At 40.3% G+C, this 144,179-nt stretch overlaps 3 protein-coding genes and 1 long non-coding RNA gene across 15 annotated transcripts in view; 2 read left to right on the top strand and 2 right to left on the bottom strand.

Moving 5' to 3' along the window:
* LOC101830560 (zinc finger protein 431-like) overlaps positions 1–11,526 on the top strand; it is a 13,009-nt gene extending 1,483 nt beyond the window's left edge. For 2 of the 10 annotated variants that reach the window (XM_040747866.1, XM_040747867.1), the window contains exons 2-6: positions 1–59; positions 5,098–5,286; positions 7,676–7,802; positions 7,986–8,046; positions 9,607–11,526. The exon at positions 1–59 is cut by the window's left edge and continues 35 nt beyond it. In XM_040747866.1, the coding sequence (XP_040603800.1) occupies positions 5,272–5,286; positions 7,676–7,802; positions 7,986–8,046; positions 9,607–10,648 (1,245 nt within the window). In that variant the 5' untranslated portion in view covers positions 1–59; positions 5,098–5,271 and the 3' untranslated portion in view covers positions 10,649–11,526. Of the gene's footprint in view, positions 60–5,097; positions 5,423–7,009; positions 7,803–7,985; positions 8,051–9,606 lie in introns of those variants that run through there. The other 8 variants (XM_040747869.1, XM_040747872.1, XM_040747868.1 and 5 more) reach the window with 6 other exon arrangements.
* A 13,699-nt stretch (positions 11,527–25,225) lies between these two features.
* Positions 25,226–32,077, bottom strand: LOC121140980. The gene is made up of 2 exons (XR_005877959.1): positions 31,965–32,077; positions 25,226–25,382 (listed from the first exon to the last, which is right to left on the bottom strand). It is a non-coding gene; the product is annotated as an uncharacterized LOC121140980 (long non-coding RNA).
* A 16,695-nt stretch (positions 32,078–48,772) lies between these two features.
* On the top strand, positions 48,773–67,641 carry LOC101830292 (PRAME family member 12-like). The gene is made up of 2 exons (XM_021236046.2): positions 48,773–48,971; positions 66,160–67,641. Exon 2 carries the CDS (start codon positions 66,171–66,173, stop codon positions 67,608–67,610), a length of 1,440 nt encoding a protein of 479 aa, XP_021091705.1. The 5' UTR covers positions 48,773–48,971; positions 66,160–66,170; the 3' UTR covers positions 67,611–67,641.
* An 11,206-nt stretch (positions 67,642–78,847) lies between these two features.
* On the bottom strand, positions 78,848–141,260 carry Nlrp2 (NLR family pyrin domain containing 2). Of its 3 annotated transcripts, none has more exons than XM_021236038.2 (11): positions 141,224–141,260; positions 136,756–137,076; positions 132,624–132,683; positions 100,167–101,967; positions 97,860–98,030; positions 95,385–95,549; positions 92,501–92,671; positions 91,349–91,519; positions 87,630–87,800; positions 81,719–81,889; positions 78,848–79,194 (listed from the first exon to the last, which is right to left on the bottom strand). In XM_021236038.2, the coding sequence occupies exons 2-11, from the start codon at positions 137,033–137,035 to the stop codon at positions 79,056–79,058; spliced, it is 3,300 nt and encodes a 1,099-aa protein (XP_021091697.2). In that variant the 5' UTR covers positions 137,036–137,076; positions 141,224–141,260; the 3' UTR covers positions 78,848–79,055. The 3 variants fall into 3 exon arrangements, with proteins under 3 accessions (XP_021091697.2, XP_040603798.1, XP_040603799.1); XM_040747864.1 differs by lacking the exon at positions 141,224–141,260 and adding an exon at positions 138,301–138,412; XM_040747865.1 differs by lacking the exon at positions 141,224–141,260 and adding an exon at positions 138,376–138,400.
* Positions 141,261–144,179: the final 2,919 nt, after the last annotated feature.

Genomic DNA, 144,179 nt, shown 5'->3' with positions numbered 1-144,179 from the left:
TTCTGCTGTTTCAGGTCTCTTGTATACTTAAGAAACAATTCTGGGAATATTTTTGCTGTGTAAGTCTCTCATCTGCCCAAGCAGATAGACATAATGTCTCCTGTCTCTATTTAAATCTTTCAAAGTGCAACCTGGAGCATGAACCTAAAAGACACTTAAGGATGACAGCATATATGAAATGCAAAATGTGTCTAGGCTCCCTCCTCTTTGAGTATTAGCTAGAGATGGATGCATGTTATTGTTAAGTGTATTTATCCTTTATAAATCCACTGGTAAGGCATATTAATGCTAGGACAGCTGCATTTCCATTCTGTTAGAAAAATTTTACTGAGGCAAACTCTCTTATGTTGATTCCAGTCTGTTGCTCTCCAGGGCAATGACCTTGCTGTCTTCTGTACTACACATTCAAAATTCTTAAATGAATATACCACCTCAGACATTTAAAATTGTTGATTAGAGTTATGTAGTTGACTCTCCAATTCAGTCACAAGAGAAGTATTCCTTCTGCCTTCAGACCAAAGTTGGAGGCATAGTTTACACTGCAGGAGGATTTAGGATAGGCAACCAGCTGCTGGAATCACATTTATGAAAAGGGACCTGATTGTGGTTGTTGTAACAATTTTGTAATTTCCCAGCATGTTTTAATTCATGTCTTGTGAATAAACACAGACCAGATGGTGTGAGTGTAGAGTTTGGGAAGGTTATCTTGAGCCAATGAATATTGAATTTGCAATTAGGTAACTATCCTGTGAAGATATGTTCTATCCTACTTGACACAGTTATGTCAGCTCAGATGTTTGAGAATCAAGTCATTTACTGTAACTATGTATCAGATTACAGAGCTCAGTAGCCAACACATGCATATGGGCAGCATCAGTCTATCTTGTATTAATGAATGTAGTAATCCAACAAATAATTCTTGCCTGAAGATCAGAGTGCAAAGCTAAGTCACTAGTTAGCTACACACCTGGTTAAGTGCTAAGCCACTAGTTAGCCACAAACACTAAGTCACTGTTTAGCCACACACTTAAGCCACTAGTTAGCCATGGGGGCAGAAGATCAAGTATTCAAGGTCATCCTTGTCCAGGAAATGGTGATACATGGCTTTATATCCAGCACTTAGAAGACAGAGGCATATGGATTTCTGTGAGTTCAAGGCCACTCCAGGCTATATGTGACACACACACACACACACACATACACACACACACACACACACACACACACAGAGAGAGAGAGAGAAAGAGAGAGAGAGAGAGAGAGAGAGAGATAATAAATCTAAAAGAGAAGCAGTTGACAAAAATGTTGTCCCAGCACTTGGGATCAAACACCTTTAATCCCAGCACTAGGGAGGTGGAGATAGGAGTGATATGGCTAGACAGAGAGAGGAATATAAGGAAGGAGGGGGCAGGAGGTCATGCAGTGTGAGGACTCAGTCTGAACATTCAGTCTGAGGTTTCATTGAGGCAGCAGTTAGTCTGAGGAGGCATTGTGAGGACAGGTTTGCCCCTTTGGTCTCAGCAATGGTGGAGGTAATAGCACTAGTGGACTGGCCACTCTGCTTCTGTGATTCTTCAGCTTTCATCCCCTGACAGCCAACTTGAGTTTTTTATCATTAAGATCTATTAGAGCTTGTGCTGTAAATGATGTTCTCTCTAGAGAAGCACCATTTTATCAAAGTCAATATAGCTAAGTTTTTCAAATACTAAAAATATATTATATTCCTTTTTTAAAAATCACTTACTGATATCATTTTTAATGTTTTGTTTAATTATATTACTGCTTTTATCTATTTGTTTCTGTTCTCCAATGTTTCTAGGTTTTTACTAGTTACATTCCTTTTCTCTCAATTGATGTTGATTATTGATTTCTATGTAGAGCAAATGTAGGCTTGCCTCATGCTGTGTCATTGAGAATTGCTTTGAACCCCTAATCCTGCTTTTCCTGCCCAGAGCTTGGAAAAAAATCTGGCACCTCCTTCCTGTCTGGGCCTTGGCTGGTCAGTTAATGAGTGAACTCCAAACAATCTGATTTTTAGTGGGGATTTATAAATGAAGAGGGACCTGTGTGAGAATTGAGTTCATTGACCAACTTTTAAACTGGTGGAGTCACAGTTCAGAAAGGGAGAGGCAGGATGGAGGTTGAGCTTTCCTCCTTCAACAGTAGTTGAGATTAGCAATGTGGAATTTGCTAATCAATTCAACATATTCCATAATTGTCCAGACTAGCCATTTTTTGGGGTTCCACAAATGAGGGCAATCAAGAATCTGGATAAAGGACACACCTTATCATGAAAACTTTGGTTACAGTAGTCCAACCAAATATATCTACATAAACTGTTGTCGCCTGTCTAACAGGACTGTCATTTTTCTGGATGTAGCTATACAGTCTGAGAGAAAAGGTTTGTGTGCTCTAATATAAACCCCTAGTCTCTGGAGCACATGAACATAAAGCTCTTTTCAATTTTTAAAAATAATTTTTAGATCATATCTACATCATATCCATGTTTTCTTTCCTGTCCCCAAGCCCTACCATGACTCCACAGTGTTTTCTAATTAATAGATAATTTTACTTAAATTACAGTTACAGAGTAATAACAGTTACTGTTTGAATATGACATGCATTTGGCTGCAATATTTCCCAGCTATGAGTTCAAGGGTTGGCGGCACTACACATTGAGTGTAAATGGATTGTACACACAAGGGACCCTTTGCTTTGCACCAGTTACAGGATGTGTCCTAGGAGAGTAGAAGAATGTCTACAAACTTTCTTGACTAGGCCTTTGTCTGCTGGGCTGGAAGGGCAGAGATGGAAAGACTGTGCTACCTGATTCACTTGATCTCAGATCACCTGGTAGGGTGACTGCTAATATTCTAGGCCAAGCTGGGTGGTCCTAGCCAATGAGGGACTCTGGGAAGGCTTAGCAATCAGGAGTACTGGTGGCAGGTAGCTTCCAGTTTCTTTCCAGGATTCTCCCCTCCTTCTGCTCTAGGGAGTTGTATGGAATAACACAAGCTATACCATGGTGAGTTAGGGTATTCAGAGTAGGCGTGCTAAGCTGTCATTTCTGCTGGAATTTGTATGGACCATGAGACAGACTGTGATTCTCTTGGTCAGTGTGTTGACCAGGGCTGTTGTCCTTGTCATTTGAGCCTCCCTGTATATGGATTTCTTGGATGGGGGAGATTTTACAGCCCTGGCATAGGAGAATGTGATACTTGTAGTATCACTGTCCAGTATACATGCACAGGCAGTTCGTTTGGTATGCAGTGGGAGCACAGATTGGAAAACTGACAGTCTGGTTTCTAGTTTTAAGTTTGTCTTATAAATATTACAGATAATTTAGAAATATGGTAGAAAGATGGTGATATGGATTGTCTTTCAGCAATACATGATTATAATAGTTTTACCTCACTGCTGCCACCAGCCACAATACTCTGATTCAGTAAAGTTTAGTTCCAGAAGACAAAAGGAATTTCTGGGCTGCAGAGATTTCACAGGTGTGCATGGTGTTGGGCAGGCAGTTAGGGCAGGATCCACATCTTGGTCTATAATCCAAGTGGCAGGAAGCAGATTTTAAATTATTCTTCCTTGTTGCATTTTGGGATCAGTAATCAGTGGGGCTGGGTTTACCTGAAACCACAGGAGGCATAAAAGGCATAAAAGGCTACAGAACCAAAGCAAGAAATCTGCTAATTTTGCAGAGAGAGAGCTCTAGAGCATGGGGCTTCTATCTTTGGAAGAAATATCAGTAGCTAAAGGGTCAGAAACAACTGGCTTAGGGTCACTTTGAGTTAATTTAATTGGAGTTTTGAAGTCTGTGTTTATTTAATCTCTATACACATAGATTCATAGGTAGTTCCATACCATTGGTCAAGATAACATTTTCCTGGCTAAGTTTCTTTTGTTCTTTGGGATAATACTTGACTATATTTTCTGGCCTCTGTTCTTGGCTTTTTCTCTCCATCCTCTTTATTCTTTGACAAATATTGTACACATTTTGATTGTTGTAGCTTTTTGGTAAGTATATAAGTCATATATATAAGTCAATCTGTGTACTATGTGTTCATAATCCCATTGAACATTTTGAGTATTTCCAGTGTGATTGCAGCTCTTTTTAATTAAATTTTTTTTTGTGAATGTAGCTTTGTAATCAGCATTTTGTTATAAATTGTTGGGCATTGTCATTGGACTGTATTCATTTTATGCTGCAAAATTACCACATACAGTGTCTTAATTATGCTGGGTCATGTTCATAAATATCACTCATTTATTTTTTTATTTAGGTGTGTTATTGTTGTTGTTAATCTGTGAAAGAGTTTTGGCTTATTGGATAAAACATATTGTGAATCTTGGCAGGTGGTTTAGTACATCTTCTTTTTGGGGATGACTAGAGTTCAGATAATACCACTCAAGTAGCTTATAATTTTCTATATTCTATATCCTGTATACTTGTAGAAAACATGCTTCCTCATGTACAAACATATGCAAATATAGCAATAAACTTGGTAAACTGGTAAGTCCTTATACCATCAATTCTATTACCATCAGTTCTTCTCTTCTACATCACAATTTAGCAATGACACACTACTTTGTACTGAAGATCATAGTGCTAATTCAAATTGGCCTTAATAATAAAAACCTGGAGTCAGATACCAGGGTTAATGGTGAAAGATCAGGGAAGCAGAGCAGCCAGTCCCTAGTTCTTACCTCTACTGAATCAGACCAAAGGGGTGATTCTGTCCCTAGGAACCTTCAGACTGAATACAATGAGCTTTTCTCTCCCCTCACCTTATATTTCTCTTTCCATCCGGTCTTATTATTCCTATCTCCAACTCCCAAGTACTGGGTAAATGGTTTGAGCCACCACCACCTGGCCCTGTTTCACTTTTAGACTGAATTAATCTGGTATAGCCCAGGATGGCCTTGAAATCATAGAGATCCGCCTGCCTCTGCCTCCTCAGAGCTGGTGTTAAAGGTGTGCTCCACCATGGCCAGGCCTCTATGGCTAACTACTACCTAGCTCCACACTCTGGTTTTCAGACAATCTTTGTTTTGTTTTATTTTTTGTTTGTTTGTTTTTGTTTTTTGAGACAGGGTTTCTCTGTGGAGCTTTGGAGCCTGATCTGGAACTCCCTCAGAGATCCTCCTGCTTCTGCCTGGCATGTGCTGTGATTAAAGGCATGGGCAACCACAACCTGGCAAGCTTCATTTGTTCAAGGACAAAATACCACCACACTTGGAGAAAGAGTTTAGAGCTTCACAAAACTAATGGATCCTACTGAGGTGATGGGGATCATCATTCATTAATGAATTATCGGAATACTTTTAAATCTCTGCTACCTCCAGTTACAATGCCATGATTCAGGAAAGTTAAGATCAAGGGAACAAAATAAATTTCTGATCTGCAGAAGTTTCTCAGGTGTGCATGGTGTTGGGTGGGTGGATAGGGCAGATTTCACATGACATGTTGTGTCATGATACATGTGGCAGGAAGCAGACATTAAATTATTCTAAGTTATTTTCTGTGTAGGCATCAGTGGGGCTGGGTTTGCCTCAAACCACATGGGGACATAGAGTTTGGAGAACCATAGCAAGAGATTTCCCCCATTTGTAGAGAGAGCTCTAGATCATGGGGAAGAAATATGGATACTGGAGTGTCAAAAGCAGAACTGTTTAAGGGTCCTTTTGAGTTAATTTTTGTGGGAGTTGTGAAGTCTGTTTATTTAATTTCTAAACACATGGAATCATGCATAGCTGGGTAACATTGGTCAAGATCTCAGTTTACCTGGCTGAGTTTCCTTTGGTCTTTTGATGAAAAGTGGATTGTATTTTTCTGCTTTTGTTCTTGGCTTTTTCTCTCCATCCCCTTTATTCTTTCCCAAATACTATACACCTTCTCAATTGCAGTAGATTCATTATAAGTATAGAAGTTACACTGTGTGAATGTGTGTACTATTCTTTGTAATTCTCTTGGGAATTCTATCTGTTTGCAATTTTCATATAGGTTTGGAATCAGATATCCTGTTATAAGGTGTTGGGAATTTTCTTTGGATTGTTTTCAATTCATGTTGCAAATATACCTTACATGGTATCTTAATATTGAGGCATCAATTTCCCAATGATTATTTACTTCTTTGTTTATGTAGGCTTTTTTATTCTCATTGTTTTTACTGTGCGAAAGACCTTTACTGTTTCACCTAAAAAGGAATATGAGGCTTGGCAGTGGCTTAGCATATATTCTTCTTTGGGCTGGCCTTTGTTCAGATCCCAACACCCAAATTTGGAGGCCCATAACTCCAGATCTGGGGTATCTGACTCCCTCTTCTCTGGTATGTCACAAGTATATACATGGAAAACCTGCCTCTACACACAAACTGTATACACAAAAAATTGGGATAAACTTGTTTTGAAAATTGTTGTTACTTATAAAGCAATAAGAACAAAACCACTATAAATCATACACTATATCTTTTTAAATTTATTCTAAAATTTTAGTTTTCATTTTACATACCAACCACAGTTGCCCTACCTCCCTATCTCCTACCCTCTAATCTCCTTCCCATCCCCCATCCACTCTTCACAGAGGGTAAAGCCTTCAACAAAATCTGTCATATCAAGTTGTTGTAGGTCCAAGCCACTCTATCCTGTATCAAGACTGAGCAACGTATCTCACCATAGAAAGTAGGCTCCAAAAAGCCAGTTTATACACCTGAAATGGGTCCTGGTTTCATTGCTAGGGGTCCCCCAACAGATCACATCACATAACTGTCACCTACATTTAGAAGGTCTAGTGTGGTGCCATGAAGGTTCCCCAGCTGTCAGTCCATGGTGTGTGAGCTCCCACTAGTGACAGTAGGAGGAGATGTAGCTTTGTTGGAGTGAGGTTTTCCTTGTTAGAGGAAGTATGTCACTGTGGGGTCAGGCATTGCAGTTTCTTTTTTTTTTTAAGATTTATTTATTTATTATGAATACAACATCCTGCCTCCATGTATGCCTGCACGCCAGAAGAGGGCACCAGATCTCATTACGGATGGCTGTGAGCCACCATTTGGTTGCTGGGAATTGAACTTAGGACCTCTGGAAGAGCAGTCAGTGCTCTTAACTTCTGAGCCATCTCTCCAGCCTGGCATTGTAGTTTCTTATCCTCAGGATGCTGCCCAGTGTGTCAGTCAACTTCCTGTTAGTCAAGACGCTAACCTTTAACACCGCATGCTGTTATGCCCTCTGTCATGATGATGATTAACTGAATCTCTGAAATGTTAAGGAAGAAACCTCAATTAAATGTTTTCTGTGTAAGAGTTGCCATGGTTCATGGTATCTCTTCACAGCAATAAAAACGTAACAAAGAGAGAAGTTGGTACCAGGGTCTGTGGTATTTATATTATAGGTTGGCCCTATCATACAATTTCTCTGTGGTGTTCTCAGTAGTGTTGATCTACTTGCTTGTTTCTCTCTTTATGTCTGTTCATTGGGATTTCTTTCTCAAGGCTATATATAGCCTACATATAGGGGCCAGAAATAGTGCATGTGAACCTCCTAGTCACTCTTCTTCTAAAGTTACTGTCATGAAAAAAGTGTGGGAAGCACCAGAATTCTCTATCTTGTGAAAGAAGCATACATTTACAGTGTCAGTATCACACTTCATGTTTTACATATTTATGAGTTATTTTAGGATGCAGTGACCTATGATGATGTGCACATCAACTTCACTCAGGAAGAGTGGGCTTTACTTAATCCTTCCCAGAAAAGTCTCTATAAAGATGTGATGCTAGACACCTACATGAACCTCAGTGCTGTAGGTAAGACTGAATTTTCCTTCATGATTAAAATAAGAGGACAACTGTTTCATGGTGTTTAATAATTTTCTGTGATTTCGAAAATTAGGTGAATAAAGCATCGTTCTAATGTTCATTGAAGATATTAACTTAAATTTTGTACAATTTACATTAACATACTTTATATTTTCTGGTATTGTATTTTAGGCTACAGTTGGGATGACCATAGTATTGAAGAACATTGTCAAAGTTCTAGAAGACCTATAAGGTAATTTTCTTGGGCATATTTATACAAATTTGCCTCTTAAAAATTTTTAATGTTTCCTGGATTGTTTAAAGAAAGAAAAGCAACAGTATAAATCAGAGCAGCTTGAAGTTTATTAATGATTCTGAATTTCTCACAAAAACATGTACCTCAGTGTCAGGTAGCTATTCCTGTGAAAAAGAAAACAATGCCTTAACAGATACCATTTGCCATATAGCCCCATGAGATCTAAGCTGTAGAAATGACAATCTGTTTAGTTTAATACCACTCATATATTTTAAATGATATGCACATTGATTAGATGATACAAATATGTCCATAGCCTTCAAAGAAAAAACAGTCTGTATTAAAGCTGGAATTACTCATATATTTGTGACTGTGCTAAGCATATTGAAAGGGTCAGTTTATGAGAGTCAAGAAGGTTGTTGTGGAGAAACCTTAATTCCAAAACCACATGTCTGTGAGGAAAAGAAAGTCAAACTGTGTGAATTCAATGTGGAAACCTGTTATTTGTTATTCTTCCTTTAAGAAGAATATCATGTCCAGCAGGGCAGGGGTAGTACATGCCATTAATCCCAGCACTTGGGAGGCAGAGACAGGTAGATTTGTATGAGTTGGAGGCCAGCCTGGTCTACAGAGGAAGTTCTAGGACAGGATTCATAGCTACACACAGAAAGCTATCTCAAAAAAAGAAAAAAAGAATATCATATGTCACTCTAAATATAAGCTATGTGAGCATAGAATATGGAAAGAAGCAATGTATCTTTCTCTCTCTCTCTTTCTCTCTCTTGGATAAATGAGAAGATATGAAAGATTTTCAGTAGTCCCCACTTTGGGAAGAAATGTTGAATGTGATACAAGTTTACAGCTAATTGGTGTTCCAAATTCATTATAAAGATACCAACAAATACATACTGCAGAAAACCACTATGAGCATTGGATTGTATGAATACTTCCATTTATCCTGGTACAATCTGCCAATGTAGTATGACTCACACTATAAGAAAACTTATGAAGGCTATAAATATGGCAGAGATCTGAATTCCTCCAGTTCTTTTCAAATATGTGAAAAATCTCATATAAAAAAGATGTCGGCTGGGTGGTGGTGGTGCACGCCTTTAATCCCAGAACTCAGGAAGTAGAGGCAGGTGGATCTCTGTGAGTTTGAAATCAGCCTGGTCTATGAGAGCTAGTTCCAGGATAGCTCTAAAGCCACAGGGAAGCCCTGGTTTGAAAAACCAAAAATAAAATAAAATAAAATAGAAAAGATGCCATAAATGTGGGCCATGAAATGAAGACTCTTGCTATCTCACAGGTGTCTTCAAAGTCACAAAACAACCCTTCATGAAGGGAAGCATCATGAATGTAAAATATAAGATCTGATTCCTCTTTATAATTAAGCCAAATTATAAAATTAATTTATACAGATACAAAGCTTCATCAGTATAATGCATATGGTAAAGCTTTTATATGTGGCAATTATCATTGCAGGAATGAAAGATGCCATATAGGAGAGAATCCCTGTGAATATATTCAGTGTTTTAAAATCTTTGTGTGTTACAGGTGTCTTCAAAGTCATGAAAAAATTCATACTGGAGAGAAACCGTATAAATGTTTTCTTTATGGTGAAGTCTTTGCATCTCACAGTTGTTTCCAACTCCATAAAAGAATACATACTGGAGAGAAAACCCATGAATGTAGTCAATGTATTAATGCTTTTGCAAGTCATGGTGTGCTTAAAAGATGTGTAAGTGCACATGTTGGAGAGAAACTCTATGAATGTAATCAATGTGGAAAATCATTTTCAGAATGCTCTAAACTCCAAATACATAAAAGAACACATACTGGAGAGAAATCATATGAATGTAATCAATGTGGGAAAGCATTTTCAGAATGCTCTAGACTCCAAAGACATATAAGAACACATACTGGAGAGAAACCCTATGAATGTAATCAATGTAGTAAAACCTTTTCACAAAACTGCGGTCTCATAATTCATAAAAGAACACATACTGGAGAGAGACCCTATGAATGTAATCAATGTGGTAAAGCCTTTTCACAAAACTGCAGTCTCAAAAGTCATAAAAGAACACATACTGGAGAGAAACCCTTTGTATGTAACCATTGTGGTAAAACCTTCTCACATGGCAGTGGTCTCCAATATCATAAAAGAATACATACTGGAGAGAGACCCTATGAATGCAATCAATGTGGTAAAGCTTTTGTAAGTCATGGTGACCTTAAAAGACATGAAAGAACACATACTGGAGAGAGACCCTATGAATGTAATCAATGTGGTAAATCTTTTCCACAACACTGTGGTCTTGTAAGTCATAAAAGAACACATACTGGAGAGAAACCCTTTGTATGTAACCATTGTGGTAAAGCCTTTTCACGTGGCAGTGGTCTCCAATATCATAAAAGAATACATACTGGAGAGAGACCCTATGAATGCAATCAATGTGGTAAAGCTTTTGCAAGTCATGGTCAGCTTAAAAGACATAAAAGAACACATACTGGAGAGAGACCCTATGAATGTAATCAATGTGGTAAAGCCTTTTCACATCACAGTACCCTCTTAACTCATAAAAAAACACATACTTGAGAGAGACCCTGTGAGTATAACTTGGGGGGTAAAGTATTTGTATGTATCATCAGTCATTAAAATCATGAAAAAACATCATACTGCAGAGAAACCCTATAAATATAAGCAGTGTGTCAAAGTTGTACATTTTGAATATCACAATAATCTTTGAGGGCCTGAGAAAATTCATACCAAAGGGAATCTTACTAGAAGGGATTTGGTACAATCTTCAACCAACACATATTTGGCTATACAAGATTCTGGAGAGAAAAAAAATCTGACAAATGTCAACAATCTGTTCAAGTATTATGATGTCTCTCTTTTGTTTGCACCTGCAAATTTGTATGGAAAAATTTTATGAATTCATTTATAACACTTTTTGATTTCATACTTTATTATATAAAAAAACCTCATTCAGATTGGTTGATTTCTCTAAATTCAATCCTACATTCTTGCTTTCAGTTCTATGAATGAGTTCATGATGAAGGGAAACTGTTAGACTTTAAATGCCTCAATACCTGGGTTACAGGAATGACTGCTTACAAGACAAAATATTCACATGTGCAATCTGTTTGGTTAAAGATTTGGTTTAATTATGTGAGGTTAGTGTGTGGGTTTATGAATGTTCATGCTTGTTCCCAAGAACATTAGACCCTTGAGTATTCCTGTAGCAGGAACTAAGGAAGTTCTCAAAAACCTGACCTAGGTCTTGGCAATGAACTTGTCATAATTTTGCTTGTCCATGTATCTAACCCTGTACATATTTTAAATCCTTTTTGTATCATCTTGATATCAGGTAACAAAGAAGAACTCATGAAAGAGAAAACCCAATTCATGTAAACAATTTTGTAAAAACTTCAAACTTGTCTTTAGTTTCAATAAAAAATTGTTTCATGTGATTCCGGGCTGTTAATGAGTTCACCAGATTGGCAATAAATGATAAGTAGGTGTTTAATTGGGGAACAGCTTACAAAGATAATAATAAGGAGTCATTGTGGCATTTCTGCTCTAGAAGGTACGGTCCTTATCTTACTAATGCAATCTGCAACCCAAGAGAGAGTGTGAGTGAGAGAGCTCAATACACTCCTCCACCTTCTGGTCATGTATGCAGAACCAAAGGCACAGCACAGGAGACAACTTCCACTTCCTCAGAAGAGCTGAGGAGAAAGCCTGCCTCCCATCTGACTGGAGGATCCATTAGAGGCTCTGATTGGCTAGTGAGGCCTGAGTGACAGGATGAAGTAAGCAGAAGAGACACAGCACAATGGTTTAATCTGAGCAAAGAATCCCTGTGTGGCCCCAGGGGAAGAGAAAACCAGAAACCATAAGGTGAATTCTGAGGTGGGAGCTTTTACCACAAACTCCAGGGTTGGAGCCATCAATAATGGACATTTTAGAGACTGGAGAAGGTACTCCAGGTAAGGGCCCACCCTTGGCACCTTGGCTATGGGGTTTGGAACAAGTTTACCAACACATTTCAATCACTTTGTGTAGACATAGAAGTCAGTAGGTCTTCCATCTAAACAAGCCAGACTCCCTGGGTATAGGGGAGGTCAGTTTAAGTCTGGCTTCTTGCTGATATGGAATGATGTGGGGAGGGGGGAGTCAGGCCCCAGTGGGCTCATTCAGCATGAGGTATGGGCCTGTGTACCTCAGGCATCTGTTCTTTGAGAGGTGGAGAAGGCAGATTGGGTGAAGCTTCTGCCATAACAGGGAAGTGCAGGTGGAGAGAGGCTGATGAGAGTCTAGATGGTGTTTGGTAGCACTGTTGTTACAATCCCCACCCTCAAGGTGCCAAGGGTAGGCTCTCCCCTGGATTTACCTCAGTTCATACTCCACACTTAAAAAGCCTGCCATTGTTTCCCAGAGAAGGGGAAAGGGACAAGATCAGCAAAGGGAGACAAAAGTAGGGGAAAGAGAAGAGGGTGGACAACATGAGGATCAGGAAGACTGAGACAGGGGAGGAATACAGGAGAGCTATAAAAGAGATGCCATAATAGAGGGAGTCAATATAGGTTTAAAGAGAAATCTGGCACTAGGGAAATGCCCAAAGATATACATGGATGACCACAACTAACAATCTAAGCAATAATGAAGAGGCTACACCTTAAATGCCCTTCTCTCATAATGAGGTGAATGACCACATTAAATGCCATCCTAGAGCCTTCATCCAGTAGCTGAAGCTGAGACCTATAGCTGAACACTGAGCTGAACTCCTGGAACCCAGCTGCAGAGAGAGAGGAGTGATGAGCAAAGGGGTCAAGACCAGGCTGGAGAAACCCACAGAAACAACTGACCTGAACAAGGGGGAGTTCATGGACCCCAGACTGATAGCTGGGAAACCAGCATAGGACTGATAATAGACCCCTTTCAATGTGGGTGCCAGTTCAGAGGACAGGGCAGTCTATAAGGTCTTTGTCAGGAGAAAAAGTATTTATCCCTAGTGCACAAAGGGATTTGGGAGCCTATTCCAAATAGAGGGATACTCTCTCAGTCTAGACACATGGATGAGGGCCTAGGCCATGCCTCAAATGATACAACTTCCCCCATAGAAGTCCTCACCCTCCCTGGGGAGCAGAAAGGTGATGGGATAGGGGGTTGGTACAGGGCATGAGAGGATGGAAGGGAAAGGGAATTGGGATTGATAATGTAAAATAAGATTGTTTCTAATTTAAATAAAATTTATAAAATAAAAAACAGAATAGGAAAGATGGGGTGGTAAATACCTTAACTAGCAATTGCTGTTGCAATAGCCCTGAAGTACTGGTGCTGCAGGGAAGATTATGCATAATGTGCTGGAGCAGTTACAGTCTCCTTGTGTTCTGTGGTCCTCCCACCATACCCCATTGAACATTTTCATCTTGGATGACTTTGAAATCATGAAATTCCTACCTCCATTTTCTAAGTACCATGATTACAGGCCTCTGCCACCAAACCTGGCTTAGAGAGCTTCAACTTCACTTAGTGAGGCATTAGATTGATAGGATGAGTAACATGAGGAGTTGCACTAGACTATATTCAAAATCTGCTTATCTCTGTGAGCCTGGGTTTTTACCATTTGCAGAATAAGGCAGAAATTTTACCATTTCCTTGATGAGTTACAACAGACTCATTGATGAGGAAAAATAATATATCTCATAGTTGGAAGACAGTGGACTTTAAGGCAGAAAGACTGCATTTGATGGGAACATTTTTCTGTTACTGGACTTAGAACCAGAAACAACCAGGCTATCATAACCAACCAGGCTCAGTCACTCTCCTCAGTAAGCCAATTAAATGAACCAACCAACTTCTCTAGTGATATGCCCAACTATAATGCAGGTACTCTAGAGTCAAGATGTACATATCTCTCTAAAGTCCTAGGACAGCCGAGTCTATAGCATGAGTTCTAGGCCAGATAGGGAGTCATAGTAATACTATTCTTAAAAAGAAGAGAAATAGTAATAGAAAAGGGAGAATGAAATAATTTTTAAAATTTTAAGTCATATTTATTGTTTGACTAATTTGGAACAGTAAAGAACATCTATGGTAAGTAATCCATCCCTGGGGTCCTAACAGGCTTAGATAGAAAGCAAATATATGCAAAACTAAATATCTAATGAAGCCAAATATTGAATTTTCCCATCTCTAAAGCACTCCCACATTCTCAGTTCCTGTCTATCCAGTAAGGTTGTCAGATATGAAGTAAATGTTTCTTTAATAGAGACATTCTCATTTGGAAGTCTCAAGTCTTTTCCCACAATGAGATTCCTAGGGAAATTAGAATTTTTTAAGTCTACTGTTTCACTAGTTGTAGGCCAAAAGTAGCCACCATGAAGTTGACTTCTGATCTCCACATAACTATCATGGTCTAAACACCTGTAATCACATTGCAGTCACACACATATAAGAGAAAATATTTGTTTTTAATAAATCAAATTGCCATGACATTATAAAGCCATCTATAGATAATCCCCTTTGAAAGCAGTACTTCAAGATGAAGTGCCCCATGGGAAAATAATGGGGACATGAAGAAGCATGGAATTTCAAATAATAATTACATATGTACATATCCATAGTACATGAAGATATGTTGTGAAATAATGGCATGGATCACATGGTGACCATTGCTGCTTGACAAAGTTCCAGCATGAGTGATCAGAGAGAAGCAACAAGGACACACCAGAATCCAGATACACAGAGTCCTAGTGTAGCCCTAGGGAAGCCTTCTCCCATATCCTCTACTGTCCACCAGGTCTAGGTCACACTGAAGAGAGCTATGTGTCTACAGCTGTCCAGGCATCACTGTTGCACACAGAATTTGCTCTACATGTCAAGGTTATCTGGAGTCCAGAATGGTACTGCACTAATCCAGGTCCTCCAGTGATCTCCTAGTCACTTCTGTTTTCATTGGCCAATCAGCTGGCAGAGGATACAGCTGCAGGATCTACCTCCCTGGCTTTCTGCTCCTTAGCTTTGATTCATAGTAAACTGAGTACATGGCCCTAGAAATCCCTGTAGATGCCCAGGCACTGCACTAGGACAGGTATGAGGGGCATAGGAGAGAGGGACTTGATGATGAGACACCAACAACATAAAGATCTACCCCTGGGGTCCATCCTACTCTGTAGCCCCAACCCCAGCCCAGGACATATTGGGCCCCTTGTGCTGAACCTAGGGAAAAGGTACACAGAATGCTTGTCCTTGCATGTTTGGAGGGAGGAGAGAGGGATCTATGGCAGAGGCCAACATTCAAATTCTAGAAGATTTGCCAGACATTCATTGACCCAACTTCAGGAACACAGTTGTAATCCTTGCCTCCAACCAAGAAGTGTCTAAAGTCCCATCTACTCCCATCTATTCATCATGTGAAGTGCAGGGAAGAGCTTCTTTCCACCCTTCAGCCCTTGGGTAGTCATCTTTCACTGTTCCCATAGGAAGGGACACCCTGAGGCTCTTAATAGGAGTTGGAGACTCTGGAAGACCTGGCCCCTCTAGCTCCTTGCCTACCTGAGGGAGGCCTTGGAACATCACTCCTGCAACATCACTAAAGACTGCTATTATTCCAGGAAATTGCTTGTTCCCTCTTCCCATGCTCTTCTCTGGTCTATAGGGTACAGCCCCAAGGAGGACACAGTCATGCAGATGATATAGCGAGAAACTTCTCTTGTCCTGGCTCACTGTGAGCTTGAAAAGTGTGATTGATCTCCTGCAGGAGGTGATCACACCAGGCCACCACATGCAAATGAATGCTGCCATGATTACTGATTGCCTGGCTATGTGAAAATTCATTGCAGTTACTACTTCCTCTGTCCCTTATTCTCATGTGTCTTTGGTTTCACTGCCTGTCCATGACCCTCTTACCTGCTTTTTCCTTAAGATCCTTATATCAATATGGGATCTTTAGACAGTGAAAATGAAGTGAGATAAATGGACATGAAGAAAGGTATCCAAGCTCTGCAGAAAAAAACACCCCCATATTGCAAAGGCTTGCAGGTCACTCTTGGAGAGGACTGGGAAGCATAGTGAATTCCAAGGACTAGAGACAGGGACATCATCCAGAAAGGTCTAGGAAATATCATTCAGGATGGTCTAGGGTAGAGCCCCAAGGATGTTTAGGTGCACACATGGTGGAACATAGCTGTGACATTACAAGAAAAACTGTCACATTTGTAACCCAGGCTATATGTTCAAGCTTGGTCAAAGTGACCTTCTTTAAGTAGCCAAACAATAGAAGCTGTCCAAGCATTCATAAATGGGACAGGGATAAAAACGGTATTTCCAGCTGGACGGTTTGGTCCATGCCTTTAATTGAAGCACAATGAGTAACACTCAGACAATCTGTAGAGTTTGAGGACAGCCTGATAAACAGAGCAATCCCATAACTGCAAGGGCTACAAAGAGAAATTTAAAATTCAAGCAAATTTTGGAAGTTATCCATTCAGACCACCACTGCTGCTATGAAACAACTTAGCCAAAAAAAGTTACTTGAGGAAGAAAGGGTTTATTTCACTCACAGTTCCATTGTTATTCCCAGATTGTTAGAATCTCTGTAAAAACACCCTGGAGACCTAATCCATATCTAAAACAAAGAGACTTTATTCAATGTTTAAGCTCAAGCATGGATCCTCCTTGTCCCATGCAGTGGTACAATCAGAGATCCAAGTCTGGTCAAAGTAGGCTTTCTATCATAGCACAGGTTGGGGTGAGGAGACATGCAAGGTTCAGGATGTGCGATTGGCTAACATTTGGCTAGGGGTGTTTTTGCAAAAGAAAATAGGTGGGTGTTGGCCTCAAAAACATCTGAGGATCATATCTATAATGGTTGGAATGTTTGCAATGTCAGGTACTTTGCCCTTAGATATTGTCCCTTCCCTGGATGGTGTCAGCTTATGGCTTCTCCTAGGACCTGTTGCTGCCTGACAGTAAATTGAAACTCATGACTACTCTTTGACTCTTTTTTTTTATTAAGCCTGTGGCAGCTGTGTGCTTAAGATGATCTCGGCCCCACAACATCTAACAAGTCATCATCGAAAGAAGTGAGTACAGGCCAGGCATTGGTGGCAGATACCCTTAATCCCAGCACTGGGGAGGCAAAGGCAGGTGAATCTCTGTGATTTCCAGGCCAGCCTGATCTACAGAGTGAGTTCCAGGACAGCTTCCAAAGCTACACAAAGAAACCCTGTCTCAAAAAACAAACAAACAAACAAAAAAACAAAAATAAACAGTGAATACAGGAACTCAAAGACAGCAGTAGGCAGGAGGCAGGCACTTAAACAGAGGCCACATAGGGGTGCTGCTTACTGGCTTGTTCTCTATGACTGGCTCAACGTGCATTCTTATAGAACACAGGAAAACCACCCAGGGTTGACTGCACTGACACTCCGCTAGATCCCTTAGTCCCACTCACTAATTACTATGTAAGTAAATCCCTACATTTTGCAGCCCAATGTTACAGAATCATTTTCTTCATTGATTCCCCCTTTTCTCAGATGACCATAGCTTGTGTTATGTTGATGTAAAACTAGCCAGCCAAACCACAGAAGTAAATAATAGCATAAATCATGTCCTACTTTATGACTTAGTGGGTCCAATAACGACAAGCCATTGATGGACAGTTCAGGTCACATGGTGGGGTAGTGGCCTACTATCAAATATTCAGTTTCTCCCAGAGGCTGGGATTAATAACATGTGCTCACATTCTTGGCCATATCGTTTAAAAAAAAAAAAGATTCTATGGGCATCAGTGGCAGACACTAGGATTGGTTCTAAGAGGTATTATATTGTCCCCAATTCTCCAATGCTACTTTTCTTTAATGTTATTCAGTATTCTCCAATGTCTCCAATGCTCCTTTACTTACTTTCTTTTATTTATTTATTTATTTAATTATTTTTTGAGACATGGTTTCTTTATATGACTTTGGAGCCTGTCTTGGAACTTGCTCTGTAGACCAGGCTGGCTTCAAACTCACAGAGGCTTCAGACTCACAGAGATCTGCCTGCCTCTGCCTCCCAAGTACTGGAATTAAATGTGTGTGTCACCAACTCCCAACTGTTATTCAGTTTTTCTTCTTCCTTCTCTCTCTCTCTCTCTCTCTCTCTCTCTCTCTCTCTCTCTCTCTCTCTCTCTCTCTCTCTCTCTCTCTCTCTCCCTCCCTCCCTCCCTCTCTCTCTCTCTTTCTCTCTCTGTGTTTTAAAACACAGGCTTTAAAACTTTCATTGATTTTATTGCTTCTGTGTACAGATTGCTGGTACTAAAAGAATGCAATAGCACATACAACTTGAAAAATAATTTTTATGCTGTGAGTCTCCTCCTCTCCTCCTCTTATCATGACCAGTAAGGCCTGGAGATGGTGTCAGAAGTCCTGATACTAGCCCTGCAGCTAGTAGTGAGCTTCTCTAAGTACTCACATTTGAAGCTGGATGGTCTGAAAGGTTTTTCAGTGCTCTTAACTGCTACAGTATTCTTCATCCTAAGTTTCCTATTCTTGATAACATTTCCTGTCCAAGGCAGCCTAATCTGGGTCAGAATTTTGATTCTATTTAAAAGTAGAATTCTCCTCCATTTGAGAGAATTAGCCTCAGGCATAGAAGAATAGCCATTTATCCAATATAAAGAAGGCAGTTTCTTATCCCTGAATACATAATCAACAAAAATGTAACCAGCATAATTAATAAGGGCAAATTTGGAAGGGATTTGGGGAAAGGATACAATGAAGAGATAAATGGGGAAAGTAGTGCATTATTTTTTAATAAGAATTTATGAAGATTAATTTTAAATAAAAAAGAGGAGCCAGATTGATGGCTGAGCAATTAAAAGCAAATAAAATCACTGTTTTTGTTTTTACATTCCCAGATCAGATATGCTAGCTAACCATTTGCTATAACTCCAGTCCCAGGTATCTCCTGCCTTCTTATGCCCTCTGTATCCCAAAATCTCTCTTTAGTAGTTAATATTCTGGGCTACCTTGCAGGTTTTTTTTTTACAAGAGAATCACTCTATTCACATAGTAAGTATAGTTGGCTATGCAAGCTACCTAGCCACTTTGTGTCCAGGAGGAAGAAGGGAAAAGCCTATGGAGGGCAGGAAGATAGCAGAGTCTGCTATTGAAGCCAAGGGCAAGTGCTATAGAAATGCAGACTTCTGCTGATCTAGAGTGGAATGCAGGATCAGGAACCATTGTGCTGTGTCTTTAAGTACACTATAACCCTATGGGAGGTGCTCTTATCACTCAGGCCTTACTAGCCAGTCAGGGCCCAACCTGCCAATGACTTCTGGCTTGACTTTGAAGCAAAACTGGCAACAGTTGTTTTGTGTACTGTGCTTTCAGCAAGGGCAAGCTGAAAAGCCACAACATGGTGAGCCAGAGGCTGCTGTCCCCAGATGGGGAGTGACAAAATGTGAGGTTCTGGAGCTGGTGTGGTGGGTATTTCCTGGAACTGGGAGAGAAGCTGCAGCCACACTCCCTGTCCTGTGAAGTGCCATGCAGTCCTTGAAATGTCCTGGACCCAGAGGCAGGCCTTTGAATAACTGTTCTGTGGACTGAGTCTGCTATGAGCATTAGCAGCAGGGAGCTGTGTGTAGAAACATCTTTTATTTTTTTTTGTAGACAGAGTTTCTCTATAGGTTTGGATACTGTCCTGGAACTCTCTTTAAAGACCAGGCTGGCCTCTAATTCACAGAGATCTGCCACCCTAGTGCTGAGATTAAAGTCCTGGGCCACCACTGCCCACCTAGAAACATCTTTGTAGTCAGCTTCAACATGCTTTTGGTGCACCCATGGAAACCAGGTCACTGAGCATGAAGAGGCCTAGTTTCATCAGTACTTTCTAGAGGTTAAGCATCTTGTATTTAACCTTTACCTGTAAGGTCCATTTTTGTGGAGGTTGTAAAAAAGGCATCTCATGTGTTGGGTAGCACTCACTTACTAAGTTGTGATGTAAAATTGGCAATACAAAGGATTTACAAATGCTTAGGGGATAATAAGAATCACAAAGAAGAATATAGCTGAGGGAAGACTTCATCTAAAACACCCAAAGATAAGTATATGTTAACCAGACCTGTTAGAGATTAGGATGCTAGGATACACAGTTATTTGTTCACCAGGATTGTCTAAATATTTGACTCCAAACCATTACAAAGGAGCCACTCCTGATTTACAACCAGCCTGTAGACCATCTCCATATTAAAGAACAGGCCTGTAACAAGCTGCTCAAGGAGGCATTACATGGTCACAAACAAAATTAAGACCTGGTGTGCCATAAAGTTCCAGTTTTTTTTAAAACATGTAGTTTTGCCACATAGGCAATAGGACACCAGGTGACAATTATTAGAAAATTAAAACACTATTGTGTTAAGGACTTTCCTGATCAAGCAAGCTTTCACTTAGTTCCTCAGTCAGGGGGGAGGAACATTCATGTGAGAGCTATTAACAGCCTGGGGCTAGGTCTTTTGAGCTTTCTCAGGGCCTGATGTATTGACAATGAAACAGAGAGCCTTGACTAAAACCAGGAATTTGCTTGGGAGAGCTAGAAATGGTCTGGGACCAGGGCCTTTGTGGAGGGCTTACTTCAGATCCTGAGAACTGAACTCTTCTCACCATATGCAACTGTGGTTATCATTCACAAGGCTACTGTGGGCTTAGTAATGACTTGAAATAAACTGTGTTTTTCTTGTGCTGCAGTTTTGAGTAGCCTCCTCCCTGAGTTTAACCCATTGTATGATAGTTTCTACTGACTTCATAGAAGTCACCTGTGGGGACACCAGACCTTGAGCAGCCTTCAGCCTGGAAGCAGGCATCTGTGTAATGTTTACTGAAAACAATTCAGTGCTTTAAAGCTCTTGATAGGGCTCAGATAAGGGCTTGCTCACTGAAATACCATGCCTTTGACACCCCCTACGGCTAGATGTCTCTTCCTGTTTCCCTGCTGTGTCTCCCCGATTCTGGGGCCTGAGATTAAACCACCAGCCAGGAGGGTGAGAAATCTGGAAAGAATGGTATGTAGATGGATGGCAGAAGTCCTTAAAAAGGGAAGCTCTTTTTTATTGGAGAGACTTCTCCTGAGAGCTCTCTCCTAAGCGACTGGGGTCTCCTCCTAAGCTGACTTGGGAAGCATAAAGTTTTCTTAAAGCAACCGACCGGTCTCTGTGTCATCTATCCCCACCACCTCGCTACATTCTCGGATGCAGGCCGCACAGCAGGTGCGACAGTCACCCATTTTCTTCCATTTTCCCCTTCTTCCTAAGAAGCTTCCTTGGCATGGGATATATCATGTGAAAGACCTCCCCATCCCAGGTTTTATCTTTTCTACCTTCTACATTTCCTATCTTTCTCATGCCCCTAAAACTTCAGCTCAGAATCTTGTCAGTGAAGAATGTACTTAAGAAACATTCCTGGGAATATTGTTGCAGAATAAGTTTCCCATCTGCCCAAGTAGCAAGACATGCTGTCTCCTGTCTCTATTTATATTGTTCAAAGTATAACCTGGAGTATGAAACTAAAAGACACTTAAGGATGACAGCATATGAAGTGCAACATGTGTCTAGGCCGCCTCCTCTTTGAGTATTAGCCAGAGATGGATGCATTTTATTGTTAAATGTGTTTTTAATCAACCTCTTAAGTATGTGAAATGATTTCTCCATAGTAAGGCATACTAACGCTAGAACCATTGCATTTCCATTCTGTTAGAAAAACTTTTCTGAGACAAGCTCTTTTATGTTTTCATAAATGGCCTTTGGTCTTTTGCTCTCCAGGACAAAATTCTTAAATAACTGTACCACCTTGGATTTAAAATTGTCCCTTTGAGTCATGCAGTGACAGGAAAAGGATTCCCATGGGGGAGCATTGCTTCTGCCTTCAGACCAAAATAGGAGGAATAGGTTATGCTGCAGGAGGATTCTGGGTAGGCAATCAGCTGTTTGAGTCACCATTATGAAAAGGGACCTGATTGTGGTAGTGGGAATGATTTTGTAATTTTCTAGCATGTTCTAATACATGTCATGTGAATACACACAGACCAGATCATGTGGGTGTACAGTTTGGGAAGGTTATCTTGAGCCAATGAATACTGAATTTACAGTTAGTTAACCATCCCATGAAGACATGCTCTATCCTGCTTGACACAGTTATGTCAGCTCAGAGGTTTGAGAAGTAGGTCATTGACTGTAACTATATGTCAGATTACAGAGCTCAGTAGCCAGCATATACATATAGGCAACATCAGTCTATCTCATATTAATGACTATAGTAATATTTTATTTGTAATCTAACAAGTAAGACTTGCCTGAAGATCAGAATGGAGAGCTAAGACACTAGTTAGCTACACACCTGGTTAAGTGCTAAGCCACTAGTTAGTCACACATCTAAGCCACTAGTTAGCCATAGAGGCAGGATATCAAGTACTCAAGGTCATCCTTGTCCAGGAAATGGTGGTGCATGGCTTTATATCCAGCACTTAGAAGACAGAGGCAAATAGATCTCTGTGAGTTGAAGGCAACTGTGGGATATGAGAGAGATAAATAGACAGAGAGAATAAGAATCAGTCTAAAAGAAAAACAACTCAATGTTTATCCCAGAACTTGGGATCACACTTCTTAAAGCCCACCACAGGATGTTGAAGATATGAGTGATATGGCTGGACAGAGAGAGGAATATAAGGTGGGATGTGAAAAGAGATCATTTGGTGAGAGGATTAAGTCTGAGCATTCATTCTGAGGATTCATAGAGACAGCAGTCAGTCTGAGGAAGCAGTGGTGAGGGCAGGATTGCCCCTTTGATCTGAGCATTGGTAGAGGTAAGAACTCTAGTGGCTGCTGCTCTGCTTCTGTGATCTTTCAGCTTTTACCCCCTGATAGCTGACTATAATATTGAAGAATATTGTGAAAATTCTAGAAGACATAGAAGGTAATTTTACTATAAACATTTTTACAAATTTGCCTCTGAAGAAATTTTAATGTGCCCTGGAAAGTTTAACAAAAAACAACATTGTAAATGATCACAGCTTAAAGTATATTAATGATTGTTAATTTCTCATGAAAACATGAACCTCAGTGTCATGTAGCTATTCTGTATTTGCAAGGACTTCTCATGAAAAAGAAAACAAGGAAGCAATGCTTTAACAGATACCACCATTTGAATCATAGCCCCATAAGAGCTATGCTGTAGAAATGTCAATCCATTTAGTTTCATACCACTGAGATTTTTAAATGGTATACACACTGAATAGAATATACATATATGTCCAAGACCTTCTAAGAAAAAAGATTGTATAGTACAGCTGGTATTACTCATACATTTGTGACTTTGCTAAGTATATTTAAAGGGTCAGTTTATGAGAATCAAGAAGGTTGTTGTGGAGAAACCTTAATCCCTATACCACATGCCTGTGAGGAAAAGAAAGTCAAACTGTGTAAATGCAATGTGGAAATCTTTAGTAAGAACAGTGGGGCATGGTGGTGCAGACCATTAATCCCAGCACTTGGGAGTCAGAGGCAGTTGGATCTCTGTGAGTTGGAGGCCAGCATGGTCTACCCAGTGAGTTCCAGGACCGTCTCTACACCAACACAGAGAAACTCTGTTTCGAAAACCCAAGAAAAGAATGTCATATGTCACTATAAATACAAGCCATGTGAGTTTGTATTTATATGAAAAGAAGCAATGTACCCCCCTTCTCTTTCTCAGAACAATTAGAAGATGTGAAATATATTTAGTAGCCCCACTTTGAGTAGATTTGTTAAATATGCTGCAAGTTGATGCTGTAACGATAAACAGCACACTTGTTGAAGGTATAGGCAACTGTTCATTGCAGGAACTACTCACAAGAGAAAATGAGCAACCCAGATGAGTCAAGTAGTTTTCTGCACCAGAAGCCAAAAAGAGGGCAAAAGGCTCTGCTGCTTGGTCTTTTATTCCTTCCTATGTACATGCCTCTAGCGATGCCCAAAAGTGGGCCTGGCTAGTGGCATAGTTCACTGCCCTGTCTCTAGTCATGCCCATATCTGTGTGCATCTCTAAAGCACCATGTGGCTAATGGTAGAGTCCTAAGTTTCCCCCTACAATTCCCCTTTTAGTCTAAAAAGAGATATTTAAACTTAAAACAAAACTAACTTGTGTCAATGAACAAAATGTCTCAAACATCTATCCCATCTAAACCTAAGCTTATCTGAAAGAAACACCCAAGTCTGAATACCTCCTTCCAATCCCAACTCTAAAATAACTGAAAACTAACACTAACAGATGTAAACTATCATATCAATAGTAGGGAGAGGGGGCGTGGAATTCTCAAAACTACTTCCTGCTGAGATGGGATAATGACAATCTCATGGGGACATGTGAGAAGAAAAATGTTAGTGTAATAAAATCTTAAGTAGATTAGACAGTCTCTGTTAGACAGGAGATGCTTGATTAAAGTTCTATTGTTGATTGAAGCTCTCATTTGAAGCTCTAGCCAGATTGTAGAAGGTACACTGTATCAGTTCCTTGGTCTGGAGATGTGTGGAGTGATGTAGTTCCAAGCTGGTTTCAGGATGGTGCTTATCAGCTGGAGTTGATGATATGGGGCAGTTCAGATGCATCCAGTCAAATCAGGTGGAGTCGATGAAGTAGAGCCCCATTCTCTTTCAGAAGCAGTTGAAGATTGCTGTCAGGAAATCCCTTGTTCTCTGGAAAACTCAAACATTAATGTTAACAAAGAAATTTTCAGCTTTTACACATATGCATACTGGGAAAAGTGACAATAGGAAAGATGGTAAACATGAAGGAGATTAGACTTTTCAGAAAAGAAATCCACAGATAGTAGTCCCTAATTTTATTTTCTTCTGTCTTATATCAATGGCTCTTTGATATAATATAGAAATTCTGAATTTTATTTAAACAATACGCTTAAATCTAGAGTAGGAGAGCCAATCTAACTCCAAAGCCAGCTTCAGTTAAATAAATGGGGACTAAAGCATATTAAGAAACAAAGAGAAATGGGTATTATGAAAAAAACAATATAGAGAGATTTAGACTTTAATACCACACAGTGAGTTATTGTTTGTTTGATGGTCCTCAGGGTAGCTATTCATTCTTCTTCAGGAATCCATACGTCCAGTATTTTTATTTGAGTTTTCCTGTGAAGACAAAAAACAAAACACTTCTCTTTCCTTTTATGAGGTCACTTTATCCATGGCAGAATATGACTTTGTAGAAGAGCTGTTATCTTTCCTCCTCCTGAGATGTCTTCTGTTCCGATCGAATCTTGATTAATTTTGATGGAACCCAAAGTTTTTCTTCTCCTGTGGAAACAAAGATAAAACCCCTTCCCCAATGGAACACATATCCTGGTTTCCAGACTGAGGTCATAACATCCTTAAAATATACCAGTTGGTTCAGTTCAGAAGTCTTCTCTGTAGTCCAGCGTCTTTCTGCTGCAGTTTGTCCTTTTTCATTAGCATTAAGAAAATTCAATGTTAGTAAAGCATTATGTAACCTTTGTTTGGAGGGGTCTTTGTTCCCCCTGGCTGTTTATGAAGCATTTTTTTAAGGTTTGGTTAGATCTTTCAACCACTGCTTGTCCTGTGGGATTATAAGGTATACCAGTTACAAGTTTTATATTATATTTGAAAAACTGTTCCAATTTACTAGACATATGCTGGAGCATTGTCAGTTTTTATTTGTGCAGGTATACCCATAACAGCCATCACCTCTAAGAGGTGTGTAATAACAGAATCAGCCTTTTTAGAGCTGAGGGCAGTAGCCCATTGGAAGCCTGAGAACGTGTCTATGGTATAGTGTACATATTTCAAACTGCCAAATTCTGGGAAGTGAAAAACATCCACTTGCCAAATTTCATTTCTGCGAATAACTTTGGGATTATTAACTGCTGGTAATGGAGTTTGGTTATAGAATGAGCAAGTGGGGCAATTTTTTACTATTTCCTTGGCTTGTTGCCAGGTGATAGGAAAGTCCTTCTTTATACCTTTGCTGTTAACATGGTGTTTCTTATGAAATTCCGAAGCTTCCAATGCACTTCCTATTAATGAACTATCAATTTCATCATTGCCTTGTGCCAGAGGACCTGACAGACCCATATGGGATCTGATGTGTGATATATATATATATATATATATATATATATATATATGAGTCCTGTTTCTGATGATTTCCTGTAATTGTAAAAAACAATGAGGTTAATTCTGTGCCATCAGGAACAAATTCTGCAGTCTCAATGTACAAGACAACTCTCTCTGCATACTGAGAATCCATGACTATGACTATTGAGAGGCTCTGTAAAGTCTTTAAGTACCATGAGAATGGCATATGACTCTGCCTTTTGTACAGAGTTGTAAGGGCTTTGAACTACTTTACTTATATTTCCTGATTTATACTCTGCCTTACTTGATTTGTTTGCATCTGTGTAGAAGGTAAGAACTCCAGAAATAGGTGTTTGTCTCATGATACACAGAAGAATCCAAATTGTTTTCTTTATGAATTTGATTCTCTCTGTTTTGGGATAGTTGCTACTAATAGTTCCCAAAAAGTCACTGCAAGCTATTTGCCAATACTCATTATCCTTCCATAAGGAAGAAATTTCCTCATTAGTTAAAGGTACAATAATTTCAGCTAGGTCTCTTCCAGGCAGTTGATGAAGCCTTAACTTACCTTTTAATATCAAATCTGAGATCTTTTCTATACATGTTTTCAGTTTTTTATTTTGTTTATGTGGCAGAAATACCCATTCTAGCATGATGTCTTCCATCCCATTTAAATGAAAACAAAGGTTTATAAACAAGATGGGAATTAGGACGTTGCTCATTCCAAACTACTTCGTGCTGGAAGGGGGCGCTGTTCATACCATGGGGATCATGACAAAACTCAGAAACCTGTGTAAGTCCTTATTTTCAGGGTCTGTGAAGCTCCATCATCTTAGCTGTCTCAATTATTGGAACACCTGGCCCACTGCTTCCAGGGGGCTTGGTTTATCAAACCACAGAAGCCTGGAAGGAATCCTCAGCTTTTCATTTTCTGTAGAAACATAAATGAAAACTCCTTTCCCAAGTAACATATCCTTATACTTAAATTTTGAAGTCAATGCATTTTCAAAAGATAGAAGTTGGATTAATTCAGCAGCATTTACAATCAAGTGTACTTTAGCAGTTGTTCCTTCCTGAGCAATTAAAAAACTGAAAAACACAATAGCATACAGTATCCAGACTCTCTGTGTATTTTCCATCTTTATGTGACTTATTTATTTATCTATTATTACTCTATTTCTTTTACTTTTATTTATTTTTCTTTGAGACAGGGTTTCTCTTTGGAAATCCGCCTGCCTCTGCCTCTGCAGCAAATCCTACCGGCATGTGCCACCACAGCCGGGCCGTTTCTTTTTTCTCTCAATCTTATGTATATTTTTAAACACACTGTAAACCTTTAGAGGTTTTTCTTCATCCAAGTCTGACTTTACTGTAAATCTTTATGTTTTTCTGTCCATGTGTCTTATCTGTTAAAACTGCAGCTGTTTAAACTGCCGTTTTTCCAAGATGGTGGGCATAAGCATGATTCCAGCTTACTGTCTCAGTCTGACATCCAGCATAAGCTCAGAGATGTGGTCACTGCCACTTCCAGCTGTACATATAACTTTTCAATTGTTAGCGGAGTCTCTTAAAAGAACCTTGATGGTTTTTTTTTTTTTCTTTTTATGCTGAGTCAGGAAGACTCCCGTAAGCGAGCTGCATGAATCTTGGCTTGTCGCTAGCAAAACAGAGCCCATCTGAGAAAATTCTGCTACCAAAAATCTATGCTTCTCTCCGTTCTTCTGTTTCTAAAATTCCTTTAAAGGTTTTGTCATTCTACATGGAAACTCATGATCCCACTCCTGAGTTGTAAAGAGAAGCTTTTCCTTGCTAGCCGCTTTGCCTCGTTGTAGTCCCCAAATAACACACAAGACGCTGTATTAATTATGAAGCTGTTGGCCTTGCTTGTTTCTTACTGGCTAGCTCTGACTTAAGTAATTACCCCATAATTGTTAATCTAAGTATTTCTCTTACCGGAGAATAGTTCCCTCAACATTGTGCCCTTTGAGGTTCTTCCAGAACAGCTGATTAAGCTCTGTGAACAGCTTTCTATGACTTCTGCCATCTACGTTCTGATGTCTTCAACATTTTTTCAAAAAAGTCAATATTCCCTGGTCCTTTGCAGCAACAAAATCATTTTTGAGGTACCATTTGTGTGTGTGTGTGTGTGTGTGTGTGTGTGTGTGTATGTGTGTGTGTGTGTGTGTGTGTGTGTGTGCCAACTTTCTTCTGATGCTGTGATTAAATTTTCTAACCAAAAGTAAGTCAGGTAGTGAACACGCTTATTTGGTTGTTACCCCTAGGTCACAGTCCCTCCTTATGAGAACTTAGGATAGATACTCAAGCTAATAAATGAAGGCAAAACATGTGGAACCATTGTTTCCTGACTTTCTCTCTTGCTTTGTCATTGTCTTGTTCTCAGTTAGCTTTCCTATCCAGCCCAGATCCACTTGCTCAGAGATATTGCCAACTCAGTGGAAGAACCTTCCCACATCAATCAAAACCAATACAATCTCTCTCTGACACAGCAACCAGATACACTGATCTAGGCACACCTTCAGTTGATACTCCCTCAGAGGACTCTAGGCTATATCACAATGATAGCTGAAACTAATTAGGAAAAAGAGACAATAATATATGAAAAGGTTTTAAATATCCAAAGTCACTGTATTAATCATATCAATCACTCAAGAAGCAAAAACACAAACATAGAGGTAGCAACAACTGGAAAACACAGATATGCCAGGAAATGGGAAGAGGCAAGTGTCTAAGTTCAAGAAGAGAAAATTAAAACTGTCTCTCCACAGAAACTTCCCAAACCAACAAACACTCAAGGAACTCATAAGAAATTTACTGAATACAGAACTTCTAGACACAGACTGTCAGTGTTCCAATCTGTCTTCCCACCACACAACAAAAGCAGCGCCTGTGTGTGCACACTGGACAGTGATGTTACAAACATATCCTCCCATGCCTGGGCTATAGAGTCTTCCCCTCCCCAGGAAAACTATGCACAAGGAGGCTCAGAGAGCAAGAAACACTGTCCAGGACACCACATGGATGAACCAAACCACAGTCTGGCTCATGGTCCATATAAATATCAGCATAAATGACAGCTCAATAGACCTGCTCTGAACACTCCACACTCACCATGGCAAGGTTCATGGTCTTCCTTACAGCTCCCTACAGCAGAAGCAGAGGAGAATCCTGTAAAGAACCTGCAAGCAACTTGTCACCAGTACTCCAGATTGTTAACCCTCCCCAGGATCCCTTATTGGCTAGGGCAACCCAGCTGGGCCTCAGAATAATAGTAACAGCTCCCCTACTGGGTGATCAGAGATCAAATGACTCTGACAGTACAGTCCTTCCAGATCTGCCCTTCCAGCCCAGCTGACAAGGCCCTAGCCTAGATAGTTTGCACTCTCCTAGAGAACTTCCTGTTCCTCATCCAAAGCACAGGGTCCTTTGTGTGCACACTCCATCACACACTCAATGTCCAGTGCAGCCAACCCATTGCTTCACAGCTGGGAAATCCTGAAGACATGTGACACATTCCCACAGTAACTGTTGTTTAAAAACAAACAAAAAGAGGCCATGAATTAGGAAACAATGAGGGGTCACTATAAGGCTTGGAGGCAGGAAAGAGAATGTGGATATGATGTATCTATATTCTCAAAAAGTATTGAAAAGCTGAAACAGTGCGCCAGAGACTAGGGATTTGTATTAAAGCACATCAAAGATTTCTCACGCCTTTTCTCTAAGGATGAACATCTTAAACCAGAAAAAATAACAGTCCTATTAGGAAGGACCACATCATTTTACCCAGATCTTCTATTTTGGTTGAATTACTGTAACTACAGCAATTTGGATTCATGATGAGGTCAGACCTTTACACAGATTCTTGATTGTCCTAGTCTGTGAACCCCAAGAAATGGTCAATAAGGCATTTATGGATCATCTAAAATTAACTATATAATTCCACATTGATAATCTCAACTACTGTAAAGCAGGAAAGCTCTCTCCCTCCTTCTTGACCCTCCCTTTCTGCAGTGTGACTCCACCAGTTTCATAGTTGGTTAAGAAACTCAATTCTTGCCCAGGTCCCTCTACATTTACAGGTTTCCAATGAAAGCCAGAGAATTGGAGGTTAATCCTTAACTGATGTATTTTTTCATTTACTGACCAGTCAAGGCCCAGACTGGAAAGAGTTGGAGGACTGTCTTCACAACAATGGGCAGCAGAGGCAGCATTAGGTGTTCAAGACGATTCTCAATTACATGGCATGAGGCAAGCCTGAACTACAATAGACATTTCTCTACACAGAAATCAATAATCAACCTTATTTGAGAGGAAAGAAATGAAACTACTTATGCCCTAGAAACATTGGAGAATAGAAACAGAGCAGCAATGTACTTAAAGAAAATATTTTAAAATAATACCAATGAGTGATTTTTTAAAAGATGAAATAATGTATTTTAAAATAAAAACAAACTTAGCTATATTGACTTTGGAAAAGTGTAGGTCCTTCCCTAGTTGCAGGAATGTCATTAATAAGAGATAGATTGACACTGACCATATGCATATGTTGGCTTCTGAGCTCTGTAAACTGACACCAGAGTCATGGCCTGTTTCTCTGAGCTGACATAACTGTGTCAAGCAGGATTGAACATATCTGTATAGGAGAGTTGTCTAATTGCAAGTTCATTAGTAACTGGCTCAAGATAATCTCCCAAACTGTACACCAACACAATCTGATCTGTTATCATTCATGTGATATGAATTTAAAAATTCTGGAAAATTACAAAATCACCCCCCCTTCCCCCAATCAGGTCCTTTTTCATAATGGTGACTACAGCAGCTGATTGCCTACCATATTTCCCATGCTGTGTACACAATAAATGATTCCTCCTATTTTGGTCTGAAGGAAAATTTTAAATCTATGAAGTGGTACAGCCATTTAATTTATGGATTTTGAAGGTCTAATATAGAGAACAGCAAGGACATTTCCCTGGAGAACAACAAACTGGAATGAAAGCCACCAGAGTCAACATAAGAGAGCTTGTCTCAGAAACATTTTTCAAAGAAGATGGAAAAGCAGCTATTTTAGAATTAATATGCCTTCCCTGGAATAAATCACTTCACACACTTAAAAGATTAGTAAAGAATAATCTCTTTAAAGATAGTATGCATCCATCTCTGACTAATGCTTAAAAAGGACTCAACTTAGACAGAATTTGCATTCTACAAATGCCATCATCCTTAACTGTCTTTTAGGTTCATGCTCCAGGTTACACTTTGAACAAATTAAATAGAGACTAGTAACTTGCAAGTCTAGCCCCTTAGGCAGATGGGAGAGTTACAGAGTTTGGCAGCCTGCTTTCCATGGATGCACCAAAAGAATGTTGAAGTTGACTAGAAAGATGTTTCTGCACAAAGCTACCTGCTCCCAGTGCTCTGAGCAGATTCAGCCCACAGACCAAAGTTACTCAGAGGCCTGCCCCTATGTCTGGGGAGTTTCAAGGGCCACAAGGGACCTTACAGGCTAGGAAATCTGGCTGCAGGTTTCCAGTCATATCTAGGTAGGACCCACCACATCAGCTCCCAGACCTCCCCATCTGCTCCTCCCCATCCAGGAACAGCAGCTGCTCCTAGTGCTCTGAGCACATTGAGCCCACAAGCAAAATTATTCAGAGTCCTGCCGTGGGACCAGGGAGTTGGACAGACCACGCAGGAACTCACAGGACAGGGAATCCGGCTGCCAGTTCTCACCAAGATTGGGGAGGACCCATGACCCTAGCTCCTTACCATCTGCTCCTCCCCATCTGGGGACATCAGACCCCTGTTCACCATGTCGTGGTTTCCCAGATTGCCCAAGCTCTCTGCTCGGTTCCCTGAAGCATAACACACAAAACCGCTGGTGCCAGCTCCTCTCTCTACAAAGCTGGTCCTGAAGGGCCCTGCACTACTTCTGACTGGCAGGTCATCTGGAGGTCCTGATTGGCTAGTGAAGCCTGAGTGACAAAAGCACCTCTCTTAGGGTTATAGTGTGCTTAAAGACACAGCACAATGTTTCCTGGCCATGCATTTCTCCAGACACAGACCTTTGCCAGATCTGCAGAAATATGCATTTCAGTAGCACTTGCCCCTGAATCCAGTAGCTGACCCTGCTGTCTTCCTGCACTCCTACAGGCACCTCCCCTTCTTCCTCCTGGACATAATGTGAATTGCACACCCCACTACACTATGTAGGGTGGAGTGATTGCTGTCACATGGATGGATGGAAAACCAGGATATTAAAACTTAAAGACAGCTTTTAGGACACAAAAGATATTTTTTCTGTGACTTCATGCTGAGGTCAGGTAAACTGCATGTTATTTTCAAGCTGGTAGCCACAGGGACTTCAGACAACCTTGAGAGAAAAGCAGGAACCAGATCGAGAACAAGATGACAGGTCCCCCCAGAAGGCTGGGTGATAGTTCCATTGCTTTAGAATTTTATTCTTGAAATTATTTTCTTTTCACAGTAAACAAATAGCTTAAGTATTTTATTTGTTTGAAAGTAAACTAGTTAACACTGTTATGCCCACGTGGCTAAGACCCCCAGAGACCACCAAGGAGGAAGACTTACGAAACTGCAGTTGCAAGGCTTTATTGTTGAATCCTACCAGTGTGAACTCTGTCCAGCAGCCTCAGAGGGAGTGACCACCCAGTTCATTAAAGAACTTTTAAAGACAAAAGTCACAGGATTATATCAGTAGGTAGGGAGAGGCATGGGTTGGATCCTGATTGGTCGACATTTGGGGAACTAGGGGAATTTCTCAGAGCCCCTAAGACTTTGCTTCGGCTTGTGAATATTGCTCTGATACAAGTGTGAAGTAAAATGTATACTCAAAACCAACTTGCTGAGTCTGTCATCATTCCTCCCAGGCTAAACCCAGTTAAGTGCTCATGACACCTCCTATGCTTATTTCATGTCCCCTCAGGTGCTCCAATGTCCATCCACAACTACTTTGGTGCCCCCCTGGCTGCTTCGGTGTGAAGGGACCAGACCCTCACCCAGTACCCAGCTTTAGCAGCATGACAGGCTACAGAAAAAAAGGCTCCTGTCTTCTCAACATGTGCTGAACTTCCAACCTTTCCTGGTCTTGCCCTTCACTAGGAAGACAGATACCCTCCAAGTGGCAAGGAACCAATCAGAAGTTAAATGGCAGACTCTGGATGTGCTTTAGAAGCTCTGGATGTGCTTTACAGCAACAGTGACAGGCAAAGCATAGCAACTGCTCTGGGAGGGCCCCAGAAGTAAACCAATCCTGAGGCTTTTGTGACCCCCCCAGACACTTCCCTTGCTCTGTCCCAATAAATTCCCTGCCCCTAGGTCCTTCTTGCTCCATCTGCTGTGTCTGATGAACTGAGGAACTGAGTTAACACAGTTAAATTACTAAACACTCTTTGCTTTTTCATTGGAATGGGTCTCTTGGTGATTTGGGGCTTCAGAATGTGGGTACAACAGCTGTTCCCCCTCCACTGCCACCGTGTACCCCAGCTGCCTAGTGTCCTGTGTTGTGTGAGTTGGTTGAAGAAAGAGGTCACTCCAAGGGTGAAATCATTAGACCTGGGTGGAAGCAGGAAAGTTCATCCTCTGATGGGCTGAAATTCCAGCAGCAGTATAAAAGCATATTTATTGAATGTTACCCAAACTTTTTTTTTGACTAACAAGTTTGTCATACCAAAGCTCCTGACCAAATCTGTGTGTTTTTCTAAAGCACCATGCCCCTGCAACTTTAGCCCTTATGATGTATCATTAGTAGTACCCAATAATCCAACAGCTTGAGATATGCCAGAAGTATCTGTGACCAAATGCAGTGCAAAGGCTGTAAACATGCTCCGGAAAAACAACTCTATAAATCACAGAAAACAATCACTGATTCCCAGTAAGATTTCTGTTAAGGTGAAAGTTCATTTACAAAACAACTGTTCTGTTTCAAAGTTTACCCTTGATACAGTTACTCTGCTACCCCGTCCCAAGGTTACCTTAATGTCCTTCAAGCTGCCCCAATTTCACTCCCCTGGCTGCCTCAGTGCCCCCCACCCCAACCCTTGCCTCTATACTACCCAGCTGCATCAGTTTTCCCCCATGCTTCATTGGTGTCATGTCCCCCCTGCCTAACTGTTCTCCCCCCATACTGCTATAGCGATCCCCTGCTGCATTAATGTATTAACAATGAGTGCCTCAGTGAACCTCATGTCACTTTGGTGTGTCTTCCTTCATGTCCTCAAGGCTGACTAAATGTCCCTTGGCTGCCTTGGGATCCCCAAAGCTGCCTTGCCCACACAACTCCCTCATGTTTCTCCCAGCTGCCTCAGTTTACCTGTGGCTGAGTCAGTGCCAATCAGCAACCCCGATGCTCCATTGGCTACCTCAGTGACTCTTCCAGCTGCCTTGGTGTCCTCCCTAATTTATGCATTTTCCCCCAGGCTGCCTCAACATGCTCCAGTCCCTGCACAGCACCTTAGTGGACCCCAGGCTAGCTTGACATTCCTCTCAAGTCCCTCAGTGTCCTGCAGGTTACCTCAGAGTCCCTGCAGCTTTCTCAGTGTCCCCATCCTGGGTGGCTCCATGTTCCCCCAGCTGCCAGTGTTCCACAAAGGATGCCTCAGAGCCCCTGCCCCTCCTGCTTGTTGCATGAAAAATAAAAGGCCCTGTGACTGATATTGGGGTTCAAACTTCAAGCTGAAAATCAGAAAAACAAAGTAGCAGACCACTAGCTCTTTCCACTACCTCAGGCTGAATTGGGCTGATCATGCTGTCTCTCCTGAACATGGCTGTAGAATCCTGAGACTGAATGTCTTCCTATCCTCAATGTGACTGGAGAATGAAAGCCAAGCTACCTCGGGTATACCACCATGCTGCTTTGATTTTGCCTTTCCAGTTACCTCAATGCCACACTATCTTGCCTGCCACAGCTGGGAAAGAGCTGGGTGCAGGGGACTTGGGGAGGTGGTAGGTACTGTAGGGTGTCAGTATCAAGGTCTCAAGGTCTCAAGGGACCTACCTGACCAGTCCCCAAAACAAGGCTACTCCTGGCTTAGCAGATAGACTCAATCACGAGTCAGGAGATCCTCGAACTCAGGATCACACCAGTTGTTCACAGACCAACACACTAACCCAATCACAGCTCCTGTGCTAGCACTAAGGAGGTGGTCAGATCATTAAGAGGTCAGTGGACCTGCTCATTATTGACAAGGGGTGCACACACAGTGACTGGCAGAAAAGTTTATGAATAGTAGTTGTCCACTCTATGTCATGGCATCATCAGACTAGCCCTTACAGATCACAAGGTCCACAGTGACTGGCTAGTCAGTTTGCAAATAGTAGATGGTCCACTCCTTTTGTAAGTAGTTCAGCCTAGTCTTGAGTCAGCATATGAATGACTGTGCAATGAGTGTCCCAAGAAAAGCCTGTGTATTTGAGAGGCTTGCAAGTTCTTTTTTTTTTTTTTTTTTTTTTTTTTTTTTTTGGCGTTTCCGAGACAGGGTTTCTCTGTGGCTTTGGAGGCTGTCCTAGAACTAGTTCTTGTAGACCAGGATGGTCTGACACTCACAGAGATCCACCTGCTTCTGCCTCCCTAGTGCTGGGATTAAAGGCGTGTGCCACCACTGCCCAGCAGCAAGTTCTTTTTTCTTTTGTTATGCTGTTGATTCTTTTGGTGGTCTTTGGGTTTCATCTGTAATTTTCCCTGGAAATTCTGTTCTTTACTCTAAGATTCAGCAGGGGGCTAATGCTTCTCAAATTTCTTATCTGGAAGTACTAACTGCAACACCAAATCCAGGACACTTTTTTGACTTAATAGAGGTAGTTAAAAATTAATGGATGGGCTTTCATAATTGTTCTAAAGAAAAGGTAGATAGCACCACCTTGTGGAGAAAAGGAATCATGGACCAGTTAGTGGTTAGGAAGCAGGAGGAAACAACACTGGTAACATTAACCATGTCTCAGTGCTCAGAAGATTATGGTGATGCATACATAGAAAAGGGAAAAAGTATCAGGGATTCACATAGTGACAACTGTTGAGAGTAAGTTCCCTGGATACTGAGCATATACAATCAATAGTAGGATCTGGACAGTCACCCAAAGTTCTTTTGTGATGTTGGGGTATCCATCTTCAGCCCATAGGCCAGTGTGTCTGGCAGACTTCTCAGCAAAGCAGGAAATTTTAAACTATCTGCCTGCATTGACAGTTTGTCAGTCATTTTCCTGTGTCATGCAGAATGCCTAGCAGACTCTTCCATGAAGCAGGAACCCTTTAGGACTATCACATCAAGTTCAGCAGTCACTTTCCTGTGGGTCCTGCATGTCCAGTTTATCAAACAGTAAAGGCAAGAGCAGTTTCTTGCCCAAATGACTAATCTTGCCATGTTGAAAGCAAACTCCATAATGAGTTTCTTTGATGTCCATCTTCCTCTCAGAAATAATTGGTGTGCCAGGAGTAGTTGTGTCTCACTATCATGAAAAACCCTAAACCATTTAAATGCCATATATTCTGTAGGTCTTTGAAAGGTTTGAAGAATATCTTTCCATCTTAAATACATCTCGGTATAACTAGAAAACCTAACTAACCTATTATAGGTGACTATGTGACTATATATAATGTGTATTTAATTATGCATTACATTTTAAAAGATCAGTATAAACACAATACTTAAACAAGAGGAGAAATATACATATCACAAAATTGACCTTAAATTTTTATCAACAAATGAAAATCCATACCAATAAAAAGAACTCATTTCTGTACCATAATCTCCCTTTTACCTCTAAAAAGAGATTGGTTGTGACCATTAGTCATTTATAACCAACCCCATTTAAGTGAAAACAAAAATTTATAAACAATATTTGGGAAATTGGGAGTTGTTCATTCCAAACTGCTTCCTGCTGGTTGGGGTTGCTGTCTGTACCATGGGGATCAGGACAAAAAACAGAAACCTGGCCAGGTCCTTGCTATTTGTCATCTGCACAGCTGCATTGTCCCAGCTGTTTCAGATACTAGACTGCCTGGGACACTGCTTCAGGGGGTCTTGCTTCATCAAACCATACTAGTCTGGAAGGAAACCACAGCACCTCATTTTCTGTGGAAACAAAAGCATAAATTCTTTTCCCAAGTAAACTGCCCTTATATTTAAATTTAGAAGTCAAAGCATTTTCAAAATATATGAGTTGGATTAAATCAGCAGGATTGATAATTAAATGCCATTTAGCAGTTGTTGCTCCTTCCACAGCAATTAAACAATTCAAAGACATCACAATAGCATACAGTATCCAGACTTTCTGTGTATTTTCCATCTTTATGTGGCTTTCTTATTACTCTATTTCTTTTACTTTCATTTATTTATTTTTTTTCTCTTAGATGGGATTTCTCGGTGGAAATCAGCTTGCCTCTGCCTCTGGAGTGCTGGAATTAAAGGCGTGTGCCATCACACCCAGTTACTCTCTTATTTTATTACCACTATCTTGTTTCTTTTTCTCTCCAAAACCTAAGCATATTTTTTTTGGTTTTATGAGACAGGGTTTCTCTGTATTGTTTTGGAGGCTGTCGGTCCAGCCTGGCCTCGAATTCACAGAGATCCGCCTGCCTAAGCATATTTTTAAACACACTATAAATCTTTTAGAGGTTTTACTTCATCTGAATCTGACTTTACTGTAAGTTTTTATGGTTTTTTGCTCATGTATTTTTTATCTGCTAAACAACATTGCTAAAATTAATGCTGAGGCTGCTTTAACTGCTGCCTTTAAAAGATGGCAGATGTAAGTTTGCTGCCAGCACTGGCCGTGCAAGTCCCTGCTTGTCTCTAGCAAAACAGAGCCCACCTGAGAAAATGTTGTTACCAAGAAGACATGCTTCTCTCTGTTCTTCTGTTTTTTTTTTATCCTGTTTTAAGCTTTTGTTAAGTGGAAATTTGTGCTTCACTTTGAGAGTGCCAACCAGCTTGTAATTTTATTGCAAATTCTAAACTATTAAACATTTGTTATCCCAATACAAAGAAGACACAAGAACTATTTTTCTATTTTTATGTATTTGAAAAGATCCCATGTTAATATTACCAAACACATTATGTTTTAAATTGATTGTAAAGAATATGTGATATTTCATTAGAAAAATATGCAACATGATATTGGAATTGAGATGACTTCTCAGAGGACAAAGCATCACTTTTCTTGGGGATCTGGCCACGAGTAGGTTGCCCATGATCCAGGGTATGGCTCCACACCCATGCACTAATTGGTCAGCACTAATTGGTCAACACCAATTGTACTCAGGGGGTTGTTACTACTAAGTAGACATAAAGTCAGGAAGGATACAGGTTGGAGATTCTTGGGGAATTTGGAGAGAGGTTGTGGGGGATAAATAAGATTTAAAAAATACATTGAAACTATGTGCAAAAAATTTCAAAGAATAAATGACAAAATAAAAAAATGTTTTAACCAGGAGGAACATAATCTAACTGTTAGATAATTTTGTTTTTTATACTAACAATAATCTAGAACATAAAATCCTTCTTGCCAATTGCCTAATGCCCCCTTTAAAACAGCCAGTACAAAAATGCATGCCACGGAAAATGCCAGCTCATTTGTCTCTTTTTCACTACAAGCAGTCTTTATCAGAACTGGAATTTCGCGTAGTAAGTGAACCAGTGTATTGATGACACATAGTGGCAACTGTAAAGTAAGTGTGGCTTCTAAGATCACATAGGCAATTCCACAGAGTCACAGGATGCACACTAACAGAATACATACATATTGATTCATGATCAGGGAGTAGTACAGAGGTCCGCAAATGGCCACATAGCAATCAAAAGACATAATGGCGAGAAGAAGACACTCTGTGCCCTCTCATTGTACTAAATAAATAAAGTTGAAGTGCACATCCTACATAGTTGTTGGTCTTTCAGGAGCTTCCCAGGTTAAACAGCATCTGAGGCACTATACTGGTGGTGTAGCACACGTCCAGAAAGGAAAGGTTGTTAAGAAAGAAATACATGGGGCTGTGGAGATGGTGATGGGAGATGCCATTCTGTAAATCTGTCTCTTATTGAATAAAGCACTGTTGGCTGATAGGGAAGTAAGATAGGTGGGACTAGGAGTTGAGCAGGATTCTGGGAAGGAGAAACACAGAGAGTCATCATGAAGCTGCCATAGGGGTAAGAAGCCTGGACCCTTTTCTCCGGTAAAAGAAATACTTAGATTAACAATTATGGAGTAAATACTTAAGTCAGAGCTAGCCAGTAAGAAACAAGCAAGGCCAACAGCTTCATAATTAATACAGCATCCTGAGTGTTATTTGGGTACTACAACGCGGAAGAGCCCAGGTGACTGGTGGGGAAAAACTAAAGTGGCTGGCAAGGAAAAGGCTTCACTCTACAGGATTCTAATATGGACACCAGGATGATGGCAATGTTCCCCATCATGTCTAGGGGATATGTTTCCAGAAGAATAATGAAGACAGGGAGTTCCAGCCAAGGATGACTGACAAAGCCTAGAAAAATGAACTCTTCTGGATGGGTCGCATTAATGACTACCATTCTCTTCAGTTTGTTTCACCTGTAATAACAAAGTGGCAGAGAGAGGAGTGGAGGGAAAATAGAGATAGTTTTGAGAAATGACAAGGTACAACACATTATTTTGTATCTTGTACTGTTTTTCCAGTGATAAAAACCAGATAAACAGGTTATCATAATTTCGGAGGGGTAAAGAAGATAAAGAATCTTGACCAGGTGATCCATTTCCTTTTATGACATGAAATTACAAAATAAGTTACAGTTAATATGATCTTCCTCTGAGCTAGGAAGCAAGGAGAGATATATATGGTCCCCTGGAAAAGGGGAAAGGGAGAAGAACTCCTAAGAAAATTGGGAGCATGGCAGAAAGGGTGAGGGAGTTAGGAGAAAGAGAAGGGGAGAAAAGGAGGGGAGAAAAGGACATGAGGGAGCAGGAAGATTGAATGGAGGGGGAGAAACTAGAGGGGAGAAAGAAAAAAGATACCATAATAGATGGAGCCAGTAAAAGTTTAAAGAGAAATCTAGCACTAAGGAGATATCCAGAGATCAATAAGGATGACCCAAACTAAGAATCTAAGCAATAGTCTTAGAGAGGCTACCTTAAATGTCCTTCTCCTACAATGAGATTGATGACTACCTTATATGCTATCCTAGAGCCTTCATCCAGTAGCTGATGGAAGTAGAAGCAGACACCCACAGCTAAACACTGAACTGAACAACCTGGAATCCAGTTGCAGAGAGGGAGGAGTGATGAGCAAAGGGGTCAAGACTAGGCTGGAGAAACCCACAGAAACAGATTACCTGAATAACAGGGAGCTCACAGATCCCAGATTGAGAGCTGGGAAGCCAGCATTGGACTGACCGAGATCCCCTGAATGTGGGTGTCAGTTAGGAGGCCTGGAGAGTCTATGGGGCCTCTGATAGTGAATCAGTATTTATCCCTAGTGTACAGATGGACGTTGGGAGCCCATTCCACATAGAGGGATACTCTGTCAGTCTGGACACATGGGGGAGGGCCTAGGCCCTGACTCAAATGATGTGACAGACTTTGAAGATCTCCCATGGAAGGCCTCACCCACCTGGGGAGCAGAAAGGGGTGGGATGGGGAGGTCAGTGTGGGGCAGGGGAGGAGGGGAAGGAGAGGAAACTGGGATTGAAATATAAACCAAGATTGGTTCTGATTTAAATTAAAAAGAGAGGAGGGGAAAAAAGAAAGATCTTCCTCTAGAAAATGAAATTCTTCCTCTGTATAATAAGGATGGCTGAATCCTCATTACAATTAAACAAACAAGAGAAGTTTGTGTCCATTGAAAATTTACATAAATTGCTTTTCTAACTATGGCTGGCATGAAATTGATCAGGCTTTTAAATAAATATTATCCCCAGCATCTTACTGAATACAGGTTGCCTGGGCCTGAGGACTGAAATGCTTCCTTTATAAACCAGTGCTGCAGATGATATTTGAATAGTCAAGTAGGTTATAAATAATAGGATAAGGAGAAAGAAGCATTAAGATGATTTCATCCATCACAAAGTCATCAGTAGAAAAGTGGTTTTAAACAATATATATGAGCTATTTAAAACTTATAAATGTAAATGGTTTTTAAATGTTTTATGTATTGTCATGTATGTGTGAATGAATTGGGTGAGTGTGGATATCTGTAAGTCACAGGATGAATATGGATTGTGTGGTCAGAGGGACAACCCACTTGCTACCCTGCATTATAGGGATCAAACCTAAGCAGTCAGTCTTAGGCAACAAGGGCTTTTATCATCTGAGTCATCTTACTACCCCAAAATGTAACTTCTATAACATTGTTATTCAACAATATAATTCATTGACATTAAGTAAAAATTATATTGTTTTCTTTACATTCAAGTATTTATTATATTTTTCTTGTGTAACTACTTAGACTTTGAAATAATTGAAAACCATATTTAATTTGAGCTAATTCATTTCTCCTTGGCATTGTATTTTATGTGTGTACCACCCTGTCTTAAAATGCATTTATACACTTACCAAAGTCTTACTATCTATAACTATAGATACATTTATGAACAAGAAGTAATTTTACAACTGCCAGGAGAAAAGTCAGGTTCAGAGAATCAGACTTGCAAGCTGCTTTATATTGTTGATATATATATATATAAATATTTCCATCTACCCATAGAATTTTTTAATTATAAGTCAATTATTGTCCATTTATTTAACAATGGTATAATCACCTTTTTATTCTTATGCACTAACTATTCTTCAATATTTAAAAGAATAATTTATATTTTTCATAGTTATCTGTATCTGTCTTCAGTGACAGTAATTGCTTTAGCATTCTCTGTATTATACAAGGTTTCTTATTGTTAACACATTAATTGAAGGCTGGTTTGTGGATGGTCATCATCTATGTTGAAAGACAATACTAACATTTTTAGTTATAGATCCAATAACTTTACTTTCAATACTAGAATCAAATCAGGCTTCCTTCCACAAGACAATGTTTCCACTGAGAAGAAGCAGGACTGTGAGTTCTCCAACGTAGACAACTGAGAAAACAGGTGATTTAGTCAGCATTAGCTCACTTTAGTGTATTTCTCTTCTTATAATTGTTAAATGTGAGAGGATTATCAAAATATTTTCACCTCAAATTGACATAATTCTTGTTGTTTTTAAAACAGTCTTACCTGTTTTACATCTCTCTGCCTTATAAAGTTACAGTTTGATATGTGGCATTTACAGTGAATTTCTGTGTCTGATTTGATCTGATCTGTCAGAGCCCAAGAAGAGTCTATGTGGCATGGTCTGAGTCACTCTCCCTGAAATATACATAAGTTCTATAATCTTATGCCCACTTCCTTAACTTTACTACATAATCTCACGTTATCTTTGTGCTTTTGATTTCTGATAAGTTTGACCATTATTTTACTAGACAGAAATTTCTTTACCTAGAAATCTCTAAATCACTTTCAAGTAACTCAAACTCTATTCATTTGATACCACCTTAGCATCTTTCTCCTCATACATGTAAATAATATATATACACATATATATTATTCACGTGCCACTTCCATTACATAAAATATATTTGCTGCATCTCTTACTTAGCTTCATGTAGGGAAAGATTTTTTTAAGTAATATTGGTTATTTTATCTATGTCTAAAACATCTAGATATAAATATGTGAAAAAGTCAATATGGAAAAATTTGACCACAGATTTTAAAATCATTTATATTCAAGAAAACATCTCAAAATAATCCATATTTTGTGTACTAAAATTAATAAAATTATTGCATAAAATTGTACATATGTGACATCATTCTGCCATTTAAAGTAAAAGATAGATAAAAGAGATATTACTTATGAAGAGATTTGGTTGTTCTCACAGTCAATGAAACAGGATTTCCAAGTCTCAGAGAAGACTTCCTGATGTGAAATGCTGTATGACTTTCAAATTGACTATTACCGACATATATTGCATTATTCTCAGTAAATGCATGACCCACAAAAATATGTCTTTTGACTTACCTTGCTTTTATAATCTTCAATGAGAAGGAAATTTGAAGAAACTTAGGAACCCCCATGGAGGACCTCACCCTCCCTAGGGAGTAGAGTGGGGATTGGGGTAGTTTATGGGGGGGCAGGGGTGGAGGGGAGGGAGAGGGAGCTGGGATTGACATGTGAAGCAAGCTTGTTTCTAATTTAAATTTTAAAAGATAGGAAAAAAAGAAATTTAGCGCTTTTTTTCTAGAGATGTGTCGCACCTGCTGTGCGGCCTGCATCCAAGAATGTAGCGAGGTGGTCAGGATAGATGACACAGAGACCGGTCAGTTGCTTTAAGAAAACTTTATGCTTCCCAAGTCAGCTTAGGAGAAGATTCAAGTCTGCTTAGGAGAGAGAAGTCTCTCCAAGAAAAAACGCTTCCCCTTTTTAAGGACTTCTGCCATCCATCTACATACAATCCTTTCCAGACTTCTCACCCTCCTGGCTGGTGGTTTAATCTCCAGCCCCAGAATCGGGGAGACACAGCAGGGGGGACAGGAAGAAGCATCTAGCCTTAGGGGGTGTCAAAGTCATAGTATTTCAGTGAGCAAGCCCTTATCTGAGCCCTATCAAGAGCTTTATAGCACTGAATTTTTTTCAGTAAACATTATCTCACAGCTGCCTGCTCCCAGGCCGAAGGGGAAGTGGGTTTCTGCTCAAGGTCTGGTGTCTCCACAGAGATGAGCTAAGAACCTTTTGTTGTTAGAAAAATACAACTTCAGACAATTGAATGATGAATTAAGTGAGTGATTGATAAACTATGACAAAAAAGAAATGATGGGTTAGGGAGACAATAGTAGAAAATACATGGAATGATCCGTCTCTCCTTAGTTGGGTTGTAAGCAATTCTCTTCTTAGAAATGCTTTAAGATAAATTTTCACATCTCCAATTATTAGATGTGTTTTAAAAGTAACTTATTAAACTTCCTAATTAACCATATAATTTGATATTAAATTTATTCTTTAAAATTTTTTCCTCTAGTGATTTAGATTAACGTGCCTTCATCCCAGATAGGCACTGATGACAGACCAAAGAAAAGATTCCACCAAACTTAGAGTACCAGTGTGATTATTGGAGTTACAGGTTAAAGAAGCTTGGGTGGCCCAACAGTATTTGCATTATTAGAATGCCTACCCAAGAATAGATGCTAGGTGCATAACTTTTGGGAAGCCCCATAGGTCTGAAGGTACTCAGGTTGTCTAGCCAGAGCGCTTCTTCTCAATAGCAGTTGTTGCTTCTATAACTTTTGAGGGACATTGTGAATTGTGTTACTTTCAGTGACTTCCTGAGATTTTCAATTTTTTTACTTCCTGAAACTTAGGTAGCCTCCCTCTAAGAAGGGGATCTTTCATTTTTCAAGGAGATTGCTATACATCATTCGTTTATTGATTAGAGAATGTATGCGAGTATTTATTTTGTTATTGGAAAATAATAATTTCTAATAATTGGGGTTGCGGTGGTTAGAATAAAAATATTACCATAGATTTAATTGTTTGCACACTTGGTTCCCCAGTTGGTGCCTTTGCTTGGGGAGGTCATGGAAAATAACTAATCAGGAATACAGTGTGATATTTTGGTTTATTTATATATTACGGGTAGGCAAGTTAAGACTAAGTAAGTTATCCTCTTCCCAAATATTTATCACTCCCTCATAATGAGTACATTCAAAGTCTCTTTTGTATATTTAAACAATATGATACAATTACTTCCAACTATATTCAACTAATATATAAAGTAATATTAGCAACATTCTTCCTAGGTAATCATAAATTTATTCTTCCTAGGTAAATCATAAATTTATGACCATCTACTTATATAGAATGACTAAAATAAAAAACACCAATGACAGTTTATGCGGGAGAGGATGTGGAGAGAGGGGAAACACTCCTCTACTGCTGGTGAGATTGCCAACTTGTACAGCCACTTTGGAAATCAGTATGGAGATTCCTCAGGAAAATTGGAATCAGTCTACCACAAGATCCAGAAATCCCACTCTTTAGTGATATATCCAAAAGAGGCACATTCATACAACAACGACATCTGTTCTGCTATGTTCATAGCAGCATTATTTGTAATAGCCAGAACCTGGAAGTAATGGAATATTACTCAGCTATTTAAAATCACAAAATTCTCAAGTAAATGAACAGAGCTAACAAAAGTTATCTAAAGTGAGATAACATAGATGTCAAAAGATAAATATTGTATATTTTCTCTCATATGTAGATATTAGCTTTTAATCTCTCAACATGTATGTTATACTCCAAATAACCACAGAAGTTAGAAACCAAGTAAGGTAGTGGGGGAAGGAGATGCTCTTCCAAGGAAGGGTAGAGAGAATATATTGTTATGGAAAGACAAAGAAAATAGGAGGATTAAATTGGGAGGGGATGAGAGAGAAGGGTAAAGGAAGTACTATGGGGAGGGACAACTAATAATAAAGGAATTTTAAAAATTTGATGTGGAAACCTACTTCTGTAGAAGCTCCATAAAATACATACATGTCTAAAAGGAATCTAAATGGATTACAAAATAATAGGGGAGACAATTAGATATCTTATGCTACCAAGTAAAACCTCCAGTGCCAGGAATAGGTGATATCTTGCTGAGCTGTTGGCCAAAGAGGTCCCATGGAATTCCCCAAATATCACAAGCTATTGCAATCCTACTGATTCCTCTCCATAATCTGATGGTAGGGCTCTATTCCTGAAGAGATAATACAACGTTTACTTCTATCATCAGACATGGAAGAGCTGAGCTAGTCCCCTAATTAGAAGTTTCACCTTTACTGATTAGCTGTCATGTTACTAGAATGTACTCCATGTGATATCATAAGTAAAAGGTAATCATTAATATTACCCAGTTACAAAACCTGTGACTTACAACATCGACCTGCCTGTATGACATACAAGTTTAATAGTGACACAAATGTTATGGGAGCAAACAAACACTTTGTGGTTTCATGAGACGAACCTCAAACTACAGTCAAAGGGGGTAATTTGATATGTTATGGGCCTAAGGGAAACCTACTATTATTGTTCTGATAAAGTAAAATTGCAATAAAATGACTTCTAAATGACATCTGGCTATACCCATAGATCAGTGTCTGATGTGGGAAGTCCTGTGATTATGTCAATAAAGCCCTGCTGGCCAATAGGAATCTAGATAGGTGGGACTAGGAGTCCAGGAAGACTCTGGGAAGGAAAAACACAGAGAGTCAAGATGTAACGCCATGGGGTAGGAAGCCCAGAAACTTCTCCGGTAAGAGACATACTTAGATTAACAATTATGGGGTAATTATTTAAGTCAGAGCTAGCCAGTAAGAAACAAGCAAGGCCAACAGCTTCATAATTAATATAGCCTCCTGTGTGTTTATTTGGAACTAATGCAGCTCTAGAACCAGGCTGGCGGGAAGGCTTCTCTCAAGTGTCTTGCCCAGTCCATATCAGAAAAGCTGCTCCTTGCAGCAGATAGGAGCTAACAGGGACCCACAAGTGCACAATGTGTAGAAAGTGACACACATTGGAGCATTCAGTAATAAATGGAATGTTTTGATCAAACCCCTCCCCACAAGGCTCATGGAGGTACAAGAATTGTTAGAGCCAGAGGTGATGGATGATTACAAGGAAACAGTGACTTTCAGGCACAATAGAACTGGTGTACATACTAACTCATGCATACTATGGCAGCACACACAAGATTTGCACAGGTTCAAGCTAGAAGTAGTCCCAGCCCCGAGTGTGGGAAGTGGTCATGAGCTCCCACTTCTTAGTAAGAAGCTATATGCAATTAATATCCATTGACAAAAGGAAAAAAATCAGTTTTCTCCAATGCAGTGTCACTGGGTATATCAATCACACTTCAGGACAGGCCCCATGCTGAAGAGTAATTGGCAAATAAAAACTTAACTAATTGGTGTCTTTGTGGACTTTTTGTTCCAGTTTGCATTGTCTTGACTTTTGGGGGGTCTTATTTGTGTTTTTATTATTTCTATTTTTGTTTCTTACTTTTTATTTTTTGAAAGATATAAAAGAACATAAAGTTGTGTGGGTAGGGAGGTGGGGATGATATAGGAGGAATTGGGGTGAAGAACACTTGATTAGTATATATTGTATGAATTTTTTTTCAATTAGAAAGGAGTTTAAAAAGGAAAGCCCCATTAACAAGAGAAATTCCTGGTAAAATCATTGAGTACTCATAATACCTTCTGTTAGGTATATGGAGAATGGTAGTGAACTTGCCTGAATTAAAACTTCCCAAATGATAATTATTTTCATTTTTGCAGTTTTTTTGTAGGTCCATGTCTTGTACTAGTATTTTTTTAAAAACTGATTTTAGTGATGAGATTAATCTTTTCATATATTTTTTTGAAAATTTCATGTTGTCACATCATATATTTTGGTCATATTCACCCACTCCATCACTCTCAATTTATTATTCCTTTTCTTTAAAAATTGTAATCTGCTGTGCTAAATTTATGCTGCCCATTTACGCACAGGTGTGGGGCCATCCACTGAGGCACTGTGGACAAGTGGGGCTCCAATCCTTAAAGGAAATTGACTCTCTTCCCTAACAGCAATCAATTGTCAATAGCTCCTCATAAGTGCCGCCCTCCAAAGGGGCATTCATCTAGGGGACAGCTACATGACATTCTCATATTCATAATACGGAGCCAGAGACTCTGTCCTGTTCCTTCCCAGTCAAAACCCTTCTCCCCCTAGGAAACCACCGTTCTTACTTCAATCAATATAAACTAATTCTGAGGTGCACAGAAAACCTCACTTTTCTTGCTTAATATTTATGCACACACCCGGGGGTTTTTTCGACTTTCTATTGATTGAAGAAATAACATCTGTCAAAATGGTTTGGCATGACAGGTATGTTTTCCCTTAATAACACATCACAATATGCAAAGAAGTTTTTGTACCAATTAATGTAATTTCTTGGGCCACCATTGGGCACATGTCCATACTTGGTTTCTTCGAAGTTACTAGATGATTTCTGAAGTCCATGGCAACTCAAAGGCAATGGTTTTGTCCTGATCGAGTAGCTCAAAGTCACAAGATATACTGAAACACTCTTTATCCTGTCAATGGGCTGTCCACCCATCCAACGCCCTTGTTGAGTATCTAATATTGCTCCACCTTGGACACTTAGACCCCATTTCTTGGTTGGACATGAAACACAAGGGTAAATTTTGTCAATACGTGGTTGAGTGCTTTAAGCACCAGGAACATTAAGGAAGGGAGGCTCCAGGAGATGGGGCAGTTAGGAGAACGTGAGTGGGAATTTCCCCAGCAGCTGTTGCCACCCACCTGTCTTTGATTACTTCTCACCCTGGCCACAGTTGCAGCCAACCTAGCAACCAGAGCCCACAGCCTGGAAGCCTTTCTATTGGGTTCACACAGTGTGATGGGCAGCTGAGACGTCCAATTGTCATTCTTAGGCTTGGCCGGTTGCCCCGCCTACTCCAGTCCGCAGACAGCGCATGCGCAGATGGGCAGGGCTGTGGGCAGGGCAGTGGGCAGGGCAGTGGGCAGGGCAGTGGGCAGGGCTGTGGGGAGTCTGAGGAAAGGCTGTGAAGTGTTTGGTCTCCGTGGACATCGTGGACATCGTGGTGCTTGCTCCTCGCCCCAGCCACCTCCGAGGGAGCGCCACCTATGTCCTCCTCTTCCCTCAAGGAGCTGAGCTGCTCTGGATAACACAGGATCCCTGGGAGCCGCACGGTGAGAGCGCAACTTAGTTGAAGGAGCTAAGGGCAGTTTGGGCTTCTGATGAGGGGGCGCAGGCGCGACCTGGATGGGTTACCCTCCTCCGTAGCATCAGCCGCCTGGGTGGGTGGCGGGCCGCTGACCCCAGCCTCCTCGGATCTGCGTTCTCCGACTGCCCGCTTCAGTGTCTCCTGCTGAGGTTTTCCTCTAAGGGAAGGCTGCTCAGTGAGGCTCGCCACCTGGACAGTCTGTGGTCATGGGACGAGCTCCCTGGGTCAGTAGAGCAGGGTAAACACCGCGGCCTTCAGGGGCTTTTCCACGCTTTCTCCCGGGAACGCGGCAACGATCCAGGAACTGTGCATCTGACTCCTCAGTCACCAAGCCCTAGGGCAGCGGCTAGCGCTTTCAGACCTAGAGAGTAAGTAGGACTCGCGAGACACATACAACCATTGATTGGGAAAAACCTCAATTTTCTTCTGGTTGAGAAAGTGTATACCCCATTCCCATCCATCTTGCAGCAGAAAGATTAAGTCACATAAAGTTGTTAGACGCTACTGAAAATTCAGGAATGAAAATTGAACTGAGCAACATTTAGTGTTCGGTCTTTGTTTCTCCACTCCACAATGAAGTAATTTTGAGATCCATTGCCTAAGAGATGTGTCTTTTTTGGTTAGTACCCTCACTCCTTATCCCCTTTTATTTCCAGAAGTCGCCTATTAATTTTTTAAAAAATCTTTGCATTGCCCAGGTCAGGAGAAGCGCTCCAGTTCTTGAAAGGTCATTGTCTGTAAAGATTTCAGATGAGTTGAGAAACTGTGAGATACATCTGTGTCACTTTTATACACCTTCATTTCTTGGGTATTTACAAACTTCATAATGCACTTGCCTTCTTAAGTTTTGGGCGGATTCATTCCACTGCATTTCAGTTGTTTCTCTTTGAAATACACTGCAAATAATATTTTGCTTTGTTTTCTATGTGTATAACCTGCAGAAGCGTTGCTTGGATTTTCTGGTTTGTTTGGCTTCTTTAAACTTGAAATCCAGCTCTATTCACCTGATGAAACCAAGGGAAACTATTATTATGTCACAGGAATCCAGGACTCACAATCCTTTTGGTTAATTTTCCTTTCCTGGGTGCAGAAGTTGGAAGTTAATAGAGAGTTACATAATGTAAATATAATTGCCTACCACATCAAGTGACCAGTTGCTTTCCTTCCCTGGATGGTGATAACATGTGACAATATATGCATTTGTTTTAGGGTTTCTTGGAATTTAACTTGCTTCACTAAATGGAGACTGTATGTAGTATAAATGGTCTTTCCTAGTCTTTTTTCTCCTTAAGGGCTATGATGGGCAGTACTTTGCTATGTACTGTCTTTACTAGAAAAGTCTCTAAACACAGTTGGCATTCATCTTTCATTTGATTTGAGTGTAGTGATTTTTCTACACAGGAGAGACTTATTAATTCTTGGGCCTTGAACAAAATGACAATTAGCCTGCACATCTGTAGTGAATTTAGTTTAGGAGAATTTCTATGGCTTCTCTCCTATGAGATAGGGCCTCACTATGTAACCCAGGATGGTCTTGAGCTCACAGAGATCAACTTGCCTCCTCAGTGCTGAAATTAAAGACCTAGAACCTCCCCCTTTGTTCTTTGAGTTAGGGTTTGCCTTGTGTAGGCTGGCTATGAACTCAAGGCTTCCATGCCTCAGTTTCTTTAGGGGTCGATGACATGTTTGTATCACTTTTCCCAGGTTTAAAACTCTTTAATTTCTTTTGTTCTTAAAAATAAGTGGGGTTCAGAGGGCACACTGAACTTTTATTAAACTCCTGAATGAATAACTCATTCAGAGCTGTTCCCATTCCTTTATTGTGAAATTGGGAGAGAGCACAATTAGAAGAAATACATTTTTGTAGTTCTGTAAATTAGAGTACAAATCCTTACGTTTTGGGTTTTTTTTTTTTTTTGGTTTGGTTGGTTTTTTGTTTTTGTTTTTGTTTTGGTCTGGTTTTGAAGCCTTGAGCATCTCATTTAACCTCTGAGCTTGTTTTGTTCTTTGTAAGGGTTAGTAGCATTACATGTTCTTAGGAGTGCAAGAAATAGTAAGGGACTTAATATACTGTCTGATATTGTGTAGGTGGCTACCTCCATGTGGCTAAAATGATAATTTTGATACATATTACATGACTTTAAAAAGTGTTTTTAAAATGATGTTTCTATACATATGATGACTTAGTCAGTATAGACACTTGCCACCAACCCTGATAACCGGAGTTCAGCCTCCAGAACCCCACATAATAGAAGGAGAGAACCAACTCCTGAAAGTTGTCCTCTCCTCCATATTCATGCTGTGACACTTAATCCCCATGCTAAACTCAGAAATGAATATAAAATTTCAAAAGATGCCATTTAAACAGAAGGATGATAGAAACTATACTGTTTCATCACTTGTCAGCTGCCTTCTCAGTGGGACTCTAGGTGGCTTGGTAGGAAAGAATTCTGTATAATGTGTTGTATAGTTTGGGAAGTGGCAAGAGATGAATTGTTTTCAGTACTAGCAGTACTGTGTCTGTCTTAGTCATTGTTCTATTGCTGTGAAGAGACACCATGTCCATGGCAACTCTTATAAAGGAAAACTTTTGATTCGGTCTTGCTTATAGTTAGTTTCAAAGGTTTAGACCATTGTTGTCATGGTGGGAAGCATGGCAGCAAGCTGGAGAAGTAGCTTAAAGTTCTACATATGGATCCTCAGGCAACAGGAGAAGAGAGACTCTGGGTCTGGCTTTGGTTTCTGAAACCTCACAGCCCACCCCCAGTGACGGACTTCTTCCAGCTAGGTCACACCCATCCCAACAAGACCACACCTCCTAACCTTTCAAGTAGTGTCACTGCCTGGTGACCAAACATTCAAATCCATGAGCCTATGGGGGTCATTCTTATTCATACCACCACAGTGTCTAAATTACAGTCAGTTTAACCTTTCTTTTTTACCTTGGCCTTGAAAACAATTTGTATGGCTTTGTGACATTTCTCAGGTTTGCTCAAGATAGAACTGGACTGGGTGTTAGCAGAATATACAGTTCAGAGACTTAAGCACACCACTCACTTGCCTTTCCAAATAACACGATGTACAGAAGGAAGTAGTGATTAAAGTCAATTGTATCAATTTAGTTTATAGTGTTTAAAATATCAGATGGAGTAGGTATGTTTTACAACTGTTTACCTGATCTAACCTAAAGGTTGTGGGTATAATTGTCCCTGACCAATCTGGGCAAGCTGGGACTTCAATGCTTGCTTCTCTTAAAGTTGACTTTTAAGTACACTCAAACAGCCTTGAACTATAGTTATAGTGATTGTCATTGTGGTGTGTGTTCTACCTGGCTTACTTTTTTTGGTTTGGAGACTTTTGATGACTGCTTCAGGAGTAAGATGGTATCTCAGAGTTGCATTTCCCTGGTGGCTAAAGATGTTAGCACTTTCTTAAGTTCTTTCAGCCATTTTGAATTCCTCTATTGATAATTCTCTACTTAGTTCTGTATCCCACTTTTTAATTCGATTGTTTGGTGTTTTGGTGACTAGCTTCTTGAGTTCTTTGTATATTTTGGAAATCAGCCCTCTGTTAGGTATGGAGTTGGTAAAGATCTTTTCCCATTCTGTGGGCTGCCATTTTGTCTTGTTGATTGTGTCCTTTGCCTTACAAAAGCTTTCCAGTTTCAGGAGGTTCCATTTATTGATTTATTGATTGTTGGTTTCACTGCCTGTGCTATAGGTGTTATGTTTAGGAAGTTGTCTCCTATGTCAATGCATTCCAGTATACTTCCCACTTTCTCTTCTAAGAGGTTCAGTGTGGCTGGATTTGTGTTGAAGTCTTGATTCATTTGGATGTAAGTTTTGTGCATGGGGATAGATATTGACCAATCTGCAATCTTCTACATGTCAACATTCAGTTACACCAGCACCATTTGTTGAAGATGCTTTCTTTTTTCCATTGTATAGTTTTAGCATCTTTGTCAAAAATCAGTGTGTGGATTAATATGAGTGTCTTCAACTCAATTCCATTGGTGTACCTGTCTGTTTTTGTGCCAATACCAAGCTGTTTTCAGGACTATGGCTTTATAATAGAGCTTGAAGTCAGGGATGGTGATGACTCCAGAAGTTCCTTTATTGTACAGGATTCTTTTGGCTATCCTGGTATTTTTTTCCATACAAAGTTGAGTACTATTCTTTCCTACCTAACCAAGAGCATATACAATCTTGCTATTTTCTGATATCTTTTTTCTTGGTTTACTTAAATTAGAAACAATCTTATTTTATATATCAATCCCAGGGTGAGGCCTTCCATGGGGGATCTTCAAAGTCTGTCATATCATTTGGAGCAGGGCCTAGGCCCTCCCCCATGTGTCTAGGCTGAGAGAGTATCTCTCTATATGGAATGGGTTCCCAAAGTCTATACTAGGGATACACTGCCAGAGGCCCCATAGATTGCTCAGCCCTCCTAACTGACACTCATGTTGAGGAAGTCTGGAACAGTCCTATGCTGGTTTCCCAGCTATCAGTCTGGGGTCCATGAGCTCCCCCTTGTTCAGGTCAGCTGTTTCTGTGGGTTTTGAAGAACCAACACTTTGTGTCATTAATTCTTAGTATTGTTCTCTTTGTTTCTGTTTTATTAATTTCTGCCTTCAATGTGATTATTTCGTGTCATCTACTCCTGGCTGAGTTTGCTTCTTTTTGTTCTAGAGTTTTCAGGTGTCTTGTTAATTCTCTAATGTGGGATTTCTCTAGCTTCTTTATGTAGGCATTTAATGGTATGAACTTTCCTATTAGCACTGTTTTCAAACTCTACCATAAGTTTGGATATGTTGTGCTGTCGTTTTCGTTGAATTCTAGGAAGTCTTTAATTTCTTTTTTCTTCCTTGACCCAATGATGACTCAGTTGAGCATTGTTCAATTTCCATGAGTTTGTAGGTTTTCTGAAATTAGTGTTGTTGTTGAATTCTCACTGTAAGCTATGGTGGTCCTATAAGATAGAGGGCGTTATTTCAGGGTTTTTTTGTGTCTGTTGAGGTCTGCTATTTTACTGAGTATGTGATCAGTTTTAGAGAAGGTTCCATGATATGCTGTAAAGAAGGCATATTCTTTTGTGTTTGGGTGGAATGTTCTATAGAGGTTTGTTAAGTTCATTTGAGTCTTAACATCTGTTAGATCCCTTATATCTCTGTTAAGTTTCTCTCTGGCAGACCTGTCCAGTGATGAGAGTGGGGTGTTGAATCCTCCCACTATAAGTGTATGTAGTTTAATGTGTGATTTAAGCTTTAGTAATGTTTCTTTTACTAATGTGTGTACTATATATATATATATATATATATATATATATATATTCAGGATTGAGACTTCTTTTTGATGGATTTTTTTCCTGTGGTGACTATGAAATTCCCTTCATCTCTTTGATTAACTTTGTTTTGAAGTCTGTTTTGTTGGATATTAGAATAGCTACACCTGGTTGTTTCTTTGATCCTTTTAATTGGAAAATTGTTTTGCAACCCTTTACTCTGAGGGGATGTCTGTCTTTTGAGGTTGAGGTGTGTTTCTTGTATCTGTTCTGGTAGCCTGTGTCTTTTTATAGGTGAATTCAGACAATTGCTCTTAAGAGATATTAATATCCAGTGATTGTAAATTCATGTTATTTTTGGTTTTCTTGTTGTTGTTGGTACTGTTTGTGTGTTTACCTTCTTCGGGGTTTGTTGGTATGAGATTATGTATTGCTTGTGTTTTCATGGATGTAGGTAGCTTTCTTGGGTTGGAGTTTTACTTCTAGTACTTTCTGTAGGGCTGGATTTGTGGATAGGTATTGTTTAAATCTAGTTTTGTCATGGAATATCTTGTTTTCTCTGTATATTGTGATTGAAAGCTTTGCTGGGTGTAATAGTCTTAGCTGGCCTCCATGGTCTCTTAGTGTTTGTAGAATGTCTGTCTAGGACCTTGTGACTTTCAGATTGTGACTTTCAATTGAGAAGTTGGATGTAATTCTGACAGGCCTGCTTTTATATGTTACTCGGCCTTTTTCTTTTGCAGATCTTGGTATTCTTTCTTTTTTTCTCTATGTTTAGTGTCTTAATTGTTATATGACAAGAGGACTTTTTCCTTTGGTCCAATCTATTTTGGTGTTCTGTAAGCTTCTTGTACCTTCATGGGCATATCCTTCTTTAGGTTGGGAAAGCTTTCTTCCATGATTTTGTTGAATATATTTTCTGTACCTTTGAGCTGGTATTCTCCTTCTATTCCTATTATTCTTAGGTTTGGCATTTGAACCATGTCCCAGATATCCTGGATGTTTTGTGTTAAGAATTTGTTGGATTTAATACTGTCTTTGACTGATGATTGTGTGTTCAATGGTTGAGATTCGCTTGTCCAGCTCTTGCATTCTGTTGGTTATGCTTGCATCTCTAGTTCTTGTTTGTTTACCCAGATTTTCCATTTCCAGAATTTCCTCAGTTTGTATTTTCTTTATTGCCTCTATTTCAATTTTCAAGTCTTGAATTTGTTTGTGTTTTCTTGGATTTAAGTGACTTATTGATTTCTTTCAATTTTTTTGTCTTTTCCTCTATTTCTTTAAAGGAATTTTTGATTTGTTCTTTAAAGGTCTCTATCATTTTCATAAAGTTATTTTTAAGGTCATTTCCTTCTGCTTCATCTGTGTTGGGCTCTTCAGGTCTTGCTGATGTAGGACCACTAGTTTCTGGTGGTACCGTATTGCTTTTTGTGTTGTTGAATGTATTCTTAGACTGCCATCTACCCATCTCATCCTCCAATCGGCACAGGTAGGACCTGTAATTTTGGTGGTTGCTCTTCCTCCAGTTTCATTTGGGGTCTCTTCCTCAGGATACAGGAGTATCTGCATATAGATGTACACACCACACACAGACATGAGCTAGGGAAAAATCAAGCTTCAGTCAATACATTGTTACTATATCTCTGTAGTTTTCCTTTTTTTCATTCTTTAAAAAATATATCCTTTTATCCCCTATGTGGAAGGAAGTGGGGATAGGGTGGGAGGCTGGGGGATCTGGTGGGGAGTACGGGAGGAGGGGAGAGAGAGGGCACTGGAATTGACATGAGAAACAAGCTATTTAAAATTAAAGTAACAAAATATATACATATCCTTTATATTTATTCAAATTCACTGACTTTAGTGTATAATGACAAATGTGTATATTCCTCTAACCACTGATTTAATTGGAATAATTCCTTTATGATTCCAGATTGGTCACAATCCTTTTGTAGTCATCCAATTTTCCTCCTAAATCTCAGAAATGATTAATCTGTTTTCTGTCTTTATGTGTTTGTTTGTTTATTTTGGTTGTTGATTCTCCTTATGAGTGTTTAGGGCTAGAGATGTAGGTCAATTTGTGTATATCTAATATGGACAAAAACCTAGGTTCAATCCCTAGTAACAAATAACACTGAATATGGCAGTGAATATCTATAATCCCTGCAGTTGGGGTGGGGTAGGTGAGTGGAGGAAAGATCACACTTTTGAGGTCAGCTTTTCTTATACAAAGAGAGAGGGTTCAAGACTAGCCTGGACTGTGAGTCCTGTCTCGTGGCAAAGTATGTGGGGGGAGGGAGGTGTTATAAAAATGGAATTATATAGAATGTAACTTTTTGTATGCTTAATAATGCTATCTGTTCATGTGATTATTTTCCATCCCTTGGTGATATATCTGTTCAAAACTCTCCACTCTAAAAACTGAATTGATTATATATTTGTGTAGGTGATCATTATTTGAAAATACTATCCTCTAATATGTTGCTTATGTTTTTATACCTTCCTTCCACCCACCTCCTTGGGTCTTGTACATAGCAGGTTGGTCTGAAACTCTATAGTTGAGGATGTGTTTGAAATTCTGATCCCCTTGCCTCTACTTTCTGAGTGCTAGGATGTGTGCCATTACATTGGGTCCATTTGGTGTTGGGGATTGAACCCATGGTCTGTTGTATTCTACCAACTTAGCTGTATTGCTTCAGTTTGTTTTATTATTGTTAAAGTATGCTAAAGACGATACCTTTGACGAGAATACATAGGTGAGCACCCTACTTACCATTGAGCTATATGCTTCCAGATCTATAGTCTTGGTTTTTGAAGCACTGTGATCTGTCCTAGGGCCTTTTATATGGTAGACAAGAGCACTGCAATTGAGCTAACTATATAGCTCTAGTCAGCAACTAAAACACTTTTTTTCAATTGACATTGAATTGAATATGTAAATACTTAGGAGATAACTGCCATGGCTGTGAGATTGAGCCACAAACATGGCACATCTGCTTATGTAGCTCTTTGGTTTATTATTAGTGTACTTTTCAGCAGTTGAATCCTGAATGTTTTATAAAGCTTTATTATTACAGCACATGGTTTCCATATATGTGGTTTCAGGATCCATGATTTCAGTTGCTAGTGTCAATAAGCAGGATGAGTATGGTACAGTAAGATACTTTGAGGGAGAACAGGTATACTGGTTGTGTTTGTTTGTTTGTTTTTAACTTGACACAAGCATGCAGGAACTGTGAGCCCAGTGGCCACACTGGCTCTCAAGCTTGGTAATATGCAAGAGTCTCCCAAGTAGGGCTGGTTTTAGTAGCATGTATGCTTCAGTATTGAGAGGCCCACAGTGAGAAGCTAAGGCTTGGCACTGTGTAGCAGAATCAAAGTCCCTGAAGAAAGCATGAGAGGCTATTGGTGAAGATGAAGCCTGATTTTGAGTGGATACCCCCATGGACAGTGACAGATGTGGAGCTGGCCTGAGTTTCTGAAACAAAGTGTGTGTCTCAGAGCCACAGAAGAAAGCAGCCTGAGCCTCTAGAGTCCAGATCAGGGTCCCGGGTGTTAGGCCCTGGGCCATTTTACACTGTTGGAATTTGGTTCTGCTTCAGGGTGGTTGTAAGCATGCCCTGGTTCTTCCCTCTTGGAATAAGACAGTTTATAACTTATTTTTTTTATTTTACAAGATCCTGCAGTTAAGAGAATTTTTACTTTTAAGAAGAAAAGAATGTGGACTTAAAATGTACTGTTTTATATCGTGAAATTAATGGAAATGAGATGAGCTTTTGGGTTGTTACAATCTGAACTATATCAACTTTAGCTTTGGTTTTCAGACATCTTTTTTACAGCTGATGGCTGTGGTAAAGTTGATGAACATTTGAGAGACTTTTTGTAAATGTGACATTTTCTATATCTGTGGATCACTTAGAAAACCCAGAATGATTTGAGTGCTGCCTATGTAGAAGCACATCTCCTTGTCTGGCCATAGATTTTTGTCTAAATTAGGTGCTTTTCTGGAGTGGACTGTGGCGTTGAATGGAAGTAATTTGTTACTTTTGACAAACTGAAGGAAATTTTTTAAATTTCCCCCTTATACTCCTTCAATAGAAAGGCTAGATTCTGAACATAAAGGAACCTCTTCTGCAAGAGACTTTGTCATTGTCAAGTTACATCAAGAGTAGAGAAATAGATTGTAACTCTTTATTTGAAAACAGGAGTGTAAATATTCATTTGGTCAAATGAAGCTTTAGAAAGGCCTGGCTCAGCTACTTTCACTTTTTGAGGACTACAGTTCAGTGGGTAGAAATGACCAAAATTTTGATCTGTGTTAGTATTTAGGCATCTGTACTGGCCTGCCTTTGGAGTTCTGACAGGACATGCCCTCAGCTGCTGCCACTAAGAGCACCACCTGTGCACATTCACTGTGTTCCCTTTTAAAGCCCTGCCCACTCCCATCCCTCTTTTTCTTTCTTTCCTTCTCCCTCTCCCTGTGCCTCTTCCTCTCCCTATGCCTCCCCCTCTCCCTCTCCCTGTGCCTCTCTTTCTTCTCTCCCTCTCCTTCTCCCCTTTCCTGCTGTTCGTGATTCCCCTTCCTCTTGAACTCTGTTGCATGGTGTCTTTGTAGACATGCTTTAAAAATTGCAACAGTCTGGATCTGCCTTCATTTCAAAATGGTTCTGCATATCTGCTTAGAGCATAGATCTATCTAGAGAGGTCTTGCAAGGATATTTCCCAATGTTTTCTAAGCAGGCCGGTAAAGGGAAGAAGGAATGTGTATGTCTCTTATGTGTTCATTTACTTAATTCTTATTCTTTATATATTTATAGATTTAGTTTTCTTCTCCCAAGTAAATAAACTATGACTTTCATCTAGAACTTATGATATACTCTAGTTTTATTGTTTATGCTGTAAGCCACATATTTTTCATCCTGATATAAGTATATCCAAAGTAGTGAGTTTAAAATTCCAATTTGTTCTTGGTATAGGAAATCATTGTGGTCTGCTCTTAAAAACATGCTAGGCTTCACATTTGTGCATGGAAAGTAGCCTGAGATTGTCAGTAAATTAATTTTTCTCACATGCAGTGACCATTGTAGATGGGAGCCAATAATTAATGTTCACAGACTTGTTCACATCTTCAAAGTGTCTTACAAATGTTTAATTAGTTCATGCTTAGCTTGTGTGCTAGAAATTGGAAAAGCAACTTTAAGGTTCAAATAAAAGTGGAGAATGTTTTCCTTGCTCTCCTAGCTTTTGGTCCAGCATGCTTTTTGATGCGTATAACTTCTGATTGATGCAAGTATGAAATTCCATAGACGTGGGTGGCATTGGGCAGAATGGTTGGAAAGACATGGATTATTTGCTTTCAACTCAGCTTCTTTACTGTAGGTCTGTAAGTGAAAATTGTCCCAATTCATTCCTGTAAGCATTTTGAAGGGTAGGTTATGACTGGAGCAGACTCTGGAGAATTAGAGTACATGCTAATACTTGATAATTTGGGGAGGGAACCCCTCTGCTATTTTCTTCACTACAATTTGTCTCTTGATTCTGTTTTCTGTAAAATGGCTTTTACTTAGCCAGGTTGTATAGTGGAAGGAGACACTGATCTGACTTGTGCTGTGTTCCTGTCAAATTAATGGTGTGATTTTGTATGGCCAGTGCTTTTCTTCTATTCTTATCTTACTTTGTTTTGTGAAACTGATTATTTAATTATTTTGAGAAAAGCTTTCACTTTGTAGCTTGCCTGCAGATCACTTATATATCTTAGGCTGCCCTGGAACTCCTTGTAGTCCTCTTCAGCTCTGAGAGTACAGTACTGGTATTTAGGAGGGAGCTGCCATGCCCAGTTGTGAAATTGCATTTGTCTATTACTCAGATTTTAATAGTGAAAAAAGTTTTTCTATATGACACTGACTATATCAGATTCTATTTCCTTGGTTGGCAAGTGAGACACAGGATAACACTTCCCCTTTATTCTCTGGAGATTAGTGTCATTCATCTGTCTTTTGAAGGACACATTGGATATCAAAAATCTGCTTTATAGTTGTGGTAATCTGGAAGAGGGAAATATGGTAGGCTTATGACAAACACAAGACAAAGCTTTATTTTTATTAGAAATAAATAAAAAAATAAAAGTTCTACTTCATACCATCCTTTTTACTAATGCAGCTGTCATGACGTATCAGTATCTTATTTTGTAATAGGAAAACAAATATTAGAGAAACTGCTTCCAAAGTCTACTTCTAGGCAAATGATTTCCTTTTGGCAAGCATACCATCTTGCCTTTGTGACTCACCTTTTGTTTAGTCCTAAAGAGGTGGCCAGAGGAAGATGTAGAACTTAAGTTCTTAGACAAGAAATGTGACAGAGAATGATTCATATTGTTGAGGATTACTTTAAGTTATGGTGACTTTCTACCTTGTTTGGAATAGATAACTTTAACTGTTATTATTACACTTAAAACATATTGCCTTTGTAATAATTATTATATCTAATTGGTTTTTCCTAAGGCCAGGGCATCCTTTTCGTCATTGTTTACGGTCTCAGCATTCAGAGAGTCCCAAATCTTAGTTTGGATAATCTTGCCAGGGAAACATTAGCACCTGATGGCAGAAAAGAGAAAAATTCTGAGAGCTTGGCATGCATTTTAATTAAATTTTTATCAGGAATATGGATCTGTTTTTCATGGTGCTAGATAAGCATGACCCTAGTGTCAGGAAAATAACTCACCTCATAACAATGTATGATGTGCAGGCTTCTTTTGAAGTCAGATCCTGGAGCCCATGATAGCTCAGTGTTGCTATAGGTACCTGTAATCTTAGGGACTGATTGTACAACCAGATGGGAGAGCTTCTTGCCCACTGCCTGCATGTCAGTTGATCTGGAATAGATGAAACAGTTTGAGATCCTGCCTATTAGTTATTATTTTTAAAGTTTGTTTCTTTGTGTGTGTACGTGTGTGTATGTGTGAGTACATATACATACATGTTTGCACAGTGTGTGTGTGTGTGTGTGTGTGTAGGTCAGAAGACAATTCATGGGAGTCTGTTTTCTTTATCATATGGGTTCCAGGGATTAAGGTTTGCTGGCACACACCTCAACCTGCTGAGTTATGTGATTCACCCTACTTTCTAATCCTTACTTTTATTTTTTATTTAAGCTTCTTTATTTATTGTATCAGTACATGCTTGCCATGGTGCACATGTGGAGATCAGTGGACAACTAGACGGAAGGACTCAGTTCTTTCTCATCTAGGTACTATGGAGCAGACTCAGATTGTCAGATTTGGTGGCAATCACTTTTACCTGTTGGGCCTTTTTATTTTATTTTAAAAATTTTTAATGATTTATTTCATTTTATTTGCATGAGTGTTTTGCATACATTTATGGATACACTCCAGCTGAGTGCCTGATGCCCACAAAAGTCAAAAGATGGAATTAGATTTCCCTGGAACTGAGTTATGGATGACTGTAAACCACCATATGAGTATTAGATAGTGAATCTAGGTTCTCTGCAAGAGGTAGGAATTTCAAGCTCTTAACTCTTGAAACAATCTCTCTAATTCTCCCCCAAAATAAAGTAGAGCTTTGCGGACAGGCACGTTTGGTTCTTTGTATAAAAAATACATACACACACAAGTGTGTGTGTGTGTGTGTGTGTGTGTGTGTGTGTGTGTGTGTGTGTTTTGTATTGAGTCAGTGTCTTACACAGTAGTCTTAGCTGACCTGGAATTCACTGTGTAGATCCGGTTGACCTTAAACTCAAGAGATTTGAGCATGTCTGTTTCCAAGGTGCTGGGGTTAAAAGCATAGTTTTTTTTAATTTCTTTGTTTACTAATTTATTTTGAGACAAGATATCACTATATATCCTTTCATTGCCTGAACTCACTATGTAGACCAGGATGGATTCAGACTTGTAGAGATTTCCCTGCTTCTGCCTCTTGAGTGCTTGATTCAAAGTGTGTACCACCACAAATGTTTTCACAATTTATTTTAATTTTTAATTTATTATTTGTGTTTTTTTGATGTTTTGCCTGTATGTATGTCTGTGCGCCACTTGTGTGTAGTGCTCCCAGAGGTCAGAAGATGCCATCAGGTCACCTGGGACTGGAGTTACAGTCAGTTGTGAGCCACCATGAGAATCCAGGTCCTCTGGAAGCAGTGCTATTAACTGCTGAGCCATTGCTCCAGGCCAAATTTTATTAAGTTTAAATAGTGAGTTTTAAATAGTATCTCATACTAATAAATAACACTGTACAATCAGAAACATCTTTTAGAAAACATGATATGGCCACATGCCCTGCTCTGAACGGCTTGAGGCCTGGGGGCTGTACATTGGGGAACCCATCCAGGCAGTGTCCAGCCAACCAAGAGACTGCCAGCTTCCTAGTCCCTTTCTCCACCCACAGGAAGAGGTAGGCAGGGGTATGTTTCCAGCCCACCTTCTGGTGATCTGCTCAGAACAACTTGAGGTCTGGGGACTGCACAACAGGGATCTGATCCCAGTGGTCCAGCCCACCCTGGGACTGCCAAGGTCCCAGTACCAGTCACACCTTCACCCACGGGAAAAGGAAAGCCATCAAAATATTGGACCCATTTGCACTCACCAGAAGGGAACCTTGGACTTGTACCAACCAGGAGAGGAAGCGACTCCTCCTGCACCCACTGGAAAAAGGGATGGGAAGAAGACAATATAAAAACATATTCAACAACAGAGAAACCAATATGTCACCACAAGAGTCTAGGGACTTTATACCAGCAAGACCTGAACATCCCAATGCAGATGAAGCAGAAGAGAATGACCTTAAAAACAACTTCATGAAAATGATAGAGGCTCTCAAAAAGGATATGAGAAAATCCCTTAAAGAAATGGAAGAACAAATCAAAAAATACAAGAAATCAACAAATCTCTAAAAGAAAGCCAAGAAAAAACAATCAGATGAAGAAAATAATTCAAACAGTTCAAGACCTGAAAACTGAAATAAAAACAATAAAAAACACAAACCAAGGGAATTCTGGACATAGAAAAGCTGGGTAAATGATCAGGAATTATAGATGCAAGCATAGCCAACAGAATACAAGAGATGGAAGTGGGAATCTCAGGTGTTGAAGATACACTAGGAGAAATAGATTCATTGACCAAAGAAAATCTTAAGTCCACCAAATCCCTAACACAAAATATCCAGGAAATATGGAACACCGTGAAAAGACTGCACCTAAGAATAATCGGTATAGAAGGTAAAGAAAACCACCTCAAAGGTGCAGAAAACATATTCAGCAAAATCATAGAAGAAAACCTTCCCAACCTAAAGAAAGACATACTAATGAAGGTACAAGAAGCTTACAGAACACCGTATAGACTGGACCACAAAAAAGAAGTCCTCTTGCCACATAATAATCAAACTCCCAAACATACAGAATAAAGAGAGAATACTAATGGCAGCTAAGGAAAAAGGCCAAGTAACATAAACACAAACCTATCGGCATTATACCTGACTTCTCCATGGTAACTCTGAAAGCCAGAAGGTCCTGGATAGATATTCTACCAACACTAAGAGACCATGGATGCCAGCCAAGACTTGATGTGGGAAGTCCTGTGATTATGTCAGTAAAGCACTGCTGGCCAATAGGAATCTAGATAGGTGGGACTAGGAGTCCAGGAGGACTCTGGGAAGGAGAAACACGGAGAGTCAAGATGTAACGCCATGGGATAGGAAGCCCGGAACTATTCTCCGGTAAGAGAAATACTTAGACTAACAATTATGGGGTAATTACTTAAGTCAGAGTTGGCCAGTAAGAAACAAGCAAGGCCAACAGCTTCATAATTAATATAGCCTCCTGTGTGTTTCTTTGGGACTGATGTGGCTCTAGAACCAGGCTGGTGGGAAGGCTTCTCTCAAGGAAAAGGCTTCCCATTACAAAGACTACTATACTTAGCAAAGCTTTCAATCACTATAGATGGAGAAAACAAGATATTTCATGACAAAGCCCTATTTAAACAATATGTATCCACTAATCCAGCCCTACAGAAAGTTCTGGAAGGAAAACTGCAACCAAGGAAGTTAACTACAACCAGAAAAACATAGGCAATAGATAATCCCACTTTACCAAAAGCCAAAAGAAAGAAGGGGTGGAAATCCACATGTAATTCCAACAACAACAACAAATCCAAAACAAGGAAGAATGAACCATCAATGGTCATGAATTTCCCTCAATATTAATGGTCTTAACTCACCTATAAAAAGACACAGGCTAACAGAATGGATATGAAGACAGAATCCATCCTTCTGCTCCATACAAGAAACACACCTCAACTTCAAAGACAGACAGTACCTCAGAGTTAAATTTAGAATTTTAAAAATTTTTCTTTTTTAATCTTTTTTTTAAAAATTTATAAAAATCTAATGTTTGCAGTTCTTGCTTATATCTTTAAATTTTTATAAACACTTGGTTCAAGAAATATAAAATATTCTAAGTTTTCTAGCACCAGTACATTTTAATACTGCAAAACTAGTTGTCTTGTCCATATGAAAATTAATAATAGTTCTACAGTTCATGACAACAGTTTTTAAAGTCACTAATTATTGCAGTATTTTACTGTTATATTCCATGTATATTTTAAGATGTAGCCAGTAGAACTTCTGTATTAAAAAGCATATAAGAAGGTTTTTACTTAACATTATCTAGAAAGTGCTTGGAGAATGCTTATTTCCTGTATCAGAAGACCAGCTTCACTGGCAGGATGATGTAATCTCTTCATTCTTTTGGTCATTGACCACATACATGTTCAGTAGACAGACAGACATTTGGTGTTCCAAGTGGCAAAACTGGACTTGGATTTAGTTTCATAGGTCTGTGTTTCCTCTTGTATAAAATGGAGATGGGAATCTGTAAGTCATAAGCATTTTAGGGTTAAAAAGAATATGTTTGTAAAGTTCTTCAAAACTTAACACGACTTTTATCTGAGGAGGCAGAAAGTAATGTTCCTTGAGAATATTTTAATTTTGAATATGATATTGCTTTTCTTGATCATCCTCATTCTTACTGTTTCTTGGTTATAGTTAACCTGAAACTGCAGCACTGTCTCTTGGAACAGTAAAAGTCTCCCACCCCTTTGTATTTGGAAGGAGAGTCATGAGTAGTGGTGATAGGTGTTATGAGGGTCATTGCCTGGCAGCCCCCTTAAGAAGATCTCTGTGCTCACTAGTATTTTATCATCATCTGATGGCACTCAGAAGCCTCCTTCTGATTTTATCCTTTGGATTTATACCAGTCCCTATGATATGCCACATTTTGCACTGTAGTCTGGGGCATATAAACAATGGGCTAACACTTGGCATTCTTGTTCATTTGAGCCTCAAAATGAACTTAGTGTTCTGACCTTATAGATGAGAAAGTTGAAGTGCAGAGAAAATATAGTCCCAAGATCACACAAGTGGTTTTATCAGAGTAAGGAAGCCAAACTAATGTTGTCTTTTTCTCATTGTGTTCTAATTACTCTTCTGTAAACTGTTTCTTTTGCTAATTATTTAAGAAGAAAATGTTTATAATATGGTACTGATGATAGATGGCACTTGATAAATTGTGTGTCTTCTTGACTTTTCTTTTCCTTTGTACTTCTCCTGTGCTGGTTATTTAAGGGAGAGTAACGGTTCTGTCTCTTACTGTGGTTTGGATAGGGTTTGGGGCTCGTGTGTTGATTGTCACTGCGGTGTTCACTGAAGGTGAGACACACTGGACAGACCTAAAGTTTGAGAGAACCACACTGGGAAGAAGAGATGAAGGCAGTTCTTATAACCAGAACTAGTTATAAAAGCCTAAACCTGGAGTGCCTGGCCTGTTGGAAGAAGGAACACAATCGACAGTATATGCCTCTGTTTCCCCAGGATCCAACAGGATGAGCATCCGGACCCCACCCACACTGGAGGAGCTGGCAAGAAATGTGCTGCTGAGAAATGAGACCTTAGCCATATCTGCTTTGGAGGACCTGCCCATGATGCTCTTCCCAGCACTGTTCAAAGAGGCCTTCAGTGGCAGACACACTAAGATTGTGAAGGCAATGGTGGCAGCCTGGCCTTTCCCCTGCCTCCCTCTGGGGACCCTGATGAACACCTTCAACCTGGAGATCTTTCAGGCTGTGCTGGATGGACTGGATGTTCTGCTGACACAGCAGGTTTGCCCCAAGAGGGGGAAACTTCAAGTACTCGATTTTCGGCAGGTGCACCATGAGTTCTGGTCCATACAAGTTGGAACAAAAGATGGGGACTGCTCAGCAGAGACTGTGAGTGAGAAACAAGTAGTGCAGGTCCTTCCCAGAGATGAACTGAGGCGGCAACTGAAGGTGATTGCGGACCTCTACTTCAGGTTCCACCTAGATGAAGAGGAAACATACTTGTTGCACTGGGCCCAGCAAAGAAAAGACTCCTTACAGCTCTGCTGTGTGAACATGAAGATTGTCTTATTGTCCCTAGATAATGTCAGGATGGTTCTGACAGTTTTCAAGCCAGAGCACATGGAGGTGTTGGAACTTACCATAGATTGGAGTTGGTGCACTCTGGCACGATTTTCTTCCTGCCTCACTCAGATGAGACATCTTCACACGCTCTCTCTAGTGTGGATCCACAAGAACGGATTTGGGATCCTGTATATACCAGGTTTAGAGAAGTTTATCCAGAAGTTCATTGCTCAGTTCTCCAGACTCAGTAGTCTCCAGCATCTCTACCTGAATGGCTTCTGTTTTCTCAGTGACCACATGAAACTCTTGCTCAGGAACCTGAAGGCCACCTTGGAAACCTTCTCAGTCACTCACTCCCACTTTTTACAGCCACACTTGCAACACTTCTCCCAGTGTCAGCGACTCCACCAACTAAAACATCTGGACATGAGCGGTGTCCCAATGTCCCACTTATTTATGATGCCACTCAGGGTTCTCCTAGAGAATGTTTCAGACACTCTTGAGACTCTGCAATTGCAGGGGTGTGAGATAAAGGACTCTCAGCTCAATATCCTCCTACCCGCCCTCAGCCAATGCTCCCAGCTCACCAAGGTCAATTTCTATACCAATGACTTCTCCATGAACATCTTGAGTGACCTTCTCCTTCACACAGCAAACATGAGCAAGATGACTATGGAGCAGTACCCTGCCCCACTGGAGTGCTATGATGAGTTGGGTTATGTCTCCATAGAGAGATTTGTACAATTATGCCCTCTGCTCATCGATACACTCAGGGCCATAAGGCAGCCCAAGATGATTTCCTTTGCTACAGATGTCTGCAGTAGATGTTTTAAGCGCTGTGTTTATGACCAGGAGCCCAGACTTTGTCCTTGCTTGCAGTAAGGAGGGGAATATTAAAAAGCATAAACCTGAACCCAAGTCATTCTTTGTCTTTTGTCTGGTATTATGACCCCTGCTTCCAAACATGCTTTGGAATTCTGTGCCATCCACTGTGAGGTGACACAGCCAAGGAGAGTCTACCCAGAGCCAATGCTTTTACCTTAACTTTCCCCCCTAAAGTAAGCTAACAAACCTCTTTTATTCATACCTTTCCAGTATTTTACTAGAGTAATGAAAATGTACCAGTCCATCCCATACCTCCACCCCTCAAAAAAGGGAAAAGAGGAAATTGCTAATGAATCTGCACATATGTGGATATTTATCTGACAATACCTGGCTAAGATGATAGCTCCATTTTTAGCAGAAGTCTTTTTCCCCTTGGTCTACTTGCTCCTCTTCTGGAATTTAGATTTTTCCTCCTCCATTTCAGTAGAGTTGTGGTTGATTTTGTAAACCCCATTGAGAATTGGAAATGTTACAATGATGTGGTTTCATGAAAGATACTATAGTAGCTCTCAAATAAGGAACCAGATATTACAGTTCCTTGTCCAAAGTAGGCTCATGCACTTTTGAAGGCTAACCTGAGTGTTTTTTTACTTTTCTTAAAGTGATAGTATGAGTTCAGAACCCAAATAGGATGAGCTTGAGATATTCATGGTGCTTGAGCAGACAAGTGTAAGTATCAGCTTTCAAACTGATGTATTATTAGTCTTTACTAATGTTTTTTTACTAGGTTTTGTTGTAATTGAACAAGAAATAGTTTTGGACTTCCAGTGACTGACTAGTGTTATACTAAGTCTGGAAAAGTATTTTCCTTTGTAGTTAATTAGTTGGGAGTTTTCATGTATGTTATAGCATTAAACCTGAATTTTTTAAGATGCAAGGTGAGAGGGTAGAGAGCTAAATTATTGACTGTTGTGTAGCAGCTAGGTTTCTCAGAATTAGCTGATTTCTACTGCAGGCATATTGAATTTGTTGGCCTGCATATGTAAATTCTTGGGTTTGGTACCAATTTTAGACTCTCAATTTGGATGCTATAACTCTACCTTTAGAGGATGACTTCTAATTTATATTATTCTATAATTAAACAAATGTGTTGCGGATCCTGTAAAATTTATGAAAACAAATACCTAAAATGCCTGACTGACTTCTGTTACGTATTACGTCAACTTTTGTGCAATTTGGATATTGCTATAATGTGAAGGTACTATAGTGGTAGGTAATGTTGGGAAGTTAAAAAAAGAGGCACATGGTTTAGAATGTGTTACAATTTCTGACCTTTTGATTTTTTAGCTGGGTGTTCTGGAGGCCAGTTAACCTCTCAAATCTAAATTTCCTTACATGCAAAATGTACATACACTGATACTAGCCCCAGTTTATAAGGATTAAAGGTAGCTAATGATATCTCCTTTCTTACTAAGCAGCTAAATTTTTGTTAACATTTCTTTGGTTTTTCTTTTGTCTACCTTCTCAGTGTTTTGTCAACACCAGTAAGAATAAAGTCCTAGTTCCCATCAGGACTCACATTTCTCTCTCACACACAACTCTTAGGCCTCTTTCACAAACATTTTCCCTATTTCCATCACTTACTCTGTACAATTACACTGGCACTGGTCTTAACCAGGCAACTCATTTCCACCTGTTTTTTTTAATGCATTCTTTGGTGGTTCCCTGAAATCATCTGTTCCATGAACTCTACTTGCTGACTCTTTGTAACTAACGTCAGTTTTCATCATTGCATCTGGGAGTTGTTCCTATCAACTTATATGAGGAATTGTATGTCTCAGGAAAAGAAGCTGTTTCAGGAGGACCCTTGTATGTCTTAATTCTTCATTAATGTATAGCCAGTATCTAGATTTATAAATACTGAATAACTATTTGTTTTATATTCGAGTAAATATGTAATTTGACCTTTATTTTTGTTTTTTTCTTGGATAAATTTAATTTTTAAATATAAATTAGAAGCAAGGTTGCTTCACATGTCAATCCCAGGTCCCTTTCCCTTACTCTCCCCTCCTCCCAAGCCCTCCTACCAGCCCCCCCCCAATATCGCTCATTTCCCCAGGGAGGGTGAGGCCCTCCATGGGGGTGTCCATAGTCTGTCATTTCATCCAGGGCCTGGCCTAGACCCTCCCCCAAGAGTCCAGGGTGAGAGTGCATCTCTCATTGTTGGATGGGCACCCAAAAAGTCCATTTGTATGCCCGGGATAAATAATGATCTACTATCCATGGCCCAATAGATTGCCTAGGCCTCCTCACTGACGCCACATTCAGCTGTTTCTTGGGGTTAAATCAGCCCAGTCTTAACATTTTTGCTTATCAGTCCTCCCTCTCTGTCACTGGATCTCTTGAGTTCAGCTCAGTGTTTAGTTGTGGGAGTCTGCCTCTGCTTCCATCAGCCATTGAATGAAGGTTATGTTTCCCAGACTCTCCAGCCGTGGGATTGTAGGCTGGCATTCCTCAGATCTATGTCTAAAATCCATATATGAGAGAGTACATACCATGTTTCTCTTTTTGTGACTGGGTTAACTCACTCAGGATGGTATCTTCTAGTGCCATCCATATGCATGAAAATTTTAGGATTCCATTGTTATTTTCTGCTAAATACTACTCCATTGTGTAAATGTACCACATTTTCTCTATCCACTCTTCAGTTGAGGGGCATCTAGGTTGCTTCCAATTTCTGGATATTACAATTAATGCGGCTATGAACATAGTGGAACAGACGTCCTTCTTGTATGAATGTGAATCTTTTGGATATATCCCTAAGAATGGATTTGCTGGGTCTTGTGGTAGGCTTATTCCCATTTTTCTGAGGAATCTCCATATTCATTTCCAAAGTGGGTATACGAGTTGGCACTCCCACCAGCAGTGGAGGAGTGTTCCCCTTTCTCCACAACCTCTCCAGCATAAATTGTCGTTGGTGTTTTTGATTTTAGCCATTCTGACAGGAGTAAGATGGCATCTCAGAGTTGTTTTAAATTTCCTGGATAACTAAGGATGTTGAGCACTTTCTCAAGTGCCTTTCAGACTCCTCTATTGATCATTTCTTTTTTTTTTTCTTTTTATGCCGAGTCAGGAAGACTCCAGTAAGCGAGTCGCGTGAATCTCGGCTTGTGGCTAGCAAAACAGAGACCACCTGAGAAAACTGCTGCTATCAAAAATCTGTGCTTCTCTCCATTCTTCTGAAAATTTCACGAGTTCATCATTTTTATCACTGATTAGTACTCCATTGTGTAAATGTGCCACATTTTCCTTATCCATTCTTCAGTTGAGGGACATCTAGGTTGTTTCCAGGTTCTATCTATTACAAATAATGCTGCAATGAGCATTGTTGAGCAAATGTCCTTGTGGTATGATTGAGCATCCTTAGGGTAAATGCCCAAGAGTGGTATTGCTGCATCTTGAGCTACATTGATTCCCAGTTTTCTTAGAAACTGCCATACTGATTTCCAAAATGCCTATACAAGTTTGCACTCTCACCGGCAGTGGAGGAGTGTTCCTCTTACTCCACATCCTCTCCAAATACTGACTTCAGTATTTGTGATGTTAGCCGTCTGACAGGTATATAATGGTATCTCAGAATCATTTTGATTTGCATGTCCCTGATGATTAAGGATGTTGAGCACATCCTTAAATGTATTTTGGCCATTTGAGATTCTTCTGGTGAGAATTCTGTTTAGCGCTACACCCCCATTTTTCAATTGGGTTATTTTGTATTTTGATGTCTAGTTTCTTGAGTTCTTTATATATTTTGGAGATTAGCCCTCTGCTAGATGTGGGGTTAGTGAAGATCTTTTCCCATTCTGTAGGGAAAGTTCACTGCACTGCCATTAACAGGGTCAGCACTACTCTGCTGCTCATTCCAGCTGCAGGACCTACTCTCCAGAGCGCTGCAGTGGGGAAGGGCAGATGCAGTTCTCCCTAGTGCTGCAGCCTGTGCAGGTAGGGTTAAAGCTGTGTTAAACTATCCTGTTTTCAGTGGTAACAGGAGCCAATGACATCAACATAGACCGAGGCTGTGACAGGGCAACAGGTCCAGAGATGGACTTTGACAGCAGCCTAGGCCAGAAGGATACCGGGCCCCTGGTGGCAGCATTGGCCACTTAGATCTGTATGGCCACAGTAGAAGCACAAGCCGTGGACACTAACATGGTCCTAGGTGGAGAACCAGACCCCTACTTACTTCTGTGTTGCCTTTGGTGGCAACATGGGCCATGGACATGAACACAGATCCTGGTTGTGTTTGCAACATGGATCCAGGCATGGTCCTACGGTACACCCAGGCCTGAGTGTCACTATGACCCTGGTTGGCAATACAGGTCACTGAGATCCGTGTGAACCCAGCAGCACTATGTCCCCAGGTAGTGACACAGATTCCAGATGTCTGCACTGACTTTGATGGCAACAGAAGCTGGAGGCATTAACACATACAATGGCTGTAGCAGAGTCATGGTTCCAGACATGAACCTTAGCAACAGTCCTAGCCCAAATGTCATTGTGGCCCTAGGTGGCAACATAGGCTTCTAAGACACACGTGCCCCTATGGAAGACTGTCCCTTTGACATGAGCATGGTCACAGGTGGAAGCCCAGACTACAGGTGGCTGCATGGCCCTCACTGGTAAGAGGAGTCATGGATACCAACACAGATCCCCCACACACCCTGTGTCAGGGCTATGGATGGGACATGGCCCTTGGCAGAAGCCCAGGTAGGTACATCATCATGGCCCCAGGTTGCAAGCCAGGCATGGATTTCTTTAAAACTCACATAACAAATGTTTTCATTTCCTGAGGAGCTTTAGAGCAATATTGTTGTGTTTCTCATTAACTTGGTACACATGATTGTTTCATGAAATGTGTATACAATGCTATATTTCAGGTAGAGCTAAAAAATTATCACAAGGATACAGTATGAGTACTTTTTCCACCATGCAATGGGTATCCATGGAGTTGGTAACACCATCCACCTTCAAAGCCTGACCGACTGGGAATTCACTGTGTAGCTCAAGCTATGCACACAAAAGTTCTAGGGTTACAGGAGGGTCTGGAGCTACTGCAGTGACACACCACACCCGACCAAAGAAATTGGTTCTATGAAAGAAGAGTTGGAAATCAATTTTTATTAATAAAAATAGTCATTTTACTCAAGAAGGCCTTAAAGGGAGCAGTCAATGTAAACAGTGAAGAACAGCCTTGGCAAAATATCAAAACAATAACAAAGGAAAGAACAAATAGCAAAGAGTTAAATCATAAGAAAAACTAAAACTAAAACAAACAAAAATTAAGCTAAGCCATATTTTCATGCTGCAGACATAGCAGCACAGACCTACAGTCTTTGGCTGACCTTGGAAACATGGTAGGAAGGCAGTCACCAGATGTAAAAGGCCTTTCAAAGCCAGAATAGCATGTCTCCTTGGGACTTTGTAGCTCAAGCCCTCATCAAGGGTAAGTGTGAGACAATTTCCCAGAACACTTTTTGTGGCCCTATTGGAAGATCTGATAAATTATCACATACTGCTGATCCTTATTTTGACCACTATTTAATTCATTCAGCCAACATACACTTGTGTGCTGACTAGAGACTCAACAAATCTGTGGGAAGCATCTGAGTACCCAAGAACATCAAAGATGACTCAGATGTCTTCTATAAATCCTTTCTCAGGACCAGTCACTTTAGTCCTGGATTGGAAACTGAAGAATACCCATTCATTTTACATATGGACTAAGACAAGGAATGAGGTACTGCAGTTGTCTCTGTAGTGAATTCTCTTCAGCAACCCTTGTGCAAGACATAGAGTCAGCATCAACACTGAACTGCAGAATGAACTATGCAGTTGGGTGTTGTCTGCTTGGAACAGTTTGGCATCAACACAGGCTTCCATCACACATTTCCCACTACATAGGGAGGGCTGAGAACTCAGTTTGCTAAAGTCATTGACATTAAACTGTCAGCAAAGGTCTTGCTTACCAACATCCCTACCCTCCATGTTGTTATATCCCTCACGGGGGCCAGGTTCTGTTGAATGTCAGGGTTCTCAGTATCTTGGCTCAGGTTTTCTGTATCTCAAACTGATTTTTGATGTTTTCTTTCTTTCTCTTTTTTTTTCCAGGAGAACTGAGTCAACAGTTTGGAGCTGGATCACCTGGAGGTCAACTGGTATTTGCCTTAATGGTGAATTCATGGCTGTAAGAGGGTGCTTTATGAGGAGACCTTGATCCCAAGGTGTAGAATGTCATTGGTTCAAGGTGTCTGTGGCTTCTTTGACCTCAGTTTTCTCAATATCTAATGTGTGAGCAGGAAAGGCAGTCAGACCAAAGAAGCAGCCTGGCTGGACCATAGGCTAGAAAAGCCAGGGCCTATTCAACCTGGATGCCAGTACCCCAGTACCCCAACCTATGCCAGATTTGCTGAGGATGGAAGACAATGGTGGCTCACTTGCATTTGAGACTTAGTGCTCCTGCTGCAGCAGCACTTTCTCCAGGAGGCTGTCTTCCTGGGCTGTGACCTGTTCCAGCTCAGATTTTCTGACCTAGAGGAGGAAGGCAGTTAGGGAACAGGCCTGGTGCAGACCTGCTATGTCAGCTATTGAACCTGAACCAGCTCTATTTAGCTGGACAGTCCAGCATGACCTTTCAGATTAAGTCATCCTGCACTCCACCAGGGAAAAGAGTGAAGAGTGCACCTTGACCTGGATTTTTCTCAGCTTTTAAAATCTGATAAAAGATGAGCTGGGAGCTAACCAGTGCTGCCCAAGAAAGAACACATTTCTCCAGCTGTCTAGATACATTATTTTGGAAAATAAATAACAGTGTAGCAATGTCTGAGTAATAGCTCAGGATATGCATGGCCTTGATTATATAGAGACCAGGTGAATGTGAGCAGCCTAGGAAACTTAATGTAGACCCTCTAGAGGAGCCCACAAAATAAAAGCAGTGAAGGCTCTGATTATTCATACAGCAAAGAAATCTGCCTGGGTTCAACTCCTCAACCCCTGCATCTTACAACCAGAAAAATGTTTTCACAGAAAACATGCACACTGCAGAGAGCATGTAATTAGCAGGAGTGAGCTGCATGCAAGGTCTGCCCAAATATAGGAACTCCTTTTTAAGGTGATGTTCAGGAAGGAAAATAAAGTGTCAAGAGCAGACACTGTCCTCCACTCCTAAACCCTCCTCCTGCTAGGTTTAGGACTACCATAGGGAGTTTGTGGGGAGATAAATGGGACAGAGTACTGAGAAGATACCAGAGAGGTCAGAAGAGAATAAGTGGTATACAATCCCCAGAAACACTAAGAACCAAATGTATTCTTGGAGTAGCTTTTGTTGACTGGGGCAGCACAATACTCTGAGGTGTTCTTTCTCAGGCTGTGGCTGAGAACCATCCAGATATCAAGAATCCAAAAAGGACAGAGATCCAGATACTGATGACTAACATTCTAACCGCTCCTTCTGGCTTGGGCTCATACTTCATCTTGAAGACACTGAAGTGAGGCTGCAGCTTCTCTGCCAGGTCACTTTGCTGGGTGACCAGCTGCTTCTGCTTCAGCAGGTTCTTCAATCTTTCATTTTTCAGGCTTTCTTGTTTCTTGTTTATTAGAAGATTGTGTTCTAGTGAAGGATTGTTTGCTCACATGCACACACACAGAGGCACTCAGGAACACAAACATATACATTTATGTATACATATAAGCACACTGTAATGCAATAACATGTTTAGTTTCTCGGTTAATGCTAATATAAGAAGCAATCATGTTGAAAACAAGGGTAACTTTAGTTGTATGAGAGAAGAACACAGTGGGCATGAGAGATTGGCAGCTCAATCATTGAAGTGCCTATCCTGTAACCCTAATGTACAGACAGGTGGACCTCTGGGGTCCTGTCCTGTTAGCCAGCCCTTCGTAGGAAGTTCCCCAGGCTCTGTAGTGTAGGAATGTTCCCCAGCACAGGACCACTGGATTGTAGTTCACCAGCCCACTGGTATTGTTCACTGCTTCCCCATTGGCCCCAAAGTGAGAAACTTCCTCCAAAAGGAGCTCCCTCTCCACAGGATGCCTCAATTCAGAACCAAAGCAATGAGCACAGGAAACTAGAAAAATCTCCACAACCAGGATCCAAAAGAAACAATTCTTCCCTGTAAGGTGATTGTGTCAGGGAGTTGTTTGAGTAACAAATAGATGACTAAGTCAGGCCAAGTGATTAAATGTATTATTTAATGTTGAACAATATCCCATGGAAGGGTCAACCACGTACTTTTTCACTCATCGATGAACATCTGGATAGTTTCTACTTCAAGACTACTCTGAGGAATGCTGCTACAACCCTGGGTCCCCTAGCTTCTCTGTGGACACCTACTCCATGTTCTGGAATAACTGGGTCACCTGGGGATTTCAGTCCAACTTTCTGAAGACTTGTGTGTGCCTTTTCACTGCATTACACCATTTTAAACCACCAGCAATGGCTGAGTCATCATTTCTCCCAACCCTCTATGAGGCAGATTTTAAGTCAGAATGAACAACTTTGAAGAAAAGCAGCTACTGAGTGCTGCAGACACAGCACATGATGAATGCTTTAGATCATCGTGAGCCTGACAGGGATGCACTGAGATAGCCCCATTCTCACACCACGGCACGGCTATGGGACTTCAGGACTGAGGTGTAACTAGAAGCACACTGCAAGTCAGAATCTCTTAATAAAATCTAGTTCAAGCTTCAAGGCCAAGGATAACTGAGCCAAGGTTAGGCAAAGGTAGAAAATGTGGATGAGGACAAAACAAGGTACAGAGAAGACACAGCAAAGTACCTGACCATTGAGTGTGCAGTCACCATTCACCCAGAGCAGAACAGGGGCACCAAACCTCAGCCAGCCCATCCAGGCTCTCAGACACCTTGATTTTTCACAGTGGCCTCCTCCTAAATGTACCACATCCCTTTGGTTTGCTTCAAGAGTTTCCTTGCAGATAAATATTTTACCTCTACAAATACCTGAAAACCATTGAGTTGCAGGAGATTTTCTGTCCTTTTGTTCAAGGGAGCTACTTTGACATGCCAAAAGATGGGCAGCAGCAAACAATATTTCATTGATTAATGTTGAGTGGGCATAGTACTTTCTCAATAAAATTGGTCTCCATCATCATTAAAGATGTTTCTTGAGCCGGGCGGTGGTGGCGCACGCCTTTAATCCCAGCACTCGGGAGGCAGAGGCAGGCGGATCTCTGTGAGTTCGAGGCCAGGCTGGACCGACATCCTCGAAAACAATACAGAGAAACCCTGTCTCGAAAAACAAAAAAAAAATGTTTCTTGAGTAGGTCAACATACAAATATACATAAATACACAGACACAGAGTTTACAAATACACACACTTGCACATATAAGCACCTCAACACACACACACACACAGCACTTACCCCTATATATCCAGGAATTGTAGGCAACATACATCCCACCCACGCTTACCCCACATCGTCACATATACACACACGAAGGAACACCTCTGCAAGAAATACCCAGCATACAGCAATACCCAGCACACACACACACAGACACAGAGAGGGGGGGATTCCTACACATACATACATACACAGGTGCACAGAAATGCACATCACACCATACACACTTTTGAACCTAGAATGGCCAGGGAGAGGATTGTACCTTGCAACTTTTGTCCTGCATGGGATAAGTAGTGGGTCCTCCATGATCTCTACAAGGCTCTTAGGCTCAGCTAGGCTCTGCTACCCTGGCTACACTTTTCCTTCCATGAACTTTATCCATTCTGACACTCAATGATCCCATAGATTCCAGATTAACCCATCACTGCCTCTTCACTAAACCTACACTGGAGTCTGATAGCTCAAGAGAAAGAAAGTGACATATAGTCAACACCCAGGAAGGTTTCAATAGGCTATAGTGCATATAATATAAATTGAGCCCCAATGTCAGTCAGAAGGAGCCTAGTGATGTCACCTGCAGTGCTTTTCCGGAATGTTGTACTCTGTATAACTATGAGAGGGAATCTTTCCTAAAACACAGCCATACACAGGACATAGTCAGCAACAATGTCATCAAGGAGATACACTGTAGGATTCTGTGCTGAGACCAAAGAGACAAACCAGACATTTCCTGTGATGTGAGCTCTGTGAAGTGAAAGGAAAAACGTCTACTTTTCATTTTTGAAATAGCTGTATTATTTGATTGTTATGTATTACAAAACACATTGATATCAAAACAATAAAAGTAAAAAAATGGCAGAGAAAGCTACTACATCCTTCCTCTTTCTGAGAAATTAAAAGTTGTAACAATTAGATGAGACAAAACAAGACAGAAGGTCCACCTTGGAACATATGAGAGCCAAAGAGTGCTGGCCATCCAGAATAGGCAGGACAGAAAATTTCAGGTTCAGTGAAAGACATGAGCTCAGGGGAATACTGGGTAAGTAATTCTAAGAATAGATTGATCTCAGAGCTGATGTTATGTTGCAACCACTGTCTGACTACTCCTAGTTCTTAAATATTTGATTTTCTATTTTGAATTTCTAGTCTCATGATGTGCCTTATGTGCTGATTTTGCTGACTTCAATGTACTTTGATATACAGAATTCACTTTTCAATTTTGAATTTTTGGTCTCATGGTGTGCTTTATGTGCCAATTTTGATGACTTCAATGTATCTTGATATATATACAAAATTAACTTTTCTAGTTTGAACTTCTAGTCTTATATGCCTTATGTGTCAATCTTGCTGACTTCTATGTACCTTGACATATGTACAAAATTAACTTCCTTACTTCCTCATGTAATGATAAAAGTCTGATGCATGCTTTGAGAAATTACACTCAGATTCAGCACTGTCTTGTGTTCATGTCTGTTTGTCACTCGCCGACTCTTTGCCCACCTGAGTACTGGATCCCTGATTCTCCCTGGCTTGAGGGCCCCTGACTGGGTCTGCCCATGGCACAAGTTGTGCAGCATACTCCAGGTTGTCAGCTTTCTTGAGCCACCACCCATGCTGGGATGGACTCTGGTGATGCAACTGTCTTTGAGTCATTGCTGCTTTTGTAAGCAACCCCAATAAAAAACTCATTATTCAACAAGTTGGATTTTCCTGGTATCCATATACTTTGGTCTGTCACTGGTTCCCTATATGGGGTGAGGAGGTGTAATTTACATCTACCCGGAAACAGTATCACACATTACTCAAGGATTTCTTTTTCATTTTGTGGGAACCCATTAATAAACAGCACTTCATGAATGCTTTCACCTTTATTTCTCAATATGCCCGTGATATAAACATTTCACACATATCATTCAGGAACTTGAGTGGTTTATACACAGACCTGAGTGGATAAAGACATTTAGCCCAGCTAACAACAGAACAGAACATGGCCAGAGGACCTTCACCCACACCTTCAAGGTCCATTATTACTCATTTGGAGAGTTATGCTGTTAGGTGGCCTCAAAAAATGAAATGGGGGAAAGAAGGTTCCTTTTTCCTAGGATCTGGTTGGTCACTGTTAATAGTCAATTGTGGGTGGCTCTCTTTCATTTTTTGGATCAGCTTCTGGATACTGGGGTTAGCATCATCAAATTTCAACCTAGGTCACAAATGGGGGAGAAAATGGTTTCTTGTTGCTTCAAGAAAATTCATTTAAAATTCCCACATACCTATGTTTATACAATGGAGTACTACTCATCGGTAAGAAACAATGACATCTTGAAATTTGCAGGCAAATGGACAGAATTAGAAAAAATACTAATTGAGGTAACCCAAAACCAGAAAGACATTAAAATATAGTATGTAAGTGGATACCAGACATAAAACAAAAGATACCCAGCCTACAATCCATAACCCCAGAGAAGCTTGAACCCTCTTCCAGAAACAGATGAAAGCAGATGCAGAAATCCACAACTAACCTATGGGCCAAGCTCCTGGAGTACAATCAAAGTGAGGGAGGAGCGAAAATATTAACAATGGAGTCAAGACCATAATGGGAAAACCCACAGAAATCAGCTGGCCCAAGCTAGTGAAAAATCAGTGACTCAGGTCTGACAAATGGGGAACCTGCATAAAACCAAACTATACTCCTTTAATATAAGTGACAATGGTGTGACTGGGCAATATATGAGAGCACTGGCAATGGGTCCAAGATGCACAAACTGACTTAGTGGAGCCCATTCTATATGGAGAGATACCTTGCCTAGCCTAGACACAGGGGTGTAGGGGTGGAGTGGTGCCTTGGTCCTGCCTCAACTAGATGAGACAGACTTAGTAGACTTCCTAGAGGAGGCCGTACCCTATCCATGGAGCAGATGGGAGGAGGGGGTAGTGGAGGGCTTGAGAGGAAGAGAGGGAGGGGGAAATGGGATTGGAATGCAAAACATTAATTTAAAAAATGAAAAAAGAAACTATATTACCAAAATACACATAGCACTTTTTAAAAAATCCCATATGCTTTAAATGTCTCATGGGTCACTTTAACACTATACTACAAGGTAGAATTGCATATTGACATTTTAAATTTTATTTTGGTATATGGTACATGCACACATGCCCATGCATGTGTTGATGGACTACATTCCTGTGGCTGCATATAGATGCCAGAGGATGTTATAGGGATAGCTTTTTCAATCAATTCTTTACTATACTGCCACCACCCCCAATTTATTTTGTTTTGTGTGTGTTTTGCCTACATGTATGTATGTGCACCACATGTGTGCCTGGTGCCTGTGGAATCGAAGAGGAGATAGGATCCCTGGAACTGGAGTCACAGATGGTTGTGAGCCACTGTATGGGTGCTGAAAACAAAACCTGGGTCCCCTGCAAGAGCAGCAAGTGCTTTTAACTGCTGGGCCCTCCATCCCCCCCCACTATCTTGCTTTTTGAATCAAAAATTCTCACTGACATCTTGGAGATCACCATTTTGATTAAACTGGGTGGCCAATAATCTGTCTGGATCTTCCTGACTCCATACCCAAGTACTAGAGTTGTAGACCTATATGGCCTAGAGCTTTTATGTGGGTATTGGTGGTTCAAACTAAGGTCCTAATGCTGGCACAGCAAGGGTTTTACACACTAAGTTAACTTACCTACCCCAACATACTGGGTCTCGTTAGCCTATGCTAGAATCAAACTTACTATGTGACTGAGGATGAAATTGAATTTCCATATTTACTACCACACCCAGTTATGCAGTTCTGAGGATCAAATTCAAACAAGCACACTACACTAACTGAATTCCACATTCAACCCTGCATATTAATTTAATAGGGAAAAGTTATCTATAGTGATAGACACTGAATAGTCATGGACCCTTCAGTCATACTCACACTGTAGTTTGAATCAGAGTCTCTGACTGAAACTGAAACTCATAGATTGGCTAGATTTAGTTGTATATCAAGTGTTTGGGACCTGCCTGTCTCTGTAATCCAGTTTTGGAGAGGCAAACAACATATCTCCATGCCTGGCATTCATATCAGTTCTGGGGTTCTCAAACTTGAGTAGCAGTCACTTTACAAAGTAAGCAATCTCCAGAGCCACTTTTTAAATCTGTGCTATTTTGAAAGACCACCTCACACTGTAGTCTAGGAATTCTGGAAAGCCAATTGTAGCAATCTGATCTCAACCTCTCAAGATCCAGAAATCAGGACTGAGCTATCACACCAGGCTCCCACTTTTCTAGAGACCATGTGAAACTTGCAGATTGTTTTCACTGATAAAACAAATGTCTAACAGTTATAGCTTCTTGATCTCTCATGCAGTGTTGGCTTCTATGACCCAGTTTATCCATCAGTGCAACAGAAAGGTTAAGGAGAAGAGTGTTAAGATTATCTGGGGACCACTGGATGTGGTGACCCATGCCTTTAGGCAGAGGCAGGGGCAGGCAGATTTGACACTAGTCTGGTCTGCAAAGTGAGTACTAGGATATCTGTGGTTATATAGAGAACTCTTATATTGAAAAAATTAAATGAAATTATTTGGTGACCAAATGCCGGGGATGAAGCTGATTGCCAGTGACTGATGTCACCAGTACACCCCGTTCAGTAACATTGGGCGTCTCACCTCCACCACCAATATCACCATGTAGGAAACACCATATAAAATAAGAAATAGGATCACACCTGAGTGTTTGAAGGGGGCAAATGCCAAGTTTCAAGTCTTCACAGAATGTCTTAATTGCATCAGTTCCCAAGGAGTTCTGAGCCAGGTCTAGAGTGTTCAGACTCTTGTTGTTTCTGAGAATCTTAGAGAAGTCCTGGCAGTTGGCTGGAGTCATGGAGCATCCACACAGCCTTGCAGATGAAACACAAAACTTAACTCATTGCGTCTTACTCAGCACTGGACCCTGTATACTTCAATAGTCACCTTTCAGGCAAGTTGTGCTTGCTGGTACAATAAGTGGCATGACAGTTACAGGGGCTACCAAAACTTACCAATAAGATTTGAGGCTGATACAAAGGAGGCATTTATAATACTGTAAACATGGTTGGAAGTTCCCTAGTGGGGAATCTGTTGTTACTTCACTAAGCAGTCTTGTTGTCAAACTTTTTAAGGAATATTTGTTTATAACTACAGATCTGTGCTGTTCTTAGATTTAGTCAGAGAAGCTTCTTTTTATAGCAAATATGGTTAGTAAAGAAACTTGTAACTGATCACAATGCTAAGAATAAGTGATGAAGTGCTCAGCTGTAGAGGGCCATCTATATCAACCTCTCTCCATTCAAGGCTTAGGAACCATTTTGCAAGAGGTGAATAGATTAAGAACTGGAGCATGGAGAGGATCAATGTGAAATGATGTCACTTGGGCATGGCATGACCTTTGTACACATGAACTCATTGCAACTATAGTTACCTGCACAAGACCTGTAAATATTAAGCCAGTCAAAATTTCAGCATGGATAAGGGAGGGGCTCCAGGGGTTCCACTCAGTTGATGGAGAGAATATCACATGGTAGATTGCTGATGTCTCCACACCCATGTGGATATGATCAATATTCACTGGACTAAGGGGGATAATTTAATAATAAATAGTAATGATAATGCTAATAATTATAGCAATAACAATAATAAAAGAACGTGAGTTTGAGAAGATTGGTTAAGTGGTCTCAGGAAAGACTTTGGGGTAGTGGAAGGATGGATATGATCAAAATACATGGCATACACATATGAGAATTTCATAGAATAAAAATATGCATTTAAGAAGTAACTCATTAATTCAACCAATGCTATGGTCATTATCCTATATGATAGGCACATGGTTGTAAGGATTCAGCGGTGAGTAACAGCAACTTCTGCCCTCAGGGCAACAAAATAATGTACTATGTAGTATGACATTTACAAGGAAAGATTATGAAAGGAAAGAAGGGGGTATTTGGGGGTGCCAGATCAAGGGTGATATGAGAGAATGAAGAGAAAGAACTGTAGCAATCAGGAGTAGGAGATCTCCAGACAGGAAAAGAGCCTGATATTGACTTACTGGTGTTCTGTTAAACAATGTCAAGTTGAACATGCTGTGTATGTGTATATGATTACACCATTTGGGAAGGCAAGACAGTAGGTTGGAGAGATTGATACCAGCTAGGGATACACAGTGAAAATCCATGAAGCAAGCAGAGAAGTAAGGTCAGGTCAAGGTAACAAAGCATAGAACAGAGTGAAATAAAGCAAAATATATACAGGATACTCACAAAGCAAAGCAACAGCATCAAAGGCAGCTGATGTAAGTGACCCAGAGAAGCCTGTAAAAGATGTGACTATAGGCAGAGGCCAGCCCACAGAAGATGCTCAGCTCATAGCCACATTTTGCTGGACCTGGATAGAAGCCACTGAAGGTTTTGAGCAGAGGTATGATGTGAGTGATGTAAAAGTGATCATAAAAGTTTTTCTATGGAACTGGAGTTGTAGCTCAGTTGATAGAATGAACAAAGCTCCAAGTTTGATCACCAGTACCACATTAGACTGGGCATGGTGGTATATGCCAGTGGTCCCAGCCCTTGAGAGTATCAGAAGTTAAAGGTCATCTTCTGCTACATGATGAATTTAAAGCCAGCTTGGGATATGGGGGTAGGGAGTTGATAATCTATGGGGGAAAATAGATTGGTAGATAAAGGCCAAGCCAGATGATCTGCATTACATCCCTGGGAACCAAATGGTAGAAGGAGAGAACCAGTTCCCAATAGTTGTCCTCTGATCCTCACACTTGAGTAATAGCATATTCTAGCTCCCTTCCCCACAAAATAAATAAGTGTAGTAAAAACTTAAAGTTTAAGAAGAAACCCCACAGAAGAAACAAAGAAGTTCAAATACACCCTTGTGAAATAAACACAAACAACTAGATATTGCTATGTTTGAATTCTAGATAACTGGAACTGGGTACCAAGGTTTCAAAATAGATTGGACTTTAAAAGAATGAAGAGAGGATAACACACAGTAAGGAAATACTCTGTTCAGAGGTATAATTTATACTAAAGATTTTAGGCAGGGGAAAAAAGATCAATTCCATTTTGGACAAAGACTCAATTAACTCAGGAAAGAAGAAAAATGGTATGTTCAGCACAGGATAAAGCATTCTTCCATCTGGAGTTGTCAATTGTGCAGGACACAGAGATGAGAGGCAGCAGAAATGATTGACTGATGTGTACGCAGTACATACATAGGCATGTACACAGTGTTACATATGTAAGATAATAGCTCTGATCATGGGCTAAGTTGAGTCTGTTGCAGATGTTTGAGTAACAATGATAGCTACTTTTCCCTTTATCATGATAGCCATGTTTATAGCAGGCACGCATCATCCTATTTCCTAGAATGTATGGCTGAGATGATACACAAAGGAGGTAGGAGTGACTGGTGGTGTGTAGCAATTTTCTCCGAGATAAAACACCCTGTCTTGGAGGGAAATTCATTAACCCAGGATGCTAGCAAAGAGGTGAAGCAGGGTGCTCTAACGGGGGGTGGCAGTGAAGGGTTTTATCTTCAAGTTCCTTAAACTCAGAAATAAAGCTCAATAACTTTATGGAGCCCCTGGAATGGACAGGTATTATCCCTCACTATGCATATATAAGCAGTAAGGGCCACTAGAGACACCCTTAGACCAGTTGAGATGCCTAGAAGACACATTCTCCAACTTGTGCCACCTACAGGTTTGCAGTGTGCTTCAGATGTCCAGCTTTCTTGGACCACTTCCCATGCTGGGATGGGCTTAGATGATGTGACTGTTTTTTAGTCATTCCTGCTTCTGTAAATAACCACTCACCTATATTCCTGTAAGTGACCCCAAATAAACTCATTGGTTCACCAAGTTGGCCTTACTTTGGTCTGCCATCAGTTCCTTATCTTGCATGACTAGAAGTTTGTCCCCATTTCCCCAAGAGTATTCTCACACAACAAATGGATAAAGTGTTCTTCCCTACTAGTATGCCAACAGGGTATTGTGTGGAATCCAGGGCCACACGTATGCTAGGCAAGCACTAACCACTAAGCTACATTCCCATACCCAGATAGCTGTCACCACTGATACCACCACTCTTCAGCCAGCAGGTTTGCACCACAAATAACAGTGGCTGTCGGTTCCCTCCCTATAACTCTGAGGATGATCATTCAGGGTTCTCATCAGCACAAATTACAATCACAGTAGAGCCTTAGATGTATGTACTGATGCCTCCCCTATCTCCAGGGAATTTATAGGCATTTCTTTGTTTCTGGGAAAGGGAGATACATTTTCAGTGATACAACCACTGTTAAGTTGCCCATGCTACTATAGGTAACTCCTTATCTATGGCCAACCCTTGTTAAACTTACTGGGACACATGCATTCACATACACAAGCACATACACAAACTTACACTACACACATACACACACTACATAAAAATGGAAGGAGTCTGGTTGGGAAGAAGGGGATCTGATGGAAAGTGACAAAATACATAATACACATGCATGGAAATTTCACAATGACTCCATTATAATGCATAACTAATACATACAGCAAAACACTAAAATTAGAAGATAAATTAAAAATACTGATGCCTGACTGCAATAATACTGATGAAAGCTGAGATTTGGAATCAGCTAGGCATGGTGTAATCCTGACCCTTAGGAGGCTGAAAGTAGGAGATAGTGAGTTCAAGCCATTATGTAAACATCTATTGAAATACTCTTATACTGTAAGTATATTTTTTTTATTTGAGACAGAGTCTTGCTATGTAGCCAGGTCTGGCAGTGAGTCACTAATCCTCTTGCCTAACCTGCCTGAGTGATGGGATTTGAGTCTTTCTTGTTTGTTAAAAAAATACTGGTACCTAGACTGTACTCCAAGAATTCTTTGATTCTTCTGTGGTATTTACTGGATACTGAGATTTCAAAAGCCACAAGCATTTATTTTACAAAGTAGAAATTGAACATGGTATACACACTATATTAATTTGTGTTGCAAACACCAGATAACAAATTTTCTTTTCAAATATTTAATTGACAAGCTAGGCAAGGTACATACCTGTAAACCTAACTCTTGGGAAACTAGGACTTGAAAATTGCAAGTTGGAGGACAGCCTGGACTATATAGTAAAACCTGTTTCAAACTGTATGATGATTTTATACGCAAGGTATACAACATGATGATTTGACAGCTCTTATGCATCTAGAACAATAAATAATTTGGTTACCACCACACTATATTAGAGTCCCCAAACTTTGACAGCTGCAAATTTTACCAATATTTCCTTTTCCACCCCAAAGCCTTGGAGACCACCTTCTTACTCTCTGCCTTCTGTTGAGTTTGGCTTTTTAAGTTTTCCTGGCATTCATTGAAGATCTACTGATACTAGCCCAAGTATAACAACCCAAGTACCACCAACTGGCTTTTCATGTTAAGGAAAGTGTGGTAGATACCTATAATGGAATATCACTCAACCATAAAAAAAGACAAGTAATCCTGACATCTGTGACAATCTGAGTGAACTAGGAGGACAACGTGCTGACTGACAACCACATGACCTCACTTCTATGCAGAGCATTATTCTTCACAAGTAGGGTTTGTCATCAAGAGCATTTGATTGATGCTCCAAGCTTGCTTGGGATTTGTAAGACATGATCAAGTACATTCCACTGACCTCATGGCAGCCACAGGAATAATGCCCAACTCCTGTCACTGAGACCTGGGAACTGGGCAGCAGTGGGTGCTTCTACTTGTCTTGATGCACTGAATCTTTAAAATTCTTCAAAGGAGACATTTGTATGTGCTATGTATATATGTAAGTGCATGTGTATAGACACGTGAGTGCCTTTGTATGTGGAGGCTAGAAGTCGACACTGTATCTTCCTCTATCACCACCTTATATATTAAGATAGGGTCTTCTCTATAAATCTGGGGTTTGTGATTTGGCTATAATGACTGCTAATTGAGCCCCAGAAATCCTCCAGTCTACCTTCCCAGACCTGACATTACAGGAGTGCACCACAACCCCTGGCTTTTTAAATGTTCATGCTGGTAATTTGAACCCTGGTCTCATGATTGCATGGCAAGCAATCATTTCCACTAGCTAACTTCTATTTTTTTTTAATTTTACATACATGGTTGTGTGCCCAGGGAGGTCATAAGAAGGCAGCAGATTTCCTGAGCTGGAGTTACAGGTTGTTTGGAGCCACCAGATGTGGGCTTGGGAACAAAACTTGAGTTGTCTGTAAGAACAGCAAGTTATCTTAACTGCTGAACTATCATTTTTCCATCCCCTTGCCAGATGACTTTTAATACTCAGCTAGGGCTGGAGAGATAGATCTGTGGGTAAAGGCACTTCCTGCAAAGTCAGATGTTCTAGGTTGAGACTTCAGATCCCAATGATGAGAGGATAGAACCAACCCCTTACATGTTGTCTTATTGACCTCTATTCATCAACCATAGATATATATACTGAAAGATGTGATACAATATTCAACTGACTTGAGTCAAGTCCTCTGTATTGCTCCTGAAGGCATCTGCTACACTTGACAACTCATTTGAGGTACAGATTACAGTTCAGCAAGGCATTAACTCACCACAGACTTTTCAAGTTACTATGTGGTTCCTTCAAAGCCTCACACAGAAACTTCGCGCCCGCATTTCTGATGCAATTCTGTCCCAGATCCAAGTGCTTCAGACTCGGTGTTTGTCTGAGCATCTTTGAGAGATGGCAGCAGCCATCGCTGGTGATGTTACAGGACCACAGTCTGGAAAACCACATGCACAGGAACAAAAATCAGGAACAAGTGAACCCATTAGTCTATTCTCGGATGATGCGCTTAAACCACAGCCTTCTACCTCAAGCCATGGGTTTTAGCCATGCTTAGAGATGTTGGAATAAATTAGGACATTAGAATGAAATCGTAGAGTGGCTTTCCATTATAGATTTGCAAGAAAAAATACTCCTTGATCATCTTTTCTGTCCCACTTAAATGTCTCCCCCTTCTATAGAGAAGTTGGTAGAAAGTGAATATGATTAAAATACAAAAAATACATTGTATACATAAAATTCAAAAAAAATAAGAAAATAAGGTTAATTGGAATGAGAAGGAAGCTCATGCCTGCTTCTGTCAAACAAGACAACTACCTGTGGCTAAAAGAAAGCAAAGTCTTTAGAAGAGAATCTATAACACCTCTTCATTCAATGGATTCACATTTTCCAATTGCTTTTTGAATACTTATGCTCATAGGTAAAAGCAGCTCTCATCCCTCAGCAAATAAACCATGAAATTTGTAGTATTTTATGGATGGGCTGAGATCAATGTAAGTTCCTAGCAGTGTGCTTCTACCCAGCAGGTGCTTAATCAATGCGGATAATTGTTATTTCATGGCTGTGTTTGGTTATCTTGGGAGTGGTGACTTTTCTGTGATGGTTATTTTTTTCAGACAGGCTATATGATCCTACCTCATGTGCCATCATGGCTGGACTAATGATAGTGCCTTCTAACATAATTAGACTGTAAATTCAAGATAGGGCTACTTAGTGGGTAGGTTCTTCAAGGCTTTGGATCATAGTGTATTGCTGGGGAGTTCTTTCCTTCCATCTGTCTCTAACCATGAACTCAGTATTTCATCACATGTAAACAACCAAGTAACTATCAGGCCCTATATGCTTTAAAGGTATAACAAAGTTTAAAACTATAGTAAACTTTGCAAATGCTTCCCTTCTTCACTCCTTTCTTCCTTTTGTAATGTTGAGGATGGAACCCAGGACCTTGTACATAAACTGCACTATTTTATTCTTTGGTCAACTTGACAGAAGCTAGAGTCATTTGAGAAGAAGAAAGGACCATAAGATTGGCTTGTAGACAAATTATCTGGGAAGCTAGTCATCTGGGAAGAAAGGGCCTTCATAAGATTGGCTTGTAGGCAAGATTGTAGGGCATTTTCTTGATTAATGGTTGATGTGGGAAGGCCTGGCCCACTCTAAGTCATGCCACTCTTGGGCATGTAGTCCTGGGTTGTGTAAGAAATCAAGTGAGCATGCCAATAAGCAGCACTCCTCCATGGTCTCTGCATCAGCTCCAACATCCAGGTCCTGTCTTGACTTCCCTTCATGATGCACTACAAGGTGTAACATGAGAAGAACCTTTTCCTCCCCAAGTTGCTTTCTGTCATGGTATTTTATCACTGTCATAGGAAGCAAATGAGAGCAAACTGTACTGGTGACTTCCAAAAGAGCCAGTGTTTTAATGTTGCCAGTGATCTCTGTTACCCAGAATAGCAGTGTTACCAATGCTAACACAATCTCTGGAGAGTGGCCAGTACATTCTCACTAGACTTTGGAAATTCTATGAATCTTCTAATTTGAATTGTTAGAGACCACTGAAGAACACAACCAATCAAAATGCAGAGTTCTGGAGCCCAGTTCTAATGGGTATATCTTTAAAACACTCTTACACCTGAGGCTCAGGGAAGACTGCAGAAGAGTGGGTAAACATTGAAAGAGCCAGGGGATCAGAGAGTGTACTATGAGATTGTGTTGCCCATTAATGTCAGAAGCTACACTCAAGAGTTTTGCCAACATGACTGCCCAAACATGAACTGAATAAGGATGATCCTAATGGACAGGCAAAACTAGACAGAAAAAAACATGAGGACTCAACCCTACACAAAGAAGAATAGGCAACTGAGGAAAGCTGGGAGCAGGAGAGGTGGTCTATCCCTTGGAACCACCAACTGGTGGTCCAGTGCCCTGAAAACATGCCTATAATAACACTATATGGTTTCAACAGGTTATATATGTATATATATATATGTACAATCGGTAAAAATTAGTGACAAGAGGTCATGAATTTGAAGGAGAGTGGGGAGGGATATATGGGAAGATTTGGAGGGAAGAAAAGGAAGGGGAAAATGTTGAAATTATATTATAATATCAAAAATTAAAAATTATATTAAAAAGAAAATGGGCCCTATAGATTCCAGGATGAGCACCATGGTCATACTGAATTTGTGGACAAGTTGATTCCACTGTTATCCATCCCTGAATACTTTATATTACATATTAATAAGAACAGATTTGAAGGGGAAGTCAAGCTGGGTTTGATGGCACATCACTTAGGAGTCTAAGGCAGGAGGATTGTTTTTAGTGAATTCCTCTCATAAAAATATTGAAATAATGTGACTGATGGAGGATGGGCAGGAGTGCTGTGAAATAGTGTCTTCTGGACATGACGTGGCTGTGGCTCACGTGAAGTCACAACACCTGTGGTAACCTACAGAAGACCAAGTCAGGCAAAAATTCTGCATGTATGAAGAAGGTTTCCTGAGGTCCTACCCCTAGCTAGAAGACATTGGTAGTTGGTGGCTGCTGGGGGAGGGAGAGTCACTATTCTTTGGGAGGTGATTACTTATAGGTTGCCCATGCCTCACATGGATGATCCTATACTCAATTCATGTCAGCAGTACTAATTGGGCTTAGTGGGTCATACTTTACAGAAAACAAACAGAAGAACAAAGAAAAATCCAGGCATGGTGGCACATCCTTACAATCCAAGTACTTGGTAGGTGGAGGATCAGAAGTCCAAAGTCATCATCTGATATAAATTCAAGGCCAGCCTGAGATACATAAGATACTGTCTCAAACAAAGACAAAATGGAAGTCAGTTCTAGAAACCAGAGTTCCATCTCAATTCACTATAGAATATTAGCTGATGGAAAAGTCCTGTGTATATGTCAATAAAGCACTGTTGGCCAATAGGGAAGCAAGATAGGTGGGACTAGGAGTCAAGGAGTACTCTGGGAAGGAGAACCACAGGGAGTCACCATGTAGCCCAGACCCTTTTCTCAGTTATGGGGTAAATAGTTAAGTCAGAGATAGCCAGTAAGAAACAAGCAAAGCCAACAGCTTCATAATACAGCATCTTGTGTGTTATTTGGGGACTACAACTTGGCAGAGCCCAGGTGACTGGTGGGGAAAAACCAAAGCGGCAGGCAAGGAAAAGGCTTCACTCTACAATTAGCACTACATATTCATATTCTATAATGGTGGGAATACAAAAATCCATGCTTTACTCATGCTGCATATATCTGTTAGCATTAGGATACTACCCAGTCAATGCCATTTCTTATATCATTCTTACCTGGAAGATCATTACCATATTTTTGATATTTTGAATAATCATGAATTACTTTTACATGTATCCTACTTGAGCATGCATGCACACACACACACACACACACACACACACACACACACACACACACACACACACACACACACCTCCAAAACTTACAGGCAGAGAAGACTTACACCAAGGTCTGTAGTTTACACTCGGGGTAGCTTAAGCTTTCACACAGGATCTTCACTCCATTATCTCCAAGAGTGTTCTTGGCCAGGTTGAGGTGTGTCAGGGTCTGGCTGACCACCAAAATGGAAGAGATGTCCTTGCAACAGCCTTCTGTGAGGTGACAGTTCTCCAACCTATGGATGAATCACACAGCTAGACGACACAGGACTAGCTCTACCAACAATCAGTCTAAGAAGGGTAGATGCTCACAGGACCCTACCCTTTACCTCTTAATTGTGAATATGCATAGATTTTGGAAGAAGCAGAATTACTATCCTTATTTGTGTCTCTTTTGCTGAGCCCACCAAGCTCCAACATGTAGCTCCAAACCCACAGTCTCACAGATGGCTCTGGTTAATCTTGGTGGGTCACAAAACAAAATGAATAGAGATAAATGAGAGACTGTTAAGAGGAAAGACTGGGAGGTAGGGGTAAGAGTGTCAATTATGCATGGTATACATGTATGAAACTGTAAAAAAATCCCACCTAAAAAGAAAACCCAACCAAAATCAAATGAACAAACAAAAAACCCTACAGCTAGTAAAACAGGAGAGGGCATTTCCAGCTGTCTCCAGAAGGTAAAATCCTCAAGTTTTTCCTGATTCCATCACACAGTCATGATCACTTGAGGGATTTAGAATGAGGGAAGCTATCATAAGACCAAGTCAGCCAAAATCTCAGTATGGATGAGGGAAGGGCTCACATTCCTATCCCATAGCTGAGGATATATTGACAGCTGATGGATGCTGGGGGGAGAAGAGTCAAATTTTCTTCAGGGATTGATTTCTGAGAAGTGGCCCATGCTCCAGTAGATTGCCACACTCCAAATTACAGTAAATAAACTCTATGGATTGGGAGGGAATGGTGAAAGAGGATGAGGGAATTCAGAGAAAGGAAAATAGGGAATGAATTTTATCAAATTGCATGTATGAAATTCTCAATACAAAGAACGAGAAGAGCAAAATGTGTAATGCAGAGCCAAAAACTCAGAAGCAGTTATCTGCATCCACAGAGACTCAAATGGATTGCCTGGTAAGTATAGTATCATACATGTCTCTCCTCCCTACAGCTCTAACTCCAAAGAGATGCTCCACAGCAAGAGAGGTGATACTCACGACACCCTCTGCAGTGTGTTGTTTGGTTGCTTCCAAGTGTTACACAGCAGCCTGATACCCTGGTCCAAGAGTTTGTTGTCTGTGAGGTCCAGACATGTCAGGGATTGACTGACTTTCAGGACTTGGAAGAAGTCATTCCATTTCTGAATAGCAGTAGGACAAGAACTCAGACTGTGGGAGAAATGAAAACAAGTATGTTCTTAATGGTTCAGAGAATTATGTAAGAGAGCTTTTCTTCCAGTTGTGAGTGAGTACAGTGAGTGCATAGTGAGCCAGATTAAAAGAATAAATTGCAAGAAACAACAGAACATCAAATCAGGCTTGTAAAAAGCTAACAGAAAGGGCTACTTGAAGTGGTCAGATTGTTTCTGATCAAGCTTGTTCTCCTTGGTTGAGCTTCCCATGGATATTTTCCTACTATAGGAAAATTTACTTCCTAGTTGTCCAAGGGCAGAATGTTTATATTCTTGGGCTTTTTTGTGGTCTTCCTCTCTTGGTTGAGTATGAAAATATTGTCTAGTTGCCTAGGTTCAACCAAGTTTAATTTTCTCACATAAATTTTGACAATGCATGCCTTTAATACAGCGCTCATGAGGCAGAGGCAGATCTGTGGGTTCCAGGCCAGTCTAGTCTACATAGTGAGTTCTCAGCCATTCATAACTACACAGTAAAAATGTCTCATATTTTACTCTTTTAATATTTCATACACACATATATCTTATTCACATCATCTTCTACTAATCTCCACCCCTGCCAACTCAACAAATTTCCTTCCCAAATTTATGTTCTTTTAGCCCCATCCTTAGCTGAAGAGATATTGACATTTGGCAGCAGTTATGGGAGGGAAAGTCACTTTTTGTTTGGTGTTGTAGTCACTGATATGTTGCCTATGCCTCAGTGGATGGCCACACATCCATGTGCAGTGGTGAAGTGCTAATTGTATTGTAATGAATTTATGAATGTACAGGTAAAGTTTTGAGACAGGGTCTGTATAGCCCTGACTGGCCCCAAACTCATTATGTATACCAGGCTACCCTCAAATTCAAAAGATCCACCTGCCTCTGCCTCCCAAGTCCTTGGATCAAAGGTATGCACCACCAAACCAACCTCTATTTTTGAGACTGGGTCTCACTATGCGACTTCAAACTTGCAGAACTCCTCCCTCAGCTTCCCCAGTCCCATGACCATAGGCATGCGGCAGTTTTAATACCTCCATTTTTATGTTGGAAATAAAAGGTGTATCTTCACTTTGAATGTATAAATGTGATATCTGTCACATAGTTAAAATGTACTAAAAATGAAGAGCCTCCCTGAGCCTACACCATAACTATGTAACTAAATTAAATCAAGGTTATGTTATATACACTGCAGATTACTTCCAAAAAACACATGCATTGAACTTAAAATAGAATTTACTTTCATTCTAGGCATTAACTTATCCACTTAAAATGAAAATTGAGTCCCAAGTCAAGTCATACACTGGGGTGATATATTATTTGAGATTTATTAAAGCATGCCTAAGGATTCAGAAAGCAAAGTCAGCCTCAAGCTAGAGAGATCAGGCAGTGGTGGTACACATCTTTAGTTCCAGAACTCAGGATCTCTGTTAGTTCAAGGCCACCATGGCCTACACAAGAGTAAAAAGTAATAGAGCCCATGCCTTTGATGCCAGCACCTCACGTGCCTTTAGTCCCAGCATTAGGAAGACATTTAAGACAGGAGAAAGGTCTCAAAGCTGGCATTCATTCTCCAGCCACATTGAGGATAGGAAAGCATATAGTCTCTAGCCACCTTGAGGAAAGCATAGCATTCTGAGTGATTCTAAGGAGCAGTGAAGTCTGAGGATTGCCCCTTTGGTCTGAGCTAAGGTAGAAGTAAGAGCTAGTGGTTGACTGCTTTTCTGATATCCAACTTGAAGCTTGAAACCCAGTATCTGTCTCTGGGTCACTTATTTATCATGGTACAATACACTTTCACTCCCTGATAATCTTATGAGGAAAAGAAAAAAAGAATTTGCCATGGATGAATGGATGGTATTGACAGAAGTTACAACTTGTCCCATGACTTTTTACCTCATCTCCAAGTCATTTTGGGATGTATGGTAACTCCTCTAGTGACACAAGATGACCTGGTCAAATGGGTTAAAATCACATATCAGAGAAGACAGAAACACAGTTTGTGGTCTTATCCTGTGTTCCTAATGCTGGTTCAAATGTCATGTTAAGATTCGTGGATAATAGGATGGGGTGGTGGATTCACTAATCAAGACCATCTCAATCAAGGGTGATGCCAGGAAATGGCTTAACTGATGCTCTGGAGAAGTCTTTTATGCTGGGAAGGAAGATGGGGCCTTCAAGCTTAAGTTCTGAATCATGACCCAAGAAGAATATAACCACAACCACAAGCACATGACCTGATAGGGTTGTTACTCAGATTCTAGGAGTTTCTTGGTCACAGGGTTATCACACACACACACACACACACACACACACACACACACACACACACACAGCATTGTTTAGGTTGTTCAGAGGCCAGGGAAGATGAAGACTGAATTTTTTTTTTTTTTGGTTTTTCGAGACAGGGTTTCTCTGTGCTTTGGAGGTTGTCCTGGAACTAATTCTTTAGACCAGCCTGGTCTCAAACTCACAGATATCTGCCTACCTCTGCCTCCCAAGTGCTGGTATTAAAAGTGTGTGCCACTACCATCCAGCAAAGACTGAATTCTTTGTTCATCTTCTGGTCCATGTGACCTAAGTGGTAGTATTTTTGTTTTGTTTTGTTTTTGAATAATAAGCAATCTTTCCTTCTAACTTAGACTTTCTATTTAGCAAGACCTGAGATACTTTTCCATGACCAGACTTTCAGGGATGAAGAGATGTACCTGAGATACTTCAGCTTGCATGATGGATGTTTCACAACCCCACACAGTGAGGGAAGTATGGTGCACAGGTTGTCACCTTTCAGGGTCAGATGCGAGAGGGTTTCATAACCATTAAAAATGAGGCACAATTTCTTGTATGCATCAGCTGGGGAGATATTTTTGAGACTGAGGAAAAGAATACAGAGAGGAGATCTTGAGTGCTGATGAAATGGCTCAGTAAATAAAGGTACTTGCCACCAGAGCTATCAATGTCAGTTTGATACACTTGGGACCAACATGGTCAAAGGAAAGAATCAATTCTGGAAAATTGTCCTTTGACCTCCATTCACACAAATATATACATCACATACCTCTCCACAAAATAACAAAGTAATAAACATTTCTAAAGATATGGAATTTTTGATTTTCTATACCTCTACTATAAATAGAAACAAAGGAATGCAGTATGTTTACATTTTACCTTACCCATACATTAAACCACCCCCATTCTTCAAGGAATTTTTGGCCAAAAAGAAAAGGCTTTTTAATCATATAGAATTGTTTTGTTATATGTACACTTTGTGGGATAATTGACCCAATCAAGCCAATTATCATACCCATCATCTCACACATCTACCATGTTTTTTACTTTACAGCTAAAATCCTACACCTCAGAAATGATCTAAAAACATGCTGATTTGGGGAAAGATGCTCCTTTTATTGCAATCATATGATATTCTCTCTACAAGATATATTTTAATAGATTTATTTTTAATTATGTGACTCTGCATGTATGTCTGTTTATGTATGTATGTGTATATACTCATGGGAGTGCATCTGCCCTCAGAGTCCAGAAGGGGGCATCAGATCCCCTGGAGATAATGTTACAAAAATGGATGGAACTCAAGGTCATATTTTGTAAAATATCATTTTCTTTTTTTGTGTGAGAAAACATGGAAGACCCATGCTCTCCTGTCATGTGTGGTGGCATAGGTCTATAATCCCAATACACAGGAGGCAAGTCGATTGTCAGAAGTCTGAAACCAACTTGGTCTACAGAAGTTGTGGGAAAGTCATGGCTACATAGTAAGACCCTGTCTCTAAACCATCCCCTCCAATTTACCATCATGCCTCTCAGCAAAGATGGACTATGCATCATGATATTGCTACTACAGTGACATTACAGCATATGCTAGTTCCAGATCTTACTCATCTCAACTAAAGCTTTGTTTCATTGATCAACATTTCTCCTTAGAAACTATCTGAAGTCCTGGTTTCTTTACTGATTTCCAACACCTACAAAAGAAGACTAAGTAACAAGCCATCTTCCACACATACAAAAAAAAATCTTTTTTTTAATGGGGGGAAAGAAAGAGGCAACATCCATTTTCTTTGAAGTGTTGCTAATGGGCCCCTTTACACAAAGGCCGTGTCCTGTGGAAGACTGTGAGGTGCTCTACTGTAATTAGAATCAGATTGTAGGTCCAGCACAATCCTTATTGTATGAGGGGTTTTATTCTTATACATCAAGAAAGAACAATATGTGTCAGAGAGATGGCTCAGTGGTTAAGAGCACTTGTTACTTTTGCAGAGGGTCCAGGTTTAGTTCCATGTACTCTCATAATGGCTCACTACTGTCTGCCACTCTAGTTTCAGGGCATTGACACCAGACAATCACATGGCGAATATACATACATGCATAAAAAATCTCATAAATGTAAAATTAAAGAAATTTCCCTGAAACCTTTGTGACTCACATCTTTCTAGATTTAAGCCTTCTAGACACACAATCCACAGATGAACATCAAGGAAGACTGAAAAGTTTTCCACACTCTGCACTCATTAAGTTACGGATGTACCTTTCCCCTGTCAATATTTTAACTGACACCTTTCAGTCCAATTTCATTCATTTGCATACATGTCATTAAAAATGGACACACACACCTTACCCAGTTGACTTTCCAAGCTCATGCCATAGGCATATTGCTCTCTATCTCTCTACACCAGCCTGACATGATGCTGCCACTCCTGGGACACTAGATGATACCTGCAAACACTGAGGTAACTCATGACTGTAGGAAGGAAATGCTGTTAATATATGGCATGTGGAGGTCTGGGACACTGCTCCCCATTCTACAATGCACAAATCAACCTTTCTCCTCCAACAGACACATAGCTCAAGTGCCCACAGAGGTCGGGGACTCTGTTCTACTTACAGACTAATGTTGGCCACAGTAAGACTCAAACTGCCTAGGGATCTTGATTATTTTTCTTATGGTTGTTTGTGAACATCAAAAACTGTATCCTGCATTATACTGAAGATACTGCAGGATTCTTCTCTTGGCAAAATTAAGGGCACAACCCCTAAATTCCCTGTATCTTAAGTACCTGGTTAGAGTCTGGGATATGAGTTTGAGAATTTCTTCTAGTACTAAAATGTGAGCACTTTGGTCCTATGCTAGGGGGAATCTTCTCTGGAGATCAGATCCTACTTACACTACTTTCTGGAGATGGCAGGCAGAAGAGGACAGTTTGTCACAAAGAATCTGCAGTGAGGAGCTGCTGAGGAAGCTCTCGCTGATGTCCAGAAAGACCAGTTTCTTATTTGAATGAAACATGTCACAAAAGTCTGTCCAGAAATTTAGCAGGCGTTGGTCATCCTGAGACCTACAAAAAGAAAAAGACTAATTTTCATTTCTACATGTACTCACATGCCCCCTAAATCTTCAGGCATCTTTAGCTTGAGGGAGAATCTTTCATGGGTTTGACATTTCAACAAGTAGATCAGGCAATCAAGACACAAGTTTCCAGGGATCTACCTGTGTCTACTTTGCTATGGCCGACATTCCAGGTATGCACTCCCTTGTGTTTTTATGTGGGTTCTGTCATCTAAATTCAGGTCTCCCCATTTGCCTCAATCTAAGTGATTTAAGGATTGAGCTTAAGGACTGAGCCATCCCCATAGTTTTCTACAAAAGTTCTTGACATTCATCTTTCCTATCAGTATCCAAAGGATGGTTGTTACAGCAGTTTTCCTACACGTCATCCTTACTGGTTCTACTCCACTCCCCTGCCTGTTTCTTTCTGGTCCCCTTTGCTTCTACAGAGTTCCCTTAGGTCTTCACGCAACACATTTTATGACCTCTATTTCTTTTGGTAAGATATCTTTCCATCCCATGACACCTGGTCTATTTTGCTTCTCTGCTTCTGTGATTAAACACCATGACCAAAAGCAACATGAAGAGTAAAGGGTTGATTTTGCTTTTTTCTCTTCCTGATCACAGTCTATGACCAAGGGTGGAAACTAAAGGCAGGAACAGGCCCTGGAGGAACACTGCTAACTGTCTTGAACAACCTGCTTTCTAATACCACCTAGGATGACCAGCTCAGGAATGAAACAACCCACAGTGGGTTGGGCCCTCCCCCACATCAATATGAACCAAAATAAAATGTCCCACAGACTTGCTTACAAGCCAATCTGATGGAGACAATGCCTCAATTTATGTTTTCTTCTCCCAGCTGCCTACAGTTTGTGTTCACTTCACAAAAAATCACTACAGTTGTTTGTACTTTTACAATTTAACTTTCCACATGTGTTTATATACACACATACAAAATACAAAAATTAAAATGTAGAATTAGTTTTTTTTAGAGAGAACAGAGTATTTGTCTGAATCTGGCTTCTTGGCTTAGTAATTTCCAATTCCATCCATTTACTGCAATTGCTATGGCTCAATTGTTTTTTTACAGAACAATGCTATATAGTCATTTTCAGTAGCACAGGGAACTAGAAGACATTATGTAAAGTGAAGTAACTGAACCAGAAGGGCAAATACTGAATGTTTTATCATACATAGAAATTTAAAAAAACATAAGTATTGAAATAGTACTTGAGACTGACAAACATAAGGTAATGGCAGGTTAAGGCAGAATGTATGGATTTGAAGATTTATGATTCATGTGTGTGAGTGTTTTTCCTACATGTATGTCTATGTACCATGTACATGCCTAGCACCCATAAAGGCCAAAGAGGACACCAGATGCTCCTGGAACTGGAGTTATAGACCATTATAAGCACCACAAAGGTGCTGGGGATTGAACTCAGCTCCTCTAGAAGACCAGTTGAGTGCTCTTAACTCAGGAACCATCTCTCCAAACCCTCAATATATCTTTCATTTCTATTTCCATGATGGTTAATAGTGTTGCATACTTAGGAAAAAATAGAAAATGACCTAGGAATGGGGAAAACAAAGTTTTAAAAGATAGGATGAGAGAGAACATGTAACATGAGGACAGGTAGGATTAGTCACTGGAAAAAGCAGCTTGCTGCCAAGCCTGATTATCAGGATACACATGGTTCAAGTGGAGTCCTGTTTTTCTCTGAGAACGAGTTACCCTCTGACTTCTGCACACACATACATAAGTTTAATAAAACTGCATGTGATATAAAAGTGGAAGTGGGGATACCCACAAGTGAAAGTGTTTAAACATAAGATTGTGGGCAGGGAGATGAGGGTATATAGTCAAGGAGAATCAAGTAATATTATGTATAAATATGGTATAAGGAAAGTAATAAAAGAATTGCTTACCAAAAGAGAAGGTTTCAAGATGTTTAACTTTTAGGCTGGCATCCTTAACCCTGCCATCGATTTCACTTTTATTATTAAGTAGGAAGGAAGTCCAGAAGGTATAAATGCCCTACCCTGAGCTACAGAGGATAAGAGACTTCAACCCCTTCCTGCAAAACATGGGATGAGATGGAGAAAGTTGTTAAGACGCCAGGAAGGAAAACAGAGTTCTTACCCTTGATCCCGAGCTGTGGACTCCAACACATCATCATTCTCGGGAAAGATCCCCTTTTCCACTTGCAGGGACACTGTCTGCAGATTTTGAGAATTCTTGAGGCAAAATGAAGCATGCATGAGGTCCATGTTGGTTTTCAAATGCAAGGAGATTTCTTCAAAGAGGGCCATGGCTTCTTTCACAAACCCCTCCTCCTGAGATTCATAGAGACAGGATAAAATCTCTTGTAGATCCATCAGTAATAGAAAGGGTTTATTTTCCCCTGGCTCACACTCCAGGAATTTCCTCTTGACCCCAATTGATATTTGCCAGTCAAAAATGGTTGCCAACTCTTGAAGTCGAGTCTCATTCAAGAGGCCAAATATAAAGAGTAGCACTCCCGACAGGTTGGGGTTTTTCAATCTTGCTTCCTTAGAAAGCATATTCTGCATAATATATTTAGAGGTATCGTTCTCGAGCCCATCAGCAAATGCTATGGCAGCCAGAAGCTGCTGGACTTTGAGGTAGACGAAGGAGTAGCAATAACTGTAATCGTCACTTTTCACGATGTACCTGCACAAAAAAGGGTGCAGTATTTCCCGGTCCAGCAGTAATTCCAAGAGGTCTTTTTTAGAGAGTATGGGCAGCTGTTCCAACAGATTATTAACAGCCAGTAGACATAGATTCTTGAATGATATTTGGAATATATTTTTTAGATAGCTTTCATAGGTTTCTGGTGAGAACATCTTGCAGAGGAAATTCAGGAACATAGAGGTCTGTGACTGGCATATCAGAGCAAGGTCTTCTCCCTTTTTCATCGCTATCTCCAGACAGAGGCAGAATATCAGACTTGCAGCAGGACTCGAGGCCATGTCGTAGAGAGCAGCATTGCACCTCACTGCATTGAGAGCTCTCATTGCCTTTTCTTCCTCTTCCTCCTCCTCCTCCTCCTCGCTGTCCTCCTCCTCACCCTCCTCCTCTTCCTCCTCACCCTCTTCTTCCTCCTCCTCCTCCTCCTCTCCCTCCTCCTCCTCCTCCTCCTCACCCTCCTCATCGTCATCATCACCCCCCTTCTCCTCGACAACCTTGCCAAACTCGCCAAACTCGCCAAACTCGCCAAACTCGCCAAACAGACTAACCTCGCCCTTCTTCTCCTTGCCAACCTCATCATTAAAGAATCTTTGAAAGTATTCCTGTATATCCTGTTCTGAGAAGCCCTGATTTTCTATAAGGAAGGGCTGATCTATCATGAGGTAGATTTGCCGTAAAGTCTGTGTCTGTGTGGTCACCAGCAGTGTGGCATGTGGTGCCATCTTCCTCTTCAGCAAACTACTCAGCAGGACAGCTGCAGGCTTCTTTGTGTTCCAGTCACTGCAGATATCCTGGAACAGAGCTCCTGCTGGGACTCTCAGCTCATCAAAACCATCCACCACAAACAACAATTTTTCTTCCAGAGCTAGGGACTTCTCCACATAATCTCTCCTGCTGGCACTTTTCAGGGAAAGGAGCTGTGCAAAAGTGCAAGACTTAGTATTATTAACTGCCCTGCAGCTGATGAAGAAGGCACATGGGAACATCTGGGCCTGCTTGCTCTCTGACCATTGCAGCATTAGCCTCATTGCCATTGTGGTTTTGCCAGAGTTTGGAGGGCCATGCAACACTATTGCATGAGCAGATGGCATTTTCGCCTTCGGATTACACAATGTAAGGAGTGTTCTGTAGCTCTCAGTCTCCACGTAGAAGTTTTCAATGCATTTAGGCCAGAAGTTAAACTTCCATCTCACTCTGTATTCTTTCTTCCATTTCTTCTTATGCTTGTGCTCTTTACCATCAGTGATAGGGAGGAAGGGATAGACAGAACATGGTTGGTTATTGTGAAAAATCATCTTGTATAAAGTAGGAAAGGAGAATGAGGAACACAGGTCTTAAAGACCAACTTCAATCCAGGTTTATTCCAGCAAGATAAGATTCAGAAATCTTATTTTCTTATTCAAATATGCTTTTAAAATGAGTCCAATTTCAAATAATGAAAAAAGCCTTAATTATGTATATGTAAGTGTATGGGGGCATGTATACATGCATGCAGTGCACAGGCATGCCAAAAGAGGGCATTGTTTCCCCTGGACTAAAGTTACAGGTGGTTGAGAATAGCCCGATATGTGTGCTGGGACCCAAACTCAGGTCTTTTGCAAAACAGTATGCATTTCTTACCGCTGATCCATCTCTCCAGCCCCTGTTTATTTTAGCCTGATGAAATAAAAACCTGAGGAAATTGCTTTGATGGGAAAGTGATCTCTTTATTTAGAACGGTTCAGCTCCCTTTTTACCTTTTAAAATAGTCAGGGGCTGGGGAGATGGTTCACTTGGTAAAGTATCTGTCACACAAACAGGAGAACCTGAGTTCAGTCTCTAACACTCATAAAAAAACCAAGCCTAGTGTGTACCTGTCACCTTAGTGCTATGAAGGTGGGATGGGTGGAGATACCACATCCCCTTGGGCTTCATTGTCAGACAGTCTAACCAGTCGGAGCTCCAGAGCCAGTGGGAGACCCTATCTCAAAAGATAAGGTAGAGAATGCTAGAGGAATACGCCTAATGTCAATTTCTGGCTTCTATGTGTGTACACATGAGTGAACTCATGTTTGCATGTTCATGCACATACCACATCTCAAATTTTCACACATGTATGTATTCACATAAGTACGCATAAGTACTCTTATCTTCCTCTTGTTAATCTTTGTTTTCCAAGACAATTTCTTTTCTATTTTCATGACACCTAACTTTTCTACTTCCAAAACCTTAGTTTTTCCCAGGTTTGTGATGTCTTCCCCCAGTATTTCTTTAACTGCAAATAACAAGAGTATGCAGCTCTCTTTCCAGGTCAGATGCTCTGGGGAGTTGTTTTAAGAAATATTTGCTATATTCAAATTCAATGCAACCTGAACATGGTGTTTCATGGTCATAATTTCCTCACTGGGGAAGCTGAGGCAGAAGGACAAGACTAACCTCATCTGTTAGCAAATTCTCAGTCAACTTGGGCTACACAGATATTATTTTAAAAGTACTATAGAAAACCTCCATGCATATCATTGAATGGAAATTTCAGTGTTAGAAGTGTTTCTTACTTATAAGGTATTGACCAGCGAAGCTTCAGATTCTTCTGAATTAGTACAAGTTTATTGCCACTACTCTTGGATGCTAACCAGAGCTAGACACAAGACAAAAACATGTTTGTGGTAAGACAGAAATCAAACTGACACTGACCTGGAAACTCACTGCCCTCTTGGGGCTTTCATATTGCTGGAGAGTTCTGTGATGTGAGTGCTAGGGGTGAATCACCATCAGTGTGGTCTTACCCAGCTGTGTCCTGACTGCCTCAGTAATGCTCTGCCAGGTCAGTGTCCCTGAAGCAATGATGGCATGCTTGTTAGAGGGCCAAACCAAATGCTTTCTGGTTGGAATCTTAAAGTACTTTATAATTATTTTAAATTATGCATGTGTGTATCCGAATGCGGTTATATCCAGATGCCCACTTAGGTCAGAGGCATCAGCTCCCAAGGAGCTAGGGTTACAGATGGTGTGAGTCAGTAAGATGTAGGTGCTGAGAACTGAACTGGAAGGGCAGCAAATGGCCTTAAAAACCAAGCCACATCTCCATTCCTGCTTTCTGGTTTTGATACTGCCTGCACAGGAAAAAAGTTAAATCTTATATTGTGTTATAAACCTGGTCACAGGACTGTGACTTGGGGGGACAGAGGCCCTCGTGAGGAAACCATTGCTATTACTTGGCTAAATGGACACAATGTGCTTGTCAATAGTTTTCTAAACATCTAATATTGATGTCCGGTTTAGCAATGTTAGTTTTGGTCAGGGAAAACTTTTTTTTTTACATCGAGTAGTTGTTACTAAAGCATTTTGTAAGTAGCCAAGTGCCAAGAGTAAGCGTATATTGAATGATCTTCACTAAATGGGATCGCACGTGCACGCACACGCACACACACACACACAAGGGAGTAACTGGGAAAAGAAAAGGTATCAGGAGTGGAAGGGTGACAAGAGAGGGTAACAAGGAGTGAATAAAAATGCATTATATATGTATGGAAAATGTCATTAAAACCATAATTATATATAGTATACTAGTCAATACCTAAACACCCAATCCAATTTAATTACAAAACCTTGTCTGGTCTTCTTCCAGCAGCATCAGGTAAACAGGCCGGCTTCCCGGCCTGTGCTCCAGTGCCTGCAGATCGCCTGGGACCTGCACAGAGCTCCCAATCCCGGCGGGAGCCAAGCACCCAGACCCCAGGTCTTCTCTCCCACCAACGAGACCAGGAAACCAGAGGACCCAGGGAGACCAGGGGAGTAGCTGTTCTGGATCAAGTACAACAGGACCCAGCATAGGGTCCAGGGGACCAGGTAAGAGGATAAGCGCCCCAGATTCCTGTTCTTCTCCACCCACGGGACCAGCATTCGGACAAGGAATAGAAGAATCACCAGATTATTGGACTTGCTAGCACCCACCAAAAGGGAACTCTGGTACCCAAACCAGTAAGGGGCTCTTTCTGCACCCACTAGAAGAAGAGATGGGAAAGAGACAATACAAAAACACAGTCAGCAACAGAAAAACAAATATGACACCGTCAGATTCTAGAGACTCCACACCAGCAAGACCCCAACATTCCAATGCGGACAAAGCAGAAGAGAACGACCTTAAAAGCACTTTCATGAAAATGATAGAGGCCCTAAAAGAGGATATTGGAAAATCCCTCAAAGAAATGGAAGAAAAAACAAACCAAAAAATGCAAGAAATGGAAGAAAAAACAAACCAAAAAATGCAAGAATTGGAAGAAAAAACAAACCAAAAAAGGCAGGAAATGGAAGAAGAAATGAAGCAAAAAATGCAAGAAATGGAAGAAAAAACAAAGCAAAAAATGAAAAAAATGGAAGAAGAAACAAACCAAAAAAGGCAGGAAATGGAAGAAGAAACAAAGCACAAAATGCGAGAAATGGAACAAAAAACAAACCAAAAAATGCAAGAAATGGAAGAAAGAACAAACCAAAAAATTCATAAAAGGCAACAAACGGACAAACAGATAAACAGAAAATTGCAAGAAGCAATGCAAACACTGCAAGGGTTGAAAACTGAAATAGAGTCATTAAAAAAAACACAATCTGAAGAAAGGCAGAAAATAGAAAAGCTGGACAAACAGACAGGCACTACCAATACAAGCATTACCAACAGAATAGAAGAGATGGAAGAGAGAATCTCAAGTGTTGAAGATACGCTAGGAGAAATGGATTTATCAACCAAAGAAAACCTTAAATCCAACAAATCCTTAACACAAAACATCCAGGAAATATGGGACACCATGAAAAGACCAAACCTAAGAATAATAGGTATAGAAGAAGGAGAAGAAATCCAGCTCAAAGGGGCAGAAGGCATAATCAACAAAATCATAGAAGAAAACTTTCCCAACCTTAAGAAAGACATGCCAATGAAGGTACAAGAAGCCTACAGAACACCAAATAGAGTGGACCACAAAAAAATTCCCCTCGCCACATAATAATCAAGACCCCAAACATACAGAATAAAGAAAGAATATTAAGAGCAGCTAAGGAAAAAGGTCAAGTAACATATAAAGGCAGACCTATCAGAATTACACCTGATTTCTCCATGGAAACGCTGAAAGCCAGAAGGTCCTGGATAGATATTCTACCTACACTAAGAGACCACGGAAGCCAGCCCAGACTACTGTACCCGGCAAAGCTCTCAATCACTATAGACGGAGAAAACAAGATATTCCATGACAAAACTAGATTCAAGCAATATGTGTCCACTAACCCAGCCCTACAGAAAATTTTGGAAGGAAAACTCCAACCCAAGGAAGCTAACTACAACCAGAAAAACATAAGCATTAGAGAATCTCTCTCTACCAACAGCCAAAAGAACAAAGGGGTGAAATTCCACACATAATTCCACCAACAACAACCATCGCAAATCGAAGAAGGATGAGCAATCATTGGTCATTAATATCCCTCAATATTAATGGCCTTAACTCACCCATAAAAAGACACAGACTAGCAGATTGGATTCGAAGACAGAACCCTTCCTTCTGCTGCATACAGGAAACACACCTTACCCTTAAAGACAGACATTACCTGAGAATTAAAGGTTGGGAAAAAATTTTTCAATCGAATGGACCCAAGAAACAAGCCGGAGTAGCAATCCTAATATCTAACAAACTAGACTTTAAAATAAAAATCAAAAGAGATGAAGGAGGTCATTACATACTCATCACAAGTGAAACCCACCAAGAGGAAGTGTCTATTCTGAACATCTATGCCCCAAATACAAAGGCTTCCACATTCGTTAAAGAAACATTATTAGAACTTAAATCTCATCTAAAGCCCCACACAGTTATAGTGGGAGATTTCAACACACCACTCTCACCACTAGACAGGAATACCAAACAGAAACTCAACAAAGAAGCAAAAGGGCTAATAGAAGTAATGACCCAACTGGGATTAACAGATATCTATAGAACATTTCATCCACATAAAAAAGAATATACCTTCTTCTCACCACCACATGGAACCTTCTCAAAAATCGACCACATACTTGGCAACATATCAAACCTCAGCAGCTACAAAAAAATTGGAATAACTCCATGCATCTTATCAGACCACCATGCTTTAAAATTAGAATTCAACAACAACACAAATTGCAGAAAACCTACAAACTCATGGAAATTGAATAATGCTCAACTGCACCATCCCTGGGTCAAAGAGGAAATAAAAAAAGAAATTAAAGACTTCCTTGAATTCAATGAGAATGAAGACACAACATACCCAAACCTATGGGACACTTTGAAAACAGTGCTACGGGGGAAATTCATAGCGCTAAATGCTCACATGAAGAAACAGGAGAACAGTTATACCAGAGAATTAACATCACAGCTGAAAGCTCTAGAACACAAAGAAGCACACTCCCCCAGGAGGAGTAGACGCCAGGAAATAATCAAATTGAGGGCTGAAATTAATAAAGTAGAAACCAGGAAAACAATACAAAGAATCAACGCAACGAAGAGTTGGTTCTTTGAGAAAATCAACAAGATAGACAAACCTTTGTCCAAACTTACCAAACAGCAGAGAGTGAACACGCAAATTAACAAAATTAGAAATGAAAAGGGGGACATAACAACAGACTCTGAGGAAATCCAGAGAATCATTAGGTCATACTTTGAAAACCTGTACTCCACAAAATTCGAAAATTTAAAGGAAATGGATGACTTCCTGGACAGCTATCAATTGCCAAAACTAAATCAAGAACAGATAAGCAATTTAAATAGACCTATAACCCCTATGGAAATAGAAGCTGTCATCAAAAGTCTCCCAACCAAAAAAAGCCCAGGTCCAGATGGCCTCAGTGCAGAATTCTACCAGAAATTCAAAGAACAGCTTATACCAATTCTTCTCAAAGTGTTCCACACAATAGAAGCAGAAGGGTCTTTGCCAAACTCTTTCTATGAGGCTTCAATAACCTTGATCCCCAAGCCACACAAAGATACAACTAAGAAAGAGAACTTCAGACCAATATCCCTCATGAACATTGATGCAAAAATACTCAATAAAATACTGGCAAATCGGATCCAAGAACACATCAAAACAATCATTCACCACGATCAAGTAGGTTTCATCCCAGGAATGCAGGGATGGTTCAACATACGAAAATCCATCAACGTAATCCACCATATAAACAAGCTGAAAAACAAAAATCACATGATCATCTCACTAGATGCTGAAAAAGCCTTTGACAAAATCCAACACCCCTTCATGATAAAGGTCTTGGAGAGATCTGGGATAACAGGGACATACTTAAACATAATAAAAGCTATATACAGTAAACCAACAGCCAACATCAAACTAAATGGACAGAAACTCAACGCAATTCCTCTAAAATCAGGAACAAAACAAGGCTGTCCACTCTCTCCATACCTTTTCAACATGGTACTTGAAGTTCTAGCTATTGCCATACGACAACAAAGGGGGATCAAGGGGATACAAATTGGGAAGGAAGAGGTCAAACTTTCACTGTTTGCAGACGATATGATAGTTTACATCAATGACCCAAAGAACTCTACCAGGGAACTCTTACAGCTGATTAACACCTTCAGCAAAGTGGCAGGCTACAAGATCAACTCAAGAAAATCAGTAGCCCTACTATATACAGATGATAAAAGGGCTGAAAGAGAAATCAGAGAAACATCACCCTTTACAATTGCCACAAACAACATAAAATACCTTGGGGTAACGCTAACCAAACAAGTGAAAGACCTGTATCGTAAGAACTTTGAATCTTTAAAGAAAGAAATTAAAGAAGCCCTCAGAAAATGGAAAGATCTCCCATGCTCTTGGATAGGTAGGATCAATGTAGTAAAAATGGCAATCCTGCCAAAAGCAATCTACAGATTCAATGCAATCCCCATTAAAATCCCAGCACAGTTCTTCACAGACCTTGATAGAACAATAATCAATTTTGTATGGAAAAACAAAAGACCCAGGATAGCCAAAACAACCCTGTTCAACAAGGCAACGTCCGGAGGCATCACCATCCCTGACCTCAAGCTCTATTATAGAGCTATAGTCCTGAAAACAGCTTGGTATTGGCACAAAAATAGACAGGTAGACCAATGGAATCGAATTGAAAACCCGGGTATTAACCCACACACGTACGAACATCTGATCTTTGACAAAGAAGCTAAAAATATACAATGGAATAAAGAAAGCATCTTCAACAAATGGTGCTGGCATAATTGGAGACTGGCATGTAGAAGAATGCAGATCGATCCATGTCTATCGCCATGCACAAAACTTAAGTCCAAATGGATCAAAGACCTCAACATAAATCCAGCCACACTGAACCTCTTAGAAGAGAAAGTGGGTGGTACCCTTGAACGAATTGGTACAGGAGACAGCTTCCTGAACATAACACCAGTAGCACAGGCAGTAAGATCAACAATCAATAAATGGGACCTACTGAAACTGAGAAGTTTCTGTAAGGCAAAGGACACAGTCAGCAAGACAAAAAGGCAGCCCACAGAATGGGAAAAAATATTCACTAATCCCACATCTGACAGAGGGTTGATCTCCAAAATTTACAAAGAACTCAAGAAGCAAGTCTCCAAAACACCAAAGGACCCTATTAAAAAGTGGGCTGCAGAACTAAATAGAGAGTTTTCAATAGAGGAGTCTAAAATGGCTGAGAGGCACTTGAGAAAGTGCTCAACATCCTTAGCCATCCAGGAAATGCAAATCAAAACAACTCTCAGATACCATCTCACCCCTGTCAGAATGGCTAAAATCAAAAACACCAATGACAATTTATGCTGGAGAGGATGTGGTGAAAGGGGGACACTCCTCCATTGCTGGTGGGAGTGCCAACTGGTCCAGCCACTTTGGAAATCAGTGTGGAGATTCCTCAGAAAAATGGGAATAAACCTACCACAAGACCCAGCAACTCCACTCTTAGGCATATATCCAAAAGATGCCCATTCATACAACAAAGATGTCTGTTCCACTATGTTCATAGCAGCTTTATTTGTAATTGCCAGAACGTGGAAGCAACCTAGATGTCCCTCACCTGAAGAGTGGATAGAGAAAATGTGGTACATCTACACAATGGAGTACTATTCAGCAGAAAAAAATAATGGAATCATGAGATTCACAGGCAAATGGATGACACTAGAAGAAACCATCCTGAGTGAGGTAACCCAGTCACAAAAAGAGAAACATGGCATGTACTCTCTCATATATGGATTTTAGACATAGATCTGGGGAGTGCCAGCCTACAATCCTATGGCCAGAGAGTCTGGGAAACAGAAACTTTATTTAGTGGCTGATCGAAGAAGAAGCAGACTCCCTTGGTTAAGTACTGAGCTGAATTCAAGAAAGCCAGTAACAGAGAGGGAGGACTGATGATCAAAGGTATTAAGACTGGGCTGGTCTAACCCCCAGAAACAGCTGACCAGACAAAGGTTAACTCTTGAATCCCAGGCATTAGCCTGGGAAGCCAGCATGGGACTGATCAAGACCCCCTGAATCTGGGTGTCAGTGAAGAGGCCTAGGGATTCTATTGAGCCTTGGGCAGCAGATCAGTACCCATCCCAAGTATACACACAGACTTTGGACTCCAATAGAACAATGTGAGGTGCACTCTCACCCTGAACTCTTGGGAAAGGGTCTAGGCCCTGCCCTATATGAAATGACACACTATGGACACCCCCATGGAGGGCCTCACCCTCCCTGGAGAAATGAGGGGATAACGGGGGGGAGGGCACGGGAGGAAGGGAGGGAATGGGAGAGGGACCTGGAACTGACTTGTGAAGCAACCTTGATTCTTATCTAAATTTAAACTGGAAAATAAAATAAAATTAAAAAAAAAAAAAACCTTGTCTGTTTTCTGTACTGGACCAGAACAAGTAGTGAGCACTCAGGAAATAGATCTTTATACTATGCATTGTTAGCTCGTCATTACTGCACACAAATTTTAATGAGGAAGCAATATCATGCTACCAGTCTGTAACACGTCCCATCTCTCAGGCACCTATTGAGTGAAAACACATCTACATGAAAACTTGTGCAGGTATGGTACCCTAAGAGAACAGGATTTGATGCTGCAAATCATCTCTTCAGTAGTAGAATTAATTTGTGCTAACAATGGAGAACAGGAGAATGTAAGAGTGGCGAGGAAAACAAAGCCCCCAGCCCTTTGTTTGCCCCAAATTAGGGGTTTAAATCACAAAGTTGCCTTTCCTCTACAAAGAGGAAGAAGTGTTCACCTGGAGAAAGCAGAGAGAATCTATGTGGTTAATCACCCCTGGTGGCACATCTGCTTTTAGAGAACCTATGTGGTTCATTCTATCCTTTTGCTATCCCCTTGTGGTACATCTGCTTCTCGCTCCGCCCTTTCTAAAATTTACATGTTTTTTTAATTCTCTGCAAGCCAGAGTTTTAAGATACCTTAGTGAAAATTATTCATCTGCTGGGTATCACCCTGTGAAAAATATGTATGTAAAAAAACTTTTTTTTGTTCTATTCTTTTTCATTATCAGAGACCTAGGCAATAAAGACCAAGATGGCTAGAAAGAAACCTTTTCTACTTTACAAGTCATAATAGTTTATGCAAAAGTGTGAAAATCTGAAACATTAGACCATAATGTGAGACCTGACATTCCAAGGAGTGCTCAGCCTAAACAGGACATTTATATTACACTCTATCCAAGCATCAAGACCCATTGTAGAAGAGGGAGTAGAGGGCCTGGTGGATGACCGACAAGAAGCTGCATGTGTGAACTCATTTCAGTTGTGACAGCATGTACAAGTCTTGTGCAATCTCAAGCCAGACAAGATTCCAGCATAGAGGTATGGTGGGTGAGTGGGTTGGTGTGGGCACAAAGTCCCACCCCTAGTTGAGGAACTATTGACAATTTATAGGTATTAGAGGAAGGACAGGAGAGTCAGTTTTGTTTAAGGAAGGTAGATCATGCTTCAGGGAAGGCTGCATGCCCATGAGTAATTGAACATTACATATTTGACTCCCCGGGCTAAAAACAGAATGTGAAGTTGGGAAGGTGGGGGTGGATCTTGGAGCAGTTTGGTAAAGGAAAGTGAATACAATCAAAATATATTATATGAAATCCCCAAAGGATTAATGAAAATATTATTAAAATAGTAAAAAAAGGCAAAACTTAGCAGCTGTTAGAGGAGAAGAGAGCAACACCTCAAGATATGGATTTATATAAGCACTTTCTGGGAAGGACTTCAGTGGTCAGGAAGTAAAGCCAGGACTGACAAATGGGGCTGCATGAAGTTCAAAAGTTTCTGCAATCAAGGAAACAATTGAATGTGTCTACAGAATAGGAGAAGAATCTTTGTTAGTTACACATCTAACAGAGCACTGATGTTAACAATATATAAATAGAAGTCTCTTCAGTGCCACATCTAACCTCTCTCCCAGCCAGATCGCCCATCTCTTTCTCCATAGTCTAGCCAGGTTGAGTCTCCTTGACCTCCCATCTATATGCCTTCTCCTTAACCCACCAAATCTAGCCAGGGTCTCACATTCAATGACCCATCCCAGTCTTTTGCTCCTGGCCTGCGCTGCAATCAACATCTAAGACTCCTCTTCCAATAAGACTTTTTCTACCTGCCACCACCCACAGGCTTCTTCTGTGCCTCATCCAGGCTTTACATCCAGCCATATGTCCTGCCTCCTCCAGGATCCAGTCCAGTGGGTTTCCCTGACCTCCCCATCTATACCTTATCCACAACCCACCATATCTTGCCTGTTTCCTATATCCAGTGCCTTGACTTCTGCCAGAATCCCCCCTACCTATATCTCAACCCACAGGCTGTTCCTCATGCCATATTCAACTACTCACCTAGCCAGATCTACCTCACACTCCATGCTTGGACCAGGAGACACATTTTGTACACCATCCCAGCCCCCTCTACACCTGGCTTCATTTTACTCAAGCCATTTCCAAACTCTAGGTCCAGGCTACACAGTCATCCTCTCCTTCCCTAACCAGCCCACACAATATCAGAGTTAAAACTGACAAAACAAGATCACATGCCCAGATCTCTTCACAAAAATACCAATTTTCTGAAAGATCAAGTCAAATATCTCCTCTTTAATACTTCTCTTGTAGAGATGTTTGCCAATGAGAGTTACCTAAATGAATAAAGAATTTAAAAGAACAATCATAAAGAACTTTAGAGGTGACAAAGAAATTGCTCAAAGTTAAAGAGAGATAACTTAAGGAGAAAAAAGTATCTGAGTGATGTGTACCCCCCATCCCCTGTACAAAAAGAAAGAAAGAAAGAAAAACATGAGACTGATGGAGATTATTCAGACAATCCAACTCAGGACTTGAAAATGGAATTAAATAAGGAGATAGAAACATTTAAGAGGACTCAAGTTGAGATGAAGATGGGATTGAAAAGCCCAAAAATTTCCAACGACAAAACTCAAAAGACAAGTAGAATAAAAAATCAAAAGACAGAATATTAGGACTCAAAGATAAAATAGAGGGTCCTACAACAGCCCCCAAGAAGGGGAAAGGGACAAGATCTTCTGAGTAAATTGATAGTGTGGGGGAGAGGGAGGGAGGAAGGAGAAAGAGGAACAGAGAAGGGGAGAGATGAGGAGAACATGAGGGGTTAGGAAGGTCAAGTTGGGGGAAGGATAAAGAAAGGGAGCAATGAAAGAGATACTTTGATAGAGGGCATCATTAAGGGTTCAAAGAGAAATATGACACTAAAGAAATGCCCAGAAATCCACAAGAATGATCCCAACTAAGAATCTAAGCAATAGTGGAGAGACTACCTTAAATACCCTCCCCCTATAGTGAGATTGATGACTACTTTAAATATCATAAAGCCTTTACCCAGTAGCTGATAGAAGCAGAAGCAGAGATTTACAGCTAAACACTGACCCAAACTCCTGCAGTCCAGTTGTAGAGAAGGAGGAGTGATGAACAAAAGGGTCAAGACCATGTTGGAGAAACCCACAGAAACATCTGACCTGAGCAATGGGAGCTCATGAACTCCAGACTGACAGCAGGAAACCTGCATAAGACCAAAGGAGGCCCCCCTGAGTGTGGGTGAGTTCTGGGATTTGGACAATCTATGGGGTTGCTGGCAGTGGAACCAGTTATTTATCCCTAGTGCATGAACTGGCTTTTTGGAGCCCATAACCTATGGAGGGATACTTTCTCAGCCTAGATGCAAAAAGGGGAGGGCCTAAGTCCTTCCCAAAATGTTATGACAGACTTTGATGATCCCCATGGGAGGCCTCATCTTCTCTGAGGAGTAGATAAGGAGTGGGATGGGGAGATGGTGGGGATACTGGGAGGATGGGAAAGAGAGAGGACTTAATATATAAAATAAGATTTTTTTAATTTAAAAAATAGAGGGTCCTAAACCAAATAATCAAGGGCTGTGACAAATAAAAAACACAGAAAAGGAACACACAGGAATTGTGGGACACAATGAAAAACCAAATATTCAAATTACAGGCACAGATGAGGAAGAAGAATCTCAGGTCAATACCATAGACCAGATCTATAAAAAAAAATCATAGGAGAAAACTTCCTCAAACTAAGGAAAGACATAATCTTAGAGACAGAAGCAGCACAGAAAATACCAAAGAGACAAAATGAAAAAGAAAATACTCATGGAATATCATAATTAAAACACTAAGTATACACAACAAAGAAAATGTATCAAAAACTTCAAAAGAAAAAACAAAAGTCACATATAAAGGAAAACCCATCAGAGCAACAGCTGATTTTCACTGGAAACTTTGAAAGCCAGAAAAACCTGGAATGATGTATTCCAAGTCCTAAAAGACTATGGTGGCCTACCTAGACTAAAACACCCAGCAAAACTATCTGCCATAATTGAAGGATAAAGAAAGTCTTCCCATGATAACAAGCTAAAAAAATATATCCAAGAAACAAAACCTACAGAAAATACAGGAAGTAATTATTTCAGGCTAAAGGGGGGAATGAACATAGCAGAGAAACTGTGGAAAGTATGGATCCATAATTATTAAAAGGTACCACTAAGAATCAAATAACACCATAAAATTAACAACATGATGACTGCAATTAACACACACATTTCAATAGTAAGTTTAAATATCAGTAATCTCAGTTACCCAATCAAAAGAGTCTGACTGAAGAGATCAAAACAAAACTAATATTAGTCTTAGAGGTAACACACTGCCTTAGAGCAAAAGGATGAACTAAAGTTACTCTAATAAAACAGGACCAGGAAGCAAGCAGTCATTGTATTCTATTATCTGACCAATAGACTTTAAATTAAAATGAACCAGAAGAGATAAAGAGGGACACTTCATTTTAATCAAGAGAACAGCTAGCTAAGAAGACATTACTGTCTTTTAAATATATATGCATCAAACTCTGAGGGAATTCAACTCCATTAAAAATGTACTACTGGTTTTAAAAGGCACAGACTACCATCAACCCATTAATAGTAGGCAATTTCAATATCCCACTTTCTCCAATAGACAAGGCCATCTAGATAAAGAAACAAACGTTAGAATTAACTGACATCATACATCAAATGGATTAAACAGTTAACCACAGAATATTTCACCCAAATACCAAAGAATATGCATTCTACTCAACAGCACATAAGTTTTTACAATATAGGTTATATCCTGAAGCACAAAAAAGAATCTTCACAAGTTCAAAGAGATTGAAATCACTCCTTATATCTGATCTGACCACAATGTAATAAAACTTAAAATCAACAGCAAACAAATCTCTAGTAATACAAACTCATAAAGATTAAACAACTCATTACTGAATGATTAATTGACCATTGAAAAAAATTAAGAAAGGAAACATTTCCTGGAACTAAATGAAAATGAAAACAATACAACAAAACCAGGGGGACACATTCAAAGCATTCCAATGAGGGACATTTATAGCTCTATGTGCTTACACTAAAAAGTCAGAAAGAATACAGTAAATGACTTAAAGAGGTAACTCAAAAAGTTGGAGAAATAAGAGCAGACCACATCCAAATTCAGTCAGTGGCAAGAAATAATAAAAATCAGGACAAAGCTAAGTGATGGTCCTTTGAAAAAAAAATAAGATTGACGGACCTGTACCCCCAACTAACTGATGGAAAGGGAGGAAGGACACAAATGAACAGAATCAGAAATGAACAGGAAAACATTACACACAAAGAAATCCAGACTATCATAATGAATCTTAAAAATGTACTCCATTGAGCTGGAAAACCTGAAAATAATAGATAAGTGTCAGATTCGGGCAAACCACCAAAATTAAACCAACAAGTCAACACCTTAATGAGACCCTTAACAAAGGAGGAGGTTGAAATAGTAATCAAAAGCCTTGTAGGTAAAAAAAAAATTTCAGTTCAGAGCCAGACTGATTCACAGCAGAGTTCTACCAAACTTCCAAAGAAGAGCTACAGCCAATCTTTCCTAACTATTAAATGTACAAACAGGAGGCGATGGCTGGAGAGGTGGCTTGCTGGTGACCATGTCAGAGGAGCAGCAGGTGGCAACTGAACTTCAGGAGTTTGGACCACCAGCATGAAAGGGGCTCCTGGGTAAATATGGATTGGCAAGGCCCTGTGCACTTTGGCTCCAAAATGTCTCTTGCTGCGGCTATGCCTTTACATGGTTGCTGCTGCCATTTATCTCTGGTATCTGGCATGTGTGAATTGGGTATGGGAAGATCCCTACTGCCTTTAAAGTAGTGGGATTATCTCATGGAAGTATCTCATTCTACTTGGCACTTTTACCTGTGGATCATTATGAAGACGATTTCCGCCTAAGCTATGCTGTTTAACTGAAGCAATGTTTTATGCAATAACAGTGTTATAGTTTAAATAGAATTTTGATATTTAGGGTATTAAACAAATATAGTAAGGGATTATGATAGAGGTTAGTTTAGTGGGAAAATTAATATAGGTAAAGGCAGGATATACTGTTGCCCCCAGCCCCCATAAAGCAGAGACTGCAGAGGATAGAAAATTAGAACAAAGAAGTGTTATGCAGCTGGGACTTGTGAGTTTCTCTTGAGTCGTATAGACTGTGACTTAGGTTAATGATTATGAAAAACAATTGAGTTCCAGAAGATAGGCTAGCACAAGTAATCTTAATATTGGGAGATGTGTTCACGAGTTTTGGTGTGAATCATAGCTATAACAAAGCTTTAAATAATGACTTAAGGTTAGGTTAAGATGCTTTTGTTAATGACTTGAGATAGAAAATCTTGAGGTACAATTTAAAGGTTAGAAGGTACACTTTTAATAATTGAGTGAAGGACACATTGAGGTCTTGAAACAAAAATGATGGTAGCTTGGATATTGCTGGCTGATGAACCTTTCTTGCTAGGATAGGTTGGTAATGAAAGTGATGATTAATACTTTGTACCCATTTCTGACCTCAGCTTCCTGATATTAAAAAACTGTTAATAAACGGTATGAACCATTAAGAATTAAAATATAACTGACTGATTATTTTACATACATAAAAGTTTAGATTTGAGAGTCTTAACATTTTTATAAGATTACCTTTTGAGATAAATAATAAAGTAATTGATCCTTTAGTTGTAATCACAAAATTCAGGCTACCAGTAAAAGAACTGGCTGAGAAAAAATATCTTGCTTGCTTATATCCTGTTAATATAACAAGTTGATTAGACGTGAATGCATGTGGGTTGTTGAGAATAATTTTTCACCTGTAATACAATCAAGTAAGGGATATGAAAAACATACTGTTTTTACTTGTATTCATCATAATCAATCACTTAAAAATAGAATGTAACCACACATCACTGTAATTTTTATATTGCTTGAAAGATTTTGATGGGGTATGAAAGCTATAAGAGAAAAGAAAAAGAAGTAGAAGGAAGAATTCAGGAAGTAGTTAGAAGGAAGACATCAGAAATGGAAGAAGGGAAACATTGGGGTGGAAGAACAGAACAGAAAAAGACTATAGTAGAACAAGCAACAAAAAGAATAATAAAAATGAACTAAGCTTTGGCTTTTGGCCCTTAGAAAAGTCCTCATGTGTCTGTATATCAAGTAGTTTGCCTTCTCTATCTCTCTTCAGTTTCTCTGACTTATGGAAGTCTTGCCATTCATCAGCACCCTAGGTGAGATCCTGACATGTTGGAGGTGTGTGTGTGTGTGTGTGTGTGTGTGTATGTGTGTGTGTATGTGTGCACCCTTTTCACTGGTCCCAGAGAATTAAGTTTGGCTCCCTCAGATAGAAAAGACAATTGTGTGATTAGTCCACCAACCCTATGGCTTCCCTTCAATTCCTGAGCTGTTGAAGGCTTTCCTTACAGCAGCAATGGCTCAACCATTAAAGGCTAGGTTGACAAACAAAAATGCAATAGAAGGAGCACTCCAAACTGCTTATCATCCCAAGCCAGAAAAGGGCACAACAAAAAAGAAAACTAAAGGCCAATATCCCTAGTGAACATAGACTCAAAACACTCAATAAGATATTTACGAACAGAATATAGACATTCGTAAAAAGATATATACCATGACCGTGTCGACCTTATCCCTGAAATGCAGGGATGGTTCAAAATACAAGTCAAAAATGTAATTATCCACTTAAAGACAAAAATCACAATCATCTCAATATATTTGGAAAAAGCCTTTGACAAAGTCCAACAAGCCTTTCAGGATAAAAGTGGTAGAGAATGTAGGACTAGAGAGAACATACTTCAACATAATAAAATTGATATATGAGAAACCCATATCCAACATCACTCCAAATGGAAAAAAGCTCACTGTACTTCTACTGAAGTCAGGAATAAGACACAGATGTTCAACTACCCCACTCCTTTTCAACATTGTGTTCCAAGTACTAACTGGATCAGTAAGGCAAGAAAGAGAAATTAAAGGGATAGAACTAGGAGAAGTCAAACTATTCTTACTTGTAGATAACAGAATACTATACATTAGAGACCCAAAAATTCTATCAGAAAATTTCTAGTAATGCTAAAGAAACTCAGCAATGTAATAGGATACAGAATCAACTTGCACAAATCAATAACTTTTATATATACCAACAATGAACAATATTCCGTTCACAATATTCTCACAGAAAAAAATATATCTAGGAATAAACCTAACCAAAGAAGTGATGAACCTCCACAATGAAAACTTTAAACATGGGATGAAAGGGATAATGACAGTAGAAAATGAAAAGATGCCCAATGCTCATGGATTAGTAGATTATGAAAAAGACCATTTTATAAAAGCTATTTTTAGATTGAATGCGGTCCCAATCAAAATCTCCAACTTATTCTTCACAGAAACAGAAAAAAATATATCCTAAAATTCACATTGAGCTAGAAAATACTCTAGATAGCCAAGCAATCTGAAGTAAATAGAGCTGAAAGAATTACCATTCCAAATCAGGAATTAAGATCTATTACAGAGCCATACTGAGAAAAGTATGGATTGTCATAAAAATAGACATGTAGACCAATGGAACAATACTAAAGACTCAAACCTGAGTGCATATAACTTGAGCCACTTAAGATGCCCAAAAAAATCAGAACCCCCAAACCAAACCACCATATGAGGGAGAAAAGAAAGCACTTTTAGTAAATAGTGTTGGAAAAACTGTATGTCCACATGCAGAAGAATGAAATTAGACCCCTATCTATCATCCTGCACAAAACCTAAGTCCAACTGGATCAAAGACTTAAATATGAAACCTGAAACACTGAAAGTGTTGGAAGAAAACATAGGCAATAGCTTACATTATGTAGGTGTAGGGAAGGACTTTCTGAATAAGATTCCATTTGCACAAGAATCAAGGCCAATGATCAACAAGTAGGACTTCATCAAACTAAAAGGCTTCTGGTAGGGCCTCACCCTGGTATAGCAGGCTTTGATGATTTCCTCAAAGAAGTCCTTACCCTGTCTGAGGAGTGAATGGAGGGGTGGGAGGGGGGAAGTTAGAGGAAAGTAGCAAAGGGAGGGACAACTGAGGTTGATTGTAAAATGAAAAAAATAAAAAAGCTTCTATACAACTAAAGAAACCGTTTAAAGAGGAAGTCCACAGAATGTGAGAGAATCATTGCCACTCTGCATCTGACAGGAGATTGATATCTAGAGTCTATAAAGAACTCAAAACACCAAGAATCAAAGCACACAAAACAAAAAGGCCCATTTTTCAAATGGGATCTGAACAGAGAATTCTCAAAAGAAAAATAATGGCTAAGAAACTATCTCAATATGCCAGGCTTAGTTGACTACCCATAGGAGGCCCTTACCCTATTTAAGGAGTGGATAGGGATTAGGGGAGAGAAGGTGGGGTGAGTGGGAGGAGGGCAAGGAGGGGGAACTCTGGTTGGTATGTAAAATGAACTTTAAAATTTTAAAAAGAAATATTTCAAAACATGTTTCATTGTCTCTAGCAATTAACGAAATACAAGTTGAAACAGTGATTTCATCTTATCCACTTAGAATTGCAAACAACAAAACAACTGACAACAAATGCTGGAGTGGGCCTGGGGATAAGGAAATCCTCATTCACTGTTGATGGAATTGCAAACTGGTACAGCAACTATAGAAATCGGTAAGGAGAATTAAGAAAAGCTAAAAATAAATCTATCATACAACACAGTTATACCACTCCTGGGTGTATGCCCAAAGGAATCCACATCCTATTTGATGAGCCATATTCATTGCTGCTCTATACACAGTATCTATGAAATGTAAACAAACTTAATGCCAACAATGATTAATAGTTAATGAACATGTGGTACATGAACCCTAGAGATTACTATTCAACTGTAGAGAAAAATTAAATCATGAATTCTGCAGATAAATAAGTGGAACTAGAAAAGGTCATACTTAGTGAGATAATCAAGACTCAGACAAATGTCACATGGTTTCACTCATGGAGGCTCACAACTCTAAATATTCAGATTCAAGTGTCCATATTCTGAAGTAAGTAAAGAAGCTATAAAAGTGAAAATGGGACATTACTGGGGTAGAGGGTGGTAGAGAAATATATAGGGGAAATGGGAAAGGGGGGTACTTTAAAGTAGGGGAATGATGTAAATACCAAAGGAGGAAAGAGGTAAAACAACATTAAAGATGCCTGAAAAAGTCATAAGAAAGCATACCATTAACTATCTAAAACCCGATAATATACATAAGTATGTGTAGAAATACAAATACATAATTAAAATAAAAATTTCTCATCTGGGTTGATAATGCTCCCTCCAAAAGCCAAATATCACCTAACAAAATCCCCAATACTAGATATGGGAATCCCTCTTTTGAGTTGTTGGTTAGGGTTGTCAAAGAGACTCTAGAACCCATACAGGTTGTTGTTTTTGGTTGTCTTCTGTGAGGTGGAAGGTAAGTCCCTATTGCTAAAGACTCTGTTCACTTTGGACACAGAGCCTTTAAGTCCCTAAGCTGAAACTAACCTGAACATTTCCTCTATGAAGACTAACTTTTGGTGTACCAGAAAACACCATACAAGCTTCCAAAAGAAATGATGCAACCAACAGTCCTAGTCCAGCTGTAACTCCTATAACCACAACACTGACTAGCATGGCTTGATAGCACAACAGGTACAGTGCATGCATACCGTGGTGTTAACCAATAGCTCTCTCCTTATCTATTGCCATGCACAAAATTTGAGTCCAAATAAATCAATGACCTCAACATAAATCCAGCCACACTGAACCTCTTAGAAGAGAAAGTGGAAAGTACCCTTGAACAAATCGGTACAGGAGAACACTAGTAGCACAGACACTAAGATCAACAATTAATAAATGGGACCTCCTGAAACTAAGAAGCTTCTGTAAGGCAAAGAACACAGTCAACAAGACAAAACATCAGCCCACAAAATGGGAAAAGATCTTCAACCCCACATCTGACAGAGGGCTTATTTCCAAAATATACAAAGGACTCAAGAAGCTAGTCACCAAAACACCAAATAATCCCATTAAAATGTGGGGTACAGAACTAAACAGAGAATTCCCAGTATAGGAATCTAAAATGGCTGAAAGACTTCAGAAATTGCCCAATATCCTTAGCCATCAAGAAAATACAAATCAAAACAACTCTGAGATACCATCTTACACCAATCAGAATGACTAAAATCAAAAGCACCAATGACAGATTATGCTGGAGAAGATTGGAGAAAAGGAAACACTCCATTGCGGTGGGAGTGCAAACTTGTATAGCCACTTTGGAAATCAATATGGAGATTCCTCAGGAAAGTAGGAATCAGTCTACCCCAAGATCCAGCAATTCCACTCTTAGGCATATACCCAAAAGACAGACATTCATACAACAAGAACATCTGTTCAACTATATTCATAGCAACATTATTTATAATAGCCAAAACCTGGAAGCAACCTAGATGCCCCTCAACCGAAGAATCAATGAAGAAAATGTGGTACATTTACACAATGAAGTACTACTTAGCAGAAAAAAATTAAATCTTGAAATTTTCAGGCAAATGGATGGAACTGAGTGGGGTAACCCAGTCACAGAAAGACAAACATGGTATGTACTCACTCATATGGATACTAGACATAGACCAAAGGATTATCAGCCGACAATCCATACAACCAGAGAAGCTAGGAAACAAGGAGGACCCTAGGAGAGATATAAATGGTCTCCTGAACAAATTGGGAGCATGAAGAGGAAGGAGATAGGAGAAAAAGGAGGGGAAAGGAGGAGGGGGAAGAGAACATGAGGGATCAGGAAGATTGAGTCAGGGAATGAATAGAGGAGAGCAAGAAAAGAGATACCTTTACAGAAGGAGCCATTATATGTTTAAAGAGAAATATAGCACCAGGGAAATGTCCAGAGATCCACAAGGATGACCCCAACTAAGAATCTAAGCAATAACAGAGAGGCTACCTTAAATGCCCTTCCCCTATAATGAGAATATGACTACTTTAAGTGCCATCCTAGAACCTTCATCCAGAAGCTGATGGAAGCAGAAGCAGAGATCCACAGCTAAGCCCTGAGCTGAACTCCTGGAATCCAGTTGTAGAGAGAGTAGTGATGAGCAAAGGGGTCAAGACCATGTTGGGGAAACCCACAGAAACAGCTGACCTGAGTAAGTGGAAGTTCACAGACCCCAGTCTGACAGTTGGGGAACCATGCACGTGGGTGTCAGCTAGGAGGCCTGGGCAGTCTATAGGGCCTATGGCAGTGGAACCAGGATTTATCCCTAGTGCATGAATGAACTTTAGGAGCCCATTCCCCATGGAGGGATAGTTTCTTAGCTTAGGTACATGGGGGAGGACCTAGGCCCTGCCCCAAATGACTCGGACAGACTTTGACGATCCTTCATGGAAGGCCTCACCCTCCTTGGGGCATAGATGGGGGATGGAATGGGGGTTAGTGCGGGGCATGGGAGGAGGAGAGGGAGAGGGAACTTGGATATGTAAAATAAGATTGTTTCTAATTTAAATAAAATTTATTTTAAAAAGACAAAATGACAGCCCACAGATTGGGAAAGATCTTAACCAACCCCACATTTAACAGAGGGCTAATCCCCAAATTATAAAAACTCAAGAAACTAGACATCAAAATACAAAATAACCCAACTGAAAAAATGGGGTATACAGACACAAAAAGACAAGCATGGTATGTACTCACTCATATATGGATTTTAGACATGGATCAGGGGAGTGTCAACCTACAATCCCAGTGCTAATGAGTCTGGGAAACAGAGAGGTTCCCAAGAGAGATGCATGATACCCCAGAGAAGTGGAATGAAGCAAGATCTCCTAAGCAGATTGAGAACATCAGGGGAGGGGAGAGGGAGCCAGGAAAAAGAGGGGGAGAGGAGGACATGGGGGAGCAGGAAGGTTGAGCTGGGGGAAGAATAGAGGAGAGCAGGATGAGAGATTGAGTCATTATAGGTTTGAGGAGACAGTGGACACTAGTGAGATCCACAGAGGTCTACAAGGATAATACCAACTGCCAAACTAAGCAATAGTGAAGAGACTACATTAATTGCCCCTCCTTGATGGTAAGGTTGATGACTACCTTATATGCCACCCTAGAACCTTCATCCAGTGACTGATGGAAGTAGAGACAGATACCCACAGCTAAACACTGAACTGAACTCCTGGAACCTAGTGACAGAGATGGAGGAGTTTTCAGCAAAGGGGTCAAGATCATGATGGTGAAACCCACAAAGACAGCTGACTGGATAAGGGGGAGCTCTTGAATCCCAGACTGATGCCTGAGAGGCCAACAGGGGACTGATTCAGTCTCCATCAATGTAGTATCAGTGAATAGGCCACAGAAATCACTGGGGCCTTGGGTAGTAGATCAGTGTTTATCATGGTTTATGAATGATCTTTGGGAGCCTATACCAAATAAAGGGATGCTCTCTCAGCCTGGACACATGGGGAAGGGCCTAGGTCCTGCCCTGGGTGAAACAACAGACTTTGGATATTCCCCCCAAGGAGGGCCTCACCCTCCCTGGGGAATGATGTGGGGATTGGGTGGGGGGCTGGAGGGGGGGTGGTGGAGGGACTAGGGAGGAGGGGTGGGTGAGGGAGCTGGGATTGACATGTGAAGCATTCATGTTTCTAATTTAAATTTTAAAAATTAAAGAAAAAATGAGGTATAGAGCTAAACAGAATTCTCAGCAGTAAAATCCCAAATGACCAAAAGACATTTAAGAATGTGCTCAATATCCTTAATCAGAGACATGCAAATCAAAATGACTCTGAGATACCATCATGCACCTGTCAGTGGGCTAAGATAAAAAATACTGAGGATAGCTTATGTCAGAGAATGTGGAGCCGGGGAGAACACTCCTCCACTGCTGGTGGAGTGCAAAGTTGTACAGCCATTATGGAAAGCATTTTCTAAGAAAATTGGGAATCAATCTACATCAAGACCCAGTTATCACCCAGATACCACTCTTGTGCATATACCCAAAGGATGCTCAATCATACCACAAGGACACTTGCTCAGTAATGTTCATGGCAGCATTATTAGCAATAGCCAAAACCTGGAAACAATCTATATGTCCCTCAACTGAAGAATGAATAAGGAAAATGTGGTACATTTACACAATGGAGTATTACTCAACTGTAAAAAAAAAAAAAAGAAAGAAAAGGATAACCTCATGAAACTTGCAGGCAAATGGATGGAACTAGAAAAAAAAATCCTGAGTGAGGTAACCCAGACTCAGAAAGACAACCACAGTATATATTCACTCATAAATAGATATTAGATGTTAAGCAAAGGATAACCAGACTGCAATCCATAGCTCCAGAGAAGCTAGGTAACAAGGAGGACCCTAAGATGGACACATGGATTGCCCTGAGAAGGAAAATTAGATGATATCTACAGGGTAACTGGGGGTGGGAATGGTTAGGGGGAGTGGAGGGGAGATGAGAACAGGAGGCAATGAGATAGCCAAGACAGGGATGCGGTGGAAGAGCAAAGAAAGATATCTTAATAGAGAGCCACTATGGGCTTAGGGAGAAATTCCGTGCTAGGGTAACTCCTAAGAATCCATAAGAATACCCCCGCTAATACTCATAGCAATAGCTGGGAGGATTGCCTCAACTGGCCTACCTCTGTAATCAGATTGATGAATACTACAACTATCATCATAGGTGGTGGCGCATGCCTTTAATCCCAGCACTCGGGAGGCAGAGGCAGGCAGATATCTGTGAGTTCAAGGCCAGGCTGGACAGCCTCCAAAACAATACAGAAAAACCCTGTCTCGTAAAACCAAAAAAAAAAAAAGTAATTGAAGGAACTAGATGCAGAGATAGACAGCCAAGCACCAGGCTGAGCTCCAGGAACCCAGTTGATGAGAGGCAGGAGGGAATATATGAACAGGGTGGGGGGTCAAGATCATGGAGAAATCTACAGAGACAGGTGAACCAACCTCATGGAAACTCATGAACTCTAATACATAGAACTGTGGAGATTGCAGGAAGCTGAACTAGGTCCTCTGTAGGTGGGAGACAGTTGTGAAACTTGGACTAGCTGAGGGACCTCTGGCAGTAGGACCATGATAGAAACCTGGCACATGAGCTAGCTTGTTGGAGCTAATTCCCTGTGGTGGGATGCCATGCTCAGCCTTAATTCACAGGAGAGGGGCCTGGCCCTGCCCCAACCTATTGTGCCAGACTTTGTTAACTCCTCATGGGAGCCCTTACCTGAGAGGAAGAGTAGACTGTGGGTGGGCTGTGGGGGAGGCAAAAGTGGGCTGGGTGAGGCGAGGGGGCAGGAGGTAGTGTGAGAGGAAGAACTGTGGTTAGAATGTAAAAGGAAATTAAAAACTAAAGAATGGCAAAAAAAAATTAAAATTCCATGTCACCCCTATCAGATTGATTTAAAAAAAAAACAAAAAGAATTCTGAGAAAGCTGGGGAGAAGGGGAACCCTTACTTACTCCTGGCGGGAGTATAATATAAACCAGTATGGTCACCTCTCTATAGAGTCTCTCACTGATCCAGCTAGGCTGTCTAGTTAGGGATCCTCTTGTCTCAATCCCTCAGGACTGGGATTACAGGCTCGCTTTGGCATACCTGGTTCTCTTTCTGTGGGTGCTGCAAGCCAAATAGTATATTCTTTATGCTTGCATGGCAAGCACTTTACCAACTGAGCCATCTGTATCAGCCCATATTTTCCTTTTTTAAATTAGAAACAAGCTTGTTTTACATGTCAATCCCAGTTCCCACTCCCTCCGCTGCCCCCTACCAACCGCCTATCCCATCCCCTTTCTGATCTCCAGGGAGGGTGAGGCCTTCCATGAGAGATCTTCAAAGTCTGTCATATCATTTGGAGCAGGGTCTAGGCCCTCCCCAACATGTCTAGGCTGAGAGAGTATCCCTCTATGTGGAGTGAGCTCCCACAGTCCATTTGTATACTAGTCAACCCATATTTTTGTATTTATTTACTTATTCTTGAGACAGGGACTCAGGTATCTCAGGCATCTCAGGTTGGCTGCAAACCCACTCTGTAGCTCAGTATGAAACTTGAACTCCCAATTTTCTATTTCTATCTACTAAATGGTAGGATGACTGGTGTGTGTACTACACTTAGTAAGTGGAGGTTATTAACATTGTCTGAGCATTGTAAATAGCCCCAAGAAATTCTACACACAATAGTCCTGGTCCTTCTAGGAACTGATTTCTGATTTTCTTCAGTATCTACTTCTGCTTTCTTCTTCTGTTAGGAAGGAAACTATTGTCAATAGAACAACTGGTTCACTAGAAATGGTGGGATATTCTTTTTTATTTTTCCCCATACTTGGATGATTTCAGATTAGGTTTGAAGAGTTGGTCTCATGATGTCACAAAGTGCTACATAAGCTACCCAAGGGAGAAGAGCAATCAGTAGTCCTACCCATCTGAAAAGCCTATGAAATACAGTGTTGATATGACTGACAATATAACTACAAAATGTATAGTTTGGGGATAATCAACAGATATTTAATTGGACTTAAGTCCCACTCAACAGGAAGAAATTCATGCCAGGCAATGTAAATCTGTCAATGGAGAGATGATAGACTCTGGAGGAGAACCTACTACTAAACCAATATACTTTCTAACTGTATTCCAAACACTAATCCTTATATACTCAGATTAAATGTAGTTCTCACTCCTCAAAGAAGTTTCTTTTAGCAACAGATAAAAACCATTCCCAAGATCCACAACTAGGCAAAAACACAGAGTAAGTGATTATGGGTTACCCAGTTAGCAATACAACCCCTATAACTTAGGCTCAGGAAACATCAAAGCAGAGGAGTGGAAACTGTGACTCCCATTGCTAGTGTCCCTTAAAAAACAATGTGGAAATTTCACTGGTGAAATCTCAATGACAGCCTAAACAAGACCAACATTATGGATGCACAGATCAAGATTCACGGAACTACATTCAATAAAAGTTAATTTTATTTGGGGAGAAGGCACTTACACAAGAAACAGATGGCCGCCACAAGTTCCCACTCCAAGGATCCACTCAGGCTGCTCTCTGTGACCTAACCAGCAGGAAAAGGTCGAGCTGGGGTCAGTTCCCCAAACCTAGACTTACCCTCTGTCACATTCCACGCCCAAACGGGGTGTGGTCAGTGCTACAGGGACGGGGTGGGGGCTGCAGGGATATCTCACTATATAACATAATGACAACACCAGTTGACATGCCAATGTAGAGATGAAATTCCATATGGCCCCATATATAGATGAAAAGTTACAGGTGGTTAATGGCTACCAAGTGAAGAAATCAGTTCTTTTAAGTTATCCAATCCCAAGTGGGCATCTTGTTGCACATGTACATATAACCAATGCTAAATGAATTTAGTATGTTGTAAATACATGTGTGCATATACACATGTACATATACATGCAACAATAATACAGATCTCAGTGGTGGTAAGAGGAAAGTTCATAGCAATAATACCTACATAAAAAATTGAAGGGATCTCATACTAGTGACTTAATAGAACATTCAAAAGCTCTAGAACAAAAGAAGCAAGCACATCCAAGAGAAGTAGATGGCAGAAAATAATCAAACTGAAGCCTGAAATCAACAAAATAGAAACAAAAGAATACAAACAATCATTGAAACAAAAAAAATGGTTCTTTGAGAAAAAACAAGTTAGACAAACTCTTGCCCAAACTAACTAAAAGGTAGAAAGAATATCCAAACTAACAAAATCAGAAATGAAAAGGGGGACATAACAGACACAGAAAAAAGAATCACCAGGCCATACTTTAAAAAAATCCATACTCCAAACTTCAAAAATCTAAAAGAAATAGATGATTTTCTTGATAGATAACCCTTACCAAAGTTAAATAAAGATTAACCTAAAAGACCCATAACCCCCACGTAAATAGAAGCTGCCATTAAAAGTCTCAAAAAAAAAAAGCTGACTTCCAGGTGGTTTTAGCGCAGAATTCTACCAGACTTTCAAATAAGAGCTAATACCAGTACCCCTCAAGTTATTCTATAAAATATAAACATCAAGAACACTGCAAAATTCATTTTAAGAGACTACAGTGACCCTGATACCCAAACCACAGATCCAAAGAATTACAGACCAGTTTCCTTATGAACATTGATTCAAAAATACTCAATAAAATACTTTCAAATTTAATCCACGAACACTTCCAAAAGACATCTACCATGACAAAGTAGGCTTCACCCCAGAGATGCAGAAATGCTGCAACATATGAAAATTTGTAGATGTAACCCACCATATAAACTGAAAGAAAAACCACATGTTGATCTCACCAGATGCCAAAAATTCTATTGCTAAAAATTCAACACCTTTTCATGATAAAGGATACAAGAGACATATTGAAACATGTTAAAGGACATTTGAATGGAGAGGAACTCTAATCAATTCCACTAAAATCAGGAAAAAAGACAAGGACTCTCTCCGTATCTGTTCAATATAGTATTTGGAGTTTTAGCTAGAGCCATAAGAGAGCTGAAAGAGATCAAGTGAATAAAAATTGGCAAGGAAGAAGTCAATGCATTTCATTTTTCACTTGCAGATAATATGATAGTGTATATATAAGTGACCCCAAAATTCTACCAGGGAACTTCTACAGCTCATTAACAACTTCAGTGAAGTGGCTGGATACAAGATTAATTACCAAAAAAATCAATAGCCCTCCTATACAAGTGACAGACTGAGAAAGAAATCAGGGAAACAACACCCTTCACAATAGCCACGAACAATATAAAATTATCTTGGAGTAACTCTAATCATTCAAGTGAAAGACATGACAAAAAACTTCAAGTATTTGAAGAAATTGAGGAAAATATAAAGATGGAAAGGTCTCACATGCCCATGGATCCACTGAATTAACATAGTAAAAATGGCCATCTTACCAAAAGCAATCTACAGATTCAACATGATCCCCATCAAAATTCCAACACAAGTGTACAGCTCCTGAAAGGGCAATTCTCAACTTCATGTGGAAAACCAACAAACTCAGGATAACTAAAACAATCCTGAATGATAAAAGAATTTCTAAAAAGACAGCTCCCCTCCACAGAATGATCCTACTGAATTAGCTAAACTGCATCCCTGGTCAACTGGATGTTATAACCCTTTCTCCTTGTTCAGCTGTATGCAACAAACCCACCTCCCTACTGGACTGATATGTAATAAACAGGCTAAGCTTGGGATGGGGGTTGCAACTTTTCCATCAGAGAGCCCAGTGTACCTGATCACAACAGTCCTACAGGACACAGCAGGTACTCCTCAACCTAGAGTCACGGGTGATTTAGGGGATGCCTAACTACAAATAAATGTTTATACATGTGGCAGAATACAGTCTGAGATTGGCTTGCATTGTGTCATATGACAAAAACAAACCCTGTTCCAGCTCTGCTGCTTCCTATCAGGTCAGTATAAGCTTGCTCTTAGAAAACAAAGTCTTTTTGTTGAAAAAAAAAAGGAACTTCTGAAGTTATCCCCCTCCCTGGTTTTGAGTTGTATTACAGAACTAAAATAGTAAAAATCACATGAAATTGGCATAAAATAGACACATTTATCAATGGAATAGAATTGAAGATCCAGACATGATTCCACACATCTAGCAACACCTGATTTTTTATAAAGAAGCCAGAAATAAACAATGGAAAAAAGAAAGCATCTTCAACAAATGGTGCTGGTCTAACTAGACATCAGCATGCAGAAGAATGCGAATAGATCCATATCTATCACTCTGGACAAAACTCATGTCTAAGTTGACCAAAACTTCAAAATTAAACATGACACATTGGGCCTGTTAGAAAAGAAAATAGGACATATTTTTAATGCATCACCACAGGAGACAGCTTCCTAAACAGAACATGAATAGTGCAGGCACTAAGACTGATAATAAATGGGACATCATGAAACTGAAAAGCTTCTGTAAGGTAAAGGACACCGTCAATGGGACAAGATAGAAGCCTTCAGGATGGGTAAAGATTTTCACAAACTCCACATTCAATAGAGAACTATTACCCAAGATATATAAAGAACTCAAAAAATAGATGTCAACAAACCAAATAACCCAATTAAAAATGGGGCACAGATCTAGATAGAGAACTCTCAAGAGGGGAACTGCAAATGTCTGAGAAACACCTAATGATATGTTCAATATCCTTTGCCATCAGGGAAATGTAAATCATTTTGAGATTTCATCTTGCACCTGTCAGAATGGCTAAGATCAGTAACACAGTGGCAGTGGAGAAGATGTGGAACAATGGAATACTCCATTGCTGGCGGGAGTCAATATGGTAGCTCCTAAGAAAATTGGGAATGAATCTGCCTTAAGACCCAGGTATACTACTCTTGGGAATTTACCCAAAGGATACTCCATTTTGCATTAGGACATGTACTCAACTATGTTCATAATGGCTTTACTCATAATAGCCAGAAACTGAAAATGCCCTAGATGTTCCTCAACCAAAGAATGGATAAAGAAAATGTGGCATTTACGCAATCAAGTTATTACTCAGCTCTTTAAAAAAATGACATCATGAAATTTGCAGGCAAATGGAAGGAACTAGAAAGAATTATCCAAAGAGACCCAGACCCGGAAAGACAAACTTAATATGTACCCACTCATAAGTGGATATTAACAGTCAAAGAAAACACATTTCAATACATAGACCCAGAGAGGCTAAGTAACAAGGAGGACTCTAGTGGGCAGACACATGGATCTTCCTGGTAAGGGGAAATGGAATAGATTTTGTGGGTGTCTTGAGGGGCAAGTGGGGATGGGAACAGGAGGGAATCAGGGAGGGAAGAATGGAGGAATGGAAGGAAGGAGTACTGAAGAGATTAGTGAAATGGGGAGGAATTTTGGAGGGCTATATAGAAACCTAGTGTAGTGGAAACTACCTGAAACCTATGAAGATGACTCTAGATAGGGCTCTTAGTTATATAGAACCTGAACTAGCCATCTCTGGTAACCTCACAAAGCTCCCAGTAGACCCACAATCTGTCCTGCCTTCAAGATGTGCTGGGGCATTGGTGGCTCAGAGCTTAGTAGAATGAACAACCAATGAGTAGTCTAACTTGAGACCCATGCCACAAGAGGGACTCCATGCCCAACAGTGCCTGGGTGGCAGTCCCAAAGCTGCATGGCTCAAAGACCTAGGGAAGAACCGAACACAACTGACTGAAAAAATGTAAGTGAGATGTTTCCTAACTCATACATTAGTGCTTAGCCCAATCAATACCAGAGAGAGTTACTCTGGAAGTTGATGGGAGCAGATTCAGAGATGCCCCCACTAAGCAGAGCTCAAAAGGAACCTGGTGGGAGAGGGCAAGGAAGGATTGTAGGAGCCAGAGAGGTTGAGGACACCAGGAAACACAGCCCACAAAAATCAACTAAGTAGGAATCATAGGGGCTTACAGAAAGTGAAGTAGCACTCATGGAACCTCCTACCAGGTTGCCTAGTCCAGCCTTGATAAAGAGGGTTTGTGCCTAGTCTTATTGTACCTTGTTATGTCTTGTTTGGTTGAAATCACTGGGATGCATGCACCTTTCTGAAGGGAAGTTGAGGAGTGAATCTTCAGGAGAGGTGAGGTAGAAAAAAAACTGGGGGAAGTGGAGGGCAGGGGTGTTGGGGTCAGTATATATTATATGACATAATACTAAAAATATTAAAATAATTATTTGATTTCGAGCTGGGAGAATACAAAAATTATTAAAGAGATCATAAATTAGAGAGGGAAAGGAAGGAACAGGGAGGAGCTGGAGGTGGGGAGGGACAGGCTGGAGTGAAATAGAAACAGTGCTCATGTATGAAGCTATCAAAACAAAATGATAGAGGGAACATGATAGGGGAGATATTGGAGTTTCAGAAGGAACTTTTCTTACCTTACATTAACAGTGAATGTTGTAACACTAACCTGGACTTTCAGCTCCAAATGCAGTTGGCTTCATGGAACCTGGTGAGCTAATTGTGTTTCCTGAAAGAAGAGAGACCTCTTTCATTTATCATTATATGAAAGCCATGACCTGGAAACAGCAGGGCTTGGAGACAGCATAACTTTAACCAACAAGCATCAGCATTCTATACCCAGAGAATATTAAGGAGACACTGGATGCATAAATGTAAGTACATCAGCTTCTGACTTGGAATGATAATTCCTTTTCAGGTAAGAGAATTCCAGCACAGCTTAGGAGGCATTCATGGGTTGCTTAAGGAGGGGATTCATTTGGAGAAATGCATCATTAGGTTGTTTTGTGGGATCTGGTACACCAGGGACTATTCTCACATGAGTCTTGCAGTTGCAAGCCAATCATATAACACAGCCTCTTGATGTAATCAAGAGATTTGGTAGTTCCACATGAGACAGTCAAAGCTGCTTCTATTGTAACATGGAGGCAGGCAAATCTAGTGCCCTGGAGCCCCCATTTACTTTTGGATTATGCATACCACCCTCTGTAACGATGCTCTTGGGTGGCTAGATCCTTTACCTGAATGTACTGTTTAAATACATCTGCCTCCAAACACTTCACTTTGCATCCTCATAAACCTCTGCCCCCTACCTATATCAGGCTATGCAATACCACATCTGAACAAGATGATTCATCACCCAAGATAATAGTGAAATTTATACAGTCTCTATTCAAGTGTATTCCCGATGTATCTAGGTATGAAGGCTGATTTGGCCTGAACTGGTTTTTGGTCATAAGCAGGGAGGCAAAACTTTGTCCTCTAATAGTTATCTTTTAGGAAGAATTCCCTATGTATCATCAAATGCCAATATGTAATTGGGTATGCATATGATTAGAATCAGATGCATTATGTTAAGGGAAATATACAGTAGGAAAAACAAACATGATCTAATTTATCAAAGCAGAACCATTCAAACTGCACCCCTTAGTAACCCAGCACTTCTTTCTCTTGAGCCCCATAAAAGGAAGCCATGAGAAAAAAATTAGGGCTCTTGAACACTCATGCTGCCTGCTGTCAATCTTGAGGATTCATTCTTCTGTATGATAATTTTGCAAATCTGTAATAATTCACTATTTTTAATTCTTTGGGTGTGAGGTCAAGAACCTGGAAACATCTTCCCCAGTTCCTTATTACAATAATATTGCAGATCACTTTACAGAAGTTTTGTAAAGGACTGAGGAAGTGATTCAGTTGTTAAAGTGCATGCTGGGGGAGGATGGAGAACCAAGTTCTCATCCCCAGCACCTATTTATGGTGCAGAAGCATACATCTGTATGTAATCCTAGTGCTGGGGAGATGGAGACAGGGGCTCACTGGACAGACAGTTTAGTCAAACTGGCAACTCCAGACTTCATTTCAGAAAATGACATTAATGCGTGGAAAATGACATAGATTAACACAATAGTCAACCCTTATCAGAGAAACTAGTTCTTGTAGTAGATGGTAACTGACACAGAACAAGTGACCAAGGCACAGAGAATAAGACTGTGTTCATTCCTACATAGGTCACCTATTAACATATCCTTTCCCTCCCAAGGCTTAGGGATCATTGCAATGAGAGTAGGTGGGAAGTTTGAAAGAGTCACAGTTGGTGCATGGAAATTTTTTCTGGACAGAACAGGGCAGTTGCATATGAATTCACTGTGGTGGAGGCAGAATCAAAAGGGTTAGATAAAATTCATCAGGGAGAGGAGAGATGAACACAGAATCCCACCTCTAGCTAAGAAGCAGTTAGCAGTTGATAGCTGAGGAGAAACAGAGAACTAATTTTCTTTAAGGGCATGGTTCCTGGTAGGTTCATTGTGTTCCAGTTGGAGACCATATATTTCAGAGTATATGGCTAGCACCAGCTTTACTTGATGGGTTAAAAGAAGGGCATGATTTGAGTGTGTAAGGAAGGGCAGATGGATCTGGGAGAAGTTTGGGTGAGAGGGTGGGTGACCAAAATATAGGAAATTCTCTAGGAATAAAAAATGAGAATGATAAATAAAAACAAAGGAATAAGGTAGAGAACAACAGAAGACAGTAGGCATCGACCTCTGGCTTCTGAAACCACAACTCTGTACACATAGACATGTAGGTTTGCTTATGCCAGAGCACACCCTTTTCTAGGTAGAAGATAAAATAATAATAATAATAAAATAAAGGGATAAATGGATAAAATGGACAGCATGATAAATTCATTACCAAGTGTCATGGCACTGTGCATAAGTGTACATTCTATACTTTAATTCTATTAGTAATATTATAGGTTTACATGCACCAGAACCACCTCTAACACATGAGGTACTCTTTGCACTGTCATGTTAAACTGTCTCTGATGTCATCCAAGTCATCTGAGAGGAACTTTCCAGTCCCATTATAATCTTATGGGACCACCATCTTATGTGTCCCACCACTGACCAAAGTGTTACACAGAATGTGATGTTTCATGGTATAAGCAACAGACACATAATGTCATTCCTAAAGGCATTAATAAGCCTTGTGGAGGAAATTCCTGGAGTCTGGAATGAATAAACACAGGACAGGATAGTGTGTGTCTCAATGAAAGAAGAATTTGAAGCTAAACATTGAGTCATGCATAGGTGAGTTATGGAGCCAGAGAGAAGGCTTGGTGGGACAACCTTACAATTTCAGGGTCTCAGTTTGCACACCAAGAAGTCCACAGAAAGCTGGTCATCAACAAGATTTCACTGGAATCATTCTCATTCAAACCACACACACACACACACACACACACACACACACACACACACACACACCTCTAGAGTCTATAAGCTCAGAACCAGAGCTGAACTCCCTCCTGTAGGGCAAGCCTCAAATGCATTCAGAAAACAACTTGCTACCTCCCTAAAAGTCAGCCCATAAAGAGAGTTGTAACCCCTCTCTGGTCTGGGTTCTGAACGATGCAAATGTCTTCTTTTTCAGAAGCACCATTAAAAATACATACTAATTTTTTAAAAAATCACAAAATGAAGACTCAAATACAAAAGAATGGGATCATAAATGCTACATAAGTAACATCAATTTAAGACGACTGTGAGGAGGGGTCCTGTAAATATGTAACACCCTAATATTCCTTGGAAGGGTAATAAAACCCAGAAAGGTGTTCCCTACAATTAAACTGTAGCATTTGCTGCCCAAATAGGCATCCTTAATAAATTCAATGCTATTTCTGCAATTTTCTTTAAAAATGTTTTCTGAAGCTGGTCATTGTGGCACACACCTTTAATCCCACCATTCAGGAGGCAGAGGTAGGTGAATCTCTTTGATTTCAAGGCCAGCCTGGTTTACATAGTGAATTCCAAGACAGTAAGGGCTACATAGTGAAACTTTGTCTCAAGCAAACGAAAACAAACAAAATTGTTTTGTTTGTGTGTGGAGGAGAGGTGAGGGAGGGTATACATACATATATGAGAGATAGTCTGTGTGAGTGTTTGTGTGTGTCTGTGTGAGAGTGTGAGAAAGTGAGAGTGTAAGAATGTCAGAATGAGAATGGAAATGTGAGAATGAGTGTACAAAACGGGGATGTGGAAGTGAGGCAGAGTGAGAGAGAGTGAGGATTTGAGTATGAGAGCTTGTTTAAGAGAGTACCCGGGTGCCAGAATGCAGGTGTGTGACTTTGTGTGTGTATGGGTAAATGGACAACCTTCAGGCACCATGCACCTTGATTTCTGAGGCAAGAATCTCCAATTGGTCAAGAGTTCAACAGCAAGTAGGCTAGGCAGGCTGGCCCCAGGGATCTTCCTATCTTCACCTTTCCAGTGTTGGGATTACATGCATGCTATAATGCTTCGCCTTTTTGAAAAAAAATAATGAATTCTGAGGATCAGAGTCAGGTATTTATGTCTTCATGGCAAGCTCTTAACTGAGATATCTCCTCAGCATTCCTATTTTTGAGACAGCAACTTACCATACAGCATAGCCTGGCCTAAAACTCAAAACAATCCTTTTGGCCCTACCACTCCAGCCCTGGGCTTTCTGGTGCCATCCATCATGTCTGACCTATTTCTACATGTTCAGAACCTTTAAGACAATTTCTCTTTTCTAGGACACAGTAAAGAATGGTCTCTGCTTACCTTCAAGTTGTTTCCTTACTAACTCAGCTTTATCCAACTGGTTTATCGTCTGTAAGACCTCCTTGATGATTATCTCTATCCAATCACTAGGACAGTACTCATGGAGAATTTCTACCACATGATCTGCATCAGCCATGTTCAGTGCCATCTGGGGGATCTGTTTCAGTGTATGTGGCAGAAACCAGTTTTTCAGGACACTCTTGAAATTGCTCAACTCAGCCTGGGTCAGAGTTTTCAAGATGTCCTTCATAGTGAACTGCTGCTTCCTGGGATTTCTCATCCTGAGCCACAGGTAAGGTCTGAAGTTCCAGCTCAACAGAACTATGGGAAGAAATGGAAAGGGTCAGCTTTCTCACTGGTGACCTTGCTGCCATGGCAGAGCTATCAACACAGTCAATTCTGCTCCTTCAAGAGCAAATTCCCATGGGGGAGTTGGGGGGAGGGCACGGGAGGAAGGGAGGGAAAGGGACCTGGAACTGACTTGTGAACCAACCATGTTTCTAATCTAAATTCAAACTTAAAAATAAAAAAAAATGCCAGAACTTGGAAGCAACCTAGATGTCCCTCACCTGAAGAGTGGATAGAGAAAATGTGGTACATCTACACAATGGAGTACTATTCAGCAGAAAAAAATAATGGAATCATGAGATTCACAGGCAAATGGATGACACTAGAAGAAACCATCCTGAGTGAGGTAACCCAGTCACAAAAAGAGAAACATGGCATGTACTCTCTCATATATGGATTTTAGACATAGATCTGGGGAGTGCCAGCCTTCAATCCTATGGCCAGAGAGTCTGGGAAATAGAAACTTTATTTAGTGGCTGATCAAAGAAGAGGCAGACTCCCTTGGTTAAGTACTGAGCTGAACTCAAGAAAGCCAGTAACAGAGAGGGAGGACTGATGATCAAAGGTATTAAGACTGGGCTGGTTTAACCCCAGAAACAGCTGACCAGACAAAGGTTAACTCTTGAATCCCAGGCATCAGCCTGGGAAGCCAGCATGGGACTGATCAAGACCCTCTGAATCTGGGTGTCAGTGAGGAGGCCTAGGGAATCTATTGAGCCTTGGGCAGCAGATCAGTACCCATCCCAAGTATACACACGGACTTTGGACTCCCATAGAACAATGTGAGGTGCACTTTCACCCCGAACTCTTGGGGAAGGGTCTAGGCCCTGCCCTATATGAAATGACAGACTATGCACACCCCCATGGAGGGCCTCACCCTCCCTGGGGAAATGAGGGGATAACGGGGGGGGGGGCTCGGGAGGAAGGGAGGGAATGGGAGAGGGACCTGGAACTGACTTGTGAAGCAACCTTGTTTCTTATCCAAATTTAAACTGGAAAATAAAATTTAAAAAAAAAAGAGCAAATTCCCAGGAATAGTTAATTTCACATAGAGTTCCATTCCTTGACTTAAATTTAAGGTGAGAGTCTGTGTCCCTTTGAAAACGTGCCATACTTTTTTTCAGTTTTTATTTTTTGAATTCATCTTACATTTCAACCACAGTTCTCCCTCCCTCACCTCCTCTCGCCTTCCCTCACCTCTCCCCTAGTCCACCACCTGTCCACTCCTCCTCATAGGTAATGGCTCCCATGAGGAGTCAACATGCATCTCACCATAGGGAATGGGCTCTAACAGGCTAGCTCATATACCAGGATTATATCGTGGTCCTACTGCCAGGTGACACTCTGAAAAACATGCAAGACTCTTAAGTCACATTAGAAGTCTACAATACCACATCTTCTGCTCCTAGGAGATCATTGATTTCATTTAAGCTTAGTGTACTAATAAGCTGATAAAATCTATATCATAAGTCTCCATAACAACCTGATATGTAGTTACCTTATGGCGTTTATGGAGTAAGGTAGAGTTTTTAATCTGTGAGAAGTGAAAGCATGTGTAAATATTTACAGACAAACCACCGGAGAACAAACTCTAAGTGAGAATAGAAACAAAACAGAGGCTGTGGTTGCAAGTTTTCAAAAAGCCCAAGACCCTCAAGATTAATTTCCTGTAGCAGGCATTAAGTATTAACAATATTAAAGAGGAACTTGGATTGAAAATCTCTTGACACTCAGTTGAACAGCAAGTTATTGTCATTTGCCCCTGATCTGGGAGAAGAGTAGCTTTACAGACAACATACATGGATTTTCAAACCTCTTCATTTAGAAGGGATGGCTGTACTCATGATATAGCCTCTGCTGACTGATGGCTTGAGGGTGTATATGCTTATCTCTAAGTTCATTCACTTGTTCACATTAAATATGAACATATGTACCTTGTATTATTTCATTCATTCCCCCTCAGCTCTACTGAGGAGTAATCATCAAAAATGTAATATTCATATTGGATAATGTAGTTGAATATACATATAAACTGGAATATTATAACCAAATTGCTAAACATGCCCATGACCTCAAAGTACTTTTATAGTAAGAACATTTCAAGTGTATTTGCATTATCTTTTGAAAATGGAAACTACATTTCCCATAAAATACATTCTGATCATGGTTTTCCCTCTCCCAACTCCTCCCAGATTCTTCCCACCTCCCAACCCACCAATATCCATACCCTTCCTTTCTCTCATTAGGAAAGAAGCACTTATAAAAGTAAGATTAATATAAAATAAAATAAAAATAAAACCAGAATAGGACAAAGCAAACAAACCCAAAGAAAATACATAAGAAACAATTGATGCAGAGACAGGCACATTAGGAACACAGAACTCCTATTTAAAAAACACAAAACCAGAAACAATAGCCTATAAGCAAAAGATTAGCAAATAAAAACAAAATAAAAGCATTATTACATAAAAAAGCCACCCAAATTACAATGAGTTTGTTTTGTGTTGGCCTGCCCTTATATGGGGTTCTATAACCAGTGAGATTCTGTTGAAGACAACTAATTTTTAGTTCTGTGTTAAGAACATTTAAAATTCAATATAAATATCAATTTAAATTTTCCATATAGTAAGTGTAATCACATATACATTGAGTCCCAGGACTTTCTTACTCTAAATAACTGGACTTTTGTACCCAATTGACCATCTCAATGATATTCTCTATGACATAAGTGAGGAGGTCCTTCTTTGCCTTTTGACTAGGTCCCTACCAAATGCCTTCCCTGCAGAAATACTACAGAAAAATAAAGGTAGCTTGCAGTGGTGTATGAGCATGTACTGGGTACAGGAGTGGGTAGCTGTCTGCATTTGCAGAGGTACATGGTACAGACTTCAGTTGATATGAAAGCTCACTGAGACCTCCAGGCAGTGATGCCCAAACTCCTGCTTCCCTCTCTCCTGTGTCAACTGGCTGTTGACAAGGTGTGGGGAAGTAGGGCAGCTCCCTGTGCTGGACTCCTGAGGAATCCTTCTGGGGTGGTTGGGTAAATTACACCTGCTACTTAGGCTGTGCTCAGTGTTGGCTGCTGTGCCCAGGTGAGTCAAATACACGCAATTTAAGTGGAAAGTTACACTAGCTTAAATGAGCCTCAGTGTGTTTAAGGAGGCACTGACAATGCCTGATCTGGAAATATATTGAATGACAGGCAGGATTGCACATGCATCCAGGAGACAAATGTAAATCTTGTGCAACAGTAACTGGGCAGATCATCATAGATTTAATCCTGAAGCTAAACTAAAATGACTTCAAAATGTTATATAACCTCTATAAACAAAGTGTGATATCTTCTGTTAAGGGGAGATGCTTAGCAAGGCATGGTGGATCTTGTCTATTAGTCCAGTACTCAAGAGGCTAAGACAGGAAGATTGCCTTGAGTTTGAGCTAGCCTGGACTACAGCAAGACCCTGTAACAAAAAAGTATGGGATAAGGAAAGGGGAAAGGGGGGAGAGGGATCTCTCTGAACAAAACCACAGCATTTTGCAGGCTCAATCCCCTGTGTGGCATGACACCTGGTAGACTTAGGTGTTGCAGTTTTGTTACGTCTGTGCTCTAAATCCCCTCAGAACAGAAAGGCACCCTGGAACCACACTCTTGCAGTGCTCAACACCACACCTGTCTCTAAGTTTCTGAACCATCATCTTTATCCTGGACCTGGGTTCCAGCAGAGGAAAAGCTGTTGGAAGTCTTAGAAGGAGTCATTGGAGAGGGTTCCTTCAAGTCCACCACAACCTTTGCACAGAGAAGTTCTGAGCACTTGGCATGAGGTTTAGTTGGCTAAGTGCTTGCCTAGCATGCACAAAATGCTGCATTAATTGAGTGCAGGTACAAGCCTGTAATGTCAGCATGCTAGACAGGGGGATCAGTTCAAAGACATCCTTAGTTGCGGGGCAAATTGAAGGCCGGTCTGGGCTACACGAGACCCGGTTCAAAGAATCAAATTTGAGTGCAAACCCCACACCTCATAATTCTTCCTGGCAAGACATCCAAATATTCACAGAAAGGGGGAGGAAATCACAGAGACATCCCCGCAAAAGAGTAAATAGCTAATGGACTGTGGCTCACCTCTCCAAGGCCAGCATCTACTCAGGCTGCCAGTGCTACAGGTGTGGGAATGCACTCTTAAAAGTGGTTGTGTTCCCACCCAAGCTCCGTGATTGGCCTCTGGGAATCAATCCCACCAATGAGAAATCTCTATCTAAGAAAGGGATGGGTGGAGAATGACCTCCACTCCCAGCCCCATGCTGTTCCTAGCTACACCAGTTGTTTGCAATTTTGATTGCAGTTAGACTTATCCATTTGAGGGTGGGTGGAGGGTGGGTATTGTTTCACAGTGCTAATGTCCCAAGAGTCTGTTTTTAGGTCAGGTGGCTGTCAAACATTAAAGAGCAATGAAAGTCAAAGAGGACTTGAAAGGGGGAAAGACAAGAGATAGTAGTGGGGAGGGGAATGACAATCATGTTTGTTCTCTTATAGGAATCTAGATTTATTAAATTTATCACATTTATTTGTGTGTGTGTGTGTGTGTGTGTGTGTGTGTGCTCGTGCATGCACCGCATTGCACACAGCTAGTCAGACATCAACCTGTGGGAGTAGTTATCTTCTTTCATTATATGGGTTCTAGGAATAGGGGATTGAACTCAAGTTGTCTGTCAGGTTTGGTGACAAGCACCCTTACTCCCTAACCCTTCCCACTGGTCCAGGAATCCTGATTTAAATGAACATACAAGCACACACAAATGAACTTCTGATTGAGTGTAGCAATACACACCTGTAATCCCACCATTATAAAGTTGATCTAAAGTTTAACATCAGCTGGGCTACAAAATGAGACCCTGTCTGAAAAATATCAGTCTTGGCTTTCTGGGGTGTGTGTGTGTGTGTGTGTGTGTGTGTGTGTGTGGTGTGTCAGAGAGAGACAGACACAGAGAGAGAGAGACAAAGACAGAGAAACAGAGAGAGACAGAGACAACACACACAGAGACAGAGACAGAGACAGACAGACACATACAGAGAGAGAGAGACAGAGACAGAGTCAGAGGGACAGAGAAACTAGGGGAAGGAACCCAGGGCTTCACACATGCTAAGCAAGCATTCTATTACTGAGTCATAATATTAGCCTTTAATCCTAGCACTCAGGAGGCAGAAGCAGACCAGCCTGGTCTCCAGAGTTGGTTCTAGGATAGCTATGGCTGTTACACAGAGAAACCCTGTCTCGAACCCACATACACAAAAAAAAGTCAAATGAGCAATTTGGCTTCATCTACAATCCATCTACAAACTTAGTATGCATGACTCCATTTTGGTTTTAGCTTGGCTTGTTGGAATCCATGATGAGTCTTAGTATTTTTATTTATTATTACTGTATAGTGCTACATAAGGTCACTTTTATGCAAGTATACAATGTTCTTGGTGCACACCCCCCATGACCAACTACCTTCTCATTTGTCTCCAGACAATTTTACTTCTCATTTCATGACACTAGCACATACACAGTTTATAGAGCTATAAAGGATCCACAAGTAAGAGAAGACTCGTTATTATTCTTTCTGAGAATGACACAATTATGTTAATCTGATTATTTCTAACTGCATCCATTTTTCTGCAAACAACTGTGTGCAAGTGTGTGTTATTCTTTGCCAACATTTTATTTTTAAAGTAAATGTTGGAAATGCTGGCAACATGGAGGAGCTGTGTTATCACCCCCACTTCTAGCAACAATCACATGGCTCAAGCTGCAGTCTATATTTCTGACTAGCTAGCCGTCTGTAATTTGGAAGTTTCCACAATGCATGCCTTCCTGTGCTGTTAAGTTTGCTATATGGCTCACAGAATCCAGGCAAATACATTAGAGTGCATTTACCAACCAATTATGGTATTCTGAAGGCACATATAACAGCCAGAAGAATGCCAGGGTATAAAAGGCAAAGTGAGATCCCCAACCAGAGTCTCTTGTTTTCCAGGAGTTGGAGTACTCTATTTTCTTGGCATGTGAGAGTATTCTTGTTCACAGACAAGAAAATCCCTCTGAGCCCCATACTTTGGGGTGGCAGTTCTATGAAGTCTTCTTTAGGTGGGCATGGATGATTATACCAGTAATCCACTTGAGTGACAGTCCTTCCCTCCATGGAGGTCAAGTGAAAGTGGGACTGAAAGTTAAGCACATGATTGGTTCCTGTGGCAATGACCCTTCAGTATTTTTGTTGTCTGGGTCTATCCCAAAAATCCCCTTAAGTCAAGTTGAAGTGTAGTTGGACTTGATTTCTTATCTTTGTTTTATACTCCCAAAAGATTGCAGGAACCAGGGCCAAGTATTTTAATCAAAGATATTCCTGTTGTCTCACTGTGGATGTTACAAAAAGTCAGAGACCATTCTCAAAACCCTCAATTTCACATGGGTTTGCAAAGTGCTTGCCTGGCATGTGCAAGGCTTTGGGTTCAACACCCCAGAACCTCATAAATCAGGCATGGTGGTATATGCCTGTAGTCCCAGAACTTCAGAGGTTCAAAGTCATCTTTGAACATAGTTAACTTCAAGGCCAGTCTACACAACATGAGATCTTGTCTTAGAAAATTAAATGTATATATTTTAACTTCCCTATCATAGCATCCTACTCCACCCAACTCAGGTGATCTGGGAAGGGACTTGCATCAGAGTCACCTGGGGGTGCTGGCTAAAGACCCTGACTCACACAAACCCACCCTCAGCCAATTAAGTCAAAGTCTTGAAGGATGAAGCACAGGTGCTTAAGCATTCGTGTGTGTGTGTGTGTGTGTGTGTGTGTGTGTGTGTGTGTGTGTGTGTGTGTGTGTGTGTTTGCATGGCTTGGTTCTCTGAGAAGCTGTTGGTCGGCCAAACAGGCAGGATGGGAATTAGAAAATTAATGACTTTACTCTAAGTCTCAGGGAAGTGAGTTGGGTTTCAGTCAGGTTTTCCCCTACTCTGGGGAGCTTCAAAAGTGTGTCTTGTGTCTTGTATTTCTCTTGTATGTGGAGATAAACCAGGACTTGTACACTCGCT

This window comes from Mesocricetus auratus, unplaced genomic scaffold, assembly GCF_017639785.1.
Source record: "Mesocricetus auratus isolate SY011 unplaced genomic scaffold, BCM_Maur_2.0 Super-Scaffold_100006, whole genome shotgun sequence".
Taxonomy (NCBI): Eukaryota; Metazoa; Chordata; class Mammalia; order Rodentia; family Cricetidae; genus Mesocricetus; species Mesocricetus auratus.
This window is presented reverse-complemented; position numbering and strand designations above follow the sequence as displayed.

Bases quoted from the DNA above. Each gene is read 5' to 3' on its own strand.
- LOC101830292 (XM_021236046.2), top strand. From the start codon at position 66,171: ATGAGCATCCGGACCCCACCCACACTGGAGGAGCTGGCAAGAAATGTG.
- Nlrp2 (XM_021236038.2), bottom strand. From the start codon at position 137,035: ATGAGAAATCCCAGGAAGCAGCAGTTCACTATGAAGGACATCTTGAAA. The intron at 98,031-100,166 runs GTAAGAACTCTG...TTCTTTTTGTAG, and splicing joins TCCACAGCTCGGGATCAAGG to GTCTCAGGATGACCAACGCC. The intron at 91,520-92,500 runs GTGAGTATCACC...ATTCATCCATAG, and splicing joins AACACACTGCAGAGGGTGTC to GTTGGAGAACTGTCACCTCA.